The 123,025-nt window shown below is 36.1% G+C and overlaps 2 protein-coding genes across 3 annotated transcripts; both read right to left on the bottom strand.

The window, feature by feature from the left end:
* Positions 1–7,790: 7,790 nt before the first annotated feature.
* Positions 7,791–36,741, bottom strand: npc1 (Niemann-Pick disease, type C1). The gene is made up of 25 exons (XM_051881540.1): positions 36,552–36,741; positions 31,246–31,374; positions 29,424–29,530; positions 29,040–29,203; positions 28,380–28,547; positions 27,134–27,383; positions 24,770–24,855; positions 24,144–24,511; positions 23,712–23,938; positions 21,581–21,681; positions 20,751–20,853; positions 20,276–20,465; positions 17,470–17,652; positions 17,132–17,246; positions 16,602–16,729; positions 15,780–15,911; positions 15,442–15,531; positions 15,133–15,323; positions 14,500–14,615; positions 13,251–13,380; positions 11,918–12,118; positions 11,167–11,398; positions 10,865–10,978; positions 9,874–10,036; positions 7,791–9,121 (listed from the first exon to the last, which is right to left on the bottom strand). Exons 1-25 carry the CDS (start codon positions 36,615–36,617, stop codon positions 9,042–9,044), a joined length of 3,834 nt encoding a protein of 1,277 aa, XP_051737500.1. The 5' UTR covers positions 36,618–36,741; the 3' UTR covers positions 7,791–9,041.
* A 971-nt stretch (positions 36,742–37,712) lies between these two features.
* egfra (epidermal growth factor receptor a (erythroblastic leukemia viral (v-erb-b) oncogene homolog, avian)) lies at positions 37,713–117,611 on the bottom strand. Of its 2 annotated transcripts, XM_051881553.1 has the most exons (29): positions 117,349–117,610; positions 78,932–79,083; positions 78,179–78,365; positions 77,799–77,927; positions 77,633–77,701; positions 75,091–75,209; positions 74,174–74,315; positions 73,715–73,831; positions 71,642–71,768; positions 69,977–70,050; positions 69,769–69,859; positions 69,390–69,589; positions 65,071–65,203; positions 63,553–63,643; positions 63,165–63,322; positions 62,986–63,027; positions 60,661–60,802; positions 60,181–60,303; positions 59,654–59,752; positions 56,332–56,517; positions 52,082–52,237; positions 51,051–51,126; positions 50,594–50,740; positions 49,314–49,411; positions 49,065–49,229; positions 45,348–45,389; positions 43,460–43,562; positions 42,505–42,546; positions 37,713–40,235 (listed from the first exon to the last, which is right to left on the bottom strand). In XM_051881553.1, the coding sequence occupies exons 1-29, from the start codon at positions 117,425–117,427 to the stop codon at positions 39,880–39,882; spliced, it is 3,645 nt and encodes a 1,214-aa protein (XP_051737513.1). In that variant the 5' UTR covers positions 117,428–117,610; the 3' UTR covers positions 37,713–39,879. The 2 variants fall into 2 exon arrangements, with proteins under 2 accessions (XP_051737513.1, XP_051737522.1); XM_051881562.1 differs by lacking the exons at positions 42,505–42,546; positions 43,460–43,562 and having other exon boundaries at positions 39,997–40,235; positions 117,349–117,611.
* Positions 117,612–123,025: the final 5,414 nt, after the last annotated feature.

Here is a 123,025-nt window from a genome sequence, read left to right as displayed (position 1 = left end):
TGAATCGGGAGAACGAAATAGTAAATTGTGTGCATTTAGTAAATCGAGGGAACAAATTAGTAAATCGTGCGCATGATTTAATTTTTTTTCTTGCATGTCATGTGCGGGGCTCTGTATAAATGAACAGCCAAAACACATAAAAAGTTTTCTGTTTTTAGTTGAAAATGGTGTTGTGTAAATGCCCCCTAAATTAACAGAAGAAAAGTTAATGTATGAAATTGTAAAATATAAATAGGCCTTAAACCATAAAAAACTGGTGCAGGGTTCATTTTCGTTCAACAAGAAATGCTGTGTAACTCCATTCTTAACTTTTTGAAAAAGTATTGGGGAAATAAAAGGAGAACTGTTTCATCAACATAACCTTAATAACCTGGTAATTTCAACATTCATACTGACAGTCTCAGCTTACATCATCTCACATCCTTCAGCCTTTTCTCTCTCTCCCTCTGCAACACTCAAGCTTCTGTTTACAACACACTATAGTCTCATTATCTTACTGTTTATCTTATGCAATACCACAGTGTCTTACCCACCAGCTCCTCTTCCTCCCTCCTAACAGGAACCATGATTAGCTCTTTGACTGCTGATTAAAATTTACCGTCCATAAAACTGTATTTTGCATTATTTTAATGACATTTACAATTATTATTTAGCAGTTGTGTTTATCCAAAGCAAATGAGAAACACCACAAACAATTTTTCAGGTAAAGGTCTTTAGAAACATCTTTAGTCACAACTGATGTTTTCTTTATTATGACTTGTAAACCAAATTTACTTACCGAAGCTAATTTGTACTCATTTGATTAATTTGGTCAATGTTTCTAACTTCAGAAGGATGTTCCTCTACTTCACCTGTTTTCACTTAATTGACTCCAATATATCAGATACCTTAACTCCACTTTCTCAATGAGACTTAAAGGATTAGTTCACTTTAAAATGAAAATTACCCCAAGCTTTATTCACCCTTAAGCCATGGTGTATATGACTTTCTTCTTTCTGATGAACACTCTATTAATAAAAATCCTGACGCATCCGAGGTTTATAATGGCAGTGAACGGAACAAACGAGTATGAGCTGAAGAAAGTGCATCCATCCATCATAAACGCACTCCACACGGCTCCGGGGGTTTAATAAAGGCCTTCTGAAGGGAAGCGATGCATTTGTGTAAGAAAAATATCCACATTTAACAAGTTATAAAGTAAAATATCTAGCTTCCGCCAGACCGCCTTCCGTAATTCAACTTACAAAGAAAGTGTAAAACTCTCGCAGTTCAAAAGCGACATCAGTTACCGTTGAATACGGAAGGCAGTCTGGCGGAAGCTAAATATTTTACTTTATAACTTGTTAAATGTGGATATTTTTTGGAAACAATTTTTTAGGCCTTTATTAATGCCCCTGAGCCATATGGAGTACATTTATAATGATTGGAAGCACTTTATTCATCTTCATACTCGTTGGTCCCGTTCAGTGTCATTATAAAGCTCGGATGCGTCAGGATATTTATTAATATAACTCTGATTGTGTTCATCAGAAAGAAGAAAGTCATATACACCTATGGCTTGAGGGTGAGTAAATCCTGGGGTAATTTTCATTTTAAAGTGAATTAATCCTTTAATGCCCTCTGTCTCTTGGTCTCAAAGCCGAAGCTGAAGTTTTCAGTTATGCTAATTCACACTCCACAACGTAAGGAGATACAGTCTATTCCTCAACTGACCTTCTGAACAAGCTCTATTCCCTCTTCACATGTATCCGCCACATTCCCTGTGAGTATCTACAACAATGCTGCACTACTTGCGTTTAACCACTGCAAATTCTCTCATGCACTAGCAACCAGTAACTGCAAGAATCAAGTTCACGACAATGCCAATGGCATTACCTAATGCTACATTCAATCCTTCATCAAACTGAACACCTGAGCCAGGTAAATGTACTGGTTATTCTGGTTATTCATTTATCTATCCACATGATGTTCCAGTTCTTCTATCAACTTCTAGATGAACACAGGCGACTTGACAGTTACACATTTCACACTCACACTAAAATAAAAAAACACAAGTACGCGACTGCAGACATGAATGCTAGGCCAGTGCTTTGCAAGTGTGTGGTCCCATTACATAAGTAACAAACCCTGAACACTCAATGGAGAGATCCCCTTCAAAAGTCTGTGCTGTAGAGTGTTGTTATTCAGGTATAGCTAAACACCAGTCAAAAGTTTAACTAAGTTTAAGCTCAGCAATATTCTCTTGAATCTATTGCTATGACAGTTGTTGACCTAACAGAAAGTATATTAGTGGAAGATGCATGCGATAGTGATGCAGATAGTGGCCTCTTCTATTTTAGGACTCTCTTAGGGTTCACTCTGATATAAAAAAAAAAAAAAAAAAACATCTGCGCGGACATCAACAGACTGAGCTGATGCTAAAAAATTACATCAGACACTGTACGCAAGACAGAGTGGAACATAGACAAAGTATACTTTGGACTTAGGACGCACATTTACATACATTAACATGCGCAGTTCTAATCAAGAAATAGCGGGTTTTCGCAAAGTCAGGGGTGTCCAATCTTGCTCCTGGAGGCAATATTATCTGCCTGCAATACCGGAGGCTGCACTTTTAGGACCGCAGCAGTTTCAGGACCGCATTTCTAGGACCCTAGTTTTTGTGACAGCGCCATCTAGTTTTAAATATTTAAACAGGGTTACCAGTGGGTAGGTTTAGGGATTGGGGTTGGTTAGGACAATACATAAATTAAACTTAATCAACTAAACAACTAAATCATTGCAAGGGTCCTAGAACTGTGGTCCTAGAGGCTCAATGTACTGCAGAGTAGTAGTAACCTGCCCTAAACATTTGCCTGGAAGTTTCTAGTAATCTGGTTCTGGTGTTTAATTAGGATTAAAGCTAAACTCTGTAGGATAGTGGCCCTTCAGTAGGATTTGAGACCCTTGGTCTAAGCAATTAAATATTTGAAGGATTAAATACACGTTGTGTGTCACTTGAAGGCCGCACAATGCCAGCCAGTGCCAAGGACACTTGTAGTCAGATTTAACCTGTATACATGCTGGATGAAGCTGAGCTAGACCCTGTACCAAACAGCACACTTCATGCAGTCTTGCAGACTTACAATGGCTGTTGCATACGTATGTCCATGAAGACGGTAGGGCAGTGGTCTCCAACCGTGCTCCTGGAGAGCTACCCTTCAGCAGACTTCAATCCCAACTCTACTTTAACACACCTGCTTGTCATTTTCAAGTAACTCTGAACACTGTGATTAGCTTGTTCAGGGGTCTTTGATTGGGGATGGAACTGCAGGACTCGGCAAGACGGTAGGTGTCCAAGAGCAGGGTTTGAAACCCTTGCTATAGCGTGTCCTATTTGTCCCCCTTTGCGGCCGTTATGTGTCTTCAACCTGACAGCCAAAGCAGCATTCTGTAAATTTGGAGGAAGACGATGAGAGATTAGGGTGCTATTTGGGACAGGACCAAAGCCTTTGCAGTCTTTCTCCAAGTCCACGTGATTCAATGCCACTTTGGCCCTGTCCCAAATGGCACACTTTATATGCTCTTACATTCTTGTGAACTTACAATGGCCACCATGTGCACATGATCGTGAAGTCCACGAGAACATAGGGTGTCCCGTTTGTAATTTTAGGTTTCAGAAGGGTGCTCTTGAGCATCCCCTTTGCAGTCAATATGCGCCCTCAATGCGCACTTGCAGCAGATTTCTTCTCGACAGCCAAAGCCGCGTTACGTCACGAAAGTGCGGACTCGTAGGAATACTGCAAGTGTTTAGGGTGCCATTTGGTACAGGGCCTTTATCTGTCGGGTAGAAGTCTTCTGCAGAGCTCACCTTAGTTTGGGCTCATCATAAGTGCGCATCGACGGGCCAAGGTGATGCTTGTGATATGCACAGACGGTGGCTATTGTAATTTCGCAAAACAGCAAGTGCGCATGAACTGGGGCATTTGGGATAGGGCCCTACATCTGAGTCTGTTAGTTCAACTTAGACTGGTGCGATGTCAGTTGAACTGAAGGGTTTAAAAAAGGCATAGATAAAACAATATTAACCTCACATTTCCTGTTTTCTTCATTAACAATCCTCACTATTTTATCTGCACTCATTCACTCACAAACTTTAATACAAATCTCCAATTGCTTTCTTAAGAAAAAAAAACTTATCACTAAATATCTTGTTTCCAGAAAGGAAAATACAACGTCTATTTATCACGAGTGGCCAGCTGATGTTAACACATATTGCAGAGATTATGTCTGTTATTTGACAGGTGAGCAAACACTCCATTGTTCAGTGTTATGGGCCGATTTCATCAGCACTAAATGTCTGCTGACAGCTTTCTTTTTGCCCATAAAATGATGACTACAACAAAAAGTAAACCATGTATATTAATCAAAGGTGTTTTGATTTAAAGGATTTAAATATGCCAGAAAGACCAGACTTATTTCATTTTAATTAATCCAGACCCACACTTACACATTATTCTAATTAAATGCTAAAAAGCTATTTGTGGTGTATCTGTCAGAATATGAACCGAAATACAGTTCTTGGTAAAATGCATATAAACAACAGTACACGAGTCCTTGATAGTTTGTAATAAGACTTTCAGAGCAGCAGCCAAAACATCAGACGGGCTCTGAAAATGTTGTTCCCATAGCTCTGATGCAATCGAGAGGAAGGGTTTCAAGCGGAGAGTGAATTCTGACACAGTTCCAAGGTAAACAAGGCCCGCTCACACCAGTCTCATGCAGCAATAAAAACAAAGACATGGGCCTGACCGCGGACACGATGTGCGTAGCTTAGCCCACCCCATTCACCAACTAATTCCCCCTTCAGCCTGCAATAAAAGCCCTTTCCTGATTTGAAATTCCAGAATTTTTCCTGGACACACATTGGTCACCCTCATTGTGGAGAAATATGTGTAAATAGTCAAGGTATGCATCCTTTCACTTCCTTTTCAAATGGTCGGAATTTTGGCTGAGGTGGCAATTTATCTCCTTCCTCTGGCTGCGGTGACTAAGTTTTACCCTCTTGGTTCCGCTCCATGTGTCTTTATAAGGCAGTTTGTAAACAAGGAAGTGCTTGAAAGCATTTTCAATGGGCCTAATTGAATGTGGCTTTGTGAAGTTTGGCCAGAGGTAGCTCTGAATGAAACGACACACACTTGCTTCACGAAAAAGCACTGCGGTTGGGCCGATGAATCTGATCCCGGGCTCCTGCATTTGAGATGGCTATATTATTGGCTATCCAGTTCCTTTCTCTCCACTCGTGGCCTGTTCTCCTGTCAAATGACCCCAGTAACTGTGAGCCAATGACGCAAAAAGAAGACACTGAATTCCAGACGCTTATTTATTAATGGTGCTGTGAAATCGACTGGCCCCGCATTACAAGTGCCTAATTCTGTTCAATTCAATTTAAGAACTGGAAAAGGAAAACACATTTTGAATCACTGGTTAAAATTAGAGATAAAAGCACAAGTACAAATACAAATAAATAATGCTGTTTTTTAAGTGTCTAGGTTAAACCTAATAATTATGGGTAATACTGGCCTTTTATATACTATTCTGGGAAGGTTAGGAGCAGAGGGTGATTTTTATTTTAATATTTGCAGCTTTCACACTTTATTATTTAAAAAAAAAAAAAAAAAAAAAAAAAAAAAAAGAATGACTCAGTTTGTTTTACATTTTGACTTTGTTTCAAACTATAGGTCCTTTGTAACAGAACTGAAACTTACAATTGTAAGTTTGCAAACTATGGCGTATTGCGTAAGCTGTGTTCTCCTTTAACGCCTAAGGAAACATCATTCACAGTGACAGTGCATTTCAATGCCCAAATACACTGCAGAAGAACAAAATAATGTTGGTTTTGTTACAATCTTATTAATAGCATAATTCTAGGTATTTTGGAAAGAGTGCAATAATGCATAAAGGGGAAAAAAGACAAGAAAAAGAATGCTGGCTTGAAACTGTAATGTCAAAAAAATTGCCAAGGTCATATAGTGGGAGGTAGATAGAAGACTCCTACACCCTTTTGAACAAAACTCAGCCCTTTTGTAATGTGAGCTGATTTCATTTCATTTTTCAATACAGAAACATAAGCTAAACACCTCACTTTCTGTCTAATACTGTTGGCTAGTGCGGGTCTCAGAAGGGACGATTCAAAATCCTTACAAAAAATGAGAACCCTAAATTTACTGCCAGCCTGAACCAGAGGAAATCAATATTTTATTGTCTCTCCACCACATGGGGCAAGAAAGAAACATGTTAATAAAAGATGAATTGGCAGCTAGTATAACAACAACTCTTAAGTGGCAGTCATCTCAGGTCAGACACTGTCATTGCGTTTCTACTCAAATACTGTTCTTTTATCAGTATTATTACCATGTTTGTGTTTTAACATAATTCTGTTTTTCCAAAGCCATTTAATGCTCTCCTGGACTGTGTGCACAGCAAACATAATTTAGTGTTAAAACAAGTAGGGGGGATTGTGCTGACACATCATAAAAGCTATACCAAAAAAAAAAAAAAAAAAGAAAAAAGAAAAAAAAAGTTAATAAATGCATTTGTAATGTATCCACAGATCAGATGTGGGAAGTAGGTCAGCATGGATATAGTGTTGGGCACTGATTCATTTCATTAGGCCAATATCTCCGTTTGTCATTACCGATTAAAGAGTATCTGGCGCCACCGCACGGTTAAAATAAAAACAACACATTTGCCGAGTACTTCATTGGAATTTATGCAATTACCCAGGGTCGTCACTGTCCTGGTGTGACAAAGTAAAATATAGCTGATAAATCCTTTGTCTGACAGTGCAGGTTTTGGCGATCATGTTTTTTTTTTTTTTTTTACTTCGTCTTCTTTTTCTTTCTATCAGATGTTTAGAATCAAAACTAGCAATTCCAGATTCGACAATTAATCATTCTTGGTCAAACGGCTTTTAGAAACTCCATGATTCAGTTGGATTCATTCGGACCTGAGTGATCTTTTCTCACACCGACCGAAATAAGAACGGCATACTTAAAAAAAAAAAAAAAAAAAAAAAAAGCGCTGGATGAGGTGGATACTACTGCAGTTCAGCGTAGGAAACAAGCTTGCAAATGTCTTTGTTTGTCAGCGTCAGGGGCGACTGCAGGATTTTTTTTCTCAGAGTACGCACAGAACATTTTTCAAATTTAGCTGTTTTAAAGATTGTTTACTTATTTTGAGTCTGGTTTTAACTATATATTTTTCGTGTGTGGAAAAAAAAAGCCAATTAAACAAAACTAAACTAACCAATCAGATTTCTTTTCATCCCCCACCCCCACCCATGCACGCACATACAAACATTTCACTTTACAAAACACAAATGCACGTCTTTATTCATTCTCATGTATCTTGCTTTCGCAACATCATGATTGTACACAGATTAATAATCAGTTTAAAAATTATGTAAAAATAAAAACAGCATTAATGAGCGCCTTCTCATGGTACGCTTTCTATCGCGCGTGCAGTTTGTGAATGTCTGTACTGCGGGTAACGCCCCAGTACTAATGAAATGCCAGAAACGTCCCTGCAACTGCCAGTAATATTGATTAAAGATTATGAGTGCACATGAATTAAAAAAAAAAAAAAATTGTGCAATGATAAATCCTTTTAAATAAACACTGCAACATTCTGTAAAAAAAAAAAAATATATTTTATGGTGACTAATATTATTTATGTCTTTTAAAAAAGTATGCTAAAGTGTACCTTTTCACAAGGGTGGACATAAGCACAAACAAATAAAACTACTTCCATTTATTACAAATTAGTATCTTTATTTCAAAAATTCTTCAAATCAAGGACTGTTGCCCACAAAGCACAAACTTTAGACCGATGTTACATTAATGAGATGTACATAATCTATCTAAAAAACATGGATACGTTGTCATAATGTTGCCAACCCCTAACAGTGAAAATTTTCCCTTGAAATATCACATCATGCCCACAGTCCACATCAATCCCAACCCATCTTCATAAAAAATAACCATTAGTACGCCAATGCATTTTTGCCTCAGGCATACTTTGATGCAATAGTGTTCCCCCAACCACTTTTATGAGGTACCAAACATATTTAGCAGCCTTTCTGAAGCTACATTGTGTTAGTAACTGAATTAAGCAGGCAAATCCAAAGGAACATGATTTTAAACCAAACTGCAACTCCCAAGTGTACACTTATGTTTTGGTTAATTAAACCTCAGGTTAGCCTAGTGGCTAAAGTCACGACATTAATGCTAGCACTCCATTTCTTAGCATGTCAATGCTAATTAATGCAGAACAGCACAACTTTGTAAGTAAACATTTAAAAAAAAAAAAAAAAAAAAAAAAAAGTAATGTTTATCATTTTCCACTGCCACTCATTTTCCCAACTTTGTTAATTAGCTAAGACTAAAGTTATTTTACTGCCTGAAACCCACACAGTTCTGGCAGCGCTAGCAGTAAACTGCTAGCCATTTGTGTAACATGTCATTCTTGTCATAGCATCACAATACATTAAGTGATTGTCCATTGTGGCTCACTGTTCACAGTTCTTTCATTATTTGTGAAATTAGCTAATTATATGAAATATGCAAACAGAAAAATGAAAAGGAATACACACAAATAAATAAAAATGATTAGTCACACATTTCTTACCCACATTCATACAAACAAACAAACAAAAAATGTTGCCCTCTTGTTACTTTTGTCTCCTTTGTTGTCTTGGTTGGTTTACCACAATGACTGCAGCGTTACATGTGGTTAGAGCTTGCTTGGACGTTTACACACATTCAAGGAAATGACTGTTGTCTCTTCCACATACACTCTCCTTACTGTATCATTTCAATACTGAAAGGATCTTCCAAGTCTGTCAGAGTTTAGGTTTATTTGGTGGATGTTGAAAGGAAAAGCTGTGTAAAAGAGGCCTTCTGTACACCCAGAGGAGAGTCCTGAGTTAAGTGTGTTCCTATACATGTAACATGAAAATGTAAAGCTGGCGTTGTCCACTGCCATTCAGCGTCACAGAGCCGTTAGTAGATGAGTCGCTCTCTCTCTGTACCCACAAACCTGTTGTGAGCAGCCATGACTTTTGCTTTATTTACAGATGGGCCTGTGAAAGGAAAAAACCATTTTAGAACTTCTTTCATCAAATCAAAGACATTTTCATAATTTATATTCCTTTAAATCACAAAAGCTTATATCTTGGATTAAAAGCCTTCATATGACTTCAGAAATATAAGGCCTTATGAAGTCTGTTTTAGTTTCATAGGACCTAAATAACATGTAATTTACTGGTTTAAATGGTTTAATTTAAATTTATATACTTAAAATGTAATACTTAAACTGAATTCATAAAACTAACATCTTTTAACAATAATTTATTATTATTATTATTATTATTATTATTTATTATTATTTATTTATTTATTTATTTTTTACAATAATATAGCCCTAAGAAATGTTTTCTTTCTGTGTTGTCTGTTTTAATTGTTCTGCATTTATGATTTAATACCAAAGTATTTTAAAAAACGGTGGTAATCAAATGAAGGCTCAAAACATTACATTTTAAAAGATCAATCAAATTGTTAAATCAAATGAAAATTTAACAATCCCTTTTATTTTTTTGGCAAACAAAGTACTGCACAACAAAGGTTTACTGATAAAATTAAAACACGGATGTTATTCCTTAAAGTTTAAAAATTTTTACTACTATTACTTCTAATCTGTACAGTAGTAACAGATTTCTGTCACAATTTTTTCAAGTTAAACCAAACTTTTATTTTGATGGGTTGTCTTTGAGTTTTTGTTTGGGTGAATGACTCCTTTAAGACAAATTGTAAATATTGAAATGTTGTGATTTACCTGCATAACTGAGTAATACAGGCAGGAAGATGAGGCCGTGAGTGGCTCCAAGCAGGACAATTGCAAGATACATGCGGAAGTAGAAAACCTGGAAGATCTGGGATTTGGACAGGGCGAGAATCAGGATCCCACCAAATTTAGTGAGGGTGATGCCGCTAAATACCTGCGGAGCCAGATCAGCATGTTAGAAGGTGATAAAAACAAATGTGTAACAGTATATTAGATCTGTGCAGCTCTTAAAGTGACAGCAGCCTAATAAACCTGCAACAGACTTTGTTTCAATGTTAATCAAACAACAAAGGACAAAGAAAAAACTCACTGCTCTTGACTGAATAACTTTTGTAACTTCAACAAGGATTAAATCTATATTTACTTTATACAGTGAAGACTATGCAGTGCTATTTTACATTTGATTATTCATTTTCTCTACATGAAAATTAGACTAAAAAGAGTTAGACTTAAAAAAATAAAAGCAGTATATGTTTTATTGTATTTGTGCTATTGCTCATTAATTGATTATTTGTTCTTATTTTATTACTGACAGTTTACTTTACAAAACGACCAGGCCAGAGAAAAGATCCTTAGCATTAAGTCCTGAGAGGGCGATATATGTTGTATCAGTGAGTAAGACATGACATCATACAGTATCTCTTCCTAGTAAGACATGACATCATACAGTATGTCTTCCTAGTGGACACGAGAAAGTGAAAAATGGCAGACGGAGAGACATCTACAGATATACAACCTTCAACTTTTTCCCATGGTCTTGAGTTAAAAAAGCAAACAAAAATCATATATTACATAGCAATATCGAATCGCGATACTTGTAGAATTGTGATTCTTAAAAATAACAATACAAAACATATTGGCACCCAAGTATCATGATAGTATTGAAATGGAAGATAGGTTTATCTTCTCAGCCCTACTCATTATGTAGTTTGTGTATGTTTGTGTAGATCACATTTCTCCAGCAGTAGGAAACATGACTCACAGAGCTGCCCATGTGTGCCAGCGCCTCCTCCGCCCGCTCCACCCTCGAGCTCCTGGTACTGACAGAGAAAGCCCTCACTATATGGCTGCAGAACTCCACTGATATGCCACAACTCTACAAAATAAATAAATAAATAACACATTAGACAAAACATTTCTCCATAAAGATAAAAATCGAAACAAAGGAAACAAGCACTTCTAATAAAGTGCTTCAAATATTGTACATTACAGTAGCTTCCAGTCACAAAACGTCAACAGACGTGCATTCGCAATCCCACAAAACACTAATTATTGTTAACTCACCATGACAAGGTTGACCAATGAGACAGCATTGAGGCTAATATTCCACAGCCACATGACTCCGAACATGTTGACCAGGATCATAGCAATGGTGAAGGACACCAGCACTGCAGACCACAGCTCGAAGCCCAAAAGCACCGTAGACACCACAAAGATGGCCATCAATGACACACCGAGGTTAAAGGCAGTGTCATAGATGATAGTGAGGTACTGTTCATAGAAGACGTAGAATACACTGTCCATGGGGGGTAAAAAAAGGAATGTACAAATGGGTCATGGGCCATGATGAGTTAATTACTTAATGTGTTAAACTGACAATCTTAGTATTTATTACACAACAACAACAACAACAACAACAACTAAATATGTACATTTTCTGAAGAAAATGTGAGTTGTGAGCCCTAACAAAAAGAGGACAGCACTACATATCTGAGCCCTCATGAGGAGGACATACTTGTTTGCATTCAGAGAGTTTTATGTTTATGATACATTTGCAGTTACATCACCCTTTATGGAAGCAGGTTACTAAGGATGATCTTTGCTTTCCCAAACACTATCAAAACGAATGTTTAAAAAATAGCAGCAGAGTCAAAGAAAGTGTAGGGATCTTTATTTCATGGATCGTTTTTCAAGTTCATGTGAAGGGCTTAACAATAGGGATGGTTTAGTCTGGTGACACCTTGAAAATGCAATGTATCTTGGGTAGACTTAAATGACAGAGCAAGACATCATCTCATGATCAAGGTAAGTTTACCTGTAAGGGAAGACACGGTAACTTTTGTCATGCGGTTTGATGGCCTGAGTGATGTTGTCTGCAAGCTCTCGTGCCATCTTCATGGCGTCAATGTAGTCAGCTGACTTTTGTAAGATGGTGTGATAGGTCATGAAGTAGGTGGCGCCTACGTCAGTGTTGTTCTCTTTGAGATCCACAGCAGTGCTGTACGCAGCATGACCACTGCGCAGGAAAGAAAATGAGTTACTCACAACAGGGTTTCCAAAAGGTTTTTTTTTTTTTTCTGAGCTGAACCCATAATAACTAAATACTTCAAGTGAATAATCTAAAGTAATGTTAGCCTAATAATAAATTCAAATAATGCAGGGGCAGAAGTCTCAATTTACAAAAACTCCTGAACAAATACAGAAAAATTAGCAGAGATGCGTGTAGATTTTGTGATCAGAATTTCTGCCAACAAATGTTTAAAAATAATAAGTACTAGATATTTGACAGAAATATGAAGTGGAATATACAGTTGTGTATGTGAAAATCCAGTTTACTGCTACTGCACACTTAGGCTGCGTTTCCACCAAAACGCTAAAAGCGCTAGACACTCTGCTGAAAACGCCTAGCTGTGAGCGCTTGAGAGCGCTTTGGCAGCGCAACGTTTTTTTCAGTTGAGACGCTTTGTTGCTATGATACGGAATATCCGTGGCACTGTTACTTGTAACTGATTTTGCAGATAATTTGTTTCAAACTAAAAATGTCGACACAATGTAGAGAATGTGCTACGTATGTTCGGAGACCAGCAATATTAATTTCTCATCCATTTTGTTCCGTTCTCCACTTGTTGCTGTCATTGTACTGCAAGAACGTTGTGACAGTTGGTGTTGTATTTGTCCCACCTCTCCTCCACTCTGATTGGACGAAAAAGTGACAGTGATGAGCGCAGAGTTTTACTCAAAGTTGAACATTCTTCAACTCGAGGCGACCGGTAAAAAACGCAGAGCTCTCAGTGCTTGAGCGTGAAAAAGACACTCAGCACCTCATTACGCTCCTGCCGTTTAAAAAACGTGGCGCTCCCATTGAAAACAATTGGAAAAGTACGTTAGCCGCTGGAAAAAATGCTTTGGTGGACTCACAGCCTTAAACAATTTGCTAATTGTGCACAACTTTGTTACTTTGTTTCTAGACTTTCCTGTAAAAAAACCCAATCACACCCTATACCCTGAAAATTGCATGGTTCAGCCAATCAGGGCTTGCGATTTCAGCAAAAATGTACAATTTTTGTGTACAATATCCATCAGATTGTCACTAAACGGATGGCATGTATTGGATGGCAAATTTGATCAATAGAAAAATTTAAACTTACCCTTTTCCACAGTTGATATTTGGGTTGTCTGAGAGAAACATGGGAAGGAAGTGCATAAATTCGGTACCATTAGGCCTCTGTTTCCCAGTAGCGTTCATAGGTCTGCAGTGAACACAGCTATCATTCACCACTGATGGAAAAAACAACAACATCATAATTAAGTTACAGTGATAAAAGAATTAGTTAAAAACACTTAAAAACATTAGTTCATCCAAAAATAAAAATCCTGCCACTACCGTTTGTGTTCAACAGAAGTCAAACAGGTTTGAAGGAGAGTAAGGGTGTGTTCACACTTGGCAGGTTGGGTTCAATTGCTCCGTTAGCACAGAACATTTGAATAAGTGTGAACACTGCCATTCGAACCCTGGCGAGCACAAAACAACCAGACCGAGACCCCTAAAAAAGTGGGTCTCGATCTGCTTCCAAACAAACTCTGGTGCAGTTTGACTGAAATATGAACACAACACAGACCAAAGACATCTAAATGAATCAAAAACAGGACGTGATGTCACAAGATGCGACACTAAAAAGGACAGAATGCTCAAGCAAACCTGATTTTTCTCATCATAGACACAATGTTTCCCTTTACAGTTCAGTACAGGCATCAGAACTGTGTCTTCTTGCAGCAGATCTTCATTTGTGTGTGAGAGGAATTCCTGGTGCTGTTTTGACTCCTTTTCACATTTTATAAGCTCTTCATGAGTTCTCAGCTGGTAAAAATACCATCATATGTACGCACATACGACGAGTGTGTTTAGCCAAGCCCAGCACAGCACTGATTTGGATGTTCGGTAAGTTCCTTCACAAAATATACGTCATAAAAGCCATTTTATTTTGTATCTTTAGGTTCAGTGTTAAAAATGACAGTGTGAACACTAACCGAACCAGGACTAAACGTAACATTTTTTTGGTCCGGACAAAAAGAACGAAGAGAACTGAACTACAAGTGTGAACACACCGCAAACGACAGAATTTTCATTATTTTTTTGGTGAACTGTCCAGTTAAAAAAAAAAAATTACAGTTTGATACTGAAAAATGTATTGATTGTGATGATATAAACACGTATCTTCACAAATAATTTCCATCCAAATCTATTTGCAAAGAGTCAGTTCAAAGACCCAAGAACAGTGTGATCTGTACAGTGGAAACGGATTTCAAAATGCAATAACTAACAAGCAGCACCCTGCATAAAGGTCCTCTGGAGCAGTGGAGGTCAGGGTTCTGTTGATTCAGTGGATAATGGTTTACCTGAAGCATTGCAGAAAGCTCCTGTGGTGTTATAATATCTGCAGCAGGACGACTGCGGCTTCACCCAGTCAAAGTAGTCATCCAGCCATGATGATGGAACGTTACTGATCCTAGTACTGAAATTACGACACAAAATATTACTATATGGATCTGACAGATGTTAGTCAAAAACTAAAAGCAGTCAGTAAAGTCTGCAACATTTCTGGCAATTGCCTACACTTAAAGGACTAATAAAATGAAGCAAAAAACTAAAACAAATCACAAAAACAATTTTGTTACTTGAAATAAAATAAACGTTAACTGAAATAATACTTTCATTTTATATACTCGTATATCCGTAGATGTTAACAAGTAAAACTTCTTTTTATTTCAGCTAGTTGCCAAGGCATTTAGTTTAACTTCAATGTACTAAAATAACCGAAACTAAAACAAAATCAAATTAATAAACTATATATGTATATTAAAAAAAAAATACTAATAAAAAATGACTAAAACTTTAATTAAATTTGAATACACAAAAATAAAACCAATTCCAAATATTAATAAAATGATACTCTCAATGATACTAAAACAACACTGGTTTATTGATTTTCTTTTCCCCTCACTGAAAAGGAGTCAAAAAGTGTCACTCACTAGTTATTCAAGAGAGAAGCGGCATAAATTTGCTGGACTAGAGAGTTGTTGTTGCAGCCCACTCCGCCACACACCATGTTCTGCCCCTCAGTTGTTTTGTAGTCATGTCCATCCTCCACCACAAAGTAAACGGGCGGCCCGGTGTGCAGGTACTTACTGAGATTCCCAAAGTAATCCAGCATATAGGAGTCCTGAGACAGGGAGACAAGGATGATTTATGTTCACAATGACCCCCTCTTCAAAATGCAAATGTGTGCTAAAAGGTCTGAAACACAAGTGTCAACAATGTGAAGAATGGTATATACGTACATCAGGCATGGACAACGTCTGCTCAAGTCCAATCTCCACTTTATTAACAACGGCTATACTAAATGACAGCATTCCCACAAACACAGCAACCTGTAGATGAGAATCAAAAGAAAAAACAAAAAACTGAACTGGAGGATGAACTCGTATTTGTACATCATTGCCATGTTTAAGTAAACTGGTAGACCAATGTCATGGGTTCAATTCTCATTAAACACGCATACAGATAAAATACAATATCACCTCTTCTCTGTGACAAATTCATTCAAGTGTAATTTAAATAAATTGAGATTAACACTATTTCTGGTTGTACGGTTTTGTTTTGATATTTTTACACCTACCACCAGGGGGCGCACCCAATCCTTTAAGATGAAAGGAGCGTATATCTTCTTAAAGAAACGGAACAGACAACCTTCTGATTTTTGTGGTTCATTAGACAACTTTATACAGCACAATATATCTGTCCGATTTGCCTGGAGAAAACAAAACAAAAAAAATAAAAACAAGGAATATTAAGCATCTCAATTCATGCTCATATACTGATATAAAAAATTGCTGCTTTAATACATTGACTGATTACTCACAGCTAACTATATTAAAAGCTAATCATGCTACTTTCAAAAAAAGAGTTTGTTATTTAAAAAATAAAATGGGCTGCTGTGAATTAACATTACTTATTCAAATTCACTTCATTACACTTTTTCTCAGTTTCTCATCACCAAGGACGATAACGATAACGAGTTTTAAATATAAATATAAAAGAACAGCAGAGTACACAACACAAGTATAATGATTACAGCATTGAGGAACGATATCATTAGAATTACTTTTGGAACTATTTTTTCCAGCTGATGAAAGAAAAACATTGACAGCCAATCAGAATTCATCCTAAAATTCAGCCTAAAATACATTTTTAATATACCCATTCGTCGGCTGGGCTTGTGTGGAGCCCTTTGAAGCTGCCTAAATAGCTGATGACAGTCATACACACATATACATATTATATATACATATTATACATATTATATATATATATATATATATATATCTTGGATGGCCTTGGGGTGAGTAAATCTGGAAATTTTCATTTTTGGGTGGACTATTTTTTTTTTAATTCTCTATTCCATCCACAGCTACAACTGGTGTGACCTTTGACCTCTCACCTCTTGTCTCTGGATGTCCAGGCTAAGCAGAGACACAAAGCAGCTGATCTGCAGGAGGAAGTCAATGAAGACGGCCAGACCAGCGAACAGAGAGAACGTCCTCACTGCAGGCATGCTGGACAGAGCACCTGTAGACATGTAAACACAGAAACTATTGTCATCTGGAACAATACATTTTAAAATACAAAAATACTAAAACACATTCAGGTGATACTTTTAAAAAAAAATACATTAAACATATCTCTGAGTAAAAACTTTGTCTATTTACATTAAAAAGTCCATTCCAGTAAACAGTTTAAAAGGGGATTTTACAAAGAAGGAATCATTGTTGTTCTTCATCTTTCAATCAATAACCATATGCAAATCTTGAATCAAAAATGACACTTGGTATAAACAACTTGAACATATCTAGATTTGAAATTACCAAAAAAAATAAAAATAAAAAAAAATAAATCAAAAAATTCTATACTAGGATTTATTTCATAACTCCGTTTCTTAAGGGGTCAATTACAGGTCTAAAGTCGACATACCTAAAAAGAAAGCAACAGTCTCGGAGAACGAAGAGAGGAACATGCTGGGAGCCACCTCTCCGAGGATACGACCAATCTGCTGATGAAGCTCTTCCTCTGGCATTCGCTCATCTCTCTGAAGAAAACAAAAATGTATTACTTGGCAGTTTATGAGCTCCAACAATCTCAACCATCAACAATCTTAAAAACGATGAAGTGGAACCAAACTTTTTAGGAACTAAAAATGCTTGTCTGAGTTGCTGTAGTGCAGTAAGTCAACAGGTGTCAACAAACAACCACAGCACATCTCAAAATGCGTCACGTTTGAGATAAATCTGTGTACAGACATCACCACGCACCTGGTAGGTTTGAACAATGATGAAGATGTTGTCCACACCCACTGCCAGCACGAGGAAGGGAATGACCTCAATGACGATAAGCGTGAGGGGGATGCCGATGTAGCTGAAGATACCCAGTGAACATGCCACTGAACTTAACACGATCAGGATACCGGCAATACCCAGAGAGATCTTGGAGTCCACCTGTACCACACATACAAACGCAGTATTTAAATAAAATGATGAAAATATGCAAGGTCTGTCTAATGACAGCACTCACAGGTGTGAAATAACGTAAGATATAAAAGTCAAAAGAACATAAGCCAAAGAAAAGAAAAAGTAAACATGGCAGAAAATAGATTTGCACCACAATAGAGCTTTTCACACTTTTAAAACAGCTTGCCCAAGTGAACTTTCTGGAAAATTTTGCTTTTGGAAAAAACACCATGGAACTACAATATATTGCCAAAAGTTTTGGGATGCCTGCCTTTACGTGCACATGAACTTTAATGGTATCCCATTCTTAATCCGTAGGGTTTAATATGGAGTTGGCCCACCCTTTGCAGCTATAACAGCTTCAACTTTCCACAAGGTTTAGGAGTGTGTTTATGGGAATTTTTGACGATTCTTCTACAAGCGCATTTGTGAGGTCAGGCACTGATGTTGGACGAGAAGGCCTGGCTCGCAGTCTCCGCTCTATTTCATCCCAAAGGTGTTCTATCGGGTTGAGGTCAGGACTCTGTGCAGGCCAGTCGAGTTCCTCCACACCAAACTCACTCATCCATGTCTTAATGGACCTTGCTTTGTGCACCGGTGCGCAATCATGTTGGAACAGGATTGGGCCATCCCCAAACTGTTCCCACAAAGTTGGGAGCATGAAATTGTACAAAATGTCTTGGTATGCTGAAGCATTAAGAGTTCCTTTCACTGGAACAAAGGGGCCAAACCCAACCCCTGAAAAACAACCCCACACCATAATCCCCCCTCCACCAAACTTTACACTTGGCACAATGCAGTCAGGCAAGTACCGTTCTCCTGGCAACCTCCAAACCCAGACTCGTCCATCGGCTTGCCAGACAGAGAAGCTTGATTCGTCACTTCAGAGAACACGTCTCCACTGCTCTAGAGTCCAGTGGCGGTGTGCTTTACACCACTGCATCCAACGCTTTGCATTGCACTTGGTGATGTAAGGCTTGGATGCAGCTGCTCGGCCATGGAAACCCATTCCATGAAGCTCTCTATGCACTGTTCTTGAGCTAATCTGAAGGCCACACGAAGTTTGGAGGTTTTAGCTATTGACTCTGCAGAAAGTTGGCGACTTCTGCGCACTGTGCGCCTCCGCATGCGCTGACCCCGCTCTGTGATTTTACGTGGCCTACCACTTCGTGGCTGAGTTGCTGTTGTTCCGAATTGCTTCCACTTTTCATGATACCACTAACAGTTGACCGTGGAATATTTAGTAGTGAGGAAATTTCACGAATGGACTTATTGCACAGGTGGCAACCTATCACGGTACCACGCTTGAATTCACTTAGCTCCTGAGAACGACCCATTCTTTCACAAATGTTTGTAGAAGCAGTCTACATGCCTAGGTGCTTGATTTTATACACCTGTGGCCATGGAAGTGATTGGAACACCTGAATTCAATGATTTGGAGGGGTGTCCAAATACTTTTGGCAATATAGTGTATCACTGGTCCGTGGTGATTACGTAATAGGTAGGTTTGAAGGCTCCACCTTCTGTGACATGTAAATCATATCTGGTTAATTTCTTCCATACAGTCTGTCTAAGTCTAATTGAAAGAGACACTGACATTATTTTTTCATGTGTAATAATAGGGATGCACCAATATATTGGCCAATAATCGGCAAAATCAATTATTTTTACTATTGTCCATTGGCCGATAGTTTAAAAACAGCCGATGATCAGAGCTGATTATATCTTGTCAATCAAAAGGGGGTGAAAAAACGTGTCAGACTGCAACTCACCCATGTTGAATTTAGGTCTGTAGAAGTTAACATGACAATAACGCATTAACAGTTTAAAAAAATTAGAGACATTAAAGCAACCTCTGGGTTGTCAGGTCCGCAGTTTTTACCTACACTAAACATTATTTGTAATGCACCTCCCATCCAATAATTGCAAAGAGCTTTGTGCTGTTACTTCTGACAAGAAACAAAGTCTCAGCTTTTAAATTCTGTCCATTTTATCACGAACGTCAAACAATAAATAATGCATTTTGATAATTTTAAATGTGACGTGACAGATCTCTGAGGCAACTCAGTTTGAGGTTTTTTTTTTTCCTTAAGAAAATCAAAGTATTGGCAGATATTCGGAATAATCGGACATCGGTCTCGGCTGAGAAATTTAGTATCAGTGCACCTCTATTTAATACTGTAAAGCTGCTTGATTTAAAGCAATCTATTGTATAAAGGTCTAAATAAATAAACTTGACTAGACTTGGCTGCAGTACCGAATTGCAGAGCTGGTGCAAACATTTCCACATCAGTAATCTGAATTATACCAATCCACAATCTGCCTTGTGATGTAAAGCTGCTTTGAAACAATCTGTATTGTATAAAGCGATGTATAAATAAAGGTGACTTGACACTGCTATGAGCAAAGCAAATATTTATACGTTCATCTAAACGCCGCTTTCAGCTGTATTGGTGGCGTCAGGATGTTTATCTAACAGTGTACTGCTGCTCAGGTATTTCAAACTTCTTTTTATCTCTAAGTGAAAAACGAAAAAGAACTTCGCCATGACTATATCCGGGGCCTTTAGACTTAAGGCCACATGCCGAATGGAGAGTCCTGAGGGTCTTACCAGCAGGGTCACGCAGCTATTAATGTGGCCCAGAGCCAGCGAGATGTAGACAAACATGATGATGTAGCTGACCAGGATAGTGGTGACATCACTGTTGCTCTCGCGGTCAATCTCATCCTCGATGCTGCGCTCCGAGCTGAAGGAGATGGTGAGGTTGGGGTTTTCATAGTTCTTTACAAAGTTGATAAACCTGTGGAGGTATGAATAATGTTACTCCTAAATGCTTATAATATATTTTGTAATCAGTAGTTGTCATTCTAGATCAGATAATTCGTTTTTATTATATTAGTTTCTATTTTTAATAAATATTCACCCATTCATTCATACAGTAAGATTTACTAACCATGGTAGAGTTTCCCAAAAGCATCGTAAGCCTAAGTTGATCATAGCTCCATTGGTGGCAAATGGAGCTATGATCAACATAGGCTTACGATGCTTTTGGGAAACGCTGCCCAGTTTACTTCATCACACTTACACTTTCTCCCATGCTAAAGCTTTGCCTAATTTGTCTGTGTCATTCAGGTAGTTGTTGACAGGAAAGGTGATCACTAGAGCTGTGGCGTTATTGTAGTCGGTGCCTATATATGAAAGAGGACAAAACAGAACAATAAGTCCTATAAAAGGTTACACTGAGAAAAAAAAAAAAAAAAAAAAACCTCAAAAGCTAAAAGAAAGTATCATAATTCTGTTTAGCCTATTAAATATATACAGCCTATAGTGAACAAACCAAAAAAAAAAACAAAAAAAAAAACCTATACATATATACTACAGATCAAAAAAATTGGGGTCAGCAAGATTTTCTAAAAGAAATTAATACTTTTATTCAGGAAGGATGCATTAAATTGAAGTGATTGTAAAGACTTTTATATTCTTAAAAAAAGTCATTTCAAACAAATGCTGTTCTTTACTCAAAGAATTCAGAAAATGTACATTTACTATGCTTTCCACAAAAATATTAAGCAGCACAACCGTTTTTAATGTTAATAATCATAACAATAAGAAGAAATGTTTCGCAATCAGATCAGCATATTAGATTAATTTCTGAAGGATCATGTGATGACACTAAAAACTGGAGTAATGATGCTGAAAATTCAGCTTTGCATCAGAAATACATTACATTTTCAAATATATTCAAATTGAAAAAAAAGAAAAGAAAAAGTATTTCACAATATTACTGTTCTTACTGTATTTTTGATCAAATAAATGCAGCCTTTGTGAGCAGAAAACATCAAAACATTTTTAAAAAATCTTGGAATATGATTACAAAGACATTTTGTCTTTTATGCTTATTTCTGTAAAACTCACCATTATATCCCCCAAGAACAAGCCAGGGGAAAACTGGGCCTCCATATGTACCCATGCAGGGGTCATGGTTTGGACTTGTGTCATCCAGAGCTGTGGGAGAACTAGGACCAAAAGCAAAAGATAAGAAAAATTAAGAGTCAATCTATAAAATCGTCAGAACAACAACAACAAAGCACGCTGAGTTTATTTCGTTTTTAATTTTCAAAGATTAGTGGAAACAAAAGCAATATAAAAATCACAATAGAGTGCTGCAGCATTGTGCAGGGATGGCATATTTTTGTAGGCCAAAATCAGTAAGCATTTTAGCACTTCTGGTTCCATTGTCTCAAAATTTTGGCTTTCATACCCTTGTTGTTCTTATAATCAAGCTCTTGCGAACTATTTGAACTAAAACTTTTTAAAATAAAGACTGAAAGAGTTGTTGGAAGCTTAAAGGGATAGTTCACCCAAAAATGAAAATTCTGTCATCATTTACTCACCCTCAAGTTGTTCCAAACCTATAAAAAAAGTTTTTCCTTCTGTTGAACACAAAGGAAGATATTTTAAAGAAAGTTTGTAACCAGGCCGCTTTGGGGCACCACTGACTTCCATATTAGGAAGTCAATGGTGCCCCAAAACTGTTCAGTTTCCCACATTCTTTAAAACATCTTCCTTTGTGTTCAACCTAACAAAAAAAAAAAAAAAAAAAAAAAATGTATACAAGTTTGGAACAACCTGAGGGGGAGTAAATGATGACGGAATTTCCATTTTTGGGTGAACTATCCCTTTAATGGTGGTGACATTAAAATCATGTGACCGCAGTGTAGTTCGCTTATAGCCTATAGATTGTATTTAGACTTCAAAATTCATTTGTTTTAAAGTTTTTTTCTTTCCCTCAATTATAATATATATTATATATATACACATATATTTATTACACACACACACACACACACACACACACATATATATACAGTGGGTACGGAAAGTATTCAGACCCCCTTAAATTTTTCACTCTTTGTTATATTGCAGCCATTTGCTAAAATCATTTAAGTTCATTTTTTTCCCTCATTAATGTACACACAGCACCCCACATTGACAGAAAAACACAGAATTGTTGACATTTTTGCAGATTTATTAAAAAAGAAAAACTGAAATATCACATGGTCCTAAGTATTCAGACCCTTTGCTGTGACACTCATATTTAACTCAGGTGCTGTCCATTTCTTCTGATCATCCTTGAGATGGTTCTACACCTTCATTTGAGTCCAGCTGTGTTTGATTATACTATTGGACTTGATTAGGAAAGCCACACACCTGTCTATATAAGACCTTACAGCTCACAGTGCATGTCAGAGCAAATGAGAATCATGAGGTCAAAGGAACTGCCTGAAGAGCTCAGAGACAGAATTGTGGCAAGGCACAGATCTGGCCAAGGTTACAAAAAAATTTCTGCTGCACTTAAGGTTCCTAAGAGCACAGTGGCCTCCATAATCCTTAAATGGAAGACGTTTGGGACGACCAGAACCCTTCCTAGAGCTGGCCGTCCGGCCAAACTGAGCTATCGGGGGAGAAGAGCCTTGGTGAGAGAGGTAAAGAAGAACCCAAAGATCACTGTGGCTCACCATGTGATATTTCAGTTTTTCTTTTTTAATAAATCTGCAAAAATGTCAACAATTCTGTGTTTTTCTGTCAATATGGGGTGCTGTGTGTACATTAATGAGGAAAAGAACTTAAATGATTTTAGCAAATGGCTGCAATATAACAAAGAGTGAAAAATTTAAGGGGGTCTGAATACTTTCCGTACCCACTGTATACACACACACACAAAACAAATCAAATTTTGGGTCAGCAAGATTTTCTAAAAGAAATTAATACTTTTATTTAGCAAGGACACATTAAATTGCATCCTTGCAGTAAAAAATTATCACGATGAACAAACCATATAAGAATCATTAACTTTTGTTGGTCAGAGAGCCTATTTTCTGCAATAATCCAAAAATCTATTTCTGTTTTTGTTGAGGGAGCGAGGGTGATGCTAACTTCAGAGTTAGTCTACAAAAAAATGTCATCAAATGCAGTACTCTTTTAATCCAAAAGATTAAAAAAAAAAAGAAAAAGAAAAAAGAAAAAACAACACAGTAGAGCTCACCTGACACAATACAGAAAGTGAGTGTGGTAGTCAAAGTAGACAAGGAATTCATCTTTAACCACATGATCCAGGACTTCATGGCTGTTCTGGTAGTAGTTTAACACACTCAGAATGCTACAGTTGTCATTGTAAGGAGCCAGTGGAGAAACACAGATGTCTTGAAGAGTCACCGTCTCTCCTTTATATTCAGCTGTAAGATTTGCTATTTCTGTTTGGAGATCCAACACCTACATGGAAACAGAGATGGTACAAGAATACAGAACAAGAAAAAGTTGAGTATGGTGCACTGAGGACTGACTGAATGATTAAAATACTAAATATTTACAACAATGCAACAAATATACTTGATTTTGATTGGTCAATAGCAGAATGGTGCCATATGTTGCCGATCCCTGCCTTACGCAGTTCTACTTGCACTACTTGTTGACTTGCCTGATGGAGGAGTGATATGTTCAGAATGGGGGCGAAGTTGATGTCTGGCCCAGCGGTGGGTGAAAAGGAGCCTGACTTGTTCCACGGGGTGGTGATGATGAGCTGCTCAGTGCGGAAGAATGGTCCAAAGTGCTGGTCAAAATAGTTTTTCTCCTGCCTGGCCCTGCTGGTGGGAGACGACCAGAGCTCCACTGGGTTGGTGGTGATCCGCATGTAGGACAGTCCGGCCGAGCAGATCGCCACCAGCACCACACTGGCCAGGATCACAGTTAAGGGCTGCCGCACACACAATGAGCCCCAGCTGCTGAAGAGAACACGGAGCGCATTCTCAAACCGCTCGCCCAACGTCTCGCAGCAAGTTGCTTCATCTAAGAATAAAGATGATATTCAGTGAGGACTGCAGGAAGTGTGGATTTTGTGGAGAAGTGATCAATTTGGTGTTTTTAATTTTATTTGTGTTATTTTGTTGGATGTTAAAAGTGATTTTGAGATGTATCAAATAATGTGCATCAAAAAAAACTCAACTGCAATAATAATAATAAAGATTAGAATGTAAGGAAAATAATTTTGTAATAATAAAATAGTAGAGTATTTAAACATTGATTATTTTTAAATTGTTTACATGCCTACAAAATCTGTGCCATCAGAGTTCAAGGAGTAGGGCTGGTTGCTGTCAAGAATTGGGCCATATTCAGATGTGACCATCCTCTGTCTGCAATGAGATAACAACAACAAAAGTAATAAATAAACAAACCAACAAATAAATCTGGACTGATACGTGACCAATCATAAACCATCACTATCTATTTGGAAAATGTTTTTGTCTACATGCAAGCAGGGATTGACATTAACTTTTTTGCTCACCAGTCACTGTGGCTAGTGGTTTTCCAAAGTTACTAGCCACTCAGCTTTTTCAATGGCCACAATTTTGCTATCGATGCCATGGAAAAACTGCCATAAAGATATTTTTAATATTATCTCATAATTTGGCAGCAGGTATATTAGGCTGCTGTCATTTTATGACCTCACGCACAGATCCATTATATTGTTAATCATACGTTTTCTTTCTCAACGGTTTACATTCACTTAAAACAGAACTGACTGTGTTTACATGAACACTCGCCAAGACCGGCATTTTCACATTATTTTGTGTGTATTTGACTGTTTAAATACCATAAGCAGCAAAAAAGAACTCAATTTAGTACTGAGAGTTGGCTTTATGTGTGCTCATTTTGGGTGTGAGCACAAAATCTGCGGTATCGATATGCATAAAAAATTAAAAAAAAAATCAATATTTTTGACAATACTACATTGCACTTAGTTTATAACTTCAGGTGCCTTTTTAAACAGACTACAAATGAAAAATGTATGTAATGTTATATATGTACACTATATAAAATGTTAATGTCAAGCCCTGCATGCTAGGACCCATCATATACATTTGATTCAACCTTCAGGTTGATAAGTAATAAAGTCCCTTCCGAGGAAAGTCTGTTCACTCTGCGGCCATATTTGCAATGCCTCCGGGCAGCTACAGTATTTCAGGGATCCAAGGTCAAATCCTTAAATCTCCTGAATCCTGAAATCTCAAAAACTGCTTGCCAAACTTTTTACTCATTGGCTTCGTTGGACTTCGGTGCTTTACGCAATTATATTCTTAGCTCTTTTGAGTTTTAATTAAAATGAAATTACTAGGCGTGCATTAAGCTAATGCTTCACTACATTTTAAAGTGCCCCTAATTATGCTTTTTGAATATTACCTTTCATGTAGTGTGCAATATAGCTGTTTGTGAATGTAAAAGGTCTGCAAAATTTTAAAGATCAAAGTTCAGGATAAATAAAGTTATTGTCTCCTAAAAGAAAGAATCGTCGTCAGCAATTCCAGTCTAACTTCCTTTTACAGACCTACATATCGATGTAACATTCACATAATGCCAGTCTATGACCTTCACAGGCTGCCCTACTTTGACATCCACTTACCGTCAAATATTGTAGTTGTAGCTGAGGCCTGGAAGAATTTGTTTAGTGTTGTCGACATGTTGAGAAGACGCTATTTTTAGCACTGCAAATCCACTTTTCATGCATTTTAAAAGGATGAGGACTCACGCTCTAATTGATACAGAAAAACCAACGCCATTGTTCCTGTTCATATCACTGTGTATCAAATGCTGAGCAAGCCTCCGGAGCTGAAATTCAGATTTGGTCATAGGCATTTCGTTTCCAGCACGCACTGTAAGTGGTAGACCAATTACAACAGATTGGGCCGTCTGACCAATCAGAGCAAAGTCGGCTCGAGGAAAGGAGGGGATTAGAGAGACCGAATCTTCGAATGAACGTTTTCAGATACTTTCAGAAATGAGGTGATGTGTAATGTACAGTCAAACCAAAATTTATTCAGACACCTTGAACATTTTCATTCATTATTACAGTTTATTCACTATAGTTTAAAATAATGGTAATAAAATATGACAAGATCTCAGAGTTGAACTGTGTCAGAAAAAAAATAATCTTGATAATGTCAGATAACACTTAAGCAAAACATGGTCAGGTCAAAGTGTCTGAATAATTTTTGGTTCCAAATTTTTAATCAATTTTACTGGTAGTCCACTGTATGAAGAATTTTTGGGTATAATGTGTCACAGTTTACTTTATTTTGCTATCCTCACTTACATAAATGAACTATAGTGTCCTGCACCCACTAGTAAAAATATATCAAATTAAAAATGTCTGAATAATTTTTGGTTTGACTGTATATTATGAGAAAATGAAAGTGTTTTTGAACTTTGATGCGTGTTAACCTATTGTAAGAGACCTCCAGATCGAAATTAGGAACCTTTAAAATCGCATTTTAATATAATAGTTTTAATTAAAACTATAGATTCTTGCCATTGATGCTGTATTTATGAGGTTAAAAAATTACCTTGCGAATAAAACCCTTCTGCAATGTCACAGATTGTTTTGAGAATGTCCCACACAAATCTGTAACTTACCTGTAACACCATGTTCCCAGTACAACTCCAAAGAAGATGAGGAGGAAGGCTATATAAGAACACCACATGATGACGGTCATGGCGTCCATGCCAAGGATGGTCCAGGGTGGAAGGATTGGAGGGGGCACAGGTGTGGGGCCACACGCTTTACTGCAGTCCTGACAGGAGCAGGGCCCTGAGCCATCATCCAGATACTGCGTACAGTTAAACGTTCTGTTGCTCATGGGAGTCATGTGCGTGACGGGAACATCTGGGGACACCAAACATTTCAACACTGAAATCAATGTCAGGAACATAAAGCTTCATATGCTTTCATGGATGCAAAACAGATCTGGAGCAACAATTAGCGATGCACCGAAAACCTGGGCTGAAACCAAAAATTCTGGATGCACTTTGCCGAAAACTGAAAAAAAAAAAAAAAATGATATATATAAAAAAGTCTAATACTAATTCAATTTAATTAAATTCACTAATTTTATTGAATCTGACTTTAAAAAAGCCAATAAAATAAAATAACCATGTCTTATTCTTCATTCATTTCTAAGCAATAGAATCAGATTTAACAGATTTATTTTTTACCCATTATCAAAATAAAGAATAGTCCTACAAAGCTTTTATTATCAGAACATGTGAGCAGAGCGTAGCTTCGAGCAGATCAGTGAACGAGAGGGTAGCGTAATTTTACCAGCGTTGCCCAGCACGGCTGTACGGTATCACACCATGTTACAGCACAGTGGGGCTATTGCAAACAGAAACAAGTCTACAACAGAGAAATTTCATGTCGGCACGTTACTTGAGCAGACTTTTCTGGTGAGCGGTACATGAGTGGAGCGTTCGCTTGGGCCATGAGAGAATGAGCAGAGAGCGCACACACGGAGAGGAACATTGAGCAGAGCAAACTGGGTGCCGGTACAGACTTACCTGCTGAGAGTTAAAAGAGACTTATCAGAGTCGCTTCGAAGCTGTGCATCTTCGGAAGGGGAGCCGCTCACAAAGTTACAAAAAATGCTGTGCGAGAGTAAAACCTGAGTGCTGAACGGCATATATTTTCAGCCCAAAACCGAAAATGCCATTTTTCAGTGCATCCCTAGATTTCAGTGCATCCCTAGTAATAATATACGTGTTTGAAAGCAATAAAATGAGTGGATTACTTCAAGCAACAATGCTGAAGCTTATAAAAAGGTTTTATGAGTTGAAACTAATAAAAAATCTTGTGGTTCTGAAATTGTTTTGTTTATGTGTGTACCTGAGAAAACTGGGTCAATAGCAAAGGGGACCTGTCCATTGTTGATGTCGAACATGTACTGGATCCAGTTGTTGGGAGTGCACTCACTGGCGTCTCTCCCGCACAGCAGACTGAGGGCTTTGACATTGGTGGAGGGGGCCTGGACATCGCTGCAGGCATTGTACATGGCTGCAGAGAGACATAAAAGTAGTAACTATATCATATTTCTTACCTACAATATTTTATACAACAGTTACAGTCATCTAATTTGATTGGCTGAGTATTTTAATATAACAGTACTGGGACATTTGTATCAGTTCTGCGCTCATGGCAGAGAGAGAGAGAGAGAGAGAGAGAGAGAGAGAAAGAGAGCGAGAGAGAGAGCGAGAGAGCGAGAGAGAAGAGTTTTTTTTAAAAGTTAAACTGATTTTAACTTGAGCGGTGTGTTTTTAGAACGCGTGTCATCCATCTAGCACGTGTTTACACAGAAAAACAATGGAAAAGTAGTGCACTGGAATGGAAAAATGCGTTCTGTGTGAACTAAGTGTTCTCATTGATAAGGACTGTTGACCGTTTCTGAATCAAGGGCTTTACTGAATTAAGTCAAGTTCTGATGTTTTGAATCAAGCATCTGAAGCATTAGTAAATTTGGGATCTTCTCCTCTAATCACTGTTCCTCACCATTGGCAAAGGTCTGGCTGATGTAATAGGACACCTCAAGCACATTCGTTTTGTTTTGCTCAGGATCTGGAGAGAACTGTGTGGCCTTGACGAACTGGCTCTGTCTGGGACTGCAGGTGAGCTCACAGAACAGGGTCATGAAGTTGAAGAAACATGCTGGACACCTGACACACAAAAACAGGGACAAGTTAAAGCTGTTATGAAGTGCATTTTATATTACTACCATAAACTGGGTAGTTCTCCAAACGTGAACAGGGTCAAGAAAGGACATGACTTGGATTAATCAATAACCTGCTCGTGACTCATTAATGGGTCAAAGTTCTTATTCCAATTCTCATAACTTCCTACTGTATACATATCTTCATAGATGTATTTCAGCCATACCTGGACAGGTACTGAAGGGGGATCTGGATATTGCTTTTCAGAGTCTTAAGCTGTTGGGTGTCACAGCAAACTTTGTTGTCTCCATAAACCAGCCCTGGGCACAGCTCCTGTAAAAAAATAAATAAATAAATAAAAATAATAATAATATAAAAAATAACAATGATATAATAATTGACACAAATTAGGTAAATGTAGGACTCTAAACAAAACTTGCTGTATGCTTTAAAGACCGTTATTTTTTTATTTAATGCAATTTTCTAAAATATAAATAAAATCTTTTTTTATTTTTTTTTTTAAAGATTTACACCATGTAAACCATGAGAACAAAAAATTGGGATTTGTCTACAAAGCAAAACAAAAACAAAAGCAATGCAAAACAAAAAGCAAAGCAAAGCAAAAGTAAAATATCCTGATGCATCACGAGAATACTGGCAAAAAAATCTAAGGTTCATAAGGTTAAACAGAATACTAAAAAAAAGTTTATTTTCTATATGCAAAAAAAAAAAAAAAAAAAAAAAAAAAAATTATATAACACACACATACACATACATAAATCATTGCTTTTGATGAAATTTTTTATTTTTTTTTTATTTCATTATTTACTAACTGTTTGTTTGGAAAATGAAAAACACAGAAGTGTTTACAATTGTCTAAAAACATAGTCACTCTTGTTTGCAATTCTGTTTAACACTGATGGTGATGAAACTTCTCATTGTTTGTGTGCGCATGTAAAAGGAAGGTCCACTGAAGTGTTACCTATGGTAGGGCTTTATGGGTTCCTATGCTTTAAAGAACAGGAAATGATAAGCGTGAAGATCACCCATGACCCATGAACAGCAGCTGCTTAAATTATATTCTTCGAACATCGATTGAAATCTTGGTCTTCATTCACTTACTGCCGACAGCATTTGTCACTGTGTGGTTTGACATGTGAGATAATAGGAAGAATCCCTTTGTCAAAATGTCAAACTGAAGTTATGTTCAAAGGATTTAAAAAGAAGAAGAAGAAGTTTCAGTTAGGCCTGTCACGTTTATGAATTATGTTCTGATGAATAATTGTCAAAAATAATTGCAATGAATAATTTAATTGTCTGTTTTGCTTGTCACTTACAGTGTAAGCCTAATACATTATTTTTATATATATTTTACATCGAAACCCACATGATTTCCTTTAATGCTGTGAAAATAATATTTTAATATTTTAAAAGTTCTCTCTTTTTGTCCACTTTACATTTACATTGAAGCCCAGCAAACCAGGCAGTATGTATGTATATAGTATATATTATAAAGTCAGGGAAAGGTGGGGTTTTTTTTATATTCTTTCTGTCTCCACAGAAATAAAATAAGCGAGTGCTCTCCTCATCCTGTGACTACATGCCATTTCACACTTTGTGTGAAAGTCTAAGGACCAAGTGAATGTTAGATGAGTACAATCTGATGACAAACTTTGATGTTAGATTCATAAAGCCCAACAATAAGTTGTCTGAAAGTTTGAAATAATTTTGAAAAGCTTGAATTTTGAAGGTTTTATTTAGAGTCAATAAAATGTTGTTTTAGCACATTGCAAACATGTTTTGCACATTAATAGCATGATAGAAAATTCTAGCATGATTTAACTCACTGCTAGCAGGTTGCAGGCATGATGTTTTTGCATGTTGCTAATGTGTTTTAATAGTTCGCTCATGTTTTAACATGTTGCTAGCATGTTTCTAATCAGGGTGAGTAAATGACATTTTTCATTTTTAGGTGAATTATTCCTTCTATACACTACCAAATATCATGAAGAGCAGACTAACAGTTGTAAAGGTGAATGTTCTCTTACCAGTAGCAGTTCCTGTCCTTCATCAGGTAAAGGTATAGGGGGGCCTGTGTAATTGCAGTTTAACTTCTTCTCTTGAATTTTAGTGGAGTTTCCACATTCACCATACCATATACAGTGCTGGCCATGCACCTGGGCGTACACACATGAGAAAACATTGGGAACAATAATGTAGGAATAACAATTTCTAAACTCTGTCGTAAACATTTTAGATCATCATCTCCTCTCTGCTCTGAACATATGTTCGGCATGATACAAAACCACTGAAGTTTAAAATTAAATGTTCCTCAAAATCAGGTTCCTTCCCCTTTTCAGTTTTATTTATGGGGTTACTTTCAAGACAACAGCTCTCATTGCCCTCCACAAGACATTTCACTTTATTTGGTGCAGAAAAAAAAAAAAAAAAAAAAAAAAAAAAAATCCCTCGCCAATAAACTAACAAAGACTGTCACCACGTCACTTATCTGGAATGCATCTCAATGAAACCAAAGTGTGAATTCCTCAGCTATTTTGTCAGTTTTACAGTCATGTGACTAGAATTCACAGGAGCAAGTGTTGCATTCAGTAGAACCATGTCTCCACCCAGTCTAAACTTCAAATTGACGTAATCAAAACGGCGTACTGTATTATGATGTACTGTTTTTAAGATCAAAAACCATTTTTTAAATGGCAAATGGTACAAAGTGTTACAAAGGTCAAGGGTCAACTGAGGAACTGTCAAGCTTTTGTTGTGCTGAACAGTCTTTGCTCATCTGGAAACAAAAGAGCGTGACTTGACTGTGCATGTGACTGAGTGAAAGGACCATCCCTTTTGCAGGAAAACAGGAAACTTTAGGACAGCCGAGTCATCATTTTCACTATTTTTTTTATCGTGTTTGTTCTCTTGTGTTGGACGAAACAAGGACCACGTTATGACTCACTTATTGATATGAAACTATGAGTATGCTGGGCCTAAGAAATTCAGAAACTAATACCCTGATAATTCCCATTTGAAATCCCCTACAAAACAAAGATCTCCAAATAACCTGTAACACCACAACTCCAAAACAACTGATTTGATTTTCCATCTAGTAACACGTGGCCAGTTGACCCTTCAAAAAGGGTGTTTTTAAAGAAAAATCTTTTCAAAACTGATGTAAAGCACATGTTTGAGTCATGAACAATGTGTTTAAACAAGTTTCAGTCGTTAATTAACATTTCAAAGTGTTTAAATTCATTATTTGACTTTTTAATGACAGGCGGTACAACTAAATAGTTGTATATACTGTTGTACCACCTGACATGGAAAGTGTACCAATAAGCTACCCATACTTGAAATGAGCAGTCTTTACCAGTATTTGAGAAAGATCTACAAACCTTTTCACTCTGCCACAAGGATCAGTTGGGGTCCCCAGATGATGCATTATCATGTTTACTGTTATTACCATGTCAATTCATAATAAAAGAGCAATGTTCGCAGTTGTGCCACCCTGACATTTGAGAATATACAAATTGCTGCACAAAAGTTTTTCAATTATCTCAACTACTGATATTTATAAAATTTGTTTATATAAAAGGTTTTAAACCTAAAATTATGTTTTGTATTAAGACGCCATTTTAAATAGTTTTCTTAGTCTGTTCATTTGTTCGGGCAGTTGCACCACCTGACATTTTGGAGGTTTCAAGATAAAACAAAATAATATGAATTATTTAAATGTACTAAAAATAAATTCAAACTAAATTGGTTCTATAGAATAAAGGGATATATGTCATGAATTTATCAAATTATTTTGAAAAGGAAATAATGCACTTGGACACAAAAATATGCACATTATAAACAGCTTAGACTAGTCTTAAAAGCTAGCCATCTATTTTTTTTTTTTTTTTTTTTCCTTCTTCAAAAAAGGTCCTAACTTTTTTAAAGCCAGTTACATAAAAAGGTAGAGCAGTCTAATTGGAAAAGTAAGACTGATTACCTCTTGTCTAACAGCTGGTTTCTTAAAACAGTCTTAACAGAGTGGCTAAGTTTATGCGACTGGCTGATCATATTATGACAACAGCTATGAGTGACTAATAGGAAACATAACAGACTGAACTGAGTCTTCCCTCACTGTTGTTAGTCATACGACCAAGATAAAAAGCGTCATAACAGCCATTTGTTCCCAAATCCCAATAGTAGAGTGCATATTTCATAAACCCTTACTTGTCAAACAAGTGGTAATGGACCAATATATGTCAGGCTGATTAGTCAGATGATAACTAGCCATTTTGAAATGTCTACTGCATTTAAGACATGCAATATGTAAAATATGGTTATTTGTTATTATTTTCAGCTCTAGTTAAAGAGTATAATAAAAATCTACAATAAAAGTTTTATTATTCAAACTAGGTCGGCCGAAAGTAGATTTTACCAATAACGATAACTAGGTTGGACCACGCTGGCTGGTAAACGATAGTTTTTTAAATTGATACTGAATGAAAACAAACAGAACACATAAAATAGTGCTAAACACTTTTTTTTTTTTTTCTCTCTCAATAATTGAAAAAAACAATACTGAACCATGAAAATGTACTGTACTTTTTAAAATAAATAAAGAAATAATACATTAATTATACCCTGATCGATCATGTTAGTTCACAGTGCAAGAACTATTAACTTTAAAATGTATGTATTAGTTAATGCTGAAAACAATGAACAATACTTTTATTCACCTTAGTTAATGTTACAAATTGATTCATTTTAAAGTGTTACCATTTCATAGAAATCCAAACAGTAAAGATGGTCACGTTTAAACAGCAACACAAATGCCATAGCATTGAAATTGTATAGGCTAGTATGTATACTCTCACACTTTATTTGCTACTAGTTTAAAACACCTGATTATTAATCAAAATAAAATATGTATTACAGTGATAATAAAAGAGAACTGAAATCGGATGTGTTTCTGATTTGTTTATGTGTTTCTCTTGGCTGCATGAACATCAATTTGCTTTCTCATGTCACTAGCTTTAAATGTGCAATTTCGCTGCATAACGAACGAAAAAAAAAAAAAAGCAACCAGCTGGATATAAACTAAGGCAAACATCATGTGATTATACATTTGAGTCGGGCTTGCGTGTGTTGCAACCACTTGAGGTACTACTAATGTTAGTGTCCTCTCAGTCTCGATAGCAAACATACTGCTATTCTCTACTGATGGAACAACAAATTAAAGGGTTAGTTCACCCAAAAATGAAAATAATATCACTTATTACTCACCCTCATGTCGTTCCACACCCATAAGACCTTCGTTCATCTTCGGAACACAAATTAAGATATTTTTGTTGAAATCCGATGGCTCAGTGAGGCCTGCATAGCCAGCAATGACATTTCCTCTCTCAATATCCATTAATGTACTAAAAACATATTTAAATCAGTTCATGTGAGCACAGTGGATCAATATTAATATTATAAAGCGACGAGAATATTTTGGTGCGTCAAAAAAAACAAAATAACGACTTATATAGTGATGGCCAATTTCAAAACACTGCTTCATGAAGCTTCGGAGCATTATGATTCAGCGTGTCGCATCAGCGGTTCTGAGTGCCAAAGTCAAGTGATTTCAGCAGTTCAGCAGTGTATAATATTAATATTGAACCACTGTACTCATGAACTGATTTAAATATGTTTTTAGTACATTAATGGATCTTGAGAGAGGAAATGTCATTGCTGGCTACGCAGGCCTCACTGAGCCATCGGATTAAAACAAAAATATCTTAATTTGCGTTCCGAAGATGAATGAAGGTCTTACGGGTGTGGAACGGCATGAGGGCGAGTAATAAATGACATTATTTTCATTTTTGGCTGAACTAACCCTTTAACTTCTTCATAATGATATGAAGACACGTACGGCAGTTGACTCAGACTCGACCCTCTTCTGGTCTCAACTACAACACTGAAAATATGAGCTGAAAAGCAGTTTGAAACTATGCTGTACTAGTCTCCAATCTTTCATTAATTCAAACTAGATAATAAACATGACACATTATTGTATTTGACATTTAGCAAGAAAACTGAAGTAGTACATGTTGAACAGATTAATACAAAATAATTCCTTGATAACTGTCCAAGGATTGAGTGTAGTTTTTTTTTTCCTTCTCCTGGTCTAGTGCTTATTTTAGCACAGGTTTTTTAGTATTTATTTTGACAGACCAAGGGTATTTTTAGATAAGAAGTGAAAGTGTCATTAGGAAGCAGTTACACAAACTGTAAAGCTTTAAAAACTGAGGAACAACTAGAAAGTTGATATTATTAATATTTAGTAGGCAACAGGACAGCCAAACAAATGAGCTCAACTAGGATCACTTGGTTACTAAACACTCGTGATGTTTGTCTCAGGTTACTACAGCAGAAGGAAGAAATTATATTCTGACTCACTGTCACCAGCATGAATCATGATCCAACATAAAAAAAGATATCCTGAAAGTTGATTCATTTAGATTAAAGGTTTCAGATTTTGTGTGAAACATGAAGAATTGGGCCAAACAGTAGCTTGTGTGACCTTTGAACCAACATAAGATTAGACAGTTGTTTTGGACTACATCCCAATGAGAACAGCTCATGAGCTCAAAACGAAAATGATCATATTTAATTCACGGAAAAGCTAAATGAAAGCAAGAGCACTTGAACTTGGACAGGTAATCCCCTATCTTTCTGCATCTATTTCTTATCAACATGAAAGAGTGGTTGTTTTTTCAAAACCTAGATAGCTACCCACCTAGACAGCATTTTCGGGCATGACAGGATCTATATAGTAAATCCGAAGGCTCGGAAAGCGCCTGTGCAACCCAAAACAAAGCTGCCTATGCAGGTGGCCCACTAGGGTTTAGGGATCTAGTGTGTCGTAACGCAAAGGTACATTTGACTCATCAATCAGCTTAACAGCTCTCTTCCCATCCTTTAAAAATACCATAACAGCGTTTCTACTCTACTAAACGCTGATCTTGCAGGTTAGATCATGTGCTCTTGCGTAAATGTTCAATGTCTGACAGATGATTCAAATGATATAGCCAAATCATATTTCCTCTGTCCTCTGCATGGAGTTTAACAAGGAAAAAAAAGAGCCCGTTTCATTCTTACAACGACAAAAATACATTTCCTACTATTAAAACCAAGGCTTTTGACTTTAAAAAAATACACAACTTTCTTTTCTGAAATTTGACCAGACGTGATCTGACAACTCTTGAAAACTGTCAGGCTGGATGAAGTTTGTGCTAAGCTACAAATACGTAACGCTACACAAGTTACAGTCACAATAACAAATAAACAAACAACGCACCGCCACACTTACCCACTGTGATAATAAAATTATTGCCCATAAAAGACAGAAAATCTGTTTTCTCCCCGGTAGATGCATTGCTCCTCTGACTCCAGAGCTCTTCTCTAGAGTAACTCTCGTCTGGTGGGCAGAAGCTTTCTTATTTCCTGTTTTCAAACGCCGTCCAACCTTCTTCTGTCTGGGTGTGCGAGGGATTTAGTGTTGCTGCCACCTACCGGCTAAGAGTGTGTAGCACAGATCACGCTGTTGTGGTTCATGAATATCAATTAGTAACGTGACGCTGGTCAAGTTGATTTGCTGAAAGGCAGATGTTACGACTGAACGCGTGAGGTTGACTATATTAATATTCATGAGCCAAGCCGGCGACGTAGAATACATGTTTTGAAACTTTATTATACAAATAAATGTAGAGTGTAGGCTAGTCCACCCTTAAAATTACAACTTTAATAACTTCCCAGGTGAAAAAATACTATAGTAAATACTAGTGTTTTTGAACCATAGCTATATTTTATACTATATACAACACTTTGTTAATGGATGCTTCAGCATACAGTAGTATTAACTATAGTGAACTGATAAACTGTAATAAATACTGTAGTATACTTTAGTTTTTACTATAGTAAACTGTAGTGTATTGTAGTACCCTATAGTTGTAGAAAACTTAGTACAGTATTGGGTAAAGTAATTGTTGTTATGTTACCGCAGCAACTATAGAATTACCACAACAAATTAATTCATGTACTTCACTATAGTATGGTTCAAAAACACTATAAATTACTATAGTATTTTTTCATCTGTGTTATGTAAATTGTTAGTTGACTTATATTTCTTGTTCTTTTAGGTATCATAATGAATTGTTTTCTAAGGGTTACTTTCATTTCAGCTTCTTTCTTTCTCTCTCTTTTTCACAATGGCAGTACATGTTCAAACTGTCATAGGACGAACTTGCTTTTTTCAACACAACTCCTGTAAGCCACAAAAATATTGGCTCCCTTAACTTGTTCACACATTTGTGATCATAAAAGCAGGTGATTTACATATGGTTTGAGTTCAGTCCTTACCTTTGATAAGAATTAATGATTAAAACAGCTTTGATGAAATTAGCCCTGATGAAATGGCAAGTAAAACACAACTGATTGTATCACAACAAGCATTTAACAAGTACAGATCACCTCTTATAAAAAGAAGTCTTTATTGAATTTACTTCTTATATAACAAAAGTCAAGAGGAAAAAGGAGAAAGGACTTTGTCACCATATTTTGAGAGGAAATGCTAATGTTTTCAAAAGAATGATCAAAGCTAGAAGGACAGTGACTTTAAGATATCCAACCACATTACTTTGATTTGTGCAACATCATAGAGATCATGATATGTTCTGTCTGTGAGATACGTGTGATTCAATTAGTTAATATTACTTAAGTCAAGCAAGGTACAGGAGGGTGAAAACACATGGACGAACAAACAGAAATGGAATATATGAGTGACCCCATATGTGGTTTGTATGGCAATGGATAAAATACTCTATTAGATACAATAATGCAAATGTCAGCCATATATTACAGTTCTGTACATGTACCAGTCATATGTTGGCCTTCGGATGAGGCTGATTCTATCCATACACAGATCATCGTCGTAGCCTTGTCCACACAGCCAGCATTTCCAGCAAAATCATAAGTTAAATCTTGAATTTAACTCAATTTTGACTTTCATTCACAGCAGAGAGGCACTAAACTGCCTCTGAGTTCAGCTTACATACAGTGTCCAACAGAAAGTATCTGGACACTTGAGTCACTATTAAAACATTTATAAACATCTTTTCCTCAGCCTATACAGCATAATATCAAAACAAGGGACATTTAAAGAAATATACGGCAAATATACATTTCAGTTAGGTTTTTTAAAATATGAAGAAGTATGTTTGGGATCGGTAAGATTTTTTTAATGTTTTTGAAAGAAGTCTCTTCTGCTCACCAAGGCTACATTTATTTGATCAAAATACAGTAAAAACAGCAATATCGTGAAATAGTATTACAATTTCAAACAACTCTTTTCTATTTGAATATATTTTAGAACGTAATTTATTCTTGTGATGCAAAGCTGAATTTTCAGTATCATTGCTCCAGTCTTCAGTGTCACATGATCCTTCAGAAATCATTCTAATATGTTTATTTCCTGCTCAAGAAACATTTTTTTATTATTATCAATGTTGAAAACAGTTGTGCTGCTATCTCACAACCAATTTGTACGTATTTTATGAGGTGGCTAATTCGTACGAATTCATTTGTACGGATTCATACGATTTGTCTAAACCCCAGTGACAGGTAGGTTTAGGGGCAGGGCTAGGGTTAGATCATTCGTACGAATTCATACCCTTGCTGAATAGAAACATTAATTTGTTTTAAAAAAAAATCTTACTGACCCCAAACTTTTGAACAATAGTGTATGTTATTAAAAATAAAGACAAAAAAAAAATATTACATACTTTCTGTTGGAACTTCCACAAACTTTGTGGAACATGTTCATGTTCAGTTCTTGTTTGCAATGAAATTCAGATATTTTTTAAATGTGACTTAAATTTCCAAATACTTTCTGGGGCCACTGCCAAGTTTTATGATTCCAGACACTATTGAGCATAGTTGTTTGCTCAATAAAAACATTATTGACTTGACTGAAACCAGAGTACTTAAAGCTGCAGTCCGTAACTTTTTTGTGTTCAAAATGTACAAAATTTATATAATGAGCGAGTACATCATGAATCTATTTTCCAAATCATATTTTTGTCTTATCCTGAATATACGGTACACCTATAATAAGTGTTGATATTCTGACTATATTAGTCCGGTCGGGTTGGCACCGCTGCGGAGTAGCCCAGTACCTGCGTGACTCATCATAGACATAAACAGAGAGAAGTAGCTCCGGCTACAATGTTCTTCCGCAAGACGCATGCAGTTTTATTTATTAACCACTAGAGCGCCAAAAGTTACGGACTGCAGCTTTAAGTAGCAGTCTTAACATGCGTGTCAACAAGCTTGTTCCATGATATGCCATTTCAGCACTCATTTCTACTGGCATCGACGTGGGATTCATATCCTGTTGCCGTTCATAGTCTCTTGTGAGATTTGGAGAGAGCCACAGTTGTTCAATCCAACCAAGTCTAGTTCAGAACAAAACAAGCATTTTTGAAAGGTAGCCCAGGTTATGAAAAGCTTGTTCTGTCCTTGAAGGCAGGCATACAACTCAGCGATATGTTTGCCTGTGTTTCCACTATAAATAGATGTCCTTTCATCTTTTACCTACTGTAAAGTGGCTCATTTTAACAGTTACTCTTCTCCAGAATATGCTAGTGCACTTCTAGCCCCATGTATTCTGCATTTTCTGCAGCTGGCAAGTGGCCGTTGGTGTGTGTTTTGAGCTCCAGGGGGCAGAAGTCCTGCTGGTAGTCAGGGTTGTCCATGCTGTTCTGGGGGTTGAAGCCCTGCATGCTGAAGAATGGCTGGCTAGAGAGGAGCTGCGTGTGGGACGTGTTCAGATACTCGGGTGGGGCGGCAGCAGCAGGGCTTTTGAAGCAGTTGAGGTACTCTTCCTCAGTTTCGTCCAGCGCTGATGAAGAGTGCGGTATCGTGCGGGGGGGTCCTGGGTGTTGGTAAATTGGGTTGGTCATGTTGGACATCAGTGAGTCATTCTGGTTTATATATTCTGGGAAAGAGGACAACATTGGCTAAATAATTTATTCTGTCAATTATTTTAATCAGCAGTTCATTAAGATGTAAATGTGAATCCACATACAAAAATACCTTAAAGGGTTAGTTCACCCAAAAATGAAATTTCTGTCATTAATTACTCACCTTCATGTTGTTCCACACCGTAAGACCAAATTAAGATATTTTTGATGAAATCCAAGAGTTTTTTTTTTTTTTTTATCCTCAATTGAAAACAACAAAATTACCACATTCAAGGTCCAGAAAAGTAGTAAAAGCATCGTTAAAATAGTCAACGTGACTGCAGTGGTTCAACCTTAATATTATGAAGTGACGAGAATACTTTTTGTGTGCAAAAACAAAACGACTTTATTATTATTAACAAATTCATCTCTCCCCTGTTATTCTCATACGCTATTTACATTGCAGAGCTTCCGTGTTTACTTCCGAATGCCGGCTCAGTAGAGAAAGTCAAACTTTTCTAGACTTGAATGTGGTAATTTCATTGCTTTCAATGGAGGATAAAAAAACCTCTCGGATTTCATCAAAAATATCTTAATTTGTGTTCCGAAGATGAACGAAGGTCTTACGGGTGTGGAACGACATGAGGGTGAGTAACTAATGACAGAAATTTTAGTTTTGGGTGAACTAACCCTTTAAGGGTATGATCATCTATTAAAGTGATAATTACCCTCATGATGTTCCAAAACTATGGAGCCCCTTAAGGGACATGGTGATAGAAAAGAATATGTGATGGGAGGCAAAATATTTTACCAATGCTTTTGCGTTTTGTCTTGCAAAATGTTTATGTTCCCCTCAGAAACTTTTGCAAATGAATGCAATGTTTCCTGGGGAATGCAAGATGTGTGCAAACGAACGCAAAACATTTGTGAACAAATGCAAAGTTTTCTAGCGGACGTAAAGACATTAAAATCCCATCTCATATTTTTTCCATCACCATGTCCCTTTAGGGGCTCCGTATAAACCTGTATGACTTCCTTTCTTCCATGAAAAAAAGGAGATATTTTGAAACATGTAACTAACTACAAATATATACTTGATTTTTAGAGATTGATACTAAAAACATGACTGTTTTTATTTTGTTTCATAGCCTCAACAGCAGCGCTGTTCACAATGGACAAATGTGAATATGCTCAAATTTGAAAGCTATACTGGAATTCTTTTTAGTGAAAAGAGACTTAAAGGGTTAGTTCACCCAAAAATGAAAATTCTGTCATTAATTACTCACCCGTAAGACCTTCATTCATCTTCAGAACACAAATTAAGCTATTTTTCATAAAATCCAATGGCTCAGTGAGGCCTCCATTGCCAGCAAGATAATTAACACTTTCGGATGTCCAGAAAGCTACTAAAGACGTATTTAAAACCGTTCATGTGACTACAGTGGTTCAACCTTAATGTTTTGAAGTGTCAAGAATACTTTTTGTGCGCCAAAAATTCCCCAAAATAACGACTTTATTCAACAATACCTAGTGATGAGCGATTTTAAAACACTGCTTAATGAAGCTTCGAAGCTTTACGAATCTTTCGTTTCGAATCAGTGGTTCAGAGCGCGTATCAAACTGCCAAAGTCATGCCCCCCAGTGGTGAACCATTGAAATTTCAAAACACTTATGACATAACGAAGCCTTGTTTACTGAAATCACGTGACTTTGGTAGTTTGATACGCGCTCTGAACCACTGATTCGAAAAAAAAAAAGATTCGTAAAGCTTTGAAGCTTCATTAAGCAGTGTTTTGAAATCGCCCATCACTAGATATTGCTGAATAAATTCACTAAAAGTATTCTCATTGCTTCATAACATTAAGGTTGAACCACTGTAGTCACATGAACTGTTTTAAATACGTCTTTAGTACCTTTCTGGGCATTGAAAGTGTTAATTGTCTTGCTGGCAATGGAGGCCTCACTGAGCCATCGGATTTTATGAAAAATATCTTAATTTGTGTTCCAAAGATGAACGAAGGTCTTATGGATGTGGAATGACATGAGGGTGAGTAATTAAGGACAGAATTTTCATTTTTGGGTGAACTAACCCTTTAAATTTTGGGCTGTTTCTAAAGCACAGACTTGGAATACAGCCCACAAGTAGTGTGAACTACTATAGCAATTTCATTTGATGGGAAAAAACAGTGTTAATATTCTTAAATTCTTTATACGTTCTCTATTTATTTATTTTTTCTTTTGATTGTGCAAGTTACTAGCTAGCAATGCGATACAGTGTCTTGATGTCTGACATGAGTAACTTACCCCGTTTCTGCTGTGACAGTTCCCAATGCTGCTGTTGAGACTCTGAAACAAAATAAAAACAGTCATGTGTTTAGTATCAATCTCTAGTTTATCAATGCTTTTGCGTTTTCTCTTGCAAAATGTTTATGTTCCCCTCAGAAACTTTTGTAAATGAATGCAATGTTTCCTGGGGAATGCAAAACCTTTGAGAACGAATACAAAGTGCCTCAGGGGAACACAAACTTTTGCAAACAAACTCAAAGTTTCTCGAGGGAATGCAAGATGTTTGCAAACACATGCAAAGTTTCTTGGGGAACGCAAAACTTTTGTGAACAAATGCAAAGCTTTCTAGCGGACATAAAGACATTAAAATCCCATCTCGTATTTTTTTCCATCACCATGTCCCTTTAGGGGCTCTGTATAAACCTGTATGACTTCCTTTCCTCCATGAAAAAAAGAAGATATTTTGAAAAATGTAACTGTTCACAATGGACAAATTTGGAAGCTATACTGGAATTCTTTTTAGTGAAAAGAGACTTACATTTTTGGGTTATTTCTAAATCACAGACTTAGAATACAGCCTACAAGTAGTGTGAACTACTATAGGAATTTCATTTGATGGGAAAAAACAGTGTTAATATTCTTCAAAATTTATCTTTTTGTGTTCCATTTAAAAAAAAAGAAAAAAGAGCATACAGCCTCAGAACTACAGAGTGAACTGTCCCTTTAAGAGTACAAATCAGTCTACCACAAGAATGCAAGACCAAGACTGACCAACAGAGGTGCTCATTTCACCATAAACTAAAAAAGTGTCACTTTTATATCTTTTTGGTCCTCATTCAGCATTTTTTAATTTCAAGAGACTGTCGTACCATTCCAGCCTGGAGCGGGCTGGTCACCGTAAACTAAAAAGTGTCTCTTTCATATCTTTTTGGTCCTCATTCAGCATTTTTTTAATTTCAAGAGACTGTCATACCATTCCAGCCTGGAGCGGGCTGGAAGTCTCCCTCGTGGAACCGCTCTGTCGGGTCTGGGATGTAACGCAGAACCATGCTGTTCTCCCTTCCTGGGAAACCATTCTGAGAGAAAGTAAAAGTGTATTATTTTACAAAGCTAGTGTTATCATGGTTAAACCGGTTTCATTTCCTGTAATTAACAATAGGTGACTGCTTAAAGAAGACTGTAAAAGCACAGCTGGGACAGCTGCGTAATAAAAAGACATTTTGTCTTGCATTTTATTTTTATATGGTAGGTGTTTCTTGCAAACTTTTATGTTCCATGGGTTTTATTAAAAAATGCCATTGTTTTTCAATCCCAAATATGAAAATAATTCATAAAAACACTACTTTTTTAAAACTATGATCATTTACTGTAAACATACCAGGTCAATATTTATTTACAGAAATTTTCATGCAAATTATGACCCTCAGTGGTGGCATCATTTACACCATCACGAATATTGTAAAAACCTTTTTTTTCTTTTTTTCTTCAGAAGTTAGTGTATTTGGTTACCAAGCCCTTATGGAAAGACAATATATTTCCCTATATATGAATGATCAATATATTACATGATTTAACAGTATATTTGAAAATATACCGAAAAAATATACTGCGTAAATATATTACAATATATTGAATAATACATAAGGAACTGCTGCTTTTCATATATTAAAAAATATGTGATAATATATCATAATGTATGTAATTTTATATTCAGTAATATACTTCATAATATATAGATTTATATGTGATCAGATATAGTACTGCATGCATAATATATTGTAGATATATTTACTCATATATATGAGTAAAATATATTATGTAACACATTTCTTATATTTTATAAGTATTTACATTTTAAATGTTTCATATTTTCAAGTTAGTTAACAAAAGCACACCTGCATGTACTAAAGTTTCTACCAAAGAGACTATCACTGTGCTATAGCGTGCACAGCCGTTACTGTTTAAATAAAGTTATTATAGTCTTAATGGTGTTCAGCCAATCATAAACCTAACCACAGGCTCTACTCTTCAGCACAATGGTAACCCCAAAAACTCACACATACCAGAAAACCTTTTAAATTCCAAAATAATACAACTTTAAACATTAACAGATCACCCCCTATATCAATATTGAGCAAAACACATGAAATAGCACTTCATTTTAACATTTACTCATCTTTAACAGTCAGAAGCAAAGGATGCTGGGAACTAGAAGTCTGTTGTAATCACTGATTGTAACTCATTCTATGAATTCTATCAATACATTCACATTTATATAGGAACATGTATGTGCAATATATGTACACAATAAAGGATAAAACTTTATGAATGTAATGCTATTTTTGTCTTCATTTATAAATATTTTATATGTATCAATATATAGTCATATGATCAATGCATATATTGCAGTATATTGAAAAATATAAGCACTAGTTTCCCATATATGGAAATATATTATGTGATATATCGCATTATATTTTGCAGTATATTCCCATATATTTTTGTTCCATAAGGGAGGAAGCAACATTGTTAAGAAAGAGCATGCTTCAGATGAAATCTGAACGTTTTTATTATTTGAAAATGTCTCTAAACAAATGTAATTTCCAGGACATCTTAAATGTTACATTGCGAACATTCTTTAGTTGAAATTTTTGTTCCAAAACTCCAGATGGGCAAAAGTGTCCATAGTTAAAAGCATGGTTTATTAAAAACTGAAATGCACATTATAATCACTGTGAAATGCTACTGCAATTTTAAAATCTCTATACGTTCTCTATTTAGTTTTTTTTTTCCTTTTGATTGTGCAAGTTACTAGCTAGCAATGCGATACAGTGTCTTGCTATCTGACATGAGTAACTTACCCCGTTTCTGCTGTGACAGTTCCCAGTGCTGCTGTTGAGACTCTGAAACAAAATAAAAACAGTCATGTGTTTAGTATCAATCTCTAAAAATCAACTATATATTTGTAGTAAACCAAACACTTCTATCAAACAAACTTTTTTTTTTCTTCTAGTTTTTCAATTAAAAGTGCAAATGAGTATTGGAAGCTTGATTGTTGATTCTAATTATGCAACCCCAACTGAGTCTAGCATCATTATGAACATGACCTATAATAACATGCATATACATTGCAAGGCCATTAAAATAATTATACTTTACATTTTACATTATGTTTGTAAGTGCACCTGTTATGCTTTTTTCAGATATTACCTTCCATGTAGTGTGTAATATAGCTGTTTATGAATGTAAAAGGTCTGCAAAGTTTTAAAGATCAAAGTGCAGGATAAGTGGAGTTATTGGACCTCATTTATCAATCTAACATAGAAACGAGCACAGATCATGTCAATCCCATCGTACTAATGATCGGACATCGATAAATCATCATTTAAATATCATGCCCCTATAAATTCACAGTTTAGAAGCCTTACTCTTAGACTTTATGTCATGGAGAAACGTATCCCAACCAAGAAAGAGAAATTGATCTGACACCAAAAACACCTGTTAACCTTGTTATTGAAACTATTTAAATTATTATATAAGTATTTAATATAAGAACATACTTCATTAGGCTATATGACACACTGTCAATAGATTATTTTACCATTGACAACATTTTAAATGATGAAAATGTGGCTTGGGCTTCATATGCTCCAGTCAAAATGCCCTCATAACAATTCTCCACCAGATTTACTAATCTGCAAATCCGTAAATAAGGGCCATTATCTCCTAAAATTAAAACTAAGTTCTGAACTGCTTGAAAAGAGTCATCAGTAATTCTAGTCTTACTTCTTGCGCAAACCTCATAGGTTTGTAACAAATTTGCATAATGGCAGCCTATGGTCTTCATTGGCTACCTGCAAACAATGTCTACTTTGACCTGCCCTCAAAAACTGTAGTTGTAGCTGAGGCCTGGAAGAGTTTGGTTTGTGTTGTTGACATGTCGAGAAGACACCGTTTTCAATGCTGCAAAAGCAAATCCACTTTGCATGCACTTCAAAAGGACTTGCGGTAAAACCGACGCCATTGTTAATGTTCATATCACTGTGTATCAAGCCCTGAGGAAGCCTTCGGAGCTGAAATTCAGTTATATGCGTCTCGCTTCTGACACACACACTGTGCTACTGTAGGCCAATCACAACAGACTGGGCCATCTGAGCAATCAGAGCAGAGTAGACCAGTCACAACAGACTGGGCCATCTGACCAATCAGAGTAGAATAGACCAATCACCTGACCAATCAGAGCAGAGTAGACCAATCACAACAGACTGGGCCATCTGGCCAATCAGAGCAGAGTAGACCAATCACTTGACCAATCAGAGGAGAGTAGACCAATCACAATAGACTGGGCCGTCTGACCAATCAGAGCAGAGCAGGCTCATGGAAGGAGGGGTTTAAAGAGACTGAATCCTTTATAGAACAGTTTTAGACACTGTGGGAAAAGTATATTATGAGATTATGCTGCAGTGTATATTATGAGAAAATTAAAATGTTTTTGAACTTGAATGTTTGTAAACCTTTTGTAGGTTAGAAACCTTTAAAATAGCATAATAGGGGCAATTTAATTTATTTCACTCAACAATTTTAACGTGGGAGGGGCCATGAAACATTTAGGTTTTTTTTATTCTTTCAAAAAATTAGATGAAGAATGCAGTACTGTACCACAAGACCCCTGTAATAGGGATGTGGTAATAATATGTTTAGAAATTTATTTTTTGTACTTTTTTTGTATTATTTGTAGTTGATGTTGTACAATGGTTAATCCATTCAAATGAGTAAAGCATAAACCTTTGTATTTACCACCACTTGCACAAAACAGGCCTGTACATGTTACGAGGAGAACAGAAGCCAGCTTTATTGAGGCTCCTGGACCATAACAAAACCTAGTCAGCAGTTCACGCAAGCATGTCGCAGGTTTTCTTTTGCAAAACACGTTCATAAAACACAAGGAACGACGAAAAGAAACATAAGCTAAATAAGCTACCATCTGTCAGAGAAACTACAGCCTTAAATGGCTATGCCTCAATGCCTGTGTTATATAAGACTCCGTCTGAGCTCAAGGCCTTCGTTCTGCCAAAAAAATTTTAACAAGTGTTGCCCGCGAAAGCAATCAGACTTGAAAGGCAGAAGGAGCTTTGCACACACTTAGCGGCAGGCGCGAGGCCAGGAAACGCTCAGAACGCTGAGGCCTGGCGAGTCCTCTTGGACAGACATGCTTGCTTTTCTGCTGAAGAACGGTCATTAATCAGGAGGCAGCTGGGAGGAAGCGGGGGAGAGGGCGAAGAGGCAGAAGGACAGCGGAACAGGAAGTGGGTGAAGGAGGCCAGAAGAAGACGAAAATCAGGCCAGGTACATACGCCTCTGCAAAGTGAACTTTCTGTCCTTTTGAGTGAAAGCACACAACACTGTCATCAGATTTGATATCGTATGCAGTCACTGCTTTACTGGTATCGCAGGGAGCGTTCAGCTAAGACAGATGTTTTAGATGGGCTGTCAATAAGACTATTGCATTCCTTTAATATATAATGATGTATAATCTTGTATCTTATTGCTTACATGATATATATATATATATATATATATATGTATGTATATATATGTATGTATGTATATCATGTAAGCAGTAAGGTACAAGAGGCTGTGCTGTATCACTAAAAGCCTTCCTTCCGCCGGAATAAAATAGTCCCTGACCGTGAACAGCAACAAAAGTTACATTATTACGCCATTAGATGGCGGCAAAGACTGTCTTTATGAGTGTGTCAGTCAGTAGCGAAGACTTTTACATTGAAAAGACTGAACTGTTGTGAACACAGAACAAGACGCAACTGACAAATGCTTTGACTAGTGCTGTCAGTCATGGGAAAACCCCTTAACTGTTAAAAGGACAGAATAATACATCGGACATTTAAACAGATTTTTTATTATGAACGTAGGACTGACCTGAAGGAAAATGCTAAATCTGAATGCAGATAATAAGCTCTTTCTCACAATACTCTTCTACATAATAAGCTTCAATGAATGATATCAATTGAGAACAAACAGTTTATGTTGCTAAGAATGGTTGCTAAGGGTGTCGTGTAGTGATTCACAGAACCGTTGGGTGAAGCGTTTATAGCCGTGTCTTATCGTCAATAAAACACAACTATTGGCTAATCAGAATCAACGACGGGAACTAACCGTTTTATAAATATATATATATATATATATATATATATATATATATATATATTACAGGATTCTTTGATGAATAGAAAGTAAAATAAAATAAACATTTATTTGTAAGTCTTTATTGTCACTATATTGATTAATTTCATGTATCCTTGCTGAATAAACATATTATTTAAAAAATAAAATAAAAAATAACAATCTTACTGACCCCAAACTTTTGAACAGTGGTCTTTGTCATGTTCAATTAGTTCTTTTTAATAAAAAAAAAAAAAACACAACCTTGTATGGTCTGTTTTATGATGTCTTTTTATAATGAGATTGAAGCTGCATATTAGAAATGAGTTGGTGTTTGAAATGACCACCAGAATGTTAGGAAGGCGTTTCATGAGCTGGATATGGAGCCAGTGTATTACCACAGAGTGCAGCAGCTGCGTGCGAGAGGTGCTGGGGCTGCTGAAGAAGCTGTGATTGGGCACTAAATACTCGTCAGCATCCACAGCTTCATCCAGCTCTCCACTCATCAGACTGCGGTAGAACTTGGAGTCAGAAGGACTGGGTAAATGCATCCGATCATCACCCTGTAAACAGGAAAACAGTGACAGTGATCAGATGTGAGCAATGCTCCAGTGAGATTTCACAAATCAGAGTTGTGCTTCTCTTACCTGAATGACAAGATAGCGGGGCGGGTCACGTGCCATTTTGGTGAACTCAGCGATGAGCTCCCTGAAGCGAGGTCTGCTCTCTGCATCGATCATCCAACCTGAATGAAAACATAGTGATGTGAGGATAAAGGCGATGATGGCAAAGACTTTAAGTTTAAAAACTCTAAATCTATCATCGCCTAACCACCCTCATGTTGCTTCAAACTCCCTTTTTTCGGACGAAAATTAAGGATGCACAACATATCAATATCATTTCAGTTATTACTCGATATTAGCGATGTTTTAATTCATAGGTATTGTTTGATATTGGATATTGGCTGATATTGGATATGTAATTATACATGCTTAAAGTTAATCTTTAAAAACACTAATAATTTAATAAAATTGCTAAAGTGAATGAAGTCAAAATTAACAATTCTTATTTTTTATATTGCGGTGATTATTATAAATAATAATAATAATAATAATAATAATAATATATATATATATATATATATATATAAAATAATAAAATTATTTACAAATGTATTATACAGTAATATATATATATATATATTACTGTACAATACATTTGTAAATAATTTGATTATGCTGTTCGCAGTGCTTCATGGGATTTTAATTCTTTCCCTCACTAAAGCCGTTAAGTACACATGTCTTGTACCTTTGTATTTTTGTCTGATTTTCAAAAACTTTTTGCTTAAAATCAAAGTTCGTAGTGTTGTGATTCAGGTTGTGATTCACATTGTAGCTGATTGGCTTGGTTCATGAATTATAACTCTTTAACGAAGACTTTTTAAAAATCTCTATGGGAAAAATGAATGGAAAAAATATTTCCGGAACCAGCGCCGCTGAAAAAGGGGGCAGGCGCTGCACTCTAGAACCATCCAATCGTCCAATCAATTCTACATGGACAAAATCAAGTCCCGCCTTACATTGTTTCTTGTTCGAAAAGCCGCTTCACTCATATCTACATCACAAGACTGTCACAACTTCCGTTTTATGCCGACTTTTCACATTTTGGTCATATTTTATCTTACAGAGGGAACTAGGTCTGTTACTGGTTCCCCCTCAAAATAATAGGTTTATGATGCTTCTGATGGAAACAATATGTATAAAACACACAAAGCCAATGCTTTTGTGAATAACAGATGGGATACCTTTACTGGAAAGGTAAATTCAACAATTTTATGGCATATTAATGGGTTTCATCAATCATTGATGAAAAAGGTAGGAAGTATTACACATGTCCACTTCATAATACAGCAATGAATCAAACTTACATTTGACCATTATCATGTACACATCAATGGTGCAGATAGGAGGCTGAGGAAGTCTTTCTCCTTTTTCTAGAACTTCTGCGATTTCACTAGCGGGAATCCCATCGTATGGCTTTGTTCCAAATGTCATCAGCTCCCAGACTGTCACACCTAGAGAAGTGTACCATACAATGAACAGTTAATTTCATTCAATACTGAAATATCCTCAGTTTTAAAAGAGATATTATAAAGTTAACATTAACCCTATTCACTTTTTAAATTCACATTCCTGGTCATTTTCAATGGGGCATGTTTTTTCCAAAGAAAACTTTTCACAATCCAATCAATTCCTGTCATATATTTTCTCTTGCTGAATTTTCTTTTTCACTCTGAAGTCCATGGAAGTAAAATGGACTTTAAAATTTTAATTCCTGGAATAAGCAATACCGTTTACTTCTGACATTGGTAAACTGTTACTAACCATAACTCCAGACGTCACTCTGGTGTGTGTATGTCCTATGCAGGATGGATTCAAGTGCCATCCATTTTATTGGCACCTGTTGAAGGATATAGATGGACAAGGCAACATAAAATCTCTATTTCAAATGCAAAAAATGGGAAGACACATTTGACACATTCGAAAGATAACTTCTGATTGCTAGTAATCTTAGCCTTGTATAGTTAGGACACTAATAAACTAATTGCATCACTTAATAACTTTTATGGAATGTGTTACATCACTTTTGCGTTTCCTTTTCTCATTGGGCTTGCTTGTTTGTTTTTTTAATAAATAAAAAAAGTTAGATTTTTGTCAAATGTAAAGGCTCTTTACATGGAATGAATAAGCCTCAGGTTGGAAAAAAATTGCAAATTTACGCCTGTACAGTAGAGGGCGCATCTCATACAAACCTTTCAGCTGTGCTGTCATTCTGGGTCACAAAAGAAAACAAAAGAAGAACACAAAAGTGATGTTCATTTTTGCTTCTTAGTATGCTTGAATTGGATCTTTGAAGGTCACCAGCAAAGACATTGTGTAATACAGTGTGAAATAAAGTATATTTGTATTGTTTAACATACTTAATTATTGCAGGCTTGTGTAATATTTGCGTTTCACTGTTTTTATTCATTTTGAGGAATATTGAATTTGTGCAAGTGAGATGAGTAAATGCTCACATTGGTCTAGAACTACAATAACCATCATGTTTACACAGCGCACACAACGCCACTGCACTTACTCCCGATTTCTCTCAACATAGGGGCAGGAGGGCTGCCAGTCAATAAATGGGAAAACAAAGTAATTTGCGTTACTTATTTAAAAAAGTAACTCAAATATTTTGCTGTAAATTTAAAAGTAATGAATTACTTTACTAGTTACTTAAAGTAATCTGATTACGTAACTCATATTACTTGCAATGTATTACCTCCAATACTGCTAATAAGGTCTAGTAAAATCAAAAACTGCTAAAACTTTGTCATCAACATCCACTTTCTCATAAAAGAGAAATAACAGACCTTTCCACCATCTGCATGATACTCCTTCTCATCGGCGCTTAATAGCTTGGCCAGGCCAAAATCAGTGATCTTCACATGTTGAGGGGTTTTCACTAGCACGTTACGAGCAGCCAAGTCTCTGTGCACAAGATGGCGCTCTTCCAGGTAATTCATTCCCTAATAAAGCCAGAGAGAAATTCAAAAGATTTTAGTCGACTTGAGTTAATATAATGATGCTCATTCAAGCTGGAATGAAAATTCTGAGTCAAAAGAATACAATTCATTAATATGTATGAGATTCCATTTGTGCCAAAAATAAGTTGACTGCTTTGTTCTATACATTTGTCCTTGTCTACAGTCATTGCCTATTTGTTTAGATAAATTATTATATGTTGATGTGTCTGTTCTCTATTTGTGCTGTCTTTCTTTGTCATCCTTACTGTAATCTTCTTCTGTCGTCTTTCTCTGTTGTCCTCACTGTAGTCTTGTTCTGTCATTTATCGAAGGCTGTTTTAATATATTCTATTATATATTCTATAATACATTTTTATATATTCTATATACCAGTGGATACAAAACTTACTAGACTAAATCAAGTGAAAAAAAGTCATACTATTTTCATAGTATTTCATTTTCTCCACAGGGAAATGTATTTTTAGCGAAAAGGAGACCTACTGTTACTATCCGAGGCTGTTAATCGATAGTCTATGGCTATGCGTTTGTTAAAGTCATCATTTTGCATTATTTCAACTTATTTTTTAAAGAATACATATTTTTATTATACTTACATTTATTCTAATTATATTTTACTTATATTTTATTTATAATAGGCTACTAATATTTATTATATTATAGACCTATATATTTATTTTTAATTCTTAATTAAAAAAACAAACAAAAAAAAAACACTTCTGGTGCACATTTAAATTAACACCTGCCATGGTATTTATTTGCCTTCTCTGATTTAGATGTGTGTCTTCAGCCGATGCGACATTAGTGCCACCTAGTGGAATTACAAAAATACAGCATATTTTGCAAACGGGCCTTTCGTTGAAGGCATCAACAGGTAAATGTAGGCAACTTTCAATAAAATGTCAAACAAGGAATACTTTCAGCTGTGTTGCTATGTGTCATGAGAGTAAACAACTGAGCAGCTATAACACTCCTATACACTACTATATACCTCATTATCCGAAGAATGAAAATGCAAATTCACTCTTTGACATTATTCAGAGACTTACAAAACAGCAGAAATATAGTGGTTACCCAGGGTACCACTGTGAACAAAGCAGCTATGTGCTTAAAAACACTACTATTATTAGGCATTATACTGAGGTATTATGCCATCAAAACTTTTCTAAAGACAGTCGTTTTTAGAGATACATGGGTCTTTCACTGTTCTTTTCATATGAGAACAAGAAGACGACAGAGAAAGACAACAGAACAAGAAGACAGTCAGGATGACAGAGAAAGATGACAGTAAGGATGATAGAAAAGATGACAGAAGAAGACTACGGTAAGGACTACAGAACAAGACTACAGTAAAGATGACCGAGAAAGACAACAGAGAAAGACGCAAGTAAAAACAACAGAAAAAGATGACAGAACATGACGACAGTAAGAATGACAGACGACAGAAGAAGACTAAGGATGTCAGAACAAGACTACAGTAAGGACAACAGAGAAAGACTACAGTAAAGGATGACAATAAAGACGACAGAAGAAAAAGACAGAACAAGATGACAGTAAGGACGACAATAAAGACAACAGAAGAAGACGACAGAACATAATGACAGTAAGGATGACTGTTACGGCCTGTGACGTATGTGTGTTTATTTTTTTTTTTTAATGTGTTTCTGCGTTCTGGTGTTTGCTTGTGTCTTTGTTTCTCTATTGTATGTGCAGATTGCGGTCACCTGCTGCTGATTACCGGGCTGCTGATTAGCGACAGGATATAAGCAGTCCCCAGTCAACGGAGAGAGAGAGGGGAGGCGGTTTGTCGTGCTTGATGTGTCCCTTCATGTCTCCATTCCCAGATCAATTTGCTGTGTAACTTGTGTGTTACTCAACCAAACAATGTAGTGAAAACGTGTGTTAGCGGTATTTATAAGGAGTGGGGGGTGTCCCTTGTTTCTTTTGTTATCCTTTTCTCTTGTTTTGTGGTTAGACAAGGAGAAAGGGTAGTTGATTGTTTTTTTTGTTTTGTTTTTTCTCTTCTGATTTTTATTTTATTAGGTAAGTTAGTTTCCTTTTTAAAAGGAAACTATTTTTTTGTTATTTTTTTTGGGCTCCCATTTCCTGAGGTAAACTGTAATTTATTTTCACTAGTTAGTCTACTCTTTATTATTTGCTTCTCTTTTTGTTCGTTAAATAAAAGATCGTTATGGTTATAACGTTCTGAACAGCAAAGAGGTGTGGTGTCGTGATTCTGGGTCTGGAGATGGGCACATCAACGTCTCCCCTAGCTTTTATTGTCCGTTTCTATTTCTGCCCCTAGACCATATAAAAAAATGGGAACGTAACAATGACAGTAAAGACGACAGAAGAAGATGTCTGTAAGGACAACAGTGAAGACGACAGAAAAAGTTGACATAAACAGAGAACATACACATCAACATATACTCATTTAGCAGTTGCACTTCATTTTACAGTATGTGCACTTACAGTGTACTTACCTAAGAAAGTACTGGTAATATAAGGTAACCACACTGGCTAAGGTTAGGTTCAAGGGTAGGTTCAGGGTTAGTACCTAGTTATTACCCAGTTGAAATTACTATAATAAGTACATAGTATGTACATGGGGAACAGGACTGTAAAATAAAGTGCTACCCATTTATCTGAACAAGAAGGCAATAACTGTAGACAAGGACAAATGTATAGTACAAAGCAGTCCAAATATGGGCTTCATGTCTGCAGATCACCCAAAAAATTTAATGATTAAAATTTAATGATAGAGGAGTATTTACACTTCATAAAAGTTTACTGATTGAATAGTAATGCAATCATGAAAAGACTAAGGCCCGGTTTCACAGAGTTGCTTTCAGTTAAAACAGCTCAAACATGCATTTTAGTCTAGGACTAGCTTAAGCCTTGTCTGTGAAACCGGGGGTTAATGTAAAGTGTTTAAGAGCCACCTACGGAAACTTTATCACATCCAAATGGAACTATGTCAGCATACAGAGTCATGGATGAGACGCACAGATGGAACAATAGTGGAACTCAAACACTAACTGCAGTATCCAGCATTTTTAAACATTCATCACAGAAGTAAATGAATTCCTCTTATTTGCATATATTAGTAGATATTTATGCAATTTGCATGTACTGTAAATGGAACACACATACTGAATACCAATCAGTGAATAAGTGTAAATAAGCTCTAAGAAGTGCACAGATAAGGGAAAATGCTGTTTAGATCATTAGGCAATGATGGGATCATTGGGGAATTATGACACAACTGTTATGGAAAGAATGACAAATTGATGATATTCAAACAAAAAGAAAGTCAAGATTCAAGAAGATGAAAGTATATTTGTTCACGCTTTTCTCAGAATGTAATATCATCATATCAAACATATTGCTACATTTTCTAGTCATATTCTGATCAAACTTTCTCACTCTCAAAAAAAAGTTATTCCCTCAGCAGCGAGGACTAAAAAAAGATCCGTCTGCTAAAAGAATCTTCACAGTTACTGATTTGCACTTCAGAAATCAGACATGACTTCAAATTTTGAATATTTGCGAGTGGTACAGACCTGTGAGTGGTATTACCTATTTTTGGTTTCATATCACCAGCGAGAAACCTGGATAGGCATATCAATTCATTCAAAATCTAAAAATGTCTCCTTATACTTTCTAGTTTTGCTTTAAACACAATGTATTAAACAAATTGCATTTTTTTTCTCCCTTTTTCCTTTTACTATATAGGAGAAAATTACTTGAAAGTAAGAGAGGGGGGACAGGACTAGGACATTTTAATAATTAAACTAGGGCACCCCATCACTTAATAATTAATCACAAATAAAATTAAACAAATAAAATGAATTGCAAATAATTGTAATTAATAGTTTTATTTTAAATAATAAATTAAAATATTTAAAAAAAATAAAATAAATTATTACAATTAAAAAAATAATAATACATTTAAATAATTATTTTTAATAATTAATTGTACTGAACACCATCTGTTCATCATCAGATGAAATGACTCATTGGTTAGCAGAAGGGATGAGATTAAAAAACAACAACAAAAAAAAGTACAATCCATTTACCTTAGCAATCTGCACACACCAGTTGAGCAGGTGTTGTGAGCCGATGTTGTCCTTGTTTTCTCTGACGTAGTCCAGCAAACAGCCGTAAGGCATCAACTGGGTGATAAGTTGGACGGTGGAGGTCAGGCAGATCCCAAGCAGACGGCACACGTGAGGATGGTCAACGCTGGCCATCACATAGGCCTCCTATAGATACAAACAAATGAGGTCAGCACCAATGCTACATACTGTATATACTATAGTATACATCAACACTGACAAATACTGTGGTTGTTTATAGTCCCTAAAGTCGTAGAACTAACAAATGAGGTGCCTCGTGCGCATTAGAAAATATTTGCTGAGATGGAGGCCTGGAGTTCAGAAGAAAACTGCTTTAGGAAAATCTAAACCTAGCAGGAACATAATAATTAAACCCTGAGCAATACACAGGACTTTTCCTAGGCGATTTAGAGCTGCCAATAACAACCTCTTCCTATCAAATAATGAGGGAGTGACTGATATCTATTTAAATTTTTACTTTTTTTCTTTCTAACATTAAAACGACAGATCTGTTAGAATTCAATTTTTGCAGACATCCAAAAGGTTATAGTGTGTGTTTACATAGATGAGTTATCTTCAAAGTAACCTTGAGAAGTGGCCTGTGCAGCCACATCCTCACAATCAAAGAGAATACCGGAGGAAATTGCATTCTTTCTTTTTGCAATAGCAAACAAGACCTTTCTGAGTTTGGGCGCATGCAAAAAGCAGGAATTTCTCCATTCCCACACTCCTCCTGGTTGGAGTTTTCTGTTTTTTATCAACTCAACACAACATCCAGCGGGACTTGGTCAGATTGCCCTTAAGGTTATGTAATATAGATTTATATATATACACTGTGTTCCAAATTATTATGCAAGTGACGTATCAGTGGGATTTCAGTACAATAAACATTCAGATTTTAGTTTTTCAAAGAAAGTGTTTGTTTGTTTTATTACTCCGTATATTTTTAGATAACTGGTATCAATCTCAGACAGGTTTATTAAAAAGTTTTCCAGGTCTACTTAGGTAAATGGAAACTGTACTTAAAGAGGTTGTTCCACATTATTAATCAAGTCACAGTTCTCATGCAATATGGGGAGGAAGAAATATCTTTCTGAAGATGAAAAGCATGAAATGGTGCAATGTTATGCAAAAGGAATGAAAACAACTAATATTGTGTGAAAAATGAATGGAGATTATGGAACTATCATAAGATAAGATAAGAAAGAAAAAAAGCCACTGTTGAGCAGCAGGTATTTGAAGCTCCTGGTGTCTTTGGAGTCTCAGGAACCTCTCCATGCAGGCTGGCAGTTATGTGTAAAATTGCATTTCAGCCACCCCTAACCAAACCTCACAAAGATAAACATTTACAGTGGGTGTAGAAATACATTTTCAAACAGTTTTATTGCTTTGGTGTTTTTTGCAGCATGGGATAGTGCATAGTGCATTGTATTTCAGAAGGCATTATCCTTCTTTTTATACCAAAGCTGAAAATGGCCAGTTATGAACTCCACATATCTTGAAGAAGTCATTTCGACACCCTCAGAAACCCTAAAGGGACCTTTCATCTCACTTCCCAATATTCCAGCCCAAATCATCACTCGCCAGCTCCCTGCTGACGTCTTGTTGGAACATGGTGTCCACTCACCAACCATCCAGAAATCCATCCATCTAGATTCTAGACCATCCATTGTAGTACAGCATTCGTCAGTGAATAAAACTATTTAAAAATGAGTCTTCATTTATTTCTACACCCACTGTAAATGTTTCTCTTTGCGAGGTTTGGTTAGAGGTGGCTGAAATGCAACTTTACGCACAACTGCCAGCCAGCATGGAGAGGTTCTTGAGACTCCAGAGACACCAGCAGCTTTAAATACCTGTTTGCTGCTTAACACAGGCTTTTTTTTTTAATTTTTTTTATAGCTGTCCTTTTAATACAACTAATTTTTTTTGACAGAAACTTTCCTTAAAAGTTCTGCTGTGCTCCAAGTCACTCACAAATCTTATGATAGTTCGATAATTTACATTCACTTTTTACACAATATATATATATATATATATATATATATATACACGAGCCAAAAGAATATATATATTGAAGATGATTTTTAGTATATTAATGAAGTCAGTTCATTTCAGGTATAGACTGTAACATTTGACAATCACAAAGTGACTAAAAATCTAAAATTTAATTTAATTTTCAATTTGAACATTAACAGTATCCTGTGTACAGTACGTATTTATATTGTTTTATTTAAAACCTAACAAACAACTTTTGTGAAATGTTTTTTCATGAAAAGTGTGATCAGTGGGTTTTTATTTTATCTAATACATTGACATTTAAAGTGGCAGAATTTAACTTGACTTAAAGTTAGTTCACTAATTCATAAACAACACATTCCTGCAGTTGTTGTGTTTTGTTGGGTCAGTGTGACAATTACAGTTATGTTTCTGAACACTAAAAAAAAAAAATAATCAAACAGTCAGCTTTGGAAAGTTTTAAATGTTGTCATTTGTTGGGCAATTTTAGCCAGCCTTAAAGTCACTAAGAAATCAAAATGGACAATTCTTGTTTTTAAGTTTAAGTTATTTATCTGTGCACATCATTTTTTTTTTTTTTTAATTCATGTGTTCTTGTAATCTTTAATCAAAATAACTTCCCCTCTCTCTTGCAGCTCATCTCTTCTCTTCTCTGATGATGTGTTTACTGGCATGAGGGCGGGAAAACCTGTCACTAAGATGAGATCCACATCCAATCAATTCCCCATGAACAAAATCAAGTCTTGCCCTAAATGTTTTCTTGTTCGAGAAGCCGTTTCACTCGGATACACGTCACAATCAGTGTTGCCAAATTAGTGATTTTGTCACTAGATTTAATGAGTTCCCTGTCCCTTTTGAGACTTTTTTCAAAAGTTTAGGGACAAATCTAGCAACTTCTTGGACAAACCTTATCTAGATTCTTATTTTGCCCACTGATCTCTATTCATATTTATATGGATCAATGAATTTGCCATTATGATGTCATCTAGTGACATTTAGCTACCAGTTTTAGCTACTTTCATTTGAAAGCAGTTGGCAACACTGGTTACAACAGAAAAGAAATTACTATCGCATCTTCCGTTTCATGCTGATTTTAAGAGTTCAAACACCTTTTGGTAAGTCTAACTTGACTTAAAACCTCTTTAATTATCTATGCAGTATTGACAGCAGTAAACTGACAACAAGACAATGAGTCACAGTGAATAAATCATGAATAAGGTCAGATGTGACATAAACATCCCAAAATTCACACTCTAATACTCACGTCCAAGATCTCCTTGTTTGCTTTGGGAGATGTGGCTTCCCGTAAGACCTTAATGGCGACGGGGATCTTCACATTTTCTCCCTCTGGAACCCACAAGCCCTGCAGCAACAGATGCATATTTGTCTTAATATTTCATGAGTAACACCCAGTGTTTTGTAACCAAGTTTTCAAAGCTGAAATCATCCTGAGATAAAGAGATAAGAATGCTGGTAAACAGTTGATGGTAGCCATTGACTTCCACAGTATGAAAAAAAAAAAAAAAAAAAAAGGGCAGTCAATATACTGTCAACTGTATTCTTCAAAATATCTTATTTTGTGTTCAACAGAAGAAAGAAAACTCATACAGATTTGGAACAACTTGAGTGTGAGTAAATGATGACAGAATTTTCATTTTTGGGTGAACTATCCCTTTAAGGTCTATTGAGCTTATTTTGTAAACTGAGAGGGCATCAAAAAAGGGAACAAGAAATGCTCATAGCACAAAGTATTTACATATGCATATGCAACCTTAAAGAGAGGTCAGTCACCTTATACACAGTGCCAAAAGCTCCAGACCCAAGCACTTTGATCTTCTTGAACTCCGTCTCTTTGAGGATTCGCAGCAAGGCCTGGTTGGGGGCTTCGCCACTGGGGGTCAGAGGCTCCACTAGCTGTAGAGACAAATAGAGTCAGGAAACCTCCCTTCCACACTCAAACACACATCCTGTCCTCCAATGAGCATGGGATGACACGGATATGTCTGTATTCACAAACACTATTGCCTCAATGACTGAATTCCATCAGCTTTCGTACTAGACTGTTGACATTACAGCTGTAACCCGGCTCTACTGTGTTGATCTCACATGCTTTCAGCTTGTCTGAAGTTACTATATCTGACTTTATTATGAAGCTTTAAAACATTCAGCTCTTTCCCGCAGACATCAAACTCAACCAACTCTCCTCTTTCTATGAGTGCTTGGCATTCAGATATTCAGAATATTTATATCCGGGTTGACTTGTGGTCTGACCTCTCTTTCTTGCAGGAGTCGTCGTAGGGTTCTCTTCCTTCTGATGTGGCGTCTGCGGAATAGAACAGCCACTCCTAGAGCCAGGATTACAAACGCCAGCAGACCTCCAACCACGCCAGCGGCAATCATGGGCAAACCCGAACTACAGATGAAAGGAACATTATTGAGTTTTTCCATGTAGTTGAAGATCACCTATACTTTCTCTCTTGAACATAGATATAACTAAATCTCAACACATTATTGAGTGGTTTTGCTCTTATTAATGATGATTTTTTTATCAGAAAATCAGCGTTTGTGAGATTTATTCAATTTGAACAGTTTTGAGTTTAAAATCTCTTTTTTTTTTTTTTTGTCATTTGATAATAATGATTAACTTTATGTTGAATATTAAAAGTTTTTATGCCTATTTTAAGTGTAAATTAATTAATAGAAATTCATTTAGGTTTGTAGGGTAATAACAGTTTTTTTCTTTTAAATAATAAATAATAAGTTAGACCCTTGGCGTATGATGACCCCCCTCAGAATTGGGCAGGTTTTCATCGGCATGTTGTTGTTTTTATTGCTTAATTTAATAATTATTATTTAATTGTGTACATTTCAAACATCGCGATTATTCATCATAACTGATAAGGACAATCGAGCAGAATCATTCATTCTAAATTCATAGTCTATCACTATTTTAATATCACTTCAATTAAAATATAGGCATATATATACAGTCAAACCAAAATTTATCCAGACACCTTGAACATTTCGTTCATTAATACAGTTCATTCACTATAGTTTAAATGGCAATAAAATATGACAAGATCTCAGAGTTAAACTGTGTCAGAAAAAAATAATCGTCATTATGTCAGATAACACAAAACGCAAAACATGGTCAGGTCAAAGTGTCTGAATCATTTTTGGTTCCAAATTTGTATCAGTTTTACTGGTAGTCCACTGTATGAATAATTTTTGGGTATAATATGTCACAGTTTACTTTATTTTGCTATCCTCACTTACATTAATGAACTATAGTATCCTGCACCCACTAGTAAAAATATAATATAAAAAATTTCTTAATAATTTTTGGCTTGACTGTATGTATGATTCATATAATTATATATTGCAAATCAGATGTGCCATTATTCCACAAAACTGCCAAAATTTACATAGAACAATTGATTTACATGTATTGTTTCACATTAATATATATATATATATATATATATATATATATATATATATATAAATGATAATGAAAACTCAGAAAAATAAGCATTTCCTGTCAGGCTTTTTGGTCATCTTAACTTTCATGACTTTCAGCTTTGTGTTTGTTACGTGTTTGAAGTTAAAAATGGGATGTTCTCACAACATTTAAGTGAGACAACTGTTACCAGGTGTGGTGCAGATCAAAGATGGTACAAACAGAGTAGTGTTTCGAAGAACTTTACTTTGGCGTTATTGAGGAGTTTTACAAAGGGTTTAGAAAGTGAAAAAAAATATAACATTAAACAAAGGAAACATGAGTGTCACCCAAATAAAAGAAATAAACAAAATAAACCAATCCTTACAACTAACCTCTAAACTAACTAACAAAAGAAAATATGAAAATAAAACCAAAATCTTCAGCGTATACGACGCCCGAACTAAACTACTATAATCTACAAACAAAAATACAAGGGTGGTGCGACACTCACAAACCTAGGCTAACATAATACAAATTAACCTAGTCAAACAACTAAATTAGCAAGATTACATCCCCTAATAATATATAGGATGATGCATCATCATCCTGTACATGCTAAACTAATTTCTATATCTGTTACAATTCAGCGGAAAAGCATACTGTTCTTTTAAGGAAGGCATCTTCCTCTATTTCTCACCATATGCATCATTCTCATTATTATAAAAATTCACTGAGATGAAGACTTGAGCATGTGGTATCATTTTCTAAAAATATGTTCTAATTCACAGCCTTTTTTTTTGTTTTTAACTTTTTCAACAGAAACTACGGTGACATATGAGGATGAACGGTTACACTATTTCTATGGTCCACTTTAGACAATCTACTAGCTATAAGTAACTTTGCAACTACATGTCAACTAACTAACTCTCATTAGAGTATTAGTAGACTGTAGTAGACTGTTAGGTTAGGGTTTTGTGTTAGAGTTCGGATAAGTGGAATAAGTTGACATGTAGTTGGAAAGCTGCTTATAGATAGTAGAATGTCTAAAGTGGACCATCGAAATAAAGTGTTACCGGACAAACCCTATTGTTTACATCACATTTCTAGAATATCCCGAGAATCACAAAGCATCATAAGACAGATTCACTTCTCACCTTTTGAAATCTTTGCAGTCTTTTAGATCAGGCCCAGTACATCTGCAAAGCAAAACATAAAATCCAACAATCACAACTAGTACATGCTGCAGTCCCCGAGGAACCTGGTTGAATTACACAAATGACCGTTTCATGTCATTACATTCAAATGAATGCATCATATATAAGACCTCTCTCACCCCTGGGTGCAGTTCTCATGACAGGGCTGGCACACGCGCATCGCGTCAGCATATTTCCAAATGAGTATGTCTTTCTCTCCCGGTACGCCTTGCGGGCAGCGTGGTACACAGTGCGGCCCATCTTTGTAGTTAGCACAATCTGCACATTTGTCGGGTCCCTGGACAAAAGTTGGCAATTAGATGGCAACAAGCAACTTTTCTACAGTCTTCTAGTGATGTGAATTTAATGATGTGTCTTGCAGGACACTAGTGGGACAGAAAACATTGGTTTGAGAGACTGGTGTGCTGCCATCAGCTATTTCAAAAATAAGAAAAAAAAAAAAAAAAAAACACTGTTTACTGGCATCTAGCAGAACATGTGGTACTGTAGGTTTGGTTTGATACTTACAGGGCCGGTGCAGGTCAGAGTTTCATTCATGAGCAGACATTCAGGGTCGCATTCGACACACGTTTTGTTGACCTCATATTCACGTGGCTCACTATATAGACAAAAAAGCGTTCCAGTCACTACAGTTGAAATCATTATTGAAATAATCAAATAATCAATAACACCAAATGTTCAAATTTACTAAATAGTGGGCCACTTTTTCAGATATTCCCCCTCTTAGCCTCCCAACATTTCCTGTCCTATTCCTACATTCCTCTCAATCAATCAATCAATGAGTAAATCAATCAATCAATACTGATTTGAGTTATTATTTCAATATTATTTTATTGAGATTATTGTATTATCTGTTGGTCCACACAATTCACAATGCTTTTATGCTGCCTTTACGTTATTTTACGTTATTTCTTCAAATTTTCTGTCACTATTCACTTGCATTGAATGGACCTACAGAGCTGAAATATTTTTCTTAAAAATCTTTGTGTGTTCTGCAGAAGAACGAAAGTAATACGCACCTGGAATGACAGGACAATTTTAATTTTTAGGTCTTTTCATTAAAGGCACAATATGTAAGATCTTTGCATTAAAATATCCAAAAACCACTGGCACAGTGTTATATATTTTGTTCTATTGTGTACTTACATTATCCCAAAATATTTCCAACAACGTTTAAATCCAGAGAAATTTGCAATTTTAACCAGTGTAATGGCCCGTGTCATTGCGTCGCCTGTCAATGATGCCATGTTACCCTCGATTTCCGTAGAAACGCTTTAATATATTATTAGATAGGTGAGCAACTGTTTGGATACATTTCTCGACAGAAAACTAATCATTGTTATATAGATCAACACAGTTAGTCATGTTGTTCGAATCTCGTTTTCTTGATTTACCGTGAGTAAAATGTTTATACCATGCCTCAGAGACAACGCTATTATGTCAAGTGGCTAACATAGCATAATCAGAAAGAGCTTTTTTTGACAGTAAAAAACAGCATTTTCTCCACTATAACAACGTTCAAGTTCAGGGAAGAAGGAGGCAGGAACCGGCAAACGTTAAATGTAGCTTTAATCATAATAGACATTTGTAACATAACGAAAGAAGTGGCAGCGGCCAACTACGACATATGTAAGCATAATAAAAAAAGCAACATAAAATGTCCCAGGCCTGGTCCTCTCTCGCCCCTTCACAGCCGTCATTCCTTCTTATATCCTCAAGGCCTCATTCTGCTCCCAGGCTCTCGCCCTGTATCATACCACAGTAATGATAATAAAACTTTAATACATTAGCTCATCCATGAACATGATTTCTATCGGGTTGTTTTCCATCGGCTGTGGAGGTGAAGATGACAACTCCCACGATTCCACGCTCAATTAACGGCATCTTCATGCTACACCTTTGTTATTGTTTTGAATAAGCGACCTCATGCAGCTAAACTTACATACTGTGCCTTTAAGAGACTTGGCCCCATTTGTAGAGCTGTTATTTAGAGTTTAAATATGGTTAAATTGAGAAAGCACTCACCCAGCTAGTAAGTTACAGGAAGCCACGCAGTGTTTTTTACGGCTGTAATGCTTACAAACGAAGCACATAGTGGGACCAGGACCCCAGCAGCCATCAGTCGTGCACATCTCATCACACGTGCTGTTCTTATTCGCTGTAACACACACATTCAGATAAGATATCAACAACAAAGATATACCTAGTTGAGCACATTGATTTAAATCAACCTTGAGTCAAACTTTCCATTATGCTTGTATTTAAAGGAATAGCTCACCCAAAAAGAGAGAATTCTGGTATTATTTACAATTTGCAAACCTTTAAAGGGTTAGTTCACCAAAAAATGAAAATAATGTAATTTATTACTCACCCTCATGTCGTTCTACACCCAAAAGGCCATCTTCGGAACACAAATTAAGATATTTTAGATGAAATCCGATGGCTCAGTGAGGCCTCTATAGACAGCAATGCCATTGAACTTCTCAAGAGCCAGAAAGGTACTCAAAACATATCAGTGATTCGGAGCACCAAAGTCACGTGATTTCAGCAGTTTGGCATTTTGACACAGGATCCGAATCACTGATTCGAAACAAAAGATTTGAAGCAGTGTTTTGAAATCGGCCATCACTAGATATCGTTGAAAAGTCGTTATTTGGGTTTTTTTTTTTTTTGGCGCACAAAAATTTTTCTTGTCGCTTTATAATATTAAGATTGAACAACTGAACTCACATGAACTGTTTTAAATATGTTTTTAGTACCTTTCTGGATCTTGAGAAGTTCAATGTCATTGCTGGCAATGCAGGCCTCACTGAGCCATCGGATTTCATCAAAAATATCTTAATTTGTGTTCCGAAGACGAATGAAGGCCTTACGGGTGTAGAATGACATGAGGGTGAGTAATAAATGACATTATTTTCATTTTTGGGTAAACTAACCCTTTAGGTTTTCTTATTTTTTTCCACTGAATGTAAGAGACATTTTGATGAATCTTCACACAGATATTTTCCATACAAATAAATCCAAAAAGGACTAAAAGCACCATAAAAGTAGTCCAAACAACTTCATTCCTTTATTCCATATGCCTTATTCATGAGAGATGCAAGAACCAAGGAGTTTAGCAGTGCATATTTGATTTAGTCACCAAATATTACCAAATATTAACAATTCTTACTTTTTCATTGAATGTTCAGTATTTATAATAAATTATTTATCTGTTCACATTATTATGTTATTTTTTTTTTAAATTTTTTTTTAATTCATGTGCTCTCTAGAATGGTTTCTCAAATGGTGGGTCGCAAAACCATTTTGAGTGGGTCATGGAGTGTTCAGTCATAGAAACAACAACAACAAATGTAATTCTGTTATACGTAATACGAGGCCTTTATTTTGAAAAACGTACATGAAAGCTGCTGACACTGTCAGACGCAGTTTAGAGTACCTAATTCAGTATCTGCAGTCCGATGAGTTGTTTTCCGGGCTATATCAGTGTCATTATTCTAATGTTATTTTTGTAACTTGTTATGGAATAATAAATCTCTCACCTCAGAAAAATAGACTTTCCTGTCATGTCAGCTGTTATACTGTGCTCAGAGCGTTATACTGTGCAAATGCGGTGGCGCACGCTGTATATCACTTCATCATAAATAAAGAGAAAAAGAAACTACGAGCATGCAACATCATAGTTATATGGTCAATTAGTAAGTCATGAAATTACCAAATAGTGCCAATAAATTATGTACAGTAACTTGTACTTTGTGTGTTAGCTGGGAAGGATTTGCATGCAGGTATGATGTTCATTCTCTTAATCAAGAGAAGTTTCCATATGTTTCAGGAACATTTCATGTTAGTATTGTGTATTAACCATGGAAACTGTTGTTTCCGTAAGCCCAAATGCCACTGCCGTTTTAACATAGAACCACCCTGAGCGAGTTCACAGCGAGTAGTACACAGTCCGCCATTGCTGCACTGACGAGAATGTCTCCCAAGCGTTTTAGGTGTTCTGTAGCTGGAGATGGATTAATGTAGATGTTCTGTAGATGGATTAATCCACATAGCTCTCTCCATTTACTCCTGAAATCTGAGCCACTGAAGACGAGGTGGATTAATTTTGTTTTAGAAGAAAATGCTCCCTCAACTCTACCGAAATTTGTTTATGTCTGCGCGAATCATTTCACACCGGACTTCTTTGTGAACGAATGCCAATACAAAGGGACCAAAAACAGAGGTTGAGCTAAAAATTTGTTACTCAAGGATAGATTAGTACAAACTGTTCGTGATCCAGCTTACAGTCTCAAGAGTGATACTGGATACGGCAGTAATGAAGGTGAGAGCACTTTATTACAGTTCATCGGAGTTGATTTACGGATATAAAGTTTACCAGTTTATTAAGCACCACCCAAAAAGGCATAAGGTCTTTATATATTTGTTTACTGTTAGTTGTAACGAGTGTTTCTGTGTACTTCGCTGTGTATGTTGATGTCATGCAAGGGAGAGAGAGAAAGTTTATGGATAATATTTTAATGCACACTTGCACTGTTTTATTAAACTCGTATAGTGATTTTCTAGATTGAAAACAGATGCTTCATATTTTGTGTGAAGTACAATAAACGTTATAAAACTCATCGGTAAACAGGCTTGTACCAATGTAGTAGATAAAAACAAGAAGACAATATAAGTTATAACCGTAATGAAACTAAACTATACCTGTTCTATCTCCATGCAGCATATATTCGCAGTTTCTGACATTATAGTGCGTCCTGACTGACTCCTGGAGAATCAGCTCTTGAAGCTCCGCCCTCTTAGTTCCGAGCGCAGCAGCTCATTTGCATTTAAAGGGCACACACTGAAACGGCGCATTTTTGCTCACCCCCAAAAAGTGGCAATTTTAACATACTATAAAAAATTATCTGTGGGGTATTTTGAGCTAAAACTTCACATACACACTCTGGGGACATCAGAGACTTATTTTACATCTTGTAAAAGGGGGCATAATAGGTCCCCTTTAAATGACTCTAAACATTACTGTATTATCAAAAAATAGTTTGGGACTGCAATTTAATAGCCTTACCTTATACTGTTTATTCATCAGTATTAGTTATATTCTTAAATTTATGTGTATGTTAAGTAAAGTGGGACCATTTTTGTGAAATAAATTTGTAGATTTATTATAATGGACAAACCAGTTGAGAACCCAATTTCAAATAAATAAAATAAATAAATAAATAAATACCCTGCTCTACACTTTTTCCGTTCGAGAGGCTGTTTTACTCTGATATGCTGTACCTCACTATAGGGAAGAAATTGTGATCGCAATTTTCAGTGAACAACTTAAATTTTGTATTGTATGACTCCCAAACCCTTGCGAAAAAAGAAGCGTGAACTGAATGTAAGAGTTTTTGAACACTTAAATACATGTTAGTTACATGTTAGTTACAATACAATAAACATGTATTATAATTTAAATGTACACTAAATTCAATTAGATAAACTTAAGAGTGCTTTTTGACTCAATTACTCTAAGTAAGACTTAATCTAGATATGTAATGTCATAATTACTTGAATATTGTCTTTGAAATAATGTTTAATGTCATTTTACTTAAACTTATATGTCATGCATTTTAATATATTTGTAATTACACATTTGCAATGATAAAGTTGGTTCAAATTATAATCAAGTACTAGACATGTGCTTTAGTATGTTAGTAAACACATTGATAAGTGTACTTTAAAGCACAAAGTGCACTTTTTAAAACTGTACTTAAGTGTGTTAAAAATCAGTCAAAGTGTACTCAATTAAGTGACCCTTTATTTAATTACTATTGTATTATTAAGTAAAATTTTTTTTTTTTTTTTAATTTTAATATTTGAAGTGCACACTAGAAGTTCAATACAATTAAGCACACTTCTTTTTCACAAGGGTTTGGCTAATACGAATACAACATTTCCTATTCAGCTATTTCCATGTGATTTATTTATTGTTGGGACTTTGAAATTCATGGTGATATTAATCAATTATGTAATGAATTATTTGATTTTTGTTAATTTTGTACATTCAATACAATTAAGTGTACTTCTTCTTTACAAGGGAAGACAAAAGTCGTTTGGACAGCTTTTATGTTTAGCTTTTTTGAGCTTGACACACGCGATCAGTATGAACTGCATTTGGAAAAGGACTGTGTGAAGATTTTTTAAAAATTCTCTTTTTGTGATTCACAGAAAAAGACAACTACATACAGTACAGGTTTGGAGTGACATGAGGGAGTATAACATTCAACAGAATTGTCATTTTTGGGATGAACTAAACTGAAATTCTTTGACAGGTGTTATTGTGAAAATGAATTTACCGCAGGTGGCAGCATTAGCATTTGCTGACATTCTGACACTCTGTTCATCAGATTTGAAGACGCGTTTCCAGTGGTCAAGGCTGGTGTAGCAGAGATGCTGATTGTGAGAGATGACCACATCACCATCACTGATCTCCCTCAGAGACCGCAGGCCCAAATATGTGATTTTAGTTTGGGTGACAGCAAAGCTGAATGCACCTCTGTGGGAGCAGGAGAAAGAGAGAGAGAGAGAGATGGAGGTTCTTTCAATGCAAAACAGACTCAAAAAATTGACTCATTTAGGAGCAGCTGCTTTCTAATTTGTGATTTGTCATAATCTATCAAAAATCTCTGAAACTGCCGACGTATTTGGGATCGTGATATTTTTTAATTGACTTACTGCTGTTTTGTCCGTCCTCGGATGACCTCAAGGTTTTCAAAGGCGCTGAGGGATGACATGCTTTCCGGCCACTGCTGAATCACCAGGTAGCCTTTGAGTTGGGAGAAGAGGAAGTTTATGAACACTGAGTGGCTACAGGTTGACTGAGTGGCTACATGATACATTTTAACTATCATAAATGTCCAATATTAAACCACTGCATTCTCACCAGTGATTTCTTTTACAGTTCTGAACACATTGAGCTTGGCTGGGTCCAGTACTGGAGTTTTAGTATGCTGGTCACTGAAAAAAAAAGTTCAAAATTTGTAAATAGTTCTTTCTGGTAATAAAAACTAAATAATTGACAGATCCTAACGTGCCACCATAAGCAGAATGATATTAAAGAGTTTGTGGAAAATTTGGCTCAATCACACAATCTAAATGCTAAGCAAATGGCAAATAAATATGGTAACACTATTTCGATAGTCCACTATAACTATAACTTTGCAACTACATGTCAACTAACTCTCATTAGAGTATTAGAAGACTGTCTGCTTAATATCTGCAAACAATTTTGATGGTCCCTCAACAGACATTCTATTGACTGTAAGTAGGTTTGGGTATCGACAACTGGTTCCATTTTAGAACTGGTTCCAAGTTTCCAAGAACCATTGATTCAATAATACACATGCATTTCAATTCGGCTTATCGATTCCTGTGCGTAAATTTGAATGCAATTTCAAATCATTCAAGCACCAAAAGATGCAAGAGAAAACTTAATTCGGCACTCGCACACTGTTTTCTGTGCTCCGCACACATCCAAAGCAAGTACCTGTCTCTCATACAGGGTGTGAATACTGAATTGAGTTCTCTTCTTGCACTTGAACAGACACAAAATGATGTCAAAAATGCACACAAATGCACACAAAATGATGTCAAAATATCCTCATTAGCACAGTTGGTTTATCTTTAAGTGAACGTAAACAGTTGAGAAAAAACACGTGTAACAGTATATTGGATCTGTGCAGCTCTTAAAATGACAGAAATCTGTCTGAGTCATTACTGTTAATCAAAGAACAAAAGAAAAGACAATCACTCAATGATCTTGACTGAATAACTTTTGTAACTTTATTAAGGATGAATCTATATTGTATTTATAAAAAGAAGACTATGCAGTGTTACTTTACATTTGATTACAACATTCAGTGCTATCAATTGGTTTATTTGTTCTTATTTTATCATTGACTGTTTACTTGTTTTTAATAATAACTGAAATTTATAGTTAGTCTAGTTGTTTTTACTGTGGTATTTTTGTTAAAATCAGGCAAAAGTTCCTCATGAAAGTGTTCTTTAGTCTGCTGATTTTTGTTCATGGTATTCAGCTATGTTTTGCCAAAAGACAGAAATATGTTTGATATCTAAATGTTTGACTTCACTTTTTTTTTTTTTTTTTTTACCTTATTAGAATCAATAATCGATAAGCAGAATTGGAATCGCTAATATTCAAATGATACCCGACTCTCACTATAAGTAACTACTATAAGCAACTACTTGTCAACTAGCAGTCATTAGAGTATTAGTAGACTGTCTGTTTAATATCTGCTTACACTTTATTTTCATGCTCCCCCAACAGACTATTCTACTAATTCGAACCCTAACCTAACAGTCTACTAATATGCTAATGAGAGTTAGTTGAATTGTAGTTGCAAATTAATGAGAGTAGTTGAAATGTAGTTGCAAAGTTACTAATAGTTAGTAGAATGTCTAAAATGGACTATCGAAATAAAGTAACCAAAAATATTCAAAGGATAATTGTCTTTAAGCAACATAGAAAGGTACTAAGCATTGTGCAGTCAATTCTTTGTTATCAGAGAATGTAAAACATCATTCTCACCCTTTGAATGTTGTGGGGAGGATTGTAACACCTCCGCTGATTTTTGTGCAGTTCTCAAAGGAGTCGATGTTGCTGGCATTGATTGACAGGACATTGGTCAAAGGCCCCATTCCAAGCCCATTGCAAACTAGAGGAATGATTGCACACACATTAAATATTAACGGCAACTCCTTTCTTAGGTGAAGAATTAGCCATGAAGGCCATAATAAATTCAGTACTTATGCTACCAGTAAGAACTTCACTGAATTTATGCTTTGAATTATCTTAAAAACCTTTGTATCTGAAGGCATTAAATTATGCCTATGTACAGTGCTGCTTGAAAGTTTGTGAACCCCTTGCAGAATCTGTGAAAATGTGAATAATTTGAACAAAATAAAAGGGATCATACAATATGCATGTTATTTTTTATTTAGTACTGTCCTAAGTAAGAAAATGTTTAAAAAATGTTTACATATGGTCCACAAGACAAAAAAATAGCTGAATTTATAAAAACAACCTGCTCAAAAGTTTGTGAACCCTGATTCTTAATACTGTGTGTCGTTTCCTGGATGATCCACGACTGTTTTTTTGTTTTGTGATGGTTGTTCATAAGTCCCTTGTTTGTCCTGTGCAGTCAAACTGCCCAATATTCTTCAGAAAAATCCTCCAGGTCCCAAAAATTCTTCAGTTTTCCAGCATCTTTTGCATATTTGAACCCTTTCCAGCAGTGACTGTATGATTTTGAGATCCTTCTTTTCACACTGAAGACAATTGAGAGACTCAAACACAACTATTAAAAAAGGTTCAAACATTCACTGATGCTCCAGAAGGAAACATGATGCATTAAGAGTCACGTGGTGAAGACTTTTGAACAGGATAAAGATGTCCAAATTTTTCTTATTTTGTAAAAAAAAAAAAAAAAAAAAAAAAAAAAAAATATATATATATATATATTTTTTTTTTTCATTTAGTACTGCCCTTCGGAAGCAACAGAAGACACTTAAATGTTTGCCAGAAGACAAATTAAGTACAATATTCCTTGATATTCAAATTCAAAAGGTTTTCACCCCCTGGCTCTTAATGCATCGTGTTTCCTTCTGGAGCATCAGTGAATGTTTGAATCTTTTTTAATAGTTGTGTTTGAGTCCCTCAGTTGTCCTCATTGTGAAAAGATGGATTTCAAAATCATACAGTCACTGCCAGAAATGGTTCAAATATGCAAAAGATGCTGGAAAACTAAAGAAGATTTTTTTGAAGAATATAAGGCAGTTTAACTGCTCAGGACACACATATTTATAAATTCAGCTATTTTTTTTTTTTTTTGTCTTGTGGACTTTATGTAAACATCGTTTATGTAAAATATCTTACTCGGGACAGAACTAAATAAAAAATGACATGCATTTTGTATGATCTCTCTATTTTGTTAAAATTATTCACATTTTCACAGATTCTGCAAGTGGTTCACAAACTTTCAGACAGCTCTGTATGTATGTCTTTACAAAAGTAAAATTTGTGTCTCTCAATTATCCTGCAATGAAATTAAATGTGTATATCAAAAGTTATCAAAAGGTTTCGGGTCAGCAACATTTTATTTAAAGTTATTAAATAAATATGCTGAGCCAGTATCTAACTTTTATTCAGCAAGGGCGCATTAAATTGATTAAAAGTGACATTAAAGACATTTATAATATTACAAAATATTTATATTTTAAATAAACACTGTTCTCATTAATTTTTTCAAGATAAAGAAATGTTTCTTGAGCAGAAAAACAGCATATTAGAATGATTTCTGAAGGATCATGTGACACTTTTTTTTTTTTTTAAAAATACATATCATGGCTATATGTTGGCTGTACTGTTGAAAAAGCTTAGTTAAAATAGTTGACGTGCAATATTATGGAAGGACAGATCACTAACAGACACTAATGGATTATAATTTTTATGCTTTTTATATGGTTTTAATTATGTTTTTTTTTAAATTATATTAAAATACAGTTGTAAATGCAACTAAAACAATATGTTTTTCAAACTAGAAAAAAATTGGAGGAAAAAACAGCTTGTTAGAAAACCTAACCGCAGCAGTCTCAACTGTACCTTTTGGACACAGGCCATCACACTTCTTACATTTCCGAACTCCACCCTCATCCACCTCATAGGTGCCAGGGCTACATGTTCTTACACATGCCCCATGGTCTGTCACGACATAGTTGTCTGAGAAAAACATCAAACCATCAGTCACTCCAGAGTCATTAACCACAACCAACCAGCAACACAACCCTAATGCGTCAAATCATTCTGTCATGGTTATCCTGCTTTCTAGGATGTTATTCAGAAACCAGATTTTGAGTTGCAGGCTCACGATCCACTAGATTGTGTTGTTTATATTTTAACCATGAACACCTAAAACATTAATCTCCAGAATGCCAGAATTGAAGACCTAACAGCTTGAATTCACATGAAAGTTATAATTAGAATCTGGCCGTGTGGTCAAGTAGGAAAAAACAGTGAAGAATCGTGTCTCATTCTGACTTCAGCCTCGATGACGGGTCTTACGTGGGCATATCTTGATGCACGTTGCCCCAAAGCTGTACTTCCCGTCGGGGTTGGGAGCGAGCTGGTGGGTGTTGGGGTCGTAGAGCATGAGCCGTGGACATGCGTCCTTACATGTCCCTTCATCCTGGAAGTCCTTACAGGCCTGCAGAACACAAAGCACACAAACAGCATTTCCCATGAGTGCACTAGTCCGAAAGTATCTTCATTGCTCTTGAGGTTACATTTACTGCAGCTGTGTACTTCATTGGTAATGAATGTTTCACTGTAATATTGCAGACATGCTCTGTGTTATTTCATCAAAATAAGTTCTGAAGTGTTGCAGATTTATTAACACATTCAAGCCATAAAGTGTTTCCAGTCGCTAAATAACTTCTCGTATTTGTTCAAAGGCTTATATAGTACACTTACGGTTTAATTTTTTTTTTTTTTTTTTTGGTAAAAGAAATTAATACTTTGATTCAGCAAATTGATCAAAAGTGACAGTAACAAGATTCATAATGTTTCAAATAAATGCTGTTCCTTTGAACTTTCTATTCATCAAAGAATCTTGGGGGGAAAAAAATGCATCACAGTTCCCTCAAAAATATTGAGCATTGAACTGTTTTCAATGTCAATAATAATAATAAGAAATGCATTTTGATAAACACAGGAACACAGGAATAAAATATATTCAAATAGAAAACAGTTATTTTAGCTTTTATTAACACATTCAAGCGGCTGTGAATTTCTCACATGTTGAGTCATACTGCCGTCATTATTCACACTAGTTCAGTTCATAATTATTTAAACATAATGTCTACATCTAATTCACTAACTGTATCATAACTCACATAAAGCATTCAGTGTACTAAATGATGAATGAGCAAACAAAGTGAATGGTTGAGAAATGAATCAATCTGCACACGTGTGCTTCTCACCAGGCAGTCGGTTGGTTTGGGTCCAGTGCAGCCAGCAGCACAATGTTCATTGCAGCAGTCAATGGGTTTGGGTCCCTTACACCTGCCCGAGCACTGCTCCGCACAGATCAGCTTAGTCACTAGATTCAGAGAGAGAAGGAACTTCAGAGATCCTAACAGCTCTAAACAGGGTGCTACAGTTGAGCACAGCAACAACAATTCAATATTCTTCTGAAGAGTTTTCAAAACATTCCTCCGGGGGTCAAGTAGTGTTCTTCAGCAGTTGTGAAATATAAGTCAAGGATCAGCTAAACAAACTAAAGAGGAGCATTTAAAAAACTACTCAAAAAGCAGAAATAATTACAGAAAACCATAAACTGTCAATCCAGTGCATTTTGCAGTGGTATTGTACATTACTAACCAATATAGTATGAAACATAAAACAAGATAACCCAAGTTTAAGTTAACCAAGGGATACATATTGTATGGGATTAACAATATAAAGTGTAAGGGCCACAAAGTGTTTATAGTTGCTAAATAACTTCTAAAAGCTTTCTGTTTTTGCTTTTGTTGTATTTTTCTTTTTTTTTTTCTTTAATGCTTCTATATAGTACACTAGTGTTGTCAAAAGTACCGACTTTGATACCAAGTCGATACTGAAATTTTAAATATGTGAAGCTTTGAGCACTGTTGAGCAGATTCGTAAACACCTCTGATTGGCCATTGTGTTCACGCGCTCATCAGATATGTCTGTGATTGGCCACAATGATCAACGCACGGGAGCATTTGAAAGCACACAAAAGTGTATGAATTTGCAAGCGTTTTGAAAGTGGGAGCGTTTGAAAGCAGGCCTGTCCGCTGATAGATGCCTGCTTTCAAAGGCTCCCGTGCGTATCTGTGTAAGTGCTCAGTAAAGAGCACTGATGTGTATTTACAACGTTTTCGAAGCGTTGATCATTGTAGCCAATCAAAGACATATCTGATGAGCACGTGAACACAATGGCCAATCAGAAGTGTGTACGAATCGGCTCAACAGCACTCAAAGCGTCACATTTTTAAAATTTCAGTACAGACTTGGTACCAAAGTCAGTGCTTTTGACAATACAAAAAACGAAAGAAAGAAAGAAATTAATACTTTTATTCAACAAGGGTGCTAATTTTTCTTTGAAATAAATGCTGTTATTTTGAACTTTCTATTCAAAGAATCCTGAAAAAAAAAGTATGGTTTCCACAAAAAATATTAAAGTGCCCCTATTATGTATTTCAGATATTATCTTTCATGCAGTGTGTAATATAGCTGTTTGTGAATGCAAAAGGTCTGCAAAGTTTTAAAGATCAAAGTGCAAGACAAATAAAGTTATTGTCTCCTAAAAAACAGTAATTGATTCTGAACTGCTGAAACGAGTCGTCAGCAATTCCTGTCTCACTTTGTGTTGCATACCTATGCAACAACGTAAAAAATTTGCATAATGCCATATGGTCCTCATTGGCTGCCCGTGAAAAATGTCAACGTTTCCCCACCCTCAAACATGCAGTTGTAGCTGAGGCCTGTAAATGTTTGGTTCATGTTGTCAATATAACGAGAAGATGCTGTTTTCTGCGTTGTGAAAGCAAATCCAAAAAGTGATGAGTACTTGGGCTCGAACTGATACGGAAAAACGGATGCCATTGTTCCTGTTCATATCACTGTGTATCAAGTGCTGAGGAAGAGCTGAAATTCAGATATGATAATATAATAATAATAATAATAATTCATTACATTTATATGGCGCTTTCCTGGGGACTCAAAGCACTTTACATATGAAAGGGGGAATCTCCTCAACCACCACCAATGTGCAGCATCCACCTGGATGATGCGACGGCAGCCATATTGCACCAGAACGCCCACCACACACCAGCTTATTGGTGGAGAGCAGACAGAGTGATGAAGCCAATCAGTATATGGGGATGATTAGGAGGACATGATGGACAGAGGCCAATGGGCAAATTTGTCCAGGATGTCGGGGTTACACCCCTACTCTTTTTGAAGGACATCCTAGGATTTTTAACGACCATAGAGAGTCAGGACCTCGGTTTAAACGTCTCATCTGAAGGACGGTGCTTTTTGACAGTATAGTGTCCCCATCACTACACTGGGGCATTAGGACCCACACAGACCACAGGGTGAGCACCCCCTGCTGGCCTCACAACCACCTCTTCCAGCAGCAACCTAGGTACTAACCAGGCTCAGCCCTGCTTAGCTTTAGTGGGCAACCAATCTTGGGCTACAGGGTTATTTGGCTGCTGGCTAAATGGACGTTTCGTTTCCGACATGAACTGTAAGCGGTAGACCAATCACAACAGACTGGGCCATCTTACCACAGTTTTCAGAACCAAACTTTTGAATAGTAGTGTAATGTATATGTGTTTCATGTCGCTAGCTTCTCAAAGGTTATGTAGTTTTGTTTTTGTTTTTTGAAACACTTCTATGTAGTGTGCTTTCACTATTTTAGTCATCTCTAAAAAGGCTGAAAGTAGATAAAACAGTCAGATTCTGTCACTTTAACAGTTTAGGACCACTTACTTGTTTGGCAGTTTTGAGGGCCAGGGCCCCAACAGGAACCATTGTGACAGCTCGGGTCACACTTCTTACCTGTGGGAGGTAAAGTACAACATTCTTAATCAAAATGTAAAATTAATTAGTACCATTTAATAATGTCTATATATATATAGACTCTTGATGGACATACATTGTTTTGCCGTGTTTTGTACTTCAATTTTAGGATTGCTCTTCATGTTCAGAATGTCAGTCCACTGGATGGTCTCCACGTTACATAAATGATTGTTACCAGTAAATTTTACTCCACCCTTCAGTATTTCTAGGAGGGAAAATGACAGTGTTTAAACAATGCATTCATGTACTGTATGACAAGTGACAGTTGAAATATAGGTCTATTATTATTTTCCAAATATAACTTTCAGCACTGGCCATGGAAATTAATGAATGTTATTCCCTCTACAAAACAAATGTGTGAAAGATATAAATACAGGTCAGTTAGAAGCATGTGTTATTCCCATTTGGAAGAAAAAAAAAAAATAGAACAAAGAACACTTTTATATAACTACATACCAGTTAAGCTAGTCAGTGGTAACTGGTTCACGCCTTGTCCGATGCTGCTGTTAAAGTTTGAGAGGACGGCTAAGGCAAATTTGTCGTCATAAAGGGAGTGGCCACGAATGATACGCAGATTCTCAAGGGGGATGCTGGGAGCCGAGTTGATCCCAATAAGAACATAACCACCAACTTCTTGAATGCTCTAAAAATTAAAAAAAAAACATTACACATCTCTAAAAAAACATTACACATAAAACTTACTAAGCAATACTAAACTATATAAAGAGTTGTTTGGAAGAGTTGTTATACTGCATATTATAAATATTGTTGAGGCATGTGTCATATAATACAAACTATAATTAGCAACATGCTAAAAACATTGGTGTACGTATGACTTACAGTAGTATGGAAGCCTGTTAAAAGATAATTACGAAGTTCATATCTCCCATTCTGACTTTTCTTCTCAGAGTTGCAAGTTTATATCTCACAGTTCTGACTGTATAACACGCAATTGCAACTTTATATCACGCTACTTTGACTTTATAACTCACAATTAAAAAAAAAAAGATTCAGAATTGCGAGATGTAAACTTGCAATTGTAAGAAAAAAGTCAGAATTATGAGATAAAAAGTGAAAATTTAATTTTTTTCTTTTTTTTTTCTTTTTTTTCTCAGTGGTGGAAACAAGCTTCCATACAATACAACCAAACAGTAAGGTAAACAGTAAAATAACACTGAATGTAGTGTTTGTAAATGTAAAATATCATACCCTGAGAAAAGACAAGTCATGTTTTTCTGTCATATATGTGATTTCCAGGTTTTCCAGAACCGCGGTGCAGTTGCTGTACATTTTTACCAGAATCTGATAATGGTCATCCACTGTTCCCAGAAGGGCAAGTTTGTTGTTCGCTCCCTGACACACTTAAACACAGAGAGAGAAAGAAATAATTACATCTACCAGAGGCCTTCATGGAAAAGAAGTACAATAAAAGGCAAACTCTTTGCCATCAAAGAAATAAATTGTATTTTTACATTAAATTAGAAAACAGTTATTTATTTATAATAATAGTTACTGTATTTTTGCTCAAATAAATGCAGCCCTTGTGAGCATAAAATATTTTTTTCAAACTTTATACACAGTCCTTTAACAACAATTCCAGTCATGAGCCTTCTTGTTTATTTCACATTTGTGGAATTTTAGCCCATTTTGCAATGCAAATTTGGTCCAATTACACAAATTAGATGGAGTGTTTCTGTAGACTGCAATTTGCAGGTCAAACCACAGGTTTTCACTTGAATTCAGGTCTAGGCTCTGGCCAAGCTTTATTAAAAAATCTTTATTAAATACAAAAAAAAAAAAAAAAAAAAGACTAAAATGATTGTAATAAATCAACTGTGAATGCTAGAGCCAGAGCCAGTCTGGGGCATGTAGGTGTCCTTTGCAGCTAATGAACCAATCAGAATTTAGTGTAGGTGGGCGTTTGTTTTAAGTGCTCTGAGCGGCAACGGAAAGACTCTGCGGTGGGCCAAGATAAATAGTGCTCGTGGCATAGAGCTCCTCTGAATACTAGGAGAACTCACTCTTTCTCACACACTCATCTGGGAAAAAATTACTACTACATTTACTGGCTGGTCTATATTGCTGCAGAGACAGCATTATGAGCTCTGATTCTGAATAAGGCGGCAATCGAAACTGAATTAAAACAGCTAAATCTGTGAGGTGTCAATGATTAATGACAAAATTAGTCATCAACAACCCCTATCTTGCACCACAAGATATCCCCACTGAGACCAACATCTTGGCAGTTTCCACTAATAGATGCATCAGACTGTCAAATTGTGAATAACTGCATTACTGCATAAGTAATAATTAAGTTATTGCGTAACAGAAGACAGATCCACTCATTTCAAAAGTGACTTCCTAAGACATCACTTGATTAGCTCCAAAGGGTGATGGGAATTCCCACTTATTTCAAGGAAAATAGCATTTCAAAACGTTAGATGAGCCAAAGGAACCTCAATATACCTCAAAGACAAATTAATGAATCAACAATCATGGTCTGTTCTACTACATTCCTTCCTCTTCCTCCTCCTTAGTCTTTTCATTACTCAAAGAAGATCTTTTAAGGGCGAGTAAATGAATTTTAGAATTTTAATGTATGGGTGAATTATTCCTTCAAGGTAGCAAACTGCAGGGTAAAACAACGTTCAACAATCACACAAAGCTAAATAAAAGACAATATTTCAAATCAAACTTAATGGTATTTTGGTGCAAATTCATGTTATTTGGTAGAAGCTAAAGAAATTTGGCAGATGCCAACATGGAATGTTTTCATCCTGAAAGGGTTAGTTCACCCAAAAATGAAAATTCTGTCATTAATTACTCACCCTCATGTCGTTCCACCTTAGTTCATCTTCAGAACACAAATTAAGATATTTTTGATAAAATCTGATGGCTCAGTGAGGCCTGCATTGCCAGCAAGATCATTTCCCTTTTCAATGCCCAGAAAGATACTAAAGACATATTTTAAATAGTTCATGGGAGTACAGTGGTTCAACCTTAATATTATAAAGTGACAAGAATACTTTTTGTGTGCCAAAAAAACCAAAATAGTGACTTTATTCAACAATATCTAGTGATGGGAGATTTCGAAGCTTTGAAGCTTTACGAATCTTTTGTTTCGAATCAGTGGTTTGGAGCGCATATCAAACTGCCAAAAGTCACGTGAACTACTTAAATTTCGAAACACTTATGACGTACCCAAACCTCGTTTACTGAAATCACGTGATTTTGGCGCTGTGAACCACTGATTCGAAACAAAAGATTCGTAAAGCTTCGAAGCTTCATGAAGCAGTGTTTTGAAATCGCTCATCACTAGATATTGTTGAATTAAGTCGCTATTTTGTTTTTTGGCACACAAAAAGTATTCTCGTTGCTTTATAATATTAAGGTTGAACCACTGTACTCCCATGAACTATTTAAAATATGTCTTTATCTTTCTGGGCATTGAAAAAGGAAATGATCTTGCTGGCAATGCAGGCCTCACTGAGCCATCAGATTTTATCAAAAATAACTTTATTTGTGTTCCGGAGATGAATGAATGTCTTACAGTTTTGGAATGACATGAGGGTGAGTAATTAATGACTGAATTTAAATTTTTGGGTGAACGAACCCTTTAAAAACTGAACAAAACCAAAAAAAGTTTTTTATTGTTTTTTTTTTTTTATTGTATTTTTATTGACAACAGCCAGTTTTTAAGTGCTTCACTCTAAAACGCAGCACATACAGTATATTTATTAAACTCAATAGCAGCTTTTGTGATTTGATAATCACACTAAGCCATATCTCGATTTATCATGCGGTCTAGCTCAGACTACATTAAATATGGTTTCACTTGCAACTACAATAAATATGGTTTGTTTTCTTTTGTACGGTGAATTATTGGGTGCCAAAAGAATTTAACAGACATTTAGAAAGTAAACAGAATAAATTAAGCTTACTTTGGGCCTGTGAAGTTCATGGTGATTTTATTACATTTCAGTGTGGATTTTAAAGACCTTTTGGTGTTGGTCACCACATGATGTCATGAAGGTCAACTCTGGGTCCTGAACCAAAACCAGTTGAGAACGATTGCGCTAGTTAGTCACATATCGTGCAATGATAGAAAGAGTTGTTGTGTGGGTGGCAATTCAGTTCTTTAATAGGCTTAGATAACAGAGAGGCCAAACAACTCAGCCAGTCTGAGGTCAAAGTTGTTTCTAGTTTTAGGATAAGCTAGACTCCACTTTAAAGATAAACGTATGTTGATACAGTTTAGCCAGCTTAAGAAAAGGAGACCAGGACCTGAAGAATGGAGCTTTATAGTCACACAAGTGCAAAACGTCTTTCTCTATAAACACTGAATGGATGAACTGCACAACAAAATTAAACCCCTCCTCCAAGTCTTCTAAATAAAACTCATAGTATTGTATCGTGAGATGAGGTGTTGACATACGGAAGGTGAGATTTATCACGGAAGATACTCGTTGTCGTTGGGTTGTTGGGTCGCATTCTTTAACGTGTCTGTTCTTGAAGTGAAAGCTGAAGCTTGTAAACAACTGAGCGACAGAACGACTTGCTTAAAAAGGTATTAAAGTGATAGTTCACCCAAGCATGGAAATTCTGTCAGCATTTACTCAACCTTATGTCATTCTTTCTTCTGCAGAAGACAAAAATAGACATTTTGAAGAATGTGTCAACTGTGTTTGTCCATACAATGAAAGCCAGTGGGGTCCAAAACAACACTGGAACCCTATGACTTAGAAAAAAAGAAAAAGAAAAAAATCTAAGTGTGCTCCGATCAGGATTTTTGGGGCTGATCACTGATCACAGGAAGCAGTATCGGCTGATACCGATTATTATTACAGATTTGAAGCCTTCTTTTTATCATGTACTGTAGCATTATTTATAGGGATGTTCCAACTGATCAAACATGACAGTAAAGACTTTTAAAATGTTACAAAAGGGCAAAAGGCAAGTAGTTCTGAAGAACAGAAGAAGGCTTCTGTTATAAGAAACAGCTCAGTAGGAAAAACTGAGGATGAGAAAACAGGTTCCCTGTGTTCTGCTCTCATACTCTCATTGCAAAGAAAGTGCGTTTCATAGCGCAGAGTAAAGCCATCAACCCATCGCCTACACACAGGACAAGATAAATTCATAAACAGTGTCTTAACAGTGTTATCTAGGACGGCCGATATTGAGTTACTCATTTCCTGCGTCTGTCCCAGGCAGATTGAAGGCCTTCTGGAGCAGATGACTTTGGTTGATTTCACTGGATGTTGCAAAACACATGACTTTTTGAGACAGTAGAATGTTTTCCATTAACACGGACGATCTAGCATATGATGAAGAAATTATGACCAGAGGTAACGTCACTTGTTTCGTTGTTAAATGTGAGTTAGCTCACTTCCTTCTAGCAATCATTTTGGCCTAGTGCCATGATAAGGTGTGGCTTTACCTAGGCTTGCTCAGCTTCAGTAAGTATACTGTTCCTCTCTGCAGATGACGTAACTGCTTGAATGTTACTTTTTGCCGCTGGCTGTAGGTGTGCTGAACATTCTTCATAATGTGTGTTAAGTGTTCCCATGCATCCACACTACAGGGTTAACACCAAGAACCTTAGTCATGTCAAATTTGTTGCAATATATACGGAAGAAAAAGGCATTTACTGTCTGTTCACACATTGTAAATGATCTTTTTTGAAGAGGGTGTGAGCGTGTTTTGTTTCTTTAGCATGTTACTACAAAATTCTTCAGAAAAGGCTTGTAGAAATGTTTGGGTGGTTAGTATGACGCCATTCCTGCTTAAAAATTAAGAGATTCTATCCCTTTTCCTCATTGGCTGATTAAAAATAGAGAAATTGCATACTGTATAGTAGGTACTACATTTGGTTAGTCTGAATGAAATTCAAACGTACTACATCTACTCTGTTGTTACGGTCATGTGACCTAGGCTAGAGATGTCAGTTGCGTCACTTCACTGCCATTCACGAATCCTCTCCCGTGGCCTCATGGGATAGTATAGCGTCAATTAGATTCACACATCAGAAACTCGTCAGAAGTAGTAGGTCACCTGGGTACTTTTCGCTTACTGTTTTATGAATACTATGAATTCGGACATAATACTGTGCTCACATACTGTTTTCCACCTAGGATGGAAGTAGGCATATTCAGACGCAGCAAGTGTGTTATTGTGATATTCTGATTTAGCTAATCAAACAAGCTTTTTCTTACCCAGTTGGTGCTATGCTAAATTAGTAGGTTATGCTGTTAGCTTGCTAAGGCTAACTGAAAACAAAGAAAGAGAACTGTTAATTTGACAATTTTAACTTTCTAGTTGAACTAATATGACAAGTAACTTAAAGGTTGTAAACATATTTTCATGATTAAAGAGGCATTCAGTCATACCGTAGTTCTTTAGCTAGCGTTAACACTGTTTAAGCACTGTTTATCGTATTACTCGATTGTCGTTTGTTTTTTTCTTTGTTTTTGAGCCGTACAGGTACTAATTCTCCCATTATCTCCGCTGAAAAGCATGACAATAAGCGGGTTTCATTGACTAATTATCATCAAACAACACTACTCTACTATAGAGCAATGTAACAAAGACACCTTAAAATAAAGTGTAACCGAAAACTATTATGAATACAGTCTTTACCTCATGTGAGTGCACACCATTCAGATGACCGTTCACATAAATACATTTGATTTTTTAATACAAAACGTTTTAAAGGTGGCATGAAATGGATGCTGCGATAGTCTTTTCTTCCCTATTGTGACGTATATCCGAGTGAAACAGCTTCAAGTAAAACTTGATTTTGTCAATGGGGAATTGATTTGATGGTTGTGGTTTGCTATTAGTTGATCTTATGTGAGTGACAGATTGACCCGCCCTCACGCCAGTAAACACATCAAATACATCAGAGAAGTGATGTCGCTGCAAGAGGGAGGGGAAGTTATTTTGATGAAAGATTACGAGGGTACATGATATATTATATATATATATATATATATATATATATATATATATATATATCCATTAAAAAAAAAAAAAAAAAAAAATTTTGACTTTATGGTGGTTTAAATTTGCACCAAACTACTGAATCCACCTTTAAGACAAAACAGAGAGTAATCAATTCTACTAAAATCATTTCCAAGACATAAAATAGACAAAATGGAACAGATCGTTTTCCGTTCATAAAATACAGTGTCATTACCTGGAATGGCATTAGCTGTTCAAGTCATGTAATTGAGTTACAGGAAAATAAATCCACAGCTATCAGGAAATAACAATGCTAAATGATTTTCAGTGTAATTATATTAGCCATTATTTATTCTTTGGAGGCACCTGTAATATTAAATGTCTTTTATTCAGAGAACACACTGGCCTTTTTAGTGTGGCAATCAACTGTACTGACAAAGGTGCTAGAAGTTGTCAATAGATTTTTTTTTTTAATTAATTAGTGTTAATAATAATACTAATTAATTGCATTTTATTAATGTCAACTGAATAAAACTATTTGCAATTAAATCATACAATGGTGAAAAAACATGAAAATTAAAAATATGATCATTATTTTATAATAAAATGTAATGATTTTTAAAATATATTTTTGTTATATTTTTTATAAAAAAAAAAAAAAAAAATCACACCAAATTAACAGGTTAAACTGTGAACTCCATGTATAATATAACATTTTAAGACAACATAATAATTTAGGTGATTATTTCCCCAATGTGACCCTAAGTTTATCACCACTTTGGTTGAAAGTTTAATTTGCTCCTCTGGAAGATGGATTTCACGAAAGAGAATTTTTTATTTTTTTCTTGCAAGAATAAAGGCAGATGTTTTTGTAAAGTAATTTTGTAAAGTCTCTGAATCATCTTTCTTGGATCTAGAGCTCGAGGCTTTAGCAGTTTAAACCTCTCAGGACCACTATCAGTTTTAATGAGGGAAATAAAGCTTTTCCTCAGGTCTTCCTGTGCATTAAGCCCACACTTCCCTCTCCTGCTAGGACAGAATTGTTTGAGGCTGATGAGAGGAGGAGTATTCCGCTACATATGGCGCAACGTAAACAAAGATAGCAACACAACACAATGAAGGACTCTCAGGGTGTAGATGAAAATAATATATTCTGTGTCTTTGAAGCTCAATTCTGGATTCCATCTGGGAGTGGATCCAATGAGTGGGATATAGAGATGTGGGGGTGTTCCAGATCAGGGACTTGAGGAACACACAGGAAGAAGATGGAACAAACAGAGACACACATACACACACAACCACCACCACTACTATTTGAAAAAGTGGATGGCAATAAAGCAGAGAGAAAAAAAAGGCCCTTCTGACATTTCAGGAAGTTCCTTGTATGGGGTCGGTCATTGCATTACTCCAAACCCAGATGCTATAGTGGCCTCTGGGGAGGGCCGACGGAGCAAGAAAAAGGGATGGAAAGGGCGGATTTGAGAAAACTTGGAAGAAAGACACGTGTTTGAACCGAGCCAGATGCAAAACACCCACAGAAGAGTAATGTATTTTATTTCACAGAATGTACTTTAAATGCATTATTGGCTTTACTACCAGAAAAGTGATACTGTGTTGACTTTATTACACCCACTGTAAAGCTTCCTCCTCTGTTGCACATGAGTATGTAGCTTCAGTGTTGTATGCTTCAGTGTTGAGGAGTAACAAACATAACAACGCTACTACTTCTTTTTTTATATATAAATCAGCATAGATTTTTCATTTAACAAGCTACTTTTTCCAACAAGTAATGCCATAGTGAGAGAAAATACTTAAAGACTTTCTGTCACAGCATTTGAAAAGATTAGTAAAGCAAAATTAGTAAAGCACAAATTTTGGCAACTGAAATTTTTCGGTCAAAAAAAAGAAAGTGCTTTCTGCTGAAATGGTTTTGGAGGGCCGAAATCATTGACCAAAACAGTTGCATTTCATTAGTGCTTCTCCGATGGTGCGTTTTGAGTGTATTTTTATTATATCCACCATTTAAATGTTTATATTTCAACAACAAATTGCAGTAGAAACATCATTATCTCATAAAAAAATCTCAATTGAAATGTTTGCTTTTATTTGAGTGTTGATTATTAAATAAATAAATATAATTAATTGATTATTAAATAAACTTCATTTTCAATGAATGAATGAATGACAACTGTCCTTTCTCTCTTTCATATTCACTGTTGGCAAGTCTTATTCAACTCACAAGAAAATGTAAGTATTTTATGGAGATGTTGTACTAATTTGCACGATTTGAAAATGTTCGATTCACCTTTCCTTCTGTATGAAAACATACGAGTGAGATTGTACGAATTCATACGAATTTGAAAAACATAAAACAGTAACGAGAGACATGAGTGTCACATGTTTGGTTTATTTGTATATGGTTAAAGTTTGTTTTCATTAGTTACAGGTCTACCTTTGTTCAGTTTTTAGTTGTCATAGTTACAGACTGACTTAAGTTTCAGTTCAGGTGTGTCTTATTAATTAGCTTTGTTAACTCCTTGTTTATAAGCCCTCAGTTTTAGTTCAGTCTTTGTCCTGTAATAGGGGATTTGTGGTATGTTTCTCAGTTTTGTTTCTGCTGTTTGATTTCATTATTCTATTAAAAGTCTCCTGCATGGATCTCCTTCGTCGTGCGCTTTAATACCCCCACAACCACCACTCGTGACACTGAGACATTGTGTTGCCCGATTTACCGTAAATTATTTTGTTCACACTTTTCATGTAGGTCAATATAAACGGCTCTAAAAAATGATTCATACTGTAAATTTGAGTCCTTGTGCAGAAAATATTTCGTTAAATGCTATTCATTACTGTTTTCATCTCAAAAATATATATTTTTGGTTAGTGTGTTTAATGTAAAATTATCTGTTTAAGTGACTAGATTTTGGAATTAAGAACAATTAGTGTTTTGTGCCAGATACATGTCTCTGATTCAATTATAAATTGAAATATTAGCCCTTACTTAAGTTCAATGTAGTTACCTATTTTGTATTAGTAGCTTTTAGCGAAGCTAACTACTTTTTTCAGTAGCTTGATTGTTATTAGTTACAATTTCAAAGTAGCTTCCTCAACATTTAAGTTTCACCATGTTTTGAGTAGCAAAACTGCACATTTCTCCACTGGAAAATAACCTGATGGACACTGTGCTCTTAGACATTGTTGTTTTTTTTTTTTTTTTTTTTTTTTAGAACTGTAGGGTAATCAGTTTAATCAGAGAGAAGGTCATTCATCTTGCAAAGCATCACACTTTTTTTTTCTACGAAAACTCCTGAGAGAGAGACAAATAAGGACCTAAACTGAGGCAAATGTTTATCTCTCTTGGAAAGCGCTCCCTAACAACTCGGTGTACATCTCCAGTTACACTTTGCAAATCTTTGACTTTGTTTATCCTGAGGCCCAGGGCTGGAATGTTGGAGAAAAGGACTTTTGAGCACCTAGCTGTAACATTAGCAAAACATTAGCATGCTAGCATTTCACAGTTTCCTTGTGGACTTGTGATCAAGTTGCGGTGAGATCACGTCTGCAGGATTTCATGCAACTAGGCCATTCCAAACTTGGTGGCTTTTGGGTTTAATCAGTCAAACATTATAACTTGCATTAGGAACCTCAAAGGCACCGAACTGTCAGAAAGACCCAAATGAATCTATAGGAAAAGCTACAAAACTGGTGAACATTCATCTTATGCTGATCGTGTGAACAAAACGTGCCCATTCATGATACTCAGATCCGTTACCCATTGAGTTGCTAATGGGATCACTAGTTCTTACACAGTCGTGGGCTTTATTCATCATTTTTGAAGAACCAGAGGGAGCCAAGAGCTGATTCATTGCAATGGTTGTCTTCTTTCTGTCCACAGATTTGATTTGTGTCTCTTTCCATCATATATTCTTTTCAAGAAGTAAACACTGAGTCTGTGTTTTTATTGTAACAAAGACGCACTGTTCTCATTAACGTCAAGCTAAAATCACTGACTGACTAACAACATTATGTACAACTTCTTTTGTTGCTGTATATGGCTGGATATGAGTTGAAACAATGTTCTATCCTTATCCAGCCAGTTCATTCCAAATGGTCTATGAAACCCAACATTAGTGTTCACAGGGCCATAATTATGCCATCAAGTCTGTCATAACCCTATAACATCAGATGACTAGGCAAAGTTGAGAAGGACATTATATTTTAACAAAGCAACCAGCGAGCCAGTGAGGTCAGTAGGGTTTTGAAAACTTCAAAGCGAACTTCCAGAAAATGTGTCATGTCAAGTAAGTGAAGAAAACTGAAGAAAACTGTTTTATGAGGTTGAGTCAAATCCCTGGCTAGCTTTTATACTTATTTTGAGTGTGAGGTAATGCTGGCTAATGAACGTTCTAAAACTTAAGCACACGTTTACTTATTATTCCAACTCTAGACCAGAAACATACTCCTGCACTTGATGTGCAGCATCATTGTGGCATTTTCGTACCTTAAATTCTTTGTGCTATTAATCCAAATCTGCTAAATGTGTTCAAGTAGCTAACTAGGAACAGATCAACAGTTTACCTAACTTTAACTAACTTCCCCAGCAAGATTCTTTTCAAACTTTTGCTCTGGCTCTACAATAGTTGATCTGGAAAAAAAAGAGAGAGAAAAAAAAAAAAAAAACTGATCACAGAAGATAACTTCTTTTTTTTTTGTTAATGTTTGCTATGTTAATGCCCCCCACCCACTCCACCCCTTCACACACAAAAATTAATACATGACATTGCATAATATTATTCTATATTATATTATATTACACTTATATTTACGAGTAAGCCGCATAAAACTGTTTTTTTTTAATTCAAAAGTATTTGCTTCCAGCGAAAGTGAAGTTGAGTGTGGCGAAATAAGAGGAGAAAATCCGAAACACAAGCGGTTACAGGAGACGTATTTGAAATACACGGTAATACCAGCTGTAAATGGTACGGCATCTTGGCAATTCACTTGTGGTCGGATCATCAAAAACGCATTTTAATACCAGGTGGAAACAAGGCTTCTTGCTCGATTTCCGGGATATTGTATATAATTTGGGGGCATCAGGGAGTAGAGTTGTCAAAAGTATCGATTTCGGTACCAATTGGTACTGAAATTTCTGAAAAACGTGATGCTTTGAGCCCTGTTGAGCGGATACGTAAACACCTCTGATTGGCCATTGTGTTGACGCGCTCATCGGATATGTCTGTGATTGGCTACAATGATCAACGCACGGGAGCATTTGAAAGCACACAGAAGTGTTTGAATTTGAAAGCGTTTTGAAAGCGTGAGCGTTTGAAAGCAGGCGTTTATCAGCGGACTCGTCCGCAATAGACGGCTGCTTTCAAACGCTCCCATGTGTATCTGTGTAAGCGCTTGGTCATTGATGACTATTTACAAAGTTTTTGAAGCGTTGATAATTGAAGCCAATCACAGAAAGATCCAATGAGCATGTCAACACAATGGCCAATCAGAGCCATTTACAAATCCGCTCAACAGCGCTCAAAGCATCACATTTTTAAACTTTTAGTACCGACTTGGTAGCAAAGTCGGTACTTTTGACAACTCTATCAGGAAGTCACTATCAATATGTGGTAGACTCCTGGAGCTTCCGTGAGAGGCGGGATGTCTGCTATTACATTGGTTCTAAGCCTTCAGCAACTTACACAAACATACAGTGGGTACGGAAAGTATTCAGACCCCCTTAAATTTTTCACTAATGTTATATTGCAGCTATTTGCTAAAATCATTTAAGTTCATTTTTTTTCCTCATTAATGTACACACAGCACCCTATATTGACAGAAAAACACAGAATTGTTGACATTTTTGCAGATTTATTAAAAAATAAAAACTGAATTATCACATGGTCCTAAGTATTCAGACCCGTTGCTGTGACACTCATATATTTAACTCAGGTGCTGTCCATTTCTTCTGATCATCCTTGAGATGGTTCTACACCTTCATTTGAGTCCAGCTGTGTTTGATTATACTGATTGGACTTGATTAGGAAAGCCACACACCTGTCTATATAAGACCTTACAGCTCACAGTGCATGTCAGAGCAAATGAGAATCATGAGGTCAAAGGAACTGCCTGAAGAGCTCAGAGACAGAATTGTGGCAAGGCACAGATCTGGCCAAGGTTGCAAAAAAATTTCTGCTGCACTTAAGGTTCCTAAGAGCACAGTGGCCTCCATAATCCTTAAATGGAAGACGTTTGGCACGACCAGAACCCTTCCTAGAGCTGGCCGTCTGGCCAAACTGAGCTATCGGGGGAGAAGAGCCTTGGTGAGAGAGGTAAAGAAGAACCCAAAGATCACTGTGGCTGAGCTCCAGGGATGCAGTCGGGAGATGGGAGAAAGTTGTAGAAAGTCGACCATCACTGCAGCCCTCCACCAGTCGGAGCTTTATGGCAGAGTGGCCCGACGGAAGCCTCTCCTCAGTGCAAGACACATGAAAGCCCGCATGGAGGACTCCAAGATGGTGAGAAATAAGATTCTCTGGTCTGATGAGACCAAGATAGAACTTTTTGGCCTTAATTCTAAGCGGTATGTGTGGAGAAAACCAGGCACTGCTCATCACCTGTCCAATACAGTCCCAACAGTGAAGCATAGTGGTGGCAGCATCATGCTGTGGGGGTGTTTTTCAGCTGCAGGGACAGGACGACTGGTTGCAATCGAGGGAAAGATGAATGTGGCCAAGTACAGGGATATCGTGGATGAAAACCTTCTCCAGAGTGCTCAGGACCTCAGACTGGGCCGAAGGTTTACCTTCCAACAAGACAATGACCCTAAGCACACAGCTAAAATAACAAAGGAGTGGCTTCACAACAACTCCGTGACTGTTCTTGAATGGCCCAGCCAGAGCCCTGACTTAAACCCAATTGAGCATCTCTGGAGAGACCTAAAAATGGCTGTCCACCAACGTTTACCATCCAACCTGACAGAACTGGAGAGGATCTGCAAGGAGGAATGGCAGAGGATCCCCAAATCCAGGTGTGAAAAACTTGTTGCATCTTTCCCAAAAAGACTCATGGCTGTATTAGATCAAAAGGGTGCTTCTACTAAATACTGAGCAAAGGGTCTGAATACTTAGGGACCATGTGATATTTCAGTTTTTCTTTTTTAATAAATCTGCAAAAATGTCAACAATTCTGTGTTTTTCTGTCAATATGGGGTGCTGTGTGTACATTAATGAGGAAAAAAAATTAACTTAAATGATTTTAGCAAATGGCTGCAATATAACAAAGAGTAAAAAATTGAAGGGGGTCTGAATACTTTCCATACCCACTGTACCTTTTACATTACAATATATTTTATCATTACTACAGGAAAAAAAGGTTACGAGAGCTGAGAGAAAACAAGTAGGCAACATGGGCAAAATTGTGGTCACTTTTTCATTTTCCACTAGCCCTACTCTGCAATAAAAAGAGTCTACTACACCATTAGATAACCCACACATTTCACACATCATTCCAACCGGAAAGAGGCAGCTGCATTTCGGGAATCCCCTGTTGCCCTGAACCTTTTCTACAAACTACAGAGCAGCACACAATGAATCTCAGAGGTGACAGCTAACCACCAACTTCAGATGTTTCTTTAGGACACAAACACTCTTATCAAGCATATTTATGAACATCAATATGTATTTGTATGAATATGTTTATTCCGCCGCCCTAACAACCTAGATTTTGTATCATTATAACAGATGTTTAGGCATACAGAACAAGCGTGATGTTTTTGATTATAAGTATGTGAGTGACCGAGAGGGACGGAGCTCTGATTTAAAGAGTGAGAGTGCATCAGAGCACAGGGATGAACTTCCTGTGCGCTGCTCCCAACCGTTACTCATCATTTACTCATTGTAGCATTCTGCATTTCACATTATGGCACACATGGTTTTGTTCATGCAGATTAAGAATGACTCCCTTCCAGAGACTGACACACAAGATGGACTACTTTCGCTAACCGTAAAGATTCCCGAGGAACGCACTATGTTTCGCAATAGCAAAAAGGGTCTTAGTGTATTTTTGGCAAGCCTCTGCTAGAACTGTGACCAATCGGTTTTTCGCTCGGAAATCCAAAGAGGTTTGGATGACACATTAAGGAGTCATGTTTAAAATGCTGATTATTTGCCAAAAACTGTGATCGACTAGAGTAAATCTCAGGAAATATTCTGTGGAAATGAGTAAGACTCAAAGTTGAAATACCATAGTATTTCAAATATTGCAGTTGAGTTGTTCTTTTAGTATTGAATCTCATCTGGAGTTCACCAATGTCTTCGCAACAGTCATCTTTTCCATTGAAAACAAGACACTGGCCAAGGCAGAGCTCTCAAAACAATGGCACTATTTGTTTAAAAGTACAATCACATCCTCAAGCCAGTTGTTTTAAGCCCACCCCCTCACTCTAAACTATAAAGGGTCGAGCGGCCTGCCCTGTATCACTCAACTGGGCATAGAAGTTGGCTCGGAATAAACTTTTTCTACGATAAATTCTACTTTGAAATGGCTGGGCTTCCACTGGTGCAATGAAACATGAGATGGTGTGTTGGGAAATGCAGAAAGCCTGAGACCGAAGAGCAGTCACATTGCCAAAAGCTTTGTGGTTTGACAAACATTCTGCTCTGTGATCTAATCTAAGATCACACATCAATGTCTGATGACGAATATGATGTTGATTACTGCCGTAAGGTTTAATAGATGTTAATTTGTGAAGTAGCTATATAGGAATGTTCTGAGTTCAAAAAAAGTTATTCAGCATCTGTTGAATGTAAAAAAATATGTAGAAATAATACAATTAAACAATTTAAATACTATTTTAAATGCTGTGTATTTTTGTATAAACAAAATAAATAAGCACTTTCACATTTCAAGAATTGCACATTTATGCTTTTAAACTAGATCAAAATATTTTTTATGACCCGTATTGATTATATTTATAACTAAGTGTCCAATATCCAATAAGAACTGATTTGTATTATTATTTTTTGTTGAAAGTAGGGATGTAACGATTCACTCAACTCACGATTCGATACGATTCACGATACTGGTTTCACGATATGATTTTCTCACAATTTTTTTTTTTAACAAAATGAGATTTAAGACAAATTATAAATGAGAAAGTGTCTTTTAATTATTTCTCAGACAAAATGCTGCATATTTCTTTGTGAAATTTAAATATCTAAATTTAAATTTTAAAACAAATCCTAAATCAAATAAATAACTAAATGAATAATACAAATAAAAGAAATCTCTTCATATGAGTACATGAACAAGATGTTTATTTGCTCTATTACAGGCTGAACTATCTGTAGCTATTTAAAATTAGAGGCAACCACTGCATTTTAATCATAACCCCAACTGCATACATGCAGCAGTTTTTAATTTAAATTAGTATAATTTATTTGTATAATTGTTAACATTTGAAGCAAAAACAGAATGTTCAGAATTTAGCTATGTGAAACAGGGTAAACAGGGTATATGTCGAACGTCACATGACCAAACCGGAAAACTGGTCTCATTGCATCCGCTTGTCAGAGAAATTGTTAACAGCAGTATGAACTGACGGAATATCTATGGACTTTTAGCGAAACTACCTAGTTTACATTGTTATCTAAACGTTAGTGTGAAGAAGAAAACTGAAAAAGGCTTTTAAATATCAATCTGCATATGCGGGGGACATCAGTTATGCTCATCTTTGCTCGCTCCTTTTAACTTATCTTGAATAAAACAGCAAATTTTTTCATGAAGCACATACAAAAGACCTAAACCGGAAGTGATCTGATCTGTTTTACACAATACAGAACTTAGATTATGCATAACCCCCATTCACTGTCTTGACAGCAGGTGGCGTTTATGGAACAGCAGCAATACAGTACTTCCTTGGTTACCGCTGTAAACAAAGTGCTTTTAAACACCACTTTAAAATGCATTGTACGGAGGTAAGATAAAAGTAAATACCATCTAAACTTTTCTGAACACAGTCAGTTCCCCTCAGATATACATTCATATAAACCCCAACCGCCAAAATGTATGTGATTCATTTAGCATCTCAACCGACTTGAATTGTTACATATTTTAATCGATTTTCAACCAGTTCCGGGTGCATCCCTAGTTGAAAGTAATGATTACAATATTGCGTTACTCCCTAAAAAGTAACTAATTGCACTATGGAAAGTAATGTGCTATTTGTTACTTTTGCATTACTTTTTTCTCACCTGGGCTGGGCTTGCTTCTTTGTTTTTTTAATAACAAAAAAAGTTATATTTTTTGGCAAATGTAAAGGTCAGCAGTGAAAGCCTCAGATTGAACGAAAAGCAAATTCATGCCTGTACAGTAGAGGGCGCAGCTCAAACAAACCTTACAGCTATGCTGCCATTCTGGATTGCAGAAAAATAGAGAAAGGGTTGGGGAGAAGAAACACAAATATGATGCTTGTATAAAGTCATTTTGTTTATTAGTATGGTTGATTTGGATCATCGAAAGTCAGCAAAATCAACCAAAATCAACATTTTGGTTTATTTTTGTTTAATTGTTAAACATTGTATGCAAAGTTGTGTTGGGTGCTATTATTTAGAGACCATCCAAATGGAATTTCACCAACAGATAAGGTAAAAAATAAATACATAAATAAGGGTATATATAGGCTAATATACAGTATATAGGTTAAACCAATTATCTATTTTGAAACCCTTCAGAATGACTTGCCCCATAAACTTTCATTGTAAGCGCATAAATGCTCACAGAATTTTCTTGTTTGTTTTTACAAACTGAGGGATGAGTTCACATTATTTTCTCCTTTAATCAATAGCATGCCACAGATGCTGTTCATTGAATCCAGAGCATTCCTTGCCCGGTTACTTTAAAAAGTCTCCAAAATATCATTTGTACTTGAAAGAGAAAACAAACTGTTTATTATTAGTTACAAAATGTGTTTATTTTGTCTCTAAATACAATTAATCTCTAATTGAAGTCTGTACTCACAACATAAAAATCAATTGAATAATTTTCCTTGTTTATTTATATTGATGGTTTTCAGCGGCATAAGCAAAGAATGTTCACGTGTTGTAACTGGATTACATCACTGAAGAGTTCAGAACAGATGTTCAACCGCCCGCAGATGCAGTGATACTTCCTGTGAAGAATGCTGCATGTTTCACCCGCATGGACAATGAAACTTGGATGGATGATTTGTTTTCAGATGTACTTGATGTTAGCAAATAGTCAGGTGAAAAACCACATGATAAAGCACCTCGCGGGTTTACATCAAAGAACATTACCATTTGTTTTACGGTTAGCGTTTTTAATATACAGCTGGTGGACACATGGCAAATCCTCATGTAAAAAGAAATTGCACTTATGACTAAACATAATTTGCACCTTGAAAGAAGCCTTTCTTCTGAACAAAGGATCTTTAATGAAAGTTGTAACTGTGTAGTTTATATATAAAATATATTGTCTTAAAAGACAATGTTATGACATAAAAAAATCAAGATGAAATATTAAAAATGCAGAACTATAGATAAATAAGTCAATTTGTGACATTGAGCTTGTGTGTCATTCTCAAATCATGCAGGATCACAAATTTGAGTATTCATGCAGCTTGAGAATAGAATAGAATAGAATAGAACAATGGGTAATACAAATATTACATTAGAAAATGCAAAAAAATGCAAGTCCGTCAGACTTCTGAACCTCACTGAATTGTAGTAAGCTGGCTTTAAAATCCTAATGCAGCTCAGTGTTCGGCTGGCATTGTAAGAGGCTGAGGAATATGCTCATCGGCTGCCTCAAATTCCTCTCATAGCTTTGGCTAGCCACTACGAAAACAGCCTCTCTCGCATACATGACCCCTTGACTCTTTAACCATCATGAATCCTCTAAACGGAAGAGTTATGAGCATATGATTAGATTAGGCAATGGATAAAAATTGTTGTAAACCTAAAACAAGTTCTTTAAATGAAAGATTTAGGGATTCCTTTTCAGAATCAATCTGATGAGAGAAATTAAATACATAAAACACTGTCCCTGAACCAGTCAGGGAGTTAATCTGAGCTTGGACCCATTCCAAGCATATCTCTAGGGAGATTTTATCAGTGTCCCAAGGAGCCTCTACACCTATCACTGGAAATTATATAGATGAATTGCTTTGCTCTGAGCCATGAAACATCCCTCTGAGCTGTTTGAATGTCTGCAACTGTCTTAGCACTGAAAATAACCCTGAACAGCAAGACTGGATACATTCAATTAATTATAAACTCTTTTGAAAGCAGTATGACATATGCTGTAGATGTTTAAATATGGATGTTCAATCCACAATTGTTTTATAGAATCGTTCCACAGTCTATACAGTATTTAATGCAATTACATCAGAAGTAACTGTAATTAAATGACAGAAAAATTAAGATTAATCCATTACTTTACATTTTCAAAAGAAATGTAATTAAATTACAGCAATTAAAGCAGCAAGGAGCGATGAAAGGGCCCTCGCACCCGTGCCACCACCATATGCATTTAAGTATATAATAAACATAGGAGGACTACGTCAGTCATTTGTATTTGCCACGCTTCCTGCTACCAACTGGTGGCGCTATGACTATAACTAAATTTTGGCATGTAGATGTCTTCAGGCCAGGGAACTTATCAAACGTGAAGTTTGAGGCAGATTGGAGATTGTATGCTTGAGTTACAACAACTTCCTGTTTCATGACGATAAAAGCATGCTTTAACGCTCAGCTAAATGTTGCTAGCAGGTTTTAGAATGTTTGTAGCATGTTTAGCACTCAATTGCATATTTTAGTATGTTGCTAGTAGTGCATCACAGTGCATGGCACTTCCTGTTGCCAGTGGGTGGTGCTATTACTATAAATGAATATTGTCATGTAGATGTGTTCAGGGCAGGACTCTTCTCAAGCATGTGAAGTTTGGGGCAGATTGCATATTGTATGCCTGAGTTACAACAACTTCCTGTTTCATGGCTTTAATCGCATACTTTAGCACTTTAATGTGTTTCTAGCATGGAACTTCATGGCATATTTAAATGTGTTTCTGGGAGTGAATTACAGTGTAAAGCATGCCATTTCCTGTTGCTCTATGACTAACTAAATATTTGTATATAGATGTCTTCAGGCCAGGACTCTTATCAAACATATGAAGTTTCGGGCAGTTTGGACATTGTATGCCTGACTTACAACAGTTTCATGTTTCATGACGAAACATCAGATTTTGTCAGGCCGCCACGGACACGCCCTTCAGCGAAAACTTAAGATCTTTGCAATTTAACATCGCTAAGGCCTTAAGATTAGACTGGCCAAATATGATGATGTTCTGGTTAAATCTCAATGAGGAGTTAATCACACTGTAAAACATGACATTTCCTGTTGCCCACAGGTGGCGCTATGACTGTAACTGAATATTGGCATGTAGATGTCTTCAGGCCAGGACTCTAATAAAACGTGAAGTTTGGGGCAGGTTAGACATTGTATGCATGAGTTACATTAACTTCCTGTTTCATGGCGAAACATCGAATTTTGTCAGGCCGGACTTTTTTGTAGGTATTGGGCTGTTAAATGTGTGTTCTGAATTTCATACTTGTATGTGAAACGTAGCGCGAAGGGTGCTTAATTGAAATTTTGTATGTGGCGTTATCGAGCCATTTTGCCACACCTAATTCTGAAACCCATATCAGATGTAAATTTTCACCACTTCTGACGCGTGTGCAAAGTTTCATGAGTTTTCGAGCACGTTTAGGCCCTCAAAAATGTGATTCATTTCGGAGAAGAAGAATAACTGACTGAGCAATTACAATACACCATCGGTGCTCGGGCCCTAATTACTTAGTAATTAATTACTCCTAACACTGTCAGTAGAAGACAATTTCAGACAAAGCCACAGTCTTTGGTTTATCGTTGTTAGCTTAGCAACATGCTAACAATAAAAATTATTGCAATCAATTTTGAGTCATATCTTCTGTACGCTTCACATGAGGAGAGACTGTTTGTCATTGCTATCTTTGAAGATTCCTCCAAATCAGGCAGTTATGGTTAAGATACTGCCTTTGTTTCGAACAGAAGACAGCTGTAAACAGAGCTTAAGTTTAAGTGATATTGTTCTTATTTAACGTTGAGCTTCCTGCATTCTTTCACAGCATACTTGAACTCCAATCATCACGTACAACATGACTTAAGAGGAAATGTAGTAAAATTTCCCACCAACAGCATGTCATCTCAGGCCTGACGGTTTTGAGAAACAGTCTGTGTGTCAACATACAGTACAATATACTAGTGTTCTAATACACACACTTAGCAAGAAATACCTCTTTCTTTTTGTGAAATTTCACAAAATGTGACTTCCATCGCTATTGCTTTAGGATGAATGTCGACCGTTAAGAAAAAGGCTTAATATTTTTTGTGTCATGTCTGTTAACAGGTTCTGTCTTGTTTGGCTAGCACACCTGCAATCTAAATACTATAAAGGCTAGTTTATTGTCAGAAAGGAACTACACAAGGAGGCCTGGTCATTCATATATAATTGAAAATACAGGGCCCATTTTACTTCTGAAATGAGAACAGGATCTTTTTCTTGGCAGCCTGCCACTATTCAATTGTTAACCTGCACTACTCTGAACACTCAAGTCTTTGCTTCACTGTGAGCCAAAAACACTCCCACAGCAAAAGAACCTTCAAAAATGGGGCAGAATCACTAATAACACCATGTTATATTAAGTCTTTAGACATCTGTGACAAAACAAGCCACATAGCAATGTTAAAAACACGCAGAACCGATTAGCAACTGCATAGCAGAACACTACAGTATCAAAATGGCAAGCATGACTACATTTTCTTCAAATGTAGTTTTGTTTTTTTGTTTTTCAAAATGCATAGATTTTTATTTTTTTATTAATTGTGATTAATCGCACCATTTTTGTGGGATTAATTGTGCTTAATCGCACACTTTTGTGAAACTAAGCATACACCATTTATCTTGTTTAACAAGTTCATTTTGTCATAATTTGCTGTATCCAGCAAAGTAAACCAGGTGATTCTCACAAAACAGTTTTCTGCAAGCTTTTTTCAATGTAAATGTAAGTGTCTTTCCAAAAAGGAATGTGTGCTTACTGCATGACTCCTGTACATCACCGCAATCGTGTCCACCTTGCTTGCAATCCTCATCCATCAAAACTTTACTAGCGAGACGCTGGTTTGCTTTATCCAGCCGAGAAATATATTTTGCGTATCATCTGGCCATGCAGCGGTATGACTGTTCAGTTTGTATTTCACACAGCTCGATGCGCGAGGGCTCGCGCTTTTCAGAAAGGAAAACAGCATATGACAGAGCTCGGGTTAAAGGGTTAGAATAGAAATTTCCACCTACCAGGGTTACTGGTGCTTGCGCCATTTTAGATGCTCAGTGTGATAAACTCCTGACGTCTTAGATCATTTAACTGCATGATGTAAATTACGTTAATGATGAAATTTCATGTGCTTCAGTAATTTATTTGCACTAAATTTTAACACATTTTGGCCCGGTTTCACAGACAGGTCTTAGACTAAGCCAGGATTAGGCCTTAGTTCAATTAGGATATTTAAGTAGCTTTTATAAACGTTCACTAGAAAAAAACATGGTGTGCATCTTGAGACAAAACAATAACCCTGGTGTATTTTAAGATATGTCAGTGCAAGTTGCTTTCAGTTGAAACAGCACAAACATGCATTTTAGTCCAGGACTATCTTAAGCCTTGTCTGTGAAACCAGGGGTAAGGATTTTGAATTAATCACACGTGTTAACGTGTTAATGTTTTATTCTACCACATAAAATACATCAGTGCTACCCCCTTTTACTTGTCTTGTAAAAGGTGGTTCCTAACAAGTGGCAAAATGGGACTAGAGAGGTTATTGGGGACATTAAACATCATCAGCCGAACAGGTAAACTCTTCTACTTACTAGTACTCCCTTTCACAACCTCATTGTGTTTATAATCGTGCTCTTGCAAACTATTTGAAATCAATTTTTTTAGGGAAATTATTATTATTTTAATAAAGACTGAAAGAGTTGTTGGAAGCTTAGTGATAGTGAAATTAAAGTCAAGCCACCGTGGTGTAGTTTGTTTACAGCCCTTCTGCCAATTCAAAATTAATAAAAGTTGTGTTAATTTTGTTGGTCACAGAGCTTATTTTCTGTAATAATCCAAAAGCCAACATAATATATGTCATTGCTGCTGCGTTCTATTAGAAAGAACGAAAGAAAGAAAGAAAGAAAATCAAAAGAAAGTATCAGAAGAAGATCACCGTATGACCACAGATGTGATGGTTATAATCATAGTACACTGCCAGTGTGAAATGAAATTATCTCAGTTAATTCAACTAATGATGAAGAATTGCACAAACTCAAATCTTTTCATTAGAAGAGCTTCTGAGCAGGAACTTTGCTATCATAATCACTGTATGTGTAAAGAAAAAAAAAATCCACAGAATGATTCAACTTCCTTCTGGAGGAGATCTCATCAACACGGCATTAGGTGACTTATTCTGACTGAGCATGACTCTTATTGCTTAACTCTAAGGTCTGTTAATTTAGTGGATTATTATGTTTCAAAGAGGTTTAGTAAGATAGGATAATAATCTTCCTTTACTGCAGCATTTACTGTAAAAACGAGTAATGTTGTAAGCGAAGTTGTGTATACAAAGCATTATGCTGCCAACAATGGCGGTAAATCCTGTTTCAAAGTCGATGCTAAATCATCAAATAAAGGTTCTTTTGTGTTACATGCACATGTCCCCATGGAAACGTCAATGTACTCAGACTTGTTCCTGGCCTCCGTGGTGAGGGCAAAATGTTTCTCTTTCTGTTTCCACTACTTGTCACTTCCTATTCATCTCATATTCTGAATTTTCAGACACCATAATTATGTCTTGAGGTTACAGGGGAAGTCTTTGTACTAGTGTTAATTTTGTCAGCCATTTTTTCTTTATTTTGTCTTTGTCTTGGTACTGTCAAATGTCTTTTTAGTCAAGTTAGTCTTTAGTCAATTAAAAAAAAAAAAAAAAAACATTTTATTCATGGTGCATAATGGTTAGACTGAATTAATTTAGCTCAAAATTGTAATCTTGATTCTTGAGCATGATTGTTATCATTTCAGAAATTTCTATTTTTTTTTTTTTTTTTTTTCATCAGAATTATTTAAACACAAATCAAGAGAATGTCATCTCAAACACAGTCTCTACATTATGAAAACTGGTAAAACTCTCCAAAGGTAAAATCACTGAAATTCGTAATAGTGATTACAATAATTCTAAATTATGTTAATGTTTTCATATTAAAAGATATAAAAGAAGTTGCAAAAGCGCATTTATTCCGCAATCACAATCACAAACAATAAGGTTGAGATCTATGTTTGTATTTATTACAGTTTATCACTGAGAAGTAGAGCTGTACAATTAATCGTAAAAAAAAACAACAAAAAAACCACGATCTTAATTCAAACACCCACGTAGTCTTATTCCAAAATGACAGCGATTCAGCTATATGTCTATTAAACCTTTGCCAAGTATGATTACTGCGAACATTCATGTCTGCATTGGCGCTGCTGCTGACCCAGAGAGAGCAGTTGTCATGTATAGGTATGAAACCACTTCACAAATGTCTTTTTAACCACACAGTATCATTATTTCTGTGTTACAAATATTCATATTATCTACAGTAGCAATAAAAATAGAGTAAATCACCTTTTGAAAGTAACTTAAGTAGCAAAGCACTTCAAATAATGATTGTATCGATTACATTATCACACCAGTAGGTGGCGACAAGTGACTGTTAGAAAATGATTTGTCATTGAATCATTCATTCAAGAGATTCGTTCAAAAATGCTGCTTCATCCAGTAATGAAACAAGAGTCATCGAATCATTCATTCAAATTGATTCTTTTAAAAATAATTCATTCAGATTAAATAAACATTTTAAATAGACTGCAGCAATTGACATTTTGTCAGAACCTCTAGTAAATTAAACGTTATTTTGTTTAGTTGTCTGTTCAGAATCATGGGAGAATTGTGATCTCTCTTTGAAACAAACAAACAAATTGTGATTCTCAATATATCCAGAATCATGCAGCAAATCGCACAAGTGGCTTATGAAGGACCACAGCTTTGATTTTGGGATTTAACCTCTTGATATCTGGCAACCCCAAGCATGAAAACTGGTGGAGGCTTTTTAAGAAACTATAGAGAGATTTTGGTAAATTCGTTCTTTTTTTCTGCAACAATATTGGGTGTTGATATAGTTAGTCTAGTGATGTTGTTGTCGTCTAATACTGTAGTTTCGTTTTAGTCATAGAAAAAAAAAAAGTAATCCAACATTTTTCATCATAGTTTTCATTAACGAAATAAGAAATAAATGTGTTATTTTGCCACTAAAAAGACTATTAACACAAAAGATTCAAATTTTTCAGCCCTGAAGTGGTACTTCACAAGAATCTCATCTCATGTAATGATTCTATAATTACATTTGCAGGCACTAATGTTTCCCCAAACACTATGGCATGCGTTGCCTCAGAAGTCATTACGAAGAGTTTGCTGTTCTGCTTGGAGGATATTGGCCAAATTAACCAATGAATTACCTAAAGGAGAGTGGGGCATCTGGGATTAGATCCACTTCAAATCAACACATGCTGCGAGACCTTGTAAGCGAGACATGCAGTTTCACTTTGGCAATACCGTTACGCACCTCTAGACCAAACAAACAGTTTGACTAAAAAACACTAGTCTGCCTGATATAAAAGAAATCAGGAGGTACAGTTTCCAGAAACTAAGACTAATCATCAGCCTATCACAACATACATCAAAAGGATATGAAGCAAGACAACAGATCCTGGTAAACTCTAAATGAGCCATACGCTTGTTTTTGTTGCATTAATACCTGCATTTCTTCAGTTTCGAGAGCATTCATGTGAAAACATGCCTGTGGAGGTTTCTGTGTCAGTTTTGTAAGAGCTTCTAATATCCCTAATGTACATTTGAGGAGGTTTAGGCAAAAAGCCTTCGGCAAAGCGAGTAAATAACACAGTGATCGCAGATATGGATATGTCAACACGAAGATGTGCTGCACAGTGATGAATTAGTTCCGTTGTACTGAACAGTAGAAGACTTCAGTGAATTAAAAGAGAGTAAATGGGAAGGAATGAAAGGGAGGAAAAAGTTCAGCTGTTCTCACAAGTCTCAGCTGCAGAGAGCCTAGGGCTGGGAAAACCACATCCAGCAGGGCCTACATCCTAGATGCATATCACTGCAGTTCCTATGAGACATGCAATTTTAGCAAGTTAACTGAAATAGGATGCATTTGATTCAAGATTATTTTCTGATTATTGATGCTTGCCAAGATAAATGACTTTCAATTATGATTGGGATGCAAACTAAATCTATTCATTTATTAGCATAGATTTTTTTGCCATTGATAGTTGGAAATACTTCAGTTTAAAAGGAATTTTTCAGGTTAAATACAAGTCAATTTTATAAATACAAGCGCATCTGTGGAATGCAATCACAATAAAATAATTTTGACAATTTTAACAAATAGATTCCCACTGTTGGTGCAATTTGGTTTTTGTTTGTGTTCACAAAGTCAATCTAAATAATTTTCTATAGTAATTAAAAGGTCTGTAAATGTTATCAGTAAAGCATAAAATGTTTGGTAACACTTTATTTGAAATAAATAAAGTAAATTATGCATAATTACAAGTAGCTTAAAGGGTTAGTTCACCCAAAAATGAAAATTCTGTCATTAATTACTCACCTGTAAGACCTTCGTTCATCTTCGGAACACAAATTAAGATATTTTTGATATCTTCAAAATCTATTGCCAGCAAAAACACTCAGTATTAATATTATAAAGTGACGAGAATATTTTTGGTGCACCAAAAAAAAACAAAATAACGACTTATTTAGTGATGGCCGATTTCAAAACACTGCTTCAGGAAGATTCGGAGCGTAATGAATCAGTGTGTCGAATCATGATTCGGATCGTGTGTCAAACCACCAAACTGCTGAAATCACGTGACTTTGGCGCTCCGAACTGCGGATTCGACACGCTGATTCATTACGCTCCGAATCTTCCTGAAGCAGTGTTTTGAAATCGGCCATCACTAAATAAGTCGTTATTTTGTTTTTTTTGGTGCACCAAAAATATTCTCTTCACTTTATAATATTAATACTGAACCACTGTACTCATATGAACTGATTTAAATATGTTTTTAGTACCTTTATGGATCTTGAGAGAGGAAATGTCATCGCTCCCTATGTAGGCCTCACAGAGCCATCGGATTTAAACAAAAATATCTCAATTTGTGTTCTGAAGATTAACGAAGGTCTTACGGGTCTGGAACGGCATGAGCGTGAGTAATAAATGACAGAATATTTTAATTTTTGGGTGAACTAACCCTTTAAGTGAGCCGTACCATGCAGTGGAAAAGAGCCATAATATTCCACTGCAATGAGAACACATTAAAATAAAGTGTGAGTAATTTAAAGGGTGAAACATATTTTCCATTTTGACAGCTTTACTATCCATATTTTTAAAGAAACAAAAATATTCAAGAAGAAAAAAAAAAAAAAAAAAAAAAGGGAAAATGGAAAAAAACAAACAAATGAAATCTTGGAAAATTGCTGTCAATTTTATGCTGCAAATGGTGCTATCAATAAAAATAACTTTATTTCCTCAGGAGTAATAAAAGGTGTGTTTGTGTGAATCTAAAGACATACACACAAAAAAAAAAAAAAGAAAAAAAAAAACTTTTATGACATATATGTGTGCTGGGCTAAACGTGCTCGTTGTATGTGCATATGATGGTATTTTTACCAGAGGAGAACTCACAAAGAGCTTATGAAATGTGTAATGGAGTCAAAACAGCGGCAGAAATTGCTCCGTCACACACACAAATGAAGATCTGCTGTGAGGAGACGCTGTTCTGACGCGTGTACTGAACCGTAAAGGGCAACATTGCAACTATGACGAGAAAAATCAGGTTTGCTCAAGTCCTTTTTAGGGAAGCATCTTGTGACATCACATCCTGTTTTTGGTTCATTTAGATGTCTTTGTGTTTGGTCCCCACACCAGGGTTCATTCTAATCAAACCAAGTAAGTGTGAACACACTGTAAATACAGATGTAAACTCTTTTAAAGAAGTATTTGTATCACAGTAGGGTCCTGAGTTCCAATTTGGCCTGGGTTATATCCTGACCCCATTGCCTCTCTCTCTCCTACCACTTTCCTGTCAGTTTTCCACTGTCCTATATAATAAAGGCAAAATGCCAATAAATAAAATAATCCCTCCGTAGCCATTCATCTGAGAGCAACTATACACTAAACAAAGCACGTAAACAAAGAGATCCATTACAATTCACTTCGTACACGTCTATATTTTCACAGCACGTCCTATACTGTGTTCTCACAATAGACGTGTGTAGAGAGAGTGTCACTGATAGCTGTATCACCTATCCCAGGGCATCTGCGGCCTGTTCGGATCAAGTGTTATTTTGAAACATGATCACCCAAGAAGACACAGGAGGTTATTGAGAGTTGAATGTTTCTTTGGCTAAGGGAAATTTTCTTACAAGCTCTGCCTTAAATGGAACGTTTTATGAACATAAGTTATAAATTATGGTTTGAAAGGTCGGTCAGATGTGGTCAGGTTTGGGAAGAGGTGAATCAAAATGGTTACCTTTGCTTAAAAAGCAAAAACATCTTTCTTAACGTCTTACTAGTTTAGTCAGCAATACACTGACTACATCAATACGCTTACATGCTGAGATTTCAATTTGAGACAATCTTGATATTTTAGAATAAAGACTGTTCCAGACTTCAAAATGGTCCACTGTAAACCACAAATGTGTTACAGGCTCAATAAACGTTTTTTGTTTTTTGGCACATTCTTGCATTAGTGAGCATTTTAGCGTATGTGCGTCAGGAGCTGCTGGCCTAGAACTGTCATCCTGTTTCTCAATGTTTTCCTTTACTGTTTTCTTTTCTTTCTTTTTTCCTTTAAGGTTTGCTAAATATACACCTCATGGAATAATAAATGGAAACAGCACTTTTCAATTCAAAGGGTCTGAGAACAAGCACCTGAACATCTAAGAACAATTCTAAAAAACAACAACTATTCCACATCCTCCCAGATTATCTGTCTGATACACATACATGAGTAACTAGATATCAGATACGTAGGATTCATCTTAAGCTGTGTTATATTGCGATGGGACAACTGCCACTGTTTGATTAAAAAGTAAAGTCAAATATTTGAGTAACTGTTTGACGCTTTACACAGGACAGACTCTGTTTGCTGTGTTATTGCTTCTGTCAGAATCCTGTACAATGTGTTCCCTGCAATATTACACCTCAGTGATTTCCAATAGTGAATGAAATATAACCGCCAATGAAGGCCAGTGTGACGCACCACACAGTCAATGTCATGATGCTGTATTTTTAACCGGCTCTATTCATTTATTCAAACATACATTTAGATTTCAATTCATACATACAGTGGCTTGAATACACCTCTTCTATGATGAGCACGTTTTTAATTTTGATATCAAATTTAGATATTTCATTTTGATCATTTTGGGGGTATAAATCCAAATGTCCTTATATCCAAAATCATTTCTTAAAAAAAGAATGATGCTAAAAGAATGAAATTGAAACCTTATTAAGTAGTATTTTTGTTATTTCTTACTCTTTTTTTTCCCCCATTGACTTGGAATAAATTGTTTTTTGGAATAAATAATTCCTGATATATACACACATGATTTTATGGTGAAGTAAATACTACAGAAAATATCAGCATTATAAAATTAAGTAAAACTACTCAACTTTTCTGATACTGGTGTTCCTATCATGCACTGGACCTTGAATAATTTATGAAGTCGATTTTTCGCTTTTTTCCAGCTGTTTTTACACTGTTTTTTCATTGCTTTTGTTGTTATGTTTAGTAACTTGCCATTTTGTGACATTTGGAGTTCATTTTCTACTCAAAATGCCACATTCACACTCAAAACGATCCATTGAATGTTACCGTCATTGTGTATTGTGTACCAAGTATTGAGGTCTCTGTGTTCAGGTGCCGCATTACTTCTAATATGTAGATATGGTGTCTACACAATATCTATTGTATTATTTACTTAGATGTTTCTAAGTAAAGCATACACTTTAAAAGCATGGTTTAATTCAGTGTTATACTGTTTGAGTAAAATGTATTGCAAAAGAAACTTCAACTAACTAGAAATTACTCAACCTTTTATTGGCCAAGTTAAATTACTTATTTTCTTTGTTAATTTTACTTAACTTAGTTAAGTAGAGTTACTTAATTCCATATTTGAAATTTACTTAAAAAATATGCGTGCAAAAACTTGCAAAAGAAAAATTAAGTAAATTTTTTACAGTGTACAGGGAATGAATTTCTAAGAAATTGCCACATTTGTTTTTAAAAGATTTTCCCTTTCCCTACCTTGGATGAAATAAAAGGAACTATGTAGTGTTCTTTTCTGTTGGTCAATTAAATGTGATGAGGAATCCTGTGGGATTTGCAGAAACTGCAGCTTCTCACGTGAAACCACACCTTAATGAGATGTCAAGAACGAAAAGGAAAGTTTATTTTTTTCCAGCCTGAATTCCAAGACCTCTTTCCACCATAGTGGCTCACTCAATAATGGAAATACTATAAACTCCATGACGTGCAGGTTCAATGCACCATTTCCGGGGACATTCATGAGTTTCCAAACATAGTCTTCCAATGAGCTGGCAAACGTCACAGAATTATCCTGAGAATTAGCATGTGGGATAACATGCAGAGATGATAAGAGTCCATGTATAAAAAGAAAGAAAGAAAGAAGGAAAGAGAAAGAAAGAAAGAAAGAAAAAAGAAAGAAAATCTGTCAAAGGTTATCACAGCATTTTGCTCTAAATAGATTCTGGCCATTTCAAGCTCAGCCGCTGTCACTGCAATCAGCATGCAATCAAACTGTCAGAGCCGCCACACGACTTTGAACGACAATGGAACTCAAAAACATGACACTTCTGTCACACAGCTCTTTCCTTTATTGCAGCAGTATGGAGAAACATTCAAAAACTGCAGTCCACTGAAGAAAACCCTCATTGTTCTCTGCCAAAGAGAGAGAGTCACTCCAGCAAATGAGGCACTGACTTCTACGCCAGTTTTAGGAAACTGCTCAACAGTTTATCAAAGCAGGAGGTCCGTTTTTTCCCCGACAAACTCATTTGACTTTCTCCGCAGCTCTTGAAACTCCAACCGCTTCAGCAGATGTGATTCTGGGAAAGCCAATCATCAGGGAGAGGCATCAAGACCCAGAAACAACCAGCCTTCACATGCTAAAGGCCCCTTAGTAACGGACAATTTTTTACAATCGCCCTCCTGGGAACACAATAAGGAGCCATGAGTGGGCTCTGGTAACTCATCTTGAAAGAGCGTTCAGGACGGATGATAAAAACTTAGCAGAGGTGGAGGAGTAAGTATGCAGGTATTAAAGACAGGAAATTGATGCCGGGCATTAGGTTTTGCTGAGAGAAATCACAGCCGGCCGTCTGCAAAACCAATCACGGGGTCATGCAAAGCGTGTGCAAACAGTGTGGGAAGCTCAATGACAGATGAGGACAATGAGACAGCAAATCAGGATGGTGAAGAGACTGATATATTTCAAGGCTTTTTGCATCTCACTTTTGTAAACAATAATGCGAAAATAGAATAAACATTATTGAGACAAAAATTCATGGTGTCAGGCACGTGGAGTGAGTGACCTATGTTTAATCAGTGGGCGGAGACTTGTGTCAATGCATTTGCAAAAATAAGCATTTGTAGGCAGCAAGCAAAGCTTGCAAATGATTCAAAGCAAATGATTTAAGAAATCAGACTGTCGCTGAGAAGAGACTCACTGGCTATGTTTACATGCACCTATTTTCGTCAATCCGAATGAATTGAATCCTACTGCAGATCTGTTTACATGTACTCTAAAATTGTAATCTGATTTAAATATCCGTTTATATGCGTTTTGTATATATTCCGATTAAAACTTTTGCGTGTGACTTCATATCAATCACACTTGCGGAGACAACCATGGACGTGACACCAACAGAGCTCATCGTTATTTTTGCCCTGTTGGCATACACATTCATAAATCAGCAACGGTTTTACAACTAAAGACGTGAACGTGAACTTGCGCACTAGGTAATGCGTGTCAACATTGCACTGCGCATGTGCCCCAGAGATTTCTGAATACGACTGAGAAAGTAGCCGGATTCAAGTGTTTACATTGTCATTTTTTGATGTTGGATCGTATTAGAAAAGGAATAAACCACCCCTTCAAATCCGATTGAAGTTTCATTTGGATCGAGCACAATCGGATCAATTAAGCTGTTTACATGAACATTTTTCAATCCGATTGAGCCGTCCACAAATGGATTATTTGGGTGCATGTAAACGTAGCCACTGTAATTTCCATTTGACACTATGTCAAGAGATGTATAATAATTTACAAAGTAAAAGTTGTCCCATGTAATCTGTCATCAACGCACACATCAGTTATGGTAAACAGAAGCTCAAATATGCTTGCTTGACATGTGAGAACCAATGAGGTTCATTCTCATGTGTCACGCAGCACATTTGTGCTTCCACAAGAACCAATGAAGTTTATTCTCACACGTCAAGCAAGTTGAGCTTTTGTTTGTGTTCGCTGATGTCCCACCAATGGAGGGACAGAAATCTCTCAGATTTAATTAAAAATATCTTCAATTGTTTTCCAGGGTTTGGAATTCTTATGGGTTTGGAACGACATGAGGGTGAGTAAATGACTACAGGATTTTAATTTTTCAAAATTTGACAGTACATGTATTCTTTCTTGAGAATCGAACCTGTGACTTTGGTATTGCTCAGAGGACGTGCTACAAATAATCATTATCTGTTAATATGATTTGTCAATTTTTCATCATTGTCTATTTTTATCTGTCATGTTTGTTTTAATTTTCCTGATTAATATTATAATAAGGACATACATCATATCATCTTGATATAGCCAATATGATCATTAATTAAAAATTACAATTTAAACCCAAAGACAGTTTTGCCATGGGGTAGGTTGCATTAAAACAACATAATCTTACAAAACACTAAAACCTTATTAATCTTATTAACATAATCTTACAAAACACTAAAAATAAAGATGTACAACATTAAAATGACATATTTTTTGATTTTGTTGATTTTTATTACAACACAAGTACTAGAGCCCCATGTACACACACACACACACATATATATATATATATATATATATATAATATATGTATGTATGTGTATATATATATATATATATTTGTTGATGTAAAATGAAAATATAAAATGGAGTTTTAAAGTTTAAAAGTTTCTCTTGTTCCTTTCTCAAAATTATGGAAAGCATTTTGAATTAGCCAAAAAGAACATTTCCAGTTACCTCAACCTTTGGTGTCGTTAACACCATGCTGTACCTGTTGAACTACAGGAAAGCTGTAGGCTCAAAGCATTCCTTTGCAATGATTTTTATTTATTGAGAAATTGTTAGTGTCAGAGAGAGTTAGAAACAGAGTGAAAGAGTTGTCATCACTGTTAACTGCACATGTTATTTACATTTATTTTTATCTGCCATGACAACGTGATGAAATGATGCCTGACAGTTTAACGCAACTGTCCTCCATCTTGGAACGTTCTGAGGCGGGGGAGGAAAGTAATGGGAAAGAAGAGCAGTATCATATCTCAAATTCATCTCACAATTAGGGGAAAATACAGGGTTGATGTATTTCCCAAGATCACTGGCTAAACAATTCATAATCCCAATGGAGAACATTGATGGTCTCCAGCCATTAGTGGAAGAACTGACAATGATGGCTTTTCGAAGAAGGATATGTGACTATAGAGGACAATTGGTTTATTGTGCATTTTTTATCTGCTACATGACAATTCAAAAAGGCTATTTATCATAAGAACAAGTTGAATTGGCAGACCTAAGGAACATAGAGTGAAGTGCAATCTGTGTTTGTAAAAAAATTAGGTGAGTCTATAATTATGCAAATGGTAGGTCTTTGTTAAATTTTATAAGGGCTTACTGTTGGCAATGATATCTGGGTGTTTTCCAGATAAATCTGTATGGTATGATGCCTGGGGCTGAGGCAAAACACCCACAAGAGCAAACAAATCCATCTTTGACCTTCATTGTTAATAGGAAAAAAGCCAATCAGATTTTTCAGCAAATGAGAGAGACCTGAGATGAACAGGAATCCCAAATGGAGAGTTAAACCTGGATAAACGTAAAGGAATTAATGAAATTTAAAAAAAAAAATTACTTTCCCTCATGTCATTTAAAACAGACTTTCTTCAGAGAAGGGTTTTTACTGCATTGAAAATATTGGCAGCCACCAAAATGAATCTTTGTCCTGTTAAAGATTTATTTGATCATTTAATGTGATGATACCTGCAGTACCGGTACCCGTTGATAGCCGGCTGCTTTTAAACGCTCCTGTGAATGTTTGTGTAAGTGCATCAAAGGTTTCTATTTACAACATGTTTTTGCAGTGTTGAGCTTTTGTAGCCAATCACAGAGATATCTGTTGAGCGCATGAACGCAACTGCCTATCAGATGTGTTTAAGTTAGTCAGAATCCGCTCAACAGCGCTCAAAATGGTGAAGTTTCAGTTCAGCGCGAGTTCTGCATGCTCACAAATCCTTTCATTATAACAAACAAAATATAAACAAGATGCCAATAAGAGATTTGTTGCACAGCTTCATTTATTATAATGGTAATTTTCATAAGAGTGCAGCTTTGTGTACCTCACGTTGCAATTGACAGCTTCAGTAATTATAATGGCAGCAATCTTTTGCTGCAATCCTAATTGCAGCAAAAATTCTTCTGAATATCTGTAAAGTCATACAGATTTGGTACAACATGATGGTGAGTAAATGATGACAGAATTTTCATTTGTGGGTGAACTGTACATTTAATCCCACATACTCCTTGGCAAAATGGTTTTTGGCTTTGAATTGTAATTTTTAAGTATTGACAATATTGGCTATATAATACCAATATTGGGTATTAAAATTACACAAGTTTTCTGTAGTTAAAATACCACTCAAGAGTTCAACTCACTGACTCAATGATCTGGCTCCAGTGGTTGGAGGATAAGTTTATTAGTGAATAATGACTTAAACTTTAGTCTGTTCCTTCTAAAACTTTCGTATGCCTTAAGAAGACTTGAAATATAGCGCACGGGTCATATGGACTTATTTTTGGATATTTTTTATGGTGCAAACCTTCTCATTCATTATGAGTGAATGGAAAGAACAGCATCCTGTTGAGTTCTACAAAAGAAAGTCATACAGTTTTGGAATGACGTGAGTAATAAGATAGAAGATGAGTAAATAATGACAGACATTTCATATTTGAGTGAACTATCCCTTTAAAGGAAAATCTTACTCACTGGTATTCTCGAAAGTTCCTAAGCACGCCTTACACAACATGCCAGCAACTCGATAAGGAGTGGTACAGCACGTGAGGACTGTTTTGTTTAGCTGTTTTGAAATATTTGTGAGATCTGTCTTTTGGCTCACAAACAAGCAAGTTGCAAATGATTAGATGAGGCCTGACTCAACAAGCAGGCTTGACGAAGACACAACCGTATCATCTAGCACATGAAATCTGACACACTAAAGGTGTCTAGAATTTCCCAAGATAAATCAAAAAATGTATTACATGTTTTTGTGATTTTATCCTCATTTATCCTATAGACTTTTTAAATCCTGAAAGTTTCTACAAGGAACTGAATAAAAGACAGTTCACACAAAAAAGAAATGAAAATAAAGTCACATTTATACAGTGTATTTATCCAAAGCAGCTTCATATTTTAGTATATCTTCATATATATATATATATATTTTTTTTTTTTTTTTTTTTTTTTTTTTTACATTTTCAAAGCAGCTTCATTTTAATAAACAGGAAAGTCAGTGTTGCAAAGTTCATCAATTATGAGTTCAATTCAGCAGTGTCATTATTCAGTTTAAGTCAGTTCAACGTTGATTCAATTCGGTTCAACAACGTGTCATTTAAAAATTCTGTCTAAGATATTTTGAAAAATGTTTCAACTGTTTTTTGTCCATACAATGAAAATCACTGGGGTCTAATGTTGTTTTGGACCCCATTGACTTTCACTATATAGACAAAAACACTTTTTCTGTGTTCCACAGAAGAAATTAAATCATACAGGTTTAGAACGACATAAGGGTGAATAAATGACAGTTTACATTTTGGGGTGAATATCCTTTTAAAGTCTCCTTTGAAAGTCTCTAAAATCACATACTATATAGTTGGTACATTTGGTTTGAAATTTATTTTGTGACTGTTAAAAAAGTGTTATATATAGTACGAATGTGTGTAGTATGAATGAAATTTCACCTCGTTTCACATAGCCTCATGAGATAGTAAGGTCTCTGCCGGAATCTTGCCGGTAGTAGTAGGTCATTCAGGTACTTTTCCCCAACTGTTTGCCTATTATATAGTATGGAAGTAGGCATATTCGGAGTTCGGACGCACTGTTGGAAAGTGTTACAAAGTTCATCAGTTATGAGTTCGATAACAGCATAGCGCTACTCATGTATTTCGAACTTCATTTACCCCTAAACGAAGAACGAAAAAGAACTTTGCCGTGAGTACATCGGGACCTTTGTGAGAGGAGCAGCATTTTACTAAAAAGCATAATAAGACTTTGACTTTTCTAGACATACTGTACACAATCATGCTGACAAACCCCATTCAAACACCTTTACTACTTCAAACGAGTCAAAGACCCAGACCCAGCAAACACAACTAAAGCTCATCTCACACGTATTTGTATGCTTTGACTCTGAGTCATCTCTGAGCCATCCGGATGGGAGTTAAAAGTGTCTGTAGAAGACCTGTGAGTACAACTCACTCAGATGGACTAGATTAAATCTCAGTGCCTAGACAAAACTAATTGAAACAAGCAAGTTCTTAGGGACTTTCTCATTTTGGAATAAATCCGGTCCAATAAAATTAGAATAAAACACAAGAAACTTGAGTTTAAAGAATACAAGCTTATCCACTTTGATATGGCAAGCTTTGCTTTACAGCCCATCCCTTAAAAAAACTTAAAAAAAAAAAAAAAAAAAAAAAAACAACACTTAAATAATTTGCAGCATCCGAACCCACATATGGCTCTTACTGCACTGGTGATTTAGGTGACCACCTGAGAGACATTGTTTTAGGTCACAATGAGGCTGGACTGTATCCAGAGGTCAATGCCAAACTATAATAAAGGGAAAGAGACACTTGAAAGTCTATGTTGCATGTGGCTGGACTGATGACTAAATGTGGGACATTTTACTGAAAATTCAAATATAGCTCAACACGGTGCACCTTGGAATCAGCTACTTGGAATCTGGGCCAGTAAACACATTTATCTGGTATTCACATGGATAGTCTATGAAGACTAAACAGCTGGTTCGGTCTTAAATATAACAGATAGCTGCAGCATTTCTCTGACCTTGAGCAAGGCACAACAGGGAGCCCGAAGACATTATAGGACGTCACGACTGTCCTCATTGATACTATAATACCCGTCCTCTAAACCACTATGGGGGCTGGAAAACTGGCAATCAGTGCAGTTCACAATGATAATGAGTGACCATGTAAACCCACTTGTTTAATATTCTTCTCATTTTATTATATACTTCCACTATATAAATAATATAAAGCAATTCTAACAAACAAAAATCTGCATGAAAAGATAATGTCACTGATGATTGTCAAAACAGAACTTATTAAAGGAAGGTGATTCCTCTCTTGGCATTGTGACTGTAAACCTGAATGAGTCCAAATGAGGAAGCAGACTGTAATAAAGTGATTTGTGTGTGTCCCATCTGTCAGTACTGGCACAGTCATGTGTTTACACACAGGACACCCCTGAGACCATCTAAATAATATGCAGAGTGGCATATAAACACACTTTAACAAATTTAATAAATGTGACAGTCTCTAACACTAACATCATAGATTAAATAAATGGCTTTAGTTAATTGCATTCATATCAAAGAAAATCCGGTGGACTTACATATTAATATAAATTTTAATTACCCTAAAGAAAAATGTGCTTCATGTGATAAAATCTATATGAAGTCAAATATAATATATAGTATGACTGAATTAACCTGACTGCATTTTGTTAAAGTGACAAACATCATTTTTCAGGGTCAGATCAGGTGTACATCCTTCAGGTAACAACAAGCTTTCACAACACTAAAATTAAAAACTAAATTTTAAATTAAAGTGATTCAAAATTCATAACCCGCTGCTCATGGGACTTTTTCAACCACTTTGAATTTAATTTAAAAAATCAAGTTTAAACTTAAAAGACAAATAATTATGAAAAGCAGAGATGTTGTTATAATTAAAAAAGTCATTTTTAGGTTGCCTGACACCACACAGCAGTCAAATTTGACAATCAATCAATCAGTCAATCAATTAATTGACAAAAGAAAATGTCTTCAAACTGTAGGCCTATAATAAATTATGTTTTACAAATAGGGATATATAGTTGTATTAAACTATTTCTACCTGATATGACCCATATAATAATAATACTTTTGGTAACAATTACAATTTAAAATACGGTCTCATTTGTTAACATTAATTAATGCATTAACTAACATAAACTAACAATGAACAATATATTTTTAAAACATTTGTTAACCTTTGTTAATGTTAGTTAATAAAAATGTTCATGTTAGTTCACAGTGCATTAACTAATGTTAACAAATGCAACTTTTGATCTTAATAATGTATTAGTAAATGCTGAGATTAACATTAACTAAGATTAATAAATGCTGTATAAGTACATTGTTAGTCCATGTTAACTAATGTAGTTAACTAATGTTAACAAACGAAACCTTATTGTAAAGTGTTACCATAATGTCATAACTGTGACCTTATGTAGTTAGTTTTTTTTTTTTTTTTCAAAATTTTTAAGAAATATTTTGAATTGAATATTTTAAATTGAACCAGTCAGTTTACCACATGAAGCACATTTTAGATACCTGATAAAAATGTTTTAGGCTACAGTGCATAAATAGTTTCAGGCAATATCCTCTTCTCTTCGCCTCTACCATGCGATATAAAATCACGTCAGTGCCACCTTGTAGCACTGCACTAATGAACGCAAAGAAATCACAACCTTATTAAAAATATGGGGTGGGGTCATACAGCCTAAAATCTGTGCTGGTAAGTGAAAAGTTGAAGGTTCAAACACAAGAAGGAAGGACTGATCCCTGCCTGAACTATAGACACTCAACCTCAGGTTGCTCCAGAAAGAATACTATCTGTAAATGTCACGTTCCATAAAAGCGTCATTTAAAATACTAATTAGAGTCCAAGTGGAAGTTCTCTGTGGGACAGCGCACAAACTTCCACTCTGTTCCCACGCTGTACATCTCTAGAGGTATGTGCGACGTTCCCATCAAGCTTTACTGGAGATCATTCTCCAATCAACCTTCTCAAAGATGAAGGTTTAACCTTACACAACAAGCAGTTTCACAATACTCCTACCTTTCTTTTCCGGCGTCGCACAGAAGCTCCATGAGAGCAGTAAGGTAAAAATCAATCCGATCTCAGTTGGTCCTGCCATTTCTTGTGTTTAAAACCTCTCAGACTTCACTCCATAGTTTGAAGAGCTCTTCTTTCAGTTTCTAAATGTATAGAGATCTTGCCTTCTCGTCTTCTTGAGAAAACTCGCTGGACTTGGCTGTAAACTTTGACAGCTCCTCCTCCGCGCTCGCGAACCTCAGCAGTGATAGAGTCCTCACACTGCTGGACAAAGCTGCGCTCGTGACGTCAGCAGCAGGGAGGATCGTGAGCGTGCAGCACGGCTTTCAGAAAGGTGGGAAAGTGTACTTCAGGTAGGCTACTTATTGATCTAGGAGTTTGTGACATCATTCATTTGCGAATGAAATCTTTAACCTGCTGTTATTTAACCAGGATGTCACAAATGAACACGGGAAGAAAGTTTTTTTATAGGCTAAGTGTTTTTTATACTATCTATATAGTATTTTAGTAGGTACACACACTTAACTGCTTTTGAAAGTCATAATGCTTACCAATTTTTTACATTTATTTTATCCAAAATACAGAACAGTAATGTTTTTGAAATAATGAATACAATTTAGAATAACTGTTTTCTATTTTAAAATATATTAAAATGTTTTTCCCTGTTATGTCAAAGTTGAATTTTCAGCATCATTACTCCAGTCTTCAGTGTCACATGATCCTACAGAAATCATTCTAATATGCTGATTTGCTGCTCAAGAAACATTTGTAATTATTATGTTCAAAACAATTGATCTACTTTTTTTTTTTTTTTTTTTTTTTTTACTTAAAAATAATTAATTTTATTTTATAATTTTTTTTACTTACTGAGTAAAAGTATTTAAAAAAAAAAAAAAAAAAAAAAAAATTCTTACTGACCCCAAACCTGTTAACGGTATTGTATACAGTAGTGTATATGTATTCACAATTATGGCAGATGTAGACCTATATACAATTCATGTCAATCTTCATGGGCCTAGTATAAGTTAAAGAGATAGTTCGCCCAAAAATGAAAATTATCCCATGATTTACTCACCCTCAAGCCATCCTAGGTGTATATGACTATCTTCTTTCAGACGAACACAAACAAAGATATATTTAAAAAATCCTTAGTCCTCCAAGGTTTATAATGGTTGTGAATAGGGGGGGGATTACATTCCGTAAAAATGTAATCCATAAGACTCCAGTGGGTTAATAAAGGCCTTCTGAGACGAAGCGATGCGTTTTTATAAGAAAAATATCCATATTTAAACTTTATAAATTCAAATAACTAGCTTCCGGCGGATTATTAAAATGTGATACATGTTGTGTATGCTAGGTTAAAGAGATGCATCTTTATTTTAGATATAAACTGATAGAGTGTGTCTGCCTCCCGAACAACGCTATGAAGACTTTTCCAGAGATTGGGCACTAAATAGGAAAAGGATTTACTGCACACAGTCAATTTTGTTATTCTAGCTATTATCAAATGTCCAGAATTTTGAGACCACAATAAACGTGAAGAACTACAATGTGATAAGAGCTCATTCAATTACTGAGGAGCTAAACCATCAGGCTTTATAAGTAATCAGCAAGATTTTTAAATGTATGCACTGTTTAATAGGGAGCCAATGCAGTGTTGACAGAACAGGGCTAATATGGTCATACTTCCTGGTTTTAGTAAAAACTGCTGCTGCATTTTGGATCAGCTGGAGTAAGCTTACACCTGGTATTCCCATGCAGTCTCCCATCCAAGTACTAAGCCAGGGCCAACTCTGCTTAGCTTTCGAGATCAGACGAAATTGGGCGTGCTCAGGGAAGTATGGCCATTAGTAAATGTTATAAACATAAATGTTATACAATTCAATCAAGGAACCTGCTCAAAGTATACCAGATCTGTCATGTAACTCCATTAATATGATCACAAATCAAATTTTAAACAACAGCAAAGGTTTGTTTGTTTGTTTACAACTTTTGGTAGTGATTATGTATGAATTTCACCCCTTTAGGTCATTTGGTTAATCATCCTGTTTTGCAACACTCTCAGTTTCCCCATCTCAATTGTTTCTCAATGATAAAGTAAAAATGCTTCTCCGATTTTTCTCCAGAGAAAAAGACCCCAGAATGCTGTGTCTCAGATTCAGAACAGATTTCAACAATTTCACAGATTTGCCAAGATACTGTAATCAAGTCCAATTTGCCAAGTCTGTAATCAAAAGTCAGGGATTTAATAGGAATTTAAACATATCTTGTCAAATATTTCCAAACTATCAAAGTATCTCAACTGTTCTATCCACATTAATTTTATTGTTCAGTCTTACCATATGTTAACAATTGTCTAATGCATTTCTATGTTTATTGTTCCAAAGGAATATTAGAAAAAAACATTACAGTTGATTCATAAATTAAAAATAAATAAATAAATAACTGGGAATTTTTCTGATCTGTGAAAAAGCATCATATGCTTCTTTGTAAATGAGCACACTTTATTCATTCAAGACTATTTGCACATAAGGATGACAGAAAATATGAATTGGAAAGTCATGATATACATGCAGGTTGTAGGAGAGACGGTGTAATCTTCAAATTGTCATTTGACGTAATTCTTGAGGCCTCTTTATCTGTCCAGAAACCTCCCTTTTCTGTTGTAAACGTCTATTGAATCCTTTGAGAAATGACCATAGACATGGCTGCATTCATTTGGGTTGCCACAGTAGCCAGACAGTGGTTTGGAGATGGAAAGCATCCAGGAAGTTTGTGTTCCCAAAGGTCACCAAAGATCAACTGACCACAAAGAATCCTGTGTTTCCCACTCAAACTACAGTCTGTCTTGAGTAAACTGACCTTTTACATCTATTTATTTAATTTGATTTCTAAAGTTATTTAAAATGTTCACCAGCTTAGTTTCTTCTCATTTGTATAAAATAAAATAAAATAAAATAAAATAAAATAAAATAAAATAAAATAAAATAAAATAAAATAAAATAAAATAAAATAAAATACTAATGTGCACATTGGAATAAAGTTGTACTGTTTGCTTTGTGTATTTGCTCAAAAATGGAATTGGAGTTTTGCAGAAGTTAAAGTAAGTATCTTAAATTTTACATCTATAACCTGAATGCATAAAGAAATCTGATTAAATGGATTTAATGAGTTGTTTTAATACTGAATTTGGTTTGTCCAGGTCATGTCACATATTTTACATAAACAACCCTACCTGGGAAACAATCATGGCTGACATTAATTCATAAGAGTTTCAAAGTGGTCATTTCAGCAAACCGAGAAGGCCACAAATCCTAATAATGTCCCTAGCTAGACTGAATGGGGACAGATGTGAAAGACCTCATATGTCTCCGGTCATTTTTATGAGCTAATATTGCATTATAGTAAGCTAATGCCTCGTTAAGTGGTTTTCACGCAGGATGTGAGGGGGGTGTGGTTGAGTTTTGGCTGATTATGGATGACAACTACAGGTCATCAAAATAAAAAAGAGCCTCATTATTAACATCAGGTGGGCTGGGGATGGATCAAGATTCTGGTTTAGCAAGAGTATAACCTGTTGCTGGAAAGTTCCATGTGTTTCTATCAGCAAACACAGCCAATGGAAAAACTGTAAACATCATGAGAAGATAGGATTAAGAATCAAGACAGGCTAAGAACAGCCTGTCCTGTATGGAAAGTTGCAGGAGTGCTATCTAGTGTCTAGAGTTTACAAAGTCTCATTCTAAAGTCTAATAAGCAGAGTTTATAAAGACTGTTGTATTTATGAAAAATGGGTAGATTTGACTAGAAAAGGATAATCAAAACCATTTCAATACAAACAATGAAAATGACTAGTGATATGAAAAATCCTTGCTGCTTGTCCAAAAATGTTACTGTAATCAAAAGTCAGGGATTTAGTAGGAACTCAAACATCCCTTGTCAAATACTTCCAAGACCAAATTATCTGAACTGTTCTATCCACATTAATTGTATTGTTCTATAGTTTTTCTGTCAGCACAGGTACCTCAGTTCACACAGATGGATTATTTATAGATGCAGAAAGGGAGCAGTTATATCAGGAGAGTCTCAATGAAATAGCAGAACTGGATAAACTTAGCTGAGTCGGAACAGACTCTGATTTGGGTTGCAGGTTGGTGACAGGTATTTGAGGAAGGATCGCCGATAGATGAAGATTGATGAAGACAGACGGGAATTCTCAGAAGGTAAGGAGCTCGGGTAAGTAGCCAAGTAAGTTGATCAGTGATAGTGAACACCAAGACCAGACAAGGGTGAAGTGACTGGTGACTGCTTATATACCATGAGTGGCACAGGTGTGTTTGGTTAGAATTCTGGTGATGATGAACGAGTAGGTGGAGCTGAGAGGTCTGGTGTTGTCGATGGTGCTGACATCATGTCATCACGACTCACCCATGATCTTTCCTCTGGTTCATATCCCTCCCAATCGACCAGGTATTCGAGTCGGCCACCTCGTTGTCGGGAGTCCAGGTTGGTGTTGAATCGGTAGATGTTTTCTTCCTCTGCGATCTCAGGAGGAAGAGGAGGCATGTCATCAACACCAGACCTGTAGAAGGAGAGATCAGAGGGTTAGTGAAGGGATTGAGGAGTAAAACAAGGAATGAAGGTGAGATACGGTATTGTGATGGTAAGTTTAACCGGTTGGTGACTTCATTTATCTACCTCTCAATGGCGAAGGGACCTATGTAGCAGGGACTCAGCTTCCGACTGGGTAGACGAAGACGGATATCCCTGGTTCAGAGTCAGACCTTCTGTCCAGGATGGTAAGCTGGGGTGGCAGATTGTTGTGTGTCGGCCTGGCTCTTGTGTCTTCATACTGCTTGTCGGAGATAGACCTTAGCTGAGTCCCAGACCCTCTCGCTCTCCTAAAACCAGTAGTTGACTGCTGGGATGTTTGATGGCTCCCCTGACCAGGGAAACAGGGGAGGTTGGTAGCCGAGTATTCCAATCAACCAGTCAACCAGCCTAGTTAATGTCAAGTTTATAATTACAACAAGGGTTAGGAGCTTCTACACCATTTTTAATCTTAATCTGATTTTAGGGATAAGTTATGGGTAGGGTTAGGTTTAGGGGTAGGGACAGGGACAGGGTCAGGACTGTGTTTTTAGACAGGAATGTTGTTCCAGGATCAGCACATCTTACTTGGCAAGATCATGCACTGTATTTCTTTTTAAGTGGACACCAGTGGCAGTCCTTGTTCACTTGACTCCCTTGGCAAGGGGAAAAAATACTATGGAAGTCAATGGGGCCCATCAACTGTTTGGTTACAAGCTTTCTTAAAAATATTTTCTTTTGAAAATGATCATCTGAGGCGGAGCCAGACTGCCCGAGGACTGAGGCGATGCCAGTGTATAATAGAGGACCGAGGCGTACCAGAAGGGAAGGAGAAGCCCAGTGCAGCCGTAGGGGTGGAAGAATGGCGTGTAGCGGAAGGTCCGCAAGTCAGTGGCGATGGTGGAATGACGACTGACCAAGGGGGAGCCAGTGAGATGAGGGAACCCAGTGGAGCCGTAAGGCCAAGGGTGTCTGGAGGAGCTGAAGGTGGGAGGAGCCAAGGTGCAGCCGACAGGTCGACAGGCTGAGACAGAGCGAGACGATCTGAGGCCGGAGGTGGAGCCACTGGATCTATCTGCTCAGGCACTGA

The sequence above is a fragment of the Ctenopharyngodon idella genome, chromosome 2 (assembly GCF_019924925.1).
Source record: "Ctenopharyngodon idella isolate HZGC_01 chromosome 2, HZGC01, whole genome shotgun sequence".
Lineage (NCBI taxonomy): Eukaryota > Metazoa > Chordata > Actinopteri > Cypriniformes > Xenocyprididae > Ctenopharyngodon > Ctenopharyngodon idella.
This window is presented reverse-complemented; position numbering and strand designations above follow the sequence as displayed.

Bases quoted from the DNA above. Each gene is read 5' to 3' on its own strand.
- npc1 (XM_051881540.1), bottom strand. From the start codon at position 36,617: ATGCATCTACCGGGGAGAAAACAGATTTTCTGTCTTTTATGGGCAATA. The intron at 15,324-15,441 runs GTACGTATATAC...TCCCTGTCTCAG, and splicing joins AGACGTTGTCCATGCCTGAT to GACTCCTATATGCTGGATTA. The intron at 12,119-13,250 runs GTAAGTTTAAAT...TTTCCTGCGCAG, and splicing joins AATATCAACTGTGGAAAAGG to TGGTCATGCTGCGTACAGCA.
- egfra (XM_051881553.1), bottom strand. From the start codon at position 117,427: ATGGCAGGACCAACTGAGATCGGATTGATTTTTACCTTACTGCTCTCA. The intron at 69,860-69,976 runs GTGAGAATGCAG...CCCAACTCAAAG, and splicing joins AACTGTAAAAGAAATCACTG to GCTACCTGGTGATTCAGCAG. The intron at 50,741-51,050 runs GTTAGTAACAGT...ACACTTCTCTAG, and splicing joins GAGTGACGTCTGGAGTTATG to GTGTGACAGTCTGGGAGCTG.